At 40.4% G+C, this 125,100-nt stretch overlaps 3 protein-coding genes and 2 long non-coding RNA genes across 7 annotated transcripts; 3 read left to right on the top strand and 2 right to left on the bottom strand.

Annotated features, from left to right (window-relative positions):
- Positions 1–5,622: 5,622 nt before the first annotated feature.
- On the bottom strand, positions 5,623–18,913 carry LOC130194736 (myosin heavy chain, fast skeletal muscle-like). Its single transcript, XM_056415857.1, has 39 exons — positions 18,707–18,913; positions 17,969–18,112; positions 17,715–17,871; positions 17,594–17,621; positions 17,409–17,505; positions 17,224–17,316; positions 17,073–17,136; positions 16,893–16,991; positions 16,697–16,800; positions 16,431–16,569; positions 16,215–16,333; positions 15,292–15,441; positions 15,027–15,197; positions 14,637–14,937; positions 14,434–14,504; positions 14,248–14,335; positions 14,017–14,134; positions 13,808–13,931; positions 13,422–13,558; positions 13,083–13,338; positions 12,756–12,998; positions 12,495–12,671; positions 12,268–12,413; positions 12,085–12,175; positions 11,602–11,991; positions 11,369–11,495; positions 11,161–11,279; positions 10,877–11,073; positions 10,563–10,746; positions 10,288–10,453; positions 10,056–10,180; positions 9,393–9,701; positions 9,100–9,303; positions 8,864–8,989; positions 8,616–8,786; positions 6,277–6,381; positions 6,082–6,177; positions 5,837–5,968; positions 5,623–5,658 (listed from the first exon to the last, which is right to left on the bottom strand). The coding sequence occupies exons 1-39, from the start codon at positions 18,911–18,913 to the stop codon at positions 5,638–5,640; spliced, it is 5,796 nt and encodes a 1,931-aa protein (XP_056271832.1). The 3' UTR covers positions 5,623–5,637.
- A 5,371-nt stretch (positions 18,914–24,284) lies between these two features.
- Positions 24,285–69,782, top strand: nlrc5 (NLR family, CARD domain containing 5). Its single transcript, XM_056416289.1, is given in 60 exon segments — positions 24,285–24,501; positions 25,267–25,341; positions 27,120–27,302; positions 27,418–27,587; positions 27,781–27,912; positions 28,672–28,718; positions 28,720–28,976; positions 30,081–30,320; positions 30,372–30,540; positions 31,809–31,944; positions 32,460–32,590; positions 34,140–34,332; positions 34,334–34,372; positions 34,457–34,698; positions 42,054–42,137; positions 42,893–42,976; positions 43,100–43,183; positions 43,322–43,411; positions 43,575–43,590; positions 43,592–43,626; positions 43,719–43,748; positions 43,981–44,064; positions 44,353–44,436; positions 44,715–44,804; positions 44,938–45,015; positions 45,225–45,280; positions 45,441–45,519; positions 46,079–46,162; positions 46,519–46,608; positions 46,854–46,901; positions 46,997–47,026; positions 47,137–47,220; positions 47,310–47,393; positions 49,143–49,232; positions 49,373–49,432; positions 49,892–49,975; positions 50,065–50,148; positions 50,495–50,584; positions 50,723–50,788; positions 53,228–53,311; positions 53,631–53,714; positions 55,436–55,442; positions 56,091–56,170; positions 56,316–56,365; positions 58,905–58,998; positions 59,102–59,185; positions 59,270–59,353; positions 59,481–59,555; positions 59,697–59,780; positions 59,936–59,948; positions 59,950–60,020; positions 60,708–60,806; positions 60,904–60,987; positions 66,047–66,130; positions 67,561–67,644; positions 67,735–67,818; positions 67,911–67,988; positions 68,445–68,528; positions 68,745–68,828; positions 68,957–69,782. Coding segments are annotated over 60 exon segments (5,595 nt in total). The 3' UTR covers positions 69,042–69,782.
- LOC130195745 (uncharacterized) lies at positions 38,302–40,668 on the top strand. Of its 3 annotated transcripts, XR_008832120.1 has the most exons (4): positions 38,305–38,506; positions 39,674–39,909; positions 40,047–40,142; positions 40,282–40,668. It is a non-coding gene; the product is annotated as an uncharacterized LOC130195745 (long non-coding RNA). The 3 variants fall into 3 exon arrangements; XR_008832118.1 differs by having other exon boundaries at positions 38,302–38,506; positions 39,674–40,142; XR_008832119.1 differs by lacking the exon at positions 38,305–38,506 and adding an exon at positions 39,060–39,330 and having other exon boundaries at positions 39,674–40,142.
- Positions 69,783–73,737: 3,955 nt separating the features above from the next.
- Positions 73,738–124,567, top strand: cpne2 (copine II). Its single transcript, XM_056416494.1, has 15 exons — positions 73,738–73,914; positions 85,286–85,465; positions 85,718–85,792; positions 86,003–86,074; positions 86,482–86,565; positions 86,801–86,890; positions 87,253–87,351; positions 88,884–88,970; positions 91,087–91,146; positions 96,633–96,766; positions 97,415–97,469; positions 97,895–97,946; positions 100,622–100,755; positions 121,507–121,743; positions 123,198–124,567. The coding sequence occupies exons 1-15, from the start codon at positions 73,738–73,740 to the stop codon at positions 123,303–123,305; spliced, it is 1,644 nt and encodes a 547-aa protein (XP_056272469.1). The 3' UTR covers positions 123,306–124,567.
- LOC130195156 (uncharacterized) lies at positions 107,736–111,989 on the bottom strand. Its single transcript, XR_008832024.1, has 2 exons — positions 110,372–111,989; positions 107,736–109,979 (listed from the first exon to the last, which is right to left on the bottom strand). It is a non-coding gene; the product is annotated as an uncharacterized LOC130195156 (long non-coding RNA).
- Positions 124,568–125,100: the final 533 nt, after the last annotated feature.

Here is a 125,100-nt window from a genome sequence, read left to right as displayed (position 1 = left end):
CAGGCTTCGTGAAAATAAACGTATGATATAGACATCAAATTTGGGTTTAACATTTTTTTAGTGCCCCCTCAAGGTTTGACCGACAAAGCCCCTCAACTAGATTGTCTGATTGACTTGAAATTGTTCACACATATCCACTTGGACCTGCTCTACAAAAAAGCCTTCCAGTCCCCTAAACTCTGCCTGCTTAGATTTTCCGCCATTTTGAATTTTGTGAAAAAGACATAGTTGGCCACTTCTCCTACACGCTGGGTCCAATTCATAGCAAACATTCTGTCAATCATGACTTAAAGCGATATCACCTACTTCATATCAAATGTTTTTCGATGTCTCATTGTGTTCAGATTATATGGACCAATGAACCTCTTAGGGGCATGTCTTGTTTTTAAATGCTCATAAATTCAACACCATTGGGACTAATCATTAAAAACTTGCAGTATATGTGCACATTGCATCTCGTAACATGCACATAAAATATAATCTTATGCGATTTGAAAAATATGGGCGCTACTATAGTTGCACCAAACTTGTCATGCTTGTTACAAGTCACGGCCTGAGGATATCGACACGCCTATTTTCACTCAGACTTGTAGCACCACCGACTGAAGAAAGCAAATCAGCGTTACGTGATAAATGGTAAAACCTCCGACCGGCACGCCTGCGTTCTCGACCGAGCAGGCCGGCGCCCCCGACTGACGCAGGTGAATAAAGACCTGTTCATCGATGTTCGCAGCTTTAATTATTTATTTATTATTTGTATTAATCTGTTTGCACTATTTTCAACTGTTTGTTTCATGTCATGTTTTGCGAGTTTTGTATGTATTACATTTTGTCCTTTCTGTGGACCCAGGACGATTAGCGGCTGCTAAGGCGTCAGCTCACGGGGATCCAGATAATAAACTATACTAAGCTAAGCAAATATCCCCTTGGAGAAATGACACGCTGGTCAGAACAGAGAAAAGACAGTGTCAAAAAGCTGAGCGCAGGTGGCGAAAAACTACCCTGTGGTATCTCTAAAGATAGACTTTGCAATTATAATTTTGAACTTAGAAATGCAAGGCAGTCCTTCTCTGACATCATAACCATAAACAATAACAATACACACGCCTTATTTGCTACTGTTGACAGGCACCGGTGTCAGTAACTGTTATGCTCCAATCTACCTGGGCATGCAATCACACCAACCACAGGATATGTGTTGTCCCCATCTTTAAATAACATCCATTAAAACATCATCAAACAAGTTCATTCAATCAACCAAAGAAGCCTAGACGACATTATACAAAATCTGAAAACATCCTCCTGACACACTTTTTCTAAAATAGTTCACACTGCATGATCACTGATCTTTTACAAATTGTAAACACATCCCTTCTTGACTTCACGTCTCATAGGGTCCATTGGAACTGGCTGTGTCTCATGCGCCCTGCCTGATGGGCCGGCCTCCTGCAATGGCCCTGCAAATGCGCCCCCCTCCTCTCTACCTCCTTCTGTTTCATGGATTGTGGAAGTCTGGATCGTGGTCCATGCCTACTATGAATTTTTTCTATTTATGTGGAATTTTTCCTGATCCGATGTGAGGTCCTGGGATAGTGATGTCATATGTACGTACAGATTGTAAAGCTCTGTGAGGCAAATGTATAATTTGTGATATTGGGCTGTATAAAATAAACTGAATTGAATTGATGTGAATTTTCTCAGGTGTCTTCTCTTAAGCCCTAACAACTGCAGTTATTGAACCACACTTAAAGAAGATTAGTTTATACCCCGAAATAATGGGAAATTATCGGCCAACATTAAACCTCCCACTTAAATACAGACAGTGGCAGAATTTCAGTCTTAGTATTACTAGATCTCAGTGCTGCATTCAACATGGTCGATCATAACGTACTACTAGACATACTAAAAGTCTGGGGAGGACTCTCTGGTGCAGCACTGGCCTGATTTGAATCCTACTCGAAGGACAGACAATACTTTGTGTCTGTAGCTAATTACACATCAGAGCTGACTCGGATGACATGTGGTGTTCCCCAAGGTTCAATACTTGGGACTCTTCTGTTCAACATCTACATGCTCAGATTATGAAAAACACCAAAGTGTGTTATCATAATTATGCTATATCACCAGGGGATTATAACCCCATACAGGGGCTGGCTAAATGCATTGAAGAAATCAACAACTAGATGTGCCAGAATGTTCTTCAATTAAATAAAGATAAAACAGAAGTAATTGTTTTGGCTTCCAAAGACGAATGATTGAAAGTCAGCGCTGAGCTTCAATCACTGATGTTAAAAACCATAAACCAAGCCAGAAATCTAGGTGTAGATATGGATTCAGACCGTAACCTGAACAACCATATCAAGACAATTACTAAATCAGCCGACTATCACCTTAAGAATATACCAAGGATTAGAGGACTTATGTCTCAACAGGATTTGGAGAAAAATGTCCATGCATTTATCTTCAGTAGACTCAACTACTCTAACGGTGTGGTTACAGGTCTCTGTAAAAAGTAAATCAGAGAACTGCAGCTCATTCAAAACGCTGCAGCTCGAGTACTCACTAAGACCAAGAAAGTGGATCACATGACTCCAGTTCTGAGGTCTTTGCATTGGCCTCCTGTCCAACAAAAAAAATTATATTATTTCAATGTCAATTTATCATACATTTATTTATACATATAATGATTTAGATATGAACTAATGTTTCGGGACTATGTTAACGTGTCCTTTATAAATGTATTGTAGCACTGCAATTCATAATTAATAATTAATACAGGTAGTAAAGTGAGGACTATCAATGCCTTACAAAGCATTTATAGATGACATTTAAAGGCCAGCAGTGCCTCAAAGCTAACTACATTCTCAGTTATCTTCTCAACAGAAAAATGGAAAATAGACACAACACAAAGTAATAAAGAACATATACATCTTTATTTATAGATGGGAGCTGACGGGCATCGCCTACCACCTGGCCGGCATTCTTTCTGGCCCCGGGTAAATGTGTGTCCCACATTGATAACGTGTCACCACCGTCGAAAGCATTCTTTTTTGCAGCGAACATTGTAAATACATTGTTTTCATCCTGTAATAAATATTTATTTATGTCTATTTTCCTTTTCTGTTGAGAAGATAACTGAGACTGTAGTTAGCTTTGAGGCACTGCTGGCCTTCCAATGTCATTTATAAATGCTTTGTAAGGCATAGATAATCCTCACTTTAGATGAGGTCACACAAATTACTTAACTAATGAGTTGTAACTACCTGAATTAATAAGGAATTGCAGTTTTAAAACACGTTTCTAAAGCACATGTTAACATAGTCCATACCCATTAGTCCATATCCATTATACGCATAAATAAATGCATGAAGAATTGACATTTAAATAAGGTTTTAATCATTTACTAACACTTTAAAAATGTATTAATCTCATTAATCATCTATAAATCCTTAATAATTGGTTTGTAATATGTATTACTTAATTTACAAATAGGGAATACATCATTTATAAACTATGAAAACCCAATCATGAAATGCTTAATAGTCATGCTTATTAATCAAGAATAAAGTGTTTACTCATACTTAACTTATGTTAAATAGTGTGATGTTATTATAAATTTGTTATGGAACATTGCATGAACTCACTAGCATCATCAGCCTCTCAAGCACTTCACAACCTTTCTCTGTCTATTTCAGAGGCTCCCTTGCATCCTCAATTTCTGGCACCTGTTGTCTGACTTGACTCAGATTGGGGGGTTACTTATGTGTTGATTCCACTTGTATGCTTTGTTAATGTAATTGAGTGGTACGTTCGTCATGTGTGGAATTAGTTAAGATTTGCTGTGCATGCCCAACTCAAGTTTTGTCTGTAAAATTGTAAATAATGAATATCAGCATGTTCAATTACTTATAATATATTGTGTATGTTGTACAACATTACTGTATAATTGATCGACTGTGGTCTGAAGCATAGATTATTTCACCACAAACATGATCTTTATACTGTAGTTCTTCTACCACACTCACAGAGTGGAAATAGAATCCCTGTGTTGAATGTGTTTTGCATGCAAAGCAGAAGTTAAAAGCGGGACACATACCAAATATGGTTATTTTCACAGCTGTTGGCTACATGAGTGACATTTGTCCCTGGTACATAGATCTCCTGTTACAGGATTTCCGTCAGTAAAGGCACATCATCAATTTGTAATAATCCCTACTTGAAATAGACTTTTATTTGACCATGTAGTCTATCTAATCTTGCGCACAGATTGTTTAACTTGCTTGATAGAAAAATACTAAATGGAATAAGTTATTAAAGAAAATAATTTGAGCAATACTGTCAATATAAATAGTTTCACAATAAATGCACAGAGAAAAATTATAACTACTATTTGTGTTTTGGTGTAAGAGATATGTCTCACACATATATGTCAAGCTATTAACACTTCTCCTGACTCTGCAGACATTTCTTCAAGTCCATTTTTGTCTCCTTGAGGAGCACCTTGAATGTGAGCCTCGTTCCAGTTGTTGAGCAATATCATGTTTAAATGTCACAAGCAATAGTGTTGAACTTGCAGTGTGAAAAACACTCTTAAAATCTCCAATTTAAGAAGAAAGAAAGAAATCTACACTTTTATTTATTGATCCCCGTGGGGAAATTCTTCTTTGCGTCTGACCCATCCTTAGTTATTAGGAGCAGTGGGCAGCAGTGAAGCGCCTGGCGAGCAACTGGGGGTTCAATGTCTTGCTCAAGTAAATTGTTACCAAATAAAGTAATACAAAAATACCCTGTTATTAAGAATGATGTACATTCATAAGAACATTTTCTTCAGTAATAAGGTGTTCCCAATAGTCACTCACATTTACAATAATAATATCTTTGAATATAGGTTTACATATGTGTACCGGGTTCTGGAGGAGTGTCTGGTTCATAAAGAATACACGATAGTACATGATATGACTAATTCACTCAATATTTATATAGTTTGATTTGATATGTAGTCACAACATTTGTTGCTTTTGTGAACAAGTGAGGCTGACTGCTCTGAGATCAAAGACAAATATGAGTAGACAAGTTGTCATTGGAGGATTTATCAGGCTGTCTCAGACATGCCTGTGGCTTCCAAAAATAGCCCGCAAGTGGGAACTTGTCTTGGATTAGGCAATTAATGTATTTATATATGTGCCTGCTGTACAGGAAAGGATTACGGTAACTTAAGTAATACTTCAGTTTGTTTCCTTGTCAGCTGCCTATATAACCTTCACCTCAATGTTAAGGACGTGTTTAGCATTTTTGGTCACTGGTTAGCATAAAGCTTTGTAATGTACAAGTGATCCCATCTCAGGATACTTTAACAATTTTAAATGTTACGGTTTATTTTTTGTTTCACTAACAAAATGATTATGCGTGAACTAACAACTGTAAAGGTCTTGATTACCCTTAAAGTGTTTGTTTTTTTTGGAAAAGATTTTCATGTCCCAAAAAAAAAAGTGTTATTCAAAACTCACATCAACTACATTTCATGGAAGTATGGAAGTATTACAGACATAATTTCAGATCAACAGCTTAAACTTTATTTATTTCAGCAAAAATGATATCATATTATATGATACGACACAGTGAAACACTCAGTGTGCTTTACTCAGCTGCTTCTTTTCCCTGTAAAAAACAGATAAATGGTTTGAGTGAGTTTGAATAAACTTACGGTGACATTAATTTTGATCAATTATTTGTATAGTATTTGAACTCAGTGCTTTGTAAGATCTAACATATTGAAAGATATATCAAAGGATGATGATTACCATTTTGGATATTTTTCACTAAACTGACTAGTTACCTTGCCAGAGTCACGGCTCTTTGCTCTCAGCTTGTTGACCTGGGACTCTGCAATGTCAGCACGCTCCTCAGACTCCTCCAGCTCATGCTGGACCTTCCTGCACTTGGACAGGTGGACGTTGGCCTGCTCCTCCTGAAAAAACATAGAGATTCCCAGATTTGTAATGTCCTGAATGACGAAAGGTCTAATAAATCTGCCATAATTTAAAGTTTGCATTGTTAAAAGACTAAATGTTTGGTCCTTACCGATTCCTCAGCCTGCCTCTTGTAGGCTTTCACCTTGAGCTGCAACTTGTCAACCAGGTCCTGCAGCCTGGAGACGTTTTTCTTGTCCTCTTCAGTCTGTAAAAGACAATATAGATGTGCAAGTTTACATATGTGTAATGGTAAGTATATTGGATAATTTTGTCCTGTACATTTTAACTATCAAAGTGAAAGTACCTGATAGGTGAGCTCCTTCACTCTCCTCTCATATTTGCGGACACCCTTAACAGCATCTGCTCCGCGTCTCTGTTCACCCTCAACCTCTGTCTCCAGCTCACGTACCTTCATAAAACAATAAGAAGATGAACTAGAAAATGCATTTCCTTCTGAAAATGCGTTGGAATGCTAACATTTGAAAGCTTGAAGCTGAAAAGTAAAAACAAAATTGCTGAAAAAGGTTTGAAAATAGCTGAATATGAAATGAATAACTGAAAATGTCTGAACATAGCTGAAATATGAAATGATTCACTGAAAATTTCTGAAAATAGCTGAAATATGAAATGAATAACTGAACATTTCTGAAAATATCTGAAATATGAAATGAATAACTGAAAATGTCTGGAAATAGCTGAAATATGAAATGAATAACTGAAAATGTCTGAATTTAGCTGAAATAAAAAATGTTTTAAAGCTGAACATAGCTTAAAATAGCTGCCAACAGATAATAGGCTGAACATAGCTTAAACATCTGAACATATCAAAAAGGGAAACTTCCTGCTGAAAATGTTGAAGCACAAACATATTGGGTGGAAATGTATAACTGAAAAAGATAAGCAAAACTTTAACTTCTAAATATTCAAAGATATGAATCACAATCCAAGAAATGAGAGAGGGGGAAAAGTCAGACGTGAGATCAAGAGAGAGAAAGAAATTGAGAGTCAGAAGGAGAAAGATAAATAAAGAAAGAGAGGGAGAAACCAGAGTGAAGGATAGACAATCTAAACACTGAGTGGATTTTCTACAAAAGCATTTGTTAAACCCTGTCAAAAAAAAAAAGATCAAATCACGAAAATAGTAATATCAATAGAGAGGAAAGATTGAGCCGAACGCGCCGATATGTTTGTTATTTTTGTGGGTTAAATGAGACCTGAGAAAGTCTGATGCTGGTGCTCTTCTAATATCTCTCCACGCGGCCACACACGCACGCACAAACGTTAGTCTGTGTGAGAGGGGGGGGGGGGGGGGGGTTCAAATTGTATGATCAACAAGACTGTGTGAGATCTGCCACTGATTAGCCTAACGTGAAACACCTGTGTGACTGAGAGACAGCTCAGATTCTGAGGAAAGCAGCCTGTCAGAACATTTGGATTTGAGAGAGAACCATAACTCCGATCCTAAAGACGTCTAGATTAGGAGATGCTCAAGGCTTTTGTGAACGTTTACATGTCCTTAAATATTTTTTAGGTTAAGAAATGAGAGTTTAATCGCAGTTCAGAAAATGTTCCTGTTTGCTTCAAAAAAGTTAAAATGTCGTCAGGTTTTCAATGGAGATGACTGAGGAGAAAGCCGGACTTCTCCCCTCGTTAAGGCTTCTCTAGAAAAATCTGGAAAACTGTTGGATTCCATTGTCACATGTCTACGACAAGCACAAGATTCCCTACTACTTTATCAAAAAATTATGCCTAAAGAGTAATAATTATGGCCGTAGTGACGATTTACAAAAATAATTTCCGCTTGATCCTGACGCAGCTGTCCCCTCTAGCGATGATGTCACAGCTCTAAGGTCCCACACACACACCCATTGTAAAGTCCAGGAGGAGCGGAAAAACACATAAAACTAAAATGGTTACAATTAAATAACTATACGAGATATGAAAAGAAGCTGAATTATAAATTTATAGCTAACACTTTTGTCAACATTTTAAACGTGGAATTGTTTCTTTAGCTGAATGTATGCTGATATTGTAAGCTTTTAAAGTTGAACAAGTTGAAGCGGATTTGAAGATTTCCCCCATTGGATCCCATTCATTATTTATTCCATAAAAAAATTAATAATTTGAAAGTTTGAAAAGATAAAAAATATTTGAAAATATACAGTAATAGCTGAAGGCTATCTGAACATAAGAAAAATTAAATAGCTGAATTTGCTGAAAATATGAAGATACTGTAAGCTTTTTAAAGTTGAATATTTTCTCCATAGGAACTGATGAATTCAAAATAACATAAAAGTATTTAAATATATGAAAATTTGAAAGTTTTGAAATATGAAAGGTCATAGCATTCTAGTGCTGAAGAAGCTGCATTTTTTAATATTTGAATGGTTTAAATAGCTGAATATATGAAGGCGTAGAAGAGGGACAAAAAAGGTACGGAAGAAATAGTATAATAATAATAATATTAATAAGTTTAATAAAGATTACAAGAACAACAGTTGGACTGCTGAAGCATTCCAACTAATAAGTTTAATAAAGATTACAAGAACAAGAGTTGGACTGCTGAAGCATTCCAACTAATAAGTATCCGTATTGTTTTAAAGTCCTGCTTCCACTGTGCAAGTCTTAACATGACTTTCTTACCCTAGACTCAAGCTTCTGGAGCTGCTTCTTGCCACCCTTCATAGCCAAGTTCTCAGCCTCATCCAGACGGTGCTGCAGGTCCTTAACAGCGACCTCCAGGTTCTTCTTCATCCTCTCCAGGTGAGAGCTAGTGTCCTGCTCCTTCTTCAGCTCCTCAGCCATCATAGCAGCCTAGAGGAGACAAATAACATGTTATTTTGCGGGGGGAAAAACACATTGGAGTAAGAACAAATGCATTTTAAACCTACATCAGTGATGGCCTTCTTGGCCTTCTCCTCTGCATTCCTTGCTTCCTGAACAGTGTCATCCACTTCACCTTGGATCTGGATAAGGTCAGTCTCAATCTTCTTCTTGGTGTTCAGAAGACTTGTGTTCTAAAAGATAAAATTATATTCTCACGTAAGTCATCATATGCATGATTTTTACGATATTGTAAATCTCATGAGACGTTTGAATTATTGGAGGGATTATAGAGCTTGTTTACCTGAGAGTGCAGCAGTCCAACACGCTCACTGGCGTCCACCAGCTCTTGCTCTGCGACTTTGCGGCATCTCTCTGTCTGTTCCAGAGCAGCTCTAAGTTCCTCAATTTCAGCCATCATGAGACCGTTTCTACGATCCACCATGCCAGCTTGTTCTTTGAAGTCTTCCTGGGCTCTGAGGGCATCATCAAGGTGCAGCTGTGCATCCTAGTAAAACAATATCATGAAAATATTAGCATCAATGCCAAAAGGTCCATGTACTGACCATAGTCAGTACAACTCTATGTCTTACATACCTTCAGCTGTGCCTGGACATTTCTCAGCTGCTTCTGTGACTCAGCAGCCTGGCGGTTGGCGTGGCTCAGCTGAACCTCCATCTCATTCAGGTCTCCCTCCATCTTCTTCTTGATTCTCAGGGCATCGTTCCTGCTCCTGACCTCAGCATCCAGAGTGCTCTGCATGGAGTCTGTCACTCTTTGGCTGTTCCTCTTGATCTGCTCCATCTCCTCATCCTTCTCTGCCAGCTTCCTGTCCACCTCACCCTTAATCTGGTTGAGCTCCAGCTGGACACGCAGGATCTTAGACTCTTCATGTTCCAGAGTTCCCTGATGAGATCAAAGAATGAAATATTAATGTCTGCCTTTAAACCTTTTAAAGTTTTTCACATGATTGAGAATTTAATTTCAGAAGGTCTTGTTATGACGTCATATGAAGACGATTAAGAGGAATGCAGTTCATCTTCCTGCCTGATGGTGGTGGTGTTACATTGTTTTTCTTTTTTGCTCTGTTACATTGCAGGTGATTGGACTGAGGGAGTTAAGGGAACCTCTCTCTTGCCTCTCTCCCAAACCATCTTTACTGCACTTTGCAGATGGGTAGGGGGGTGGTGGAGGGGGGTTCAGGTTGTCAGTTTTTCCCTAGACTAGGTGTAAACATCTCTCATGAAAAAGATAACGTACCTCAGCCTCTTCAAGAGCTGTCTGGATCTCAGACTTCTCTGTCTCTGTCTGCTTCTTGGACTTCTCAAGCTCATGGATGCTCTTGCCAGTCTCACCAATCTGTTCAGTCAGATCTGAGATCTCCTCTGCAGATAGATACATTTGTTTTGTATTGTTGAGCTTTAAAAATGGAAAACTTTTGTGTAACACGTGTCTTCAATACAATGCAACTTTTAAATGATGTAGAACTTACGTTGCAGGTTCTTATTTTCACGCTTCATGGTCTCCAGTTGATCAAGAGCTTCCTCATAAGAGTTCTTCATCTTGAACAGCTCAGTGCTGAGAGAACGCGCCTCCTTCTGTGTTCCCTCAAGCTCTGCCTGACCCTCCTCATACTTCTGTTTCCACTCTGCCAACACCTGAATAACACAATTACTACAGGTCAGTTGGTGATGTAACACTATAGAGACAACTATATATCTATTTCATTGTTTGAATGGCTTGGCCCCACAAAGTAAACAATGCTACCTTGTCAAAGTTCCTCTGCTTCTTGTCAAGATTGGCAGCCAGACTGTTGGCCCTCTCCACATCAATCATGAGGTCCTCCACCTCACTCTGGAGTCTCTGTTTGGTTTTCTCAAGAGAAGCACACTTGGAATTCACTGCCTCAATCTGTTCCTCAGCCTCCTGAAGGCGCTGGGCCAGCTTTTTCCTGTTGAAAAAATTTAGAATTTTCTTACATGCACTTACAAAAAAGATAATATTCACAAAATGATGGAGTTGAAAATCCCTGGAACACTACACTTCTGATTTGGCCATTGGATTGTTTGAATGTTACTCACTTGGATTCCTCAAGCTCCTCAGTGCGCTGAATGGCATCAGTTTCATACTTAGATCTCCACTGAGCCACCTCACTGTTGGCCTTGGACATTCCACGCTGCAGCTCAGCCTTGGCCTCCTGCTCCTCCTCAAACTGCTCCCTCAGCAGATCACAGTCGTGGCGAGCTGATTGCAGTCCATGGGCAAGAGCATTCTTGGCCTGTTGTAAACATTATTCATGAATTTAGAACATTTCTAAACTCCAAAATGAATGAAACCGATTGACACTTTCTCAAGTGTTTCTTACCTTAACCTCTTCTTCAATCTGTCGCTTCAGCTCCTCAATCTGCTGAGTGAAGGCCTGTTTGCCTCTGGTCAGCTGGGAAACAAGGGCTTCCTTCTCCTCAACTTGACGGCTGAACTCACCTTGTGTGTAAGAAGTCATGATACATTAGTTCATGCTACAATTCTCAATAAAATGCACAACAGATCATTCAATGAAAATCTGTAGCTACCATTTTCTGTCAGGAGACGAGCTTTCTGTGAACTTGTGTCATTGATCTGACGAACATTTTCATCATTCTTTGTCTTCAATTCGCTAAATTGGTCCTCAAGAGTACGGCACATCTTTTCAAGATTTCCCTAATGAGGAAAAGAGACATGAGATCAGTGATCATATTTCATTCATAATATGAAATGCTTTATTATTTACATTCATTTGGGAAATGACCCGTAATGCAATGTGTACCTTTGCCTTAGCAACATTCTCCATGTTGCTGGAGAGGTCATCGATCTCCATCTTGTATTCACTCTTTTCCTTCTCAAGCTTCTGCTTAACACGCTGGAGGTTGTCAATCTGTTCTCCCAGCTCAGCAACGCTGTCAGCCTGCTTCTTGCGAAGAGCAGCAGCAGTGGCTTCATGCTGCAGAGTGGACTCCTCGAGGTCACGACGGAGCTTCTGGAACTCAGCCTCACGCTTCTTGTTCATCTCAATCTGAGCAGAAGTGGCACCACCAGCCTCCTCGAGCCTCTCACTGATCTCCTCAAGTTCCCTGGAGAGGTCAGCTCTCTGCTTCTCAACCTTGGCACGAGCAGCACGCTCAGCCTCAATCTCTTCCTCCAGTTCCTCAATGCGGGCCTGTTGAATTAGGTGTAATTTCCAGTAAACTTTCACTTTGGATACACAACAGGAAATGGGTGCAGTAAGGTTTTGTGTCGCACAATATGTCACCTGAAGCTCCTTGATCTTCTTCTGAAGCTGAGCACCCATTGACTGCTCATCTTCAATCTTGCTGATGAGCTGACTGCATTCAAAGTCCTTCCTGTAAGAATGAAAGATAAAGTACATATAGTTAATGCAGTTGACCATCATTTTCAAAAGAATGATTGTTGTTCAAATTCAAAAGAACTTTACTTTTTGATTTTCTCATCGGACTGCTGCTTGTCATTCTCAAGATCCATAACGGATTCCTGGGCCAGTTTCAGATCGCCCTCAAGCTTTCTCTTGGCTCTCTCAAGATCCATACGCAATTTCTTTTCTTGCTCCAGAGAACCTTCAAGCTGGACAAATACAATATGTTTTTAATCATCACATTCAAGAACAAACTTTCTTTTCCAATCCAAGTGTCTTGGTAACCTTACATCATCCACTTGCTGCTCAAGCTTTGTCTTGGCCTTGGTCAGAGTGTTGACTTTGTCTTCCTCAGCCTGCAGGTCATCAAGAGTCTGCTGATGAGCCTCCTGAAGGGCTTTCTTTTCCTTGGTCAACTTAGCAATGCTCTCATCCTGAGAGGCCATTTCCTCAGTCAGATTCTTGACCTAAATGTGCAAGAAAGATCTCATCAATAAGCGCTCATCATTATCATTTCACTTAATATGCTGGACAGATTATCATTTACAGACCTTGTTCTCAGTGGCATGTTTCTCCTTCTCCACTTTGGCCAAGGTAAGCTCCAGGTCATCAATATCCTTCTTGAGCTCAGAGCATTCGTCCTCTAGCTTTCTCTTTTTGGCAGTGAGCTCAGCATTGATTTCCTCTTCATCCTCCAGTCTCTCAGTTGTCTCCTTGAGTTTGGCCTCCATCTGAATCTTGCTCTTGATAAGACCCTCACATCTCTCCTCAGCATCTGACAGGTTCTCTCCTTCCTAGTCCATTTAATGCAAATAGACGTTAGCACACCAACAATGAAGAACATGAAAAAGCACAACTGTCTTTTAATGTGAACTCACAGATGCTACTTGCAGCTGCAGATCATTCTTCTCCTGTATGAAGGACACCATCTTCTCTTCCAGTTCCTTCTTCTTTGCCAGGGCAGTAGCCAAGTCAGTCTTCATCTTATCATAGTTCTCCTTCATGTTTGACAGCTCCTTCTCAGTTTCAGCAGTCTTCAGCAGGGGCTTGATCTTGTAGTAAACCTTCATCCATGGCCAATGTTTGACATTCATGAATGAGCGGATGTTGTACTGGATGGTATAGATGGCTTCCCTGTGGACAAGAAATAGCTGTTAGGGACCATGTTGTTTCAGAATTTTCATACCATCATTCAGAATGAGCTGTTTTCAACATGCCTCCTCTCAGTCATCTTCACAAACTCCTTTCTCATGAGGTATGCACGGCACAAAGCTTGAGTCATGGTGACCAGTGATGCCAGTTTTGCATCTCTCATCTCCTCAAGGGTACCCAGAAGACCCGCCTTGAAGAACACCTGATGAAACAAAAAATAAGTTATAGGTAGGATGAACTGAGGAAGTGAATACTTTGCTGCTGTCAGCTGCTAACAGCTAGCATCTATCTCGATACCAACATAAGAAGACACGCTATGTTTTAGTCCATGCACAATTGTGTCTTTAATTTGCCAAGATGACTGCAGTGAACAAAAGGAAGCCTTTAGTCTCTCACCCTGTCATTGCAGTAATGTTTGATTGAAGAGTCCAAACTGAAGAAAATTGCTTACCTTGGTGTGTCCAAATTTGTACTGTTCGTGGTCCACGTCAATAGACCCAAGCAGCTTCTCTGAAGCCTTCTTGTTGTCCATGAACTGTCCCTCAGGGATGACACTGGCATTCAATACCTTGTATCTTTCATGAGAGAGTTAGAGGTTATTTTGTGACCATTTCATGTCAATAATCCAAATTAAAATTCACTGAAAACATGTATTGATACCTCTGCTTGAAGTCAGCATAGAGAATTCTGCTGGGGAAACCTTTCCTGCAGATTCTGATACCTTCCAGCACACCATTACACCTGAGCTGGTGGATGACCAGGAAGTTCTCCATCAATCCTGTAAATAATTGATGTTTTGAATTAATAGTTAGTCTATAGATGTATGTAAACCACACCAACAAAAGCAAACCACTCCTCGAAAGATCGATTGAGATTATGTTCTCTATGTACCTGGAGTCTTTGACTCGTTGGGAATCAGGCAACGCACAAAGTGAGGATGGGTGCTCCTCAAGTTAGTCATCAGCTTGCCCAAGTTCTCCTGTAGATCCAAAGAGGTGTTTTATCAAAACATGTTGCAATTGTGAGTTTGTATATAATATAAGACATAGAAGATACATTTGCAAGGTTAAGCCTTACCCTAAACTGTGAAGACACAGTCTGCATAGAACCACCCTTCTTCTTGCCTCCCTTCTTGCTGCCACCGACCTCTGTTAATCATTTAAGTCGATATGCTTTCTTAGAACTACACATTTTCTTTACATGAAAACATGCTATTGTTAAACATATACAGTATCTATAACTTTGAACTGTTTTTTAGTTTACTGTAGCTATTATCATACCTTCAACTATAGTTGGGTACAGGATAGGCAGCAGTTTCACGCTGGACTTCTGGTACAGCTGAATGACAGAGTCATTCAGGGGATCCTTGTTCTTGTCCAGCCAGCCATTGACATTGTAGTCCACAGTACCAGCATAGTGCACCAGGGAGAAGTGGGCCTCAGCCTTGCCCTTTGCAGGCTTGGGCTTCTCAAATGCTTTGTTTTTGCCAAGATGCTGGTCATACAGCTTGTCCTTGAAGGATGCATTTGTGGCCTTGGGGAACATGCACTCCTCTTCCAGGATGGAGAAGATGCCCATGGGCTTTAAGAAAGTGTGAAGAAGAATGTCATTAAGTACTACAGTAGGTCAAATAAAGGAAATCATATAGAATCACAAAATGAAATGATTACCCTTTCAATCAGCTCAATGCAGGCAGCCAAGTCCATACCGAAGTCAATGAACTCCCAGACAATACCCTCCTTCTTGTACTCCTCTTGTTCCAGGACAAACATGGTGTGGTTGAAAAACTGTTGCAGTTTCTCATTGGTGAAGTTGATGCACAGCTGCTCCAATGTGTTGAACTGCAAGGACACATATAATCATCAGAACCTCTCTATGTTGATAAGAAGAATTCTGTCATTAAAAGTTTTGTCTCCTGAATTGTGGGAAGCTTACGTCAAAGATTTCAAACCCAGCGATATCCAGGACACCAATGTAGTACTGCCTCGACTGCTTAGTGTCCAACATCTGGTTGATACGGATGACCATCCACAAGAACATCTTCTCATAGATAGACTTGGCCAGAGCAGGCACTGAGTTCATCACCTGTACAAAAATAACAATAAGATTTGCTTTGTTAACTATTTTTGTAAAATAATGGATTATTGGTGTTTTTAAATTTATTCCAATGAAATACATTTCACAAACAATTCTAAAATGAATAAATTGTATCTAAGATACAATTAACTATAATTACATTTTCATCCCAAATGAGAAATTTGCCCCAGAAGGCTTTACAATTTGTACACATACAACACCCTGTGTAAAAACCTCAAATCGGTACAGGTAAAGTCTTTTTAACCCTTGTGTTGCCTTCGGGTCATTTTGACCCGATTCAATATTTAATGTCAGTGTTCTTTCGGGAGTCAACAAACAAACATAAAGTACCTCACACTTAAACTTGGAAAACAATATTAATTCTAATAGTTTTCTGGAGATTTTAATAGCTGGGGTCATATTGACCTCAAGGGTAAAATATGTTAGTAAATATAAAGGTAACAGGAGGGTTGAACATTGAATCGGGTCATATTGACCCGAAGGCGACAGGAGGGTGAAACATTGAATCGGGTCAAATTGACCCGAAGGCAACACAAGGGTTAAAGGGGAGAGATGAATAAGTAAAATAGGTCAAGTACAGGATGGTGCTTGACTTATTCTAAATTTAGCATTGCAACGATAAAACTCATTGAAAGAAGTAACATCAAACACTTACATGGCTTTTATTTGATCTAATGATTTAACTAACTGTTTTAGTATTACTAAGCTCATGAATCTGTGAACATATTGTAAGATATTGGATGTTGATTATTCATGTTTACCTGAGGTACAGTCTGTCCCTTGGTGACATACTCATTTCCGACCTTCACTCTGGGATAGCACAGACCCTTCAGCATTTCAGCGGAGTTCAGACCCAGCAAGTAAGCAACCTTGTCAGCATCTGAAAATAGTTCAGTGATTTCCATCATGATATGAACAGAAACCAGTGTGATCAAGAACTGTATTTATCTTAATACTGGTGTTCCCAATCTACTCACCCTCTGTGCCGTCAGGTTCAGCCTGCTCCTCACGCTGTTTTTGCTTGAACTTCATGTTACCATGATGGAGCACTGCGCCTGTCATCTTGTAGATGCTCATTTTTTCTTCATTGGTGAAGCCCAGGATATCAATAGCATTCTGAGATGAAAAGAGAAAAGTTGTGTTATCACAACACATATTCACTTTAACAAATGAACTTTTTAAGACTAGTTTTGCATGTATTGTCGAATACACATTTCTTTTTGGGGATTTGAAGATTACTCACATCGGTGGCTTCCAGCTCAACTTTGTCATCAATACTGGCCACAGTGATCTGACCCATGCTGCACATGGGGAAGTCGTAAGGGTTGGTTGTGATGAGAGCCAAATCTGGTGATGAAAAAAGGTTGAAAATGTCAATACGTTTGTTTCATATGGAAACTGTAAGTAGGTGAAATGTTGCAACAGCTCAATATGTTTACCAAGCAGCTCAGGAATGTGGGCTGTCATCATCTGGTAGAAGATGTGGTAGCCTCTTTCCTTCTCCAGCTGGAATGTCACTCTCGACTTCTCCAGCAGATCTACAAATATTGTTCATTAGTCACAGATAGGCGAGTTATCAAATCTAATCGTTTGTATGCACCAGAAGTATTATTACTTACATGTCTCAATATCAGCACTAGCCAGTTTGCCAGTTGAGCCGAAGTGGATTCTGATGAATTTACCCTGTTTGGAACAAAGAGATGTTTAATATCCTTCCTCATGGACAATCAGTAAGGCTTCTCACATGTGTAGAATTTGTTTCATACTTACAAAACGAGAAGAGTTGTCATTCCTGACAGTTTTGGCGTTACCATAGGCTTCCAGCAGGGGATTGGCTGCAATAATCTGATCCTCAAGTGACCCCTATAATCCAGTATTAGAAGTGATATCAGAAAATGATCTTGGAAAATGTTCCATTGGCAAAGAACCCCAAATTGTAATCCTCAGGAATATACCTTTGACGTGTCCCTCTTTGGTCCACCAACTGCGATTGTTGCAAAGTACTGGATGACACGCTTTGTGTTCACAGTCTTTCCAGCACCAGATTCTCCACTAGGTGTAGACAAAGACTCATAAGAATGTGATCAAGATATTTGAATATCCTCAACAAAGTCAACAATTGGAAATATAGTAAACTTACGTGATCAAAACAGACTGGTTCTCCCTATCTGTTAAACAAGAAATAAAATAATTAACTATGTTTCACTGCAACAGAAACCTCATGCATTGATATGTTCTACATTGTTATGATTATGACTTACCAGTTGCCATGAACTGGAAAGCATTGTCAGAGACAGAGAAGATGTGGGGTGGAGCCTCCATACGCTTCTTGCCTCTGTAGGCAGATACACACTGAGAGTCGTACACTGGGAGCCACTTGTAGGGGTTCACCGTGGCACAGAACAAGCCAGAGTAGGTCTGAAAGTTATCAGAAAGATTAAACCGTTAACATTATGTTTCCTCCAAATAAAGTCATTTCCAATATTTATGGTTCTCCTTTGTTAGATTGACTTACGTAGATCATCCATGCTGCGTAACGCTCTTTGAGGTTATACAGCACAGAGGCTTCATTGAGATGGGTCATCATGGCCATGTCCTCAATCTTGTCATACTTGGGAGGATTCATTGGATAGACGTCCTCTTCTTTGACTGTCCTCTCCTGAAACATGACATTTGAACACACGTGTCAAGAAGGCCAGCAGTGTGCTGGGGTGCTGGGGTGTCCACTGGATACGGTGGAGGTGGTGGGAGACGGGAGGCTGATAGCTAAGCTATCATCCCTGATGTACAACACCTCCCACCCTATGCAGGACACTCTGGCAGCTCTGTACAGCTCCTTCACACACCGGCTGCTTCACCCCCGGTGTGTGAAGGAGAGGTACCGCAAGTCCTTCATTCCTGGAACAACCAGCTGAGCTTCCAGTAGACTACACATCACTTAAAAATACTTAAATCACTTCATTCATTTCAACCTGTGCAATTTTAATATAAATACACCGTGGAAATGGCCATATTTATTCTGTATATCTTAGTAACTGTAGATTGTTTAGTGTTTTATTTACTGTTACTGCCTATTGTTATATTTGATCAAATACGGGGAGATTTACGGGATTACAGCAGCAAAAGGGTAAAGTGTGTACACTTTACCCTTTTGCCACTGTGGGACTAAGAGAGGATTATCTTATTTTAGCTTATTTTGTCACAATGAGAACCGATCATATTACTCAGTTGATTCTGACTTTATGATACCAACCTCCTTAGTATCCAGGATTGTGAGGGTGACTTTGCCCCCCTCTTTCTTGATGATTGCTGCCTTCAAGTACAGCTCCTTGACATCGGCTACGTAGCAGGCACTCTTGGCATCAAAAGGTCTGGTTTGACCCTCAATTCTCTCCTTCTCTGGCTTCCGGAGGTAAATGGAAGCCTGGCCATACATGGCCATCTCCGCGTCGGTACTCATGGTGGCGGCTTATGTCTGTGAAGAAAGTCAAACAGTAGAAATCTTAGAATTTTGTTTTCTGTTCATGTCATTGAACACAACCAAAGTTCCTGGTGTTGTACTGAACAGCTAATACATTCACACCAAAATAATTATGTTGCATAATTACAATAGGCCTTAATGTTATTCAGTTACTAATACTATATTATGTACATACATCATCTAATGCACATGTTTTGGTCTAGTAGGATAGGTCCTTCCTCAATTGCTCTTTCTGAGGTTTCATGCATTTTTACCCTTTTAAAGTCAGAATTGGGGTTCTCAGGTTTCTTGTTATATTTGTGGGTCAGTGGTTAGCAGATCCCTCTTTTAATCTGGGGGTTGGCAATTCAATCCCCGCCCTAGTCAATGTGTACTTGAGCAAGACGCTTAGCCCTGAATAGCTGCGTCTATGGTGTATGATTGTAAGTTGCTTTGGATAAAAGCGTCAGCTAAATAACATGTAATGTAATATATCTTATGCTATACAGATCGTGAAGCCCCTTGAGAAAAAATGTTTGATTTGGGCTATATCCATACAATTGACAATATTTGACTAATCAGTCGTAGTTGTTATTGAGCTCGGTCATAATTGGATGCACACAGATTAACATGAATACAAATGTAATCAATGGTAAAGGTTGTACATACCGTACACTTCCCCTTTGAGAAAAGATTGTTGTACTCCAAACCTATTAAAAACAGAAGGATTTAGTCAGTGCAGGAAACAACCAAAATCAATTACTAAAATATAACTTATGTATACACATACTATATTATATATTTTAGGTACTTTCAAAAAAGTACGTATATAAAATGAAATCTTGTGCAAGAGGAAAGCACAAAGTGAATGAATTTAAATGGCACTATATTTGATCAACTAATTTCTAAAAACATGAATACATCTCAACGGCACCATGCATCCCAGTAGACCACCTCACCACAAGCAGGAACTCCACTGGTCTTCCACCACACTCCCAGAGGCTGTCCATGGACCCCTTTTATTCAGTCTGATTTGCTTACAAAGCAAAGGTTCAAGCAGGCTTAAGTGCCAAATATGGTGAGGATGATAGCTGAGTCTTAGGCATTTGAAATATTTTGTTGCACCTAAGTAAGCAACTTTTAAAACACACACACACACACACACACACACTTGTATGCACATATATATATATATATATATAAGCAGCAGATGGAATGATTAATTAATTAATTTCATATAAATAATATTATTTTCTTTTTCACCCAACATTAAGCTGTGGTGTTATCACTCACATCTTAAGGTGTGAACAACTTTTGAGATATTTGATCTTTGCACAATTTTAATTGAGATTCAAGAACATGTTGTCACATTTTTAATTAATATGAGGAACTTGAAACATTTGATTGCTGACAGATGGACAGTAAATATATGAGGGGGTAGATGACAGTTGACACCAGATCTTGAATTCTTTTGTACTTGCACTTGTTTGGTAATTTCTTGCCTTCAAATAACTCTGCATGTGCTGAGGTGAGTACAGAGGAGAGGGTTAGAGAATGATTTAGTTCTTATCAAGATTAGGGGCACAGTCGTTTTGGTATTTGTTTTGACATGAGGTGATAATGTCATCCTTTATTGACTGGGAAGCAACATGTGCACATGTAAAGTACCAAGATATGACTTACTATGTTACCTGTTTTTAATAACTAAATAAACAGAAAATTAAAAAAAATTGGGTGTAATTATCTAAAATACAATATTTTAAATTGCACATTTATTGTTGTCTTTCCATGATTTCACAGTAATGTCAGTGTCTCCTTAAATGTAAACTCCAAGCTTTATGAAGTCTCCTTAGAGTATTTTACATTTCATTCGTTTGCTTCAGTTGTCCGAGTTGCCAGCTAACTTGCGGTGCAATGAGAAACACATGCTATGTATATGTGAGACACATTTGTTGGGGCCCCTCTGTCATAATCCATCATGAAATTTGAGATGTTCTTCAAGTTGCTGTGTTGGATGGAAAGGAGTAGGCATGTCATCGAAGAGTGGGAGGGTGCGAGGCTCGCCGTGGATTGGTTGACTGTATATTGATTAAACATGAAGAATGTTTCGAATGTGGAATACTGGTCGAAACATTCTGAGAAATATTGTAAGTGTTGATTTGCCTTGGTTGTCACAATATGTCTGTATTGGTGAAAACACGGGAGAATCCAAGGAGAGAAAAACCAAAAAGTGAAATAGTTAAGTCACATCAGGAACAGTAAAAATAGATCTAGTCTTTTGGTGCTATCTCATTGAATAGGATTTTCACTAAAATCCCATTTCTGCCAACTATGCTCCTTTGGGAAAATCAACACATTTGCTAACTGTCAATGTGTGAATATAAATGATTATGGGATATTCCAGTAATGGTTTGCAGGCAGTCGCAGTGAGCATGCAGCTGTTTGATGGCTCAAAGCAAAGCCCACCCACTCCAGGCTTTACCTCACTTGGTCAGATGCAAAGCTTGTGCTATTTAGGCTGCTTTGATAAGAAAGAGATCAAACTTTTCCGATCGATTTATGCTCACCAAGCATGCTGATTACATGATGGACTTCCGTAATACTTGACTGAAATAATTACAGCATTTAAACAAACTATTGTAAACACATTTAAAAACTTGGCTCAAATGTGTTACTAAATCAATTAATTGATTAATCATTTAAAATCCGTGGTGGCTCCTATCCCCAGGGAAGGGGAACAAAAGAGATTGTCATCATCTGCTCATTCTGTACATCAGGCTGCCTGTGTTGAGAGCAAAACCCATGAATCATTCTTTTTTTAAATAAACGTGTTAAATTTGTTTTTCACACATTTTTTCTTGGACGTTTAAACTTGGTGAGCTGCATCTATCATTACGCCAACTCCATGTAACTAGATAGGTGTCAGGGTACTGAGAAGGAAGAGAGAGGCTGCGAGGTCAGGTTTGACGGCGTGGTGGGGGTGGTGGGGGTGGGACTGGTGAGGCACATGGACAAGCCAGTTGATGAATCTCCTGTAAAAGGTCAGTCTGCTGAGCAGTTACCAAAGTGAAATACAAAAGTGAAGAACAGCTTTGACCGCTCATGGTGTTATCTATTTGTGTCTCAAAAAGTCAAAAGAAAAGGAACTGCATCCATCTCACAAGAGGCTTGACAAGTGATGAGCAGACATCTTTTTGGTTCAGTTTCCCTGAGGGTACTGTGAACCTTCAACTTGAATTGAGGTTCATGCGTTTTAATACAGGTGGATTAGATTCAAACTGCACAGCTGCAAACATGTTGAGCCATAGCTAAATAGTCTCCTCCCCCTCTTGCAGTGGATGCTGATTGCTAGCTACTTGCACATGTGCCTGACACTCTATACCAATTCTATTGCAAGCGTAAACGTTTTGCACCTCGCTGTCCTGAATCAATCCTTTCGAAAGGCAGAATATAACAAACCCCCTGATCACTAGTACAGCTTTGATATAGCTTGAGTCATGCAATCACAATGGATTTTGGCTGTGAACCAGACAGATCTGCTCAGGAAATGCCCCCTCACACACTTTCTTTCATTGATAAAAATTACTAAGGCTTCAACATGGGTCATGGCACAAGATTCACTCACAAGCAAACCCACTGGCAAATAAAATGAAAAGAAAAAAAAGCTGACCAAAGAGGATGCATTGTTCATGATGTTTTAAAATGCATCCTCTGTTATAGACAACAATACAGAGAAACTATTGTATACCTAAATAGTAACAGAACACAATACAGTTTGTTAAAAATGAATGGAAATGGAAAGATAAATGATGAGATAGAAAACAGAAGAAAAACACCAATACACAATGAATATAAGGAACTAGAAACAACTCAATTAGGTTTCCACTCGGGGCTTTCAGACAGAACAGGATTAATCTGAGTCCGAATCGTGACCATCATCTGGACCCAGTGGCGGCTCCTGAAAAAATTCTCAGGGGGGGCAATTTTTTTGATAATGATTAACCCTCCCAAAACCACAGACCTTCAGACAGCTGTCTATGTGTAGCTTCGTCACAATGCCATCAAGTCATGTGACTCCAGTCAGTGTGATGACTGTGACTGAACTCTGTCTGTGAGCTTGTCGTTAGTTCATAAGCAGACAGAGAGTCTGAGGCCGTCTGTGAGCTGCTGTCACTAATCCAGCTCCTGGTCTTTGATTTGGTGATTTCTTTCAACAAGATTTAAATAATTATAATAATAATAAATATGAGATCCCCATTTGTGACTCCTGCATCTGTGCTTTTTCAAATAATAGAAGAAATACAATTGCAATCACTTTCAAGTAAACCAGATTGCTCCACCAGACAAGAAAAAGCTCAATGTTGAGCTTTTGTTTTGAAGGGCAACAGCAGAAAAGCCGAACTCACGGAGGTAAGACCTGGCAAGTCGCCAAGAATCTCGGCTGTCGCGCATGCGCAACTTGCTAATGCCGTAACGTAAACATTTACACGAAGGTACAGGCATTTCAACATTTATTTATTCATGACTTAGTTTTATGTCGGTGTACTTTGACCGTGTGTAATATGTGAAGTTATCAATAAAGGTCTTTCTGCATTTCCCCTGCGCCTCACCTGTAGTCCTACGTTCCTCTTTCAGGGAGCACAGCTGAGAACACAGCTGTCAGAGAACCCGTTTACAGGTGTTCTTTAACATCAGGCGGAGATCTTTTCTGACTTCGATCTTCCAGTCAGGAAGAAAACGTTTCAGAAGAGACTTTAGAAAATGTTCGAGAATGAGGAACAATGTGTTTCTGATTTTATTTTCATTTTATTTTGGAGAGCGACAGGGAACGTCTCCGAGGTCGACCGGTCGATCGCGATCGACGTGTTGGCGACCACTGCTCTAGGAGGTCCTACTTCTATTGTTGCCGATGTGTCTTCATTGTTACGCCGACCGAAAGGAGTCTCTTTCAAAGAAAGAATTGAATCGCTGCTGTTGCCCTGAGCACTGGCCGACTGAATACGCCTCTGTCGAAGCTGTATGACGCACTGAGACGCTTTTACGTCGATTAATTATGACAAGACCTGGAGGGGCGACTCCTCCCGGAAGCCATAGAGAATGCATTGAGAGCTCTGTTTTGTGAAAAAAATGGGTTTAACATTGGAGTCAATGGGAGAGGTCTGGGGCGATTTTCATTTCGCCCAAAGTCGCCCCAGAAGGGGCGTGGCCATTTGAAGCACGACTTTAGGCGGACTGAATGACTGTTACCTGATTGGACAATGACATACAGAGGCAGAGCAGACGTCTAGTGGTAGAATGCGACTCTTTTTTCTTTTCTTTTTTCTTTCTTTTTTCTTTTCCCCCTCGGCAGTGCGTCGCCCCAATCGCCCTTATGGACAAGCCGCCCCTGCCTGGACCTAACCCAGTAGGTGTGTCGCCACAACCTGAGAGAGAGGCTTTGTGCCAGAAATCTCACGTTTTTCGCAAAAGCGAAACCAAAACGTTCCCGGCAACTCCCTTTGGTTTCGTTTGGAAAGAAGTGCTACTTTGGTTGCAGAGAGATCGCAGTCTGGAGTCTAGGCTCATGTCAGTGGCTGGATATGGAAATAGTGAGTAGAAAATGATGCTCTAAATGTTCAGTCCTCACTAGAGTCGACCTATAGTGGCCTATGTGCACACACAAGGCAGGAATCATGTCTAAAGGGGTCATGTTGCAACAATTACACAGAGCATGAATTGTGGTTGTACTGGAATTAAAGTCTTTAATGGAAGGTCCTTCCATTGCAGGACTGATTGGGGTGTGGCCAGCAGAGCCCTCAGTATTTCACCTGTGCTGCATTTTTTTTTAAAACTTTAATTCACAATAAACAAAATAAGAGTCCAATCAGTATAATAGGCAATATTTAACAGACTAAATTCAACGCCTCTTCTTCCACCACACACTCCATTCCCAAAGCAGTTGTTGTTGACGTTGTGCTGCTGCTGTGTATTTGCATATGAAACACACCCAGAGCCGCTCCCAAAAGTGGCTGACCAGGAACTTTAATACAATGTAAGGCAAGTGATCCTGTAGTCTGTGTTTGGGTAGAAGCTGTTTCTTCCACTGTTGTTTGACAAAGCAAAATAGGGAAAGTGAAAATAAAAGACAACCGTTGTACAGAATCACTAGAAAATGGTATGACTTTAGTTTCCCTTTGGGAATCCCCGGCCTTTCCTTGATATTTATTTTGTTCATCTCCAGATGATTTAGAAAGTAAGAGTATAAGAACTGTGTGCAACACATGCAACATTCTTGCAGCACCCTTGGTAGTAATAGTCATTTGGGATATTTTCGAGTCATTTTTATAGTAGTTTTCTTTCTTTCTGCACTGTAGGTGTTTGTGAACATTCTACTCCCAGTGTAACGGATGGGAAGCCTTCAGACCAGCTCATCAAGCGTCCACGGATTGGTAGAACACGCACGCACACACACACAAACACACACACACATGCACACACACACACACACACAGTGCTTCAACATAACGTGGCAAGTGGCCATGAATCCATGGGTGTATGAAGAGACGGGGATACACTGTGAACAAACTGTGAACAGGTCACATCATAAATCAAACAGGGTCGTTTCTTTTTGTAATGTGTAAATATTTAATATTTCTCAAACCTTCTCAGAGTTTTGTTGTTGTTTTACATTTGAATGTAAAGTAATCAATGCCAGAAAAAGAGACACTAAATCACAAATGTCCTGAGTTACATGGAAAGAACTAGTGGGTGACGATATCAGATTTATTATAGTTTGTAGATTGATAAACATTTCAAATAATCCGCCAATTCACACTGTTTGTTGCACGGTCTCCGTCTTTAAATTGAGCTTCTGTTGCGAGTTTCATTACATTGTTAAAAGACACTTTTACAAATCATTAATGTTTGTGCATGTAACAGGGATCGGAAATTAAAGTATGTTCAAAAAACATCTCTATGAAGTGTAGTGGTAGCATATCATCTGATGTCAAAATCAGAGACGAGATGAGGAGTCTTGTTTTGAAATGTCATGAAAGTGACTTTTCAGTATGCAACAGATCACGATTCACTGTTAACATTTTTTTAAATTTATTATCAGAAACTAAAACTGTTTAATTAGTGAATTGCTTTCTTTAAAAGTTATCTTGAATATAGTCTCCATTGAAATATGTAAATCTAAGTCTGTCACACACAGCAGTAAAGTTTATCTCTGTAGTAAGTGTTGCTCGCTACACTCATCAAGACGTAACCATAAAACTCATAGTAAAATGCATAAGCTAAGGAAACATGATGTTTGCTTACCCTATTAATGTCGGGTTAATTTTGGGCGTAAGCTAGACATCCTTACGATGCAGCTTTTACTGAGCATCACATTACCAGGCTGAGCCAGTTCATGTTCAGATGCTTTTCAGTTTGTGTTTTGCAGTCCTTTTCATTTGCCAGACACACAAAGACCTTTTTTAAACCAAATAATCTGTTTTTTTGTATTGTGATGTATATAAATATATATACTAAAGGTGTTTAAAAATCCTAACCGTTTCTGTAAATCCTACATTACCATATATAGGGTTAGGGTAACCCTAACCCTTTTTTTTATATTAACAAAATTATAAATAAAAATGAAAATATATCTATATATCCATCCATCCATCTATCTATCTATATATATATATATATAGATAGATAGATATATAATAAAATTGTGAAGGGTTTACAGGAACGGTTAGGATTTTTAAACTCCTTTTTTATTTAGATATATATTTCTATCTATCTATATATATATATATGTGTCTATATATATCTATATATGTATCTATATATATATATATCTTTATATGAATATATATATATGCTAATGTGAAGGGTTTACAGAAACGGTTAGGATTTTTAAACTCCTTTAGTCTGAGCAGTTTTCATAAAGATTCAGACATTCAACAAGGTTTTCTGAGATTCTACGCACATTCACACATTTGAAAGCTGAAATGTTGTGCAAAACTATTATTTATGTTACTTTACGAGATCAATATGATTCATCATTTCCAGAACACATGTGAAAACAGTTCTGTAGTTTAAGAAAACATCATGAATTTTACGTAGACCTATTCTGGACATTTAATGAATTAAAATAAATACATTTGGTGAATGAAGCCCAATATTCTTTACTCCGACCTCTACAGATAATGTATTTGGTTATGTATTGTACCCACAGATTACTGAACGCAGTACATTCGGGAAGTGATGCATTTTCTGCAGACGAGGTGGGAGCGGCTCAGTGAGCACCTGGTGAGGCAGGTGCAGCTGGAGAACGTGTGGGTCGGCCTAAGAACGGCAAACCGAGGCCGACCTGATCAAACCCCTGGGTCAGCAGACAAAGGGGCCAAAACACCAGGTCAGAATGAATTTCTCTTCCTTTTTTTGCACATAATTTATTTGTATTTCAAATTGTCATTCAAGTGGAAGTATTTCAATATAGGCATTATTAAAGGTACACAAAGTAACACATTTCTTTTCACTGAACTCAGAGTCCAATGGGGAATATGGGTCTATAGATTCCAGAGTGACATTGGAGAGCTTCCTCCAGGGATGTACAAGGAAGGTGACAGTTCTCCTTGGCCCAGCTGGATCAGGAAAAACTCTGCTGATGTCTTGTTTAGGACAACAGTGGGCACATGGACTAGTACGTTTACATATTTAAATACATATTAAAATATGTATTTGATTGAATTGGTGTCAGAGTTAATCACAATATTATTATGATCATTATGATCACGTTATTATACAAATATAGAAGAAGAGAGATCTAGGGGTAATATGACAGAATATTCTCTCACTGTTTCTGTTTCCACCCCTTTCACTCCTGTATCAATAAGGGCCCGATCCCTTCATCTTACCTGTTTGTGCTGCTGGAGTTTCGTCAGCTCAACGTACTGTCCCGTCCTCTCTCCCTGTCTGAGCTGCTATTCCAACACTACGTCCCCATAAAGGAGAGTAACCACGGAAAGGTATGCAGGTAGAAATGCTAGAACAGTGCCTTCATTTATCAGGACTTTTCTAATGTTACATTTGAAAGTAATAGCATATTACATTTATTATAATAGCCACAGCAGTGCTGTACTAAAATCGATGTTCAGATTGATCTCAGGTTCATTGGCAGGACATAAGCGTCAGTATTCATGACCCTGAGTAGTACCAAGAACCGGTCCTGATAGTAAAATGCATACAATTCTAAAAATGTCCACTTGAAATCAAAATGAAACAAGAAGGGAACAGACATCCACCAAGAATGTTAATGCACGTATCTGCTCCGAAATTGCCTATGCTATACCCGTACACCACGTTAAGTGAAGATTAGACATGTATCTTTTTCTGTAATCCTGCTGGCAAACAAACATACAAATAGAATCAAAAACAATACTTGCTTGGCGGAGGTAAGTAAAAATCTTATAAAGGAAAGAACTGTGTCGTTGCAAAACAATGTAATTGGTCATAGTTTCCATTAGTAATACATTAAGAGAATGTGTGTAGAGAGACTTTAAAGAGATTGAGGGGTTGATTATATATACTCAACATGTCCACCAGTTAAATACTGTATTGTAAACCATGTGTTAGGCTCCTAGGAATGTGTATTAAAAAGGCAAGTAGACCACACACATTGTAACAAACAAATAATAACCTCAAATGTCTTTTAAGTCCAACAAGGTAAACCAATATTTTCCCACTGTTGTCCGTATGTTCCTCATATATGTCTGTTCTCTGAGCAGGAAGCCATTGTGGATTACCTCCTTTCCAATCCAGAGCAAAGTTGTTGGCTACGACGAGTTTCACAGCAAACTCGCCAAACAAGAGGTGCAGACGGAGCAATTTGACCCAGAAAAGCCTTTGCCTGTTGCAGACCTCATATCAGGGCTGTTAAATCGTCAGCTTCTCCCAGGATGTACTGTGATGGTCACTTGTCGTCTACGCAATGTCATCGATTTGGAAGGCATATCAGATAAAGTCGGGCAGCTGCTCGGTTGGGACTGCCATGAGATCAAGGAGTATGTGGACAACTTTTTTGGTGATAAAGGTAAAAACATGCAGGCGATATTTTCTTTTCGGCAAAGAGATACATCTACATATATCTAACTATATGCTTAATTTGTAGAGAAAGACCAATGTAGATGTAATATACACTACAGTTTCTTTGAGAGCAGGTTAGTGCATAGTTTGACATCCATCCATCCATCCATCCATCCATTATCTATCCCCAAACTGTGGTACACATACCACTTGTAGTACGCAAGCTCCTATTTGGCGGTATGCAAGAGTCTTGTAAAAAGGCCATTGTACTCAAACTTGTCCTTAACTTAGAACCCACGAATTGGTATTGAATATATTTTGTACAAAAGGTATTCATTACATATTTACATCTAATTACAATGATATAGAAATGAGTTTTTAATCATTTAATGTTTTAAAAAATAAATTTGGTTGGACGTGATGTCAGACATATCTACTGGTAGCGCTAGCTGTTGCAATGCTGTCAGATTTCGATTAAATTAGTGAAGTGGCTCTTTCATTGTTGTATTGTTAATATCTGCTGTGGGAAGTGGTGATTGGGACATTTGGTTTTATGCAAACTTTCTGTGAGACAACTGCCCCATGATTGGCTAACAATAGCACAACAATATAACTATATACTATATGCTGAGTTTTATAGTTGGTTGTTATTGTTATTTGGTTATCTTCATTTGTTTTCAGTCATTATTTTCTACTGAAGACCATTGCTTATACTACTTCTAAGTTCGGAAACAATTGATTTAGGTTGAACTCATACAATGCAATTCTCTTTGCATTGTTGTTAATGTACTTGCTTGCACACCCACACATGTGTTTTAAGTTATTGCAGTTGACCTCTACTCACCTTAAAGTCAAAATGAGCTACAGCATGCTCGGTACATACATACAATCTCTAGACTTCAGGTAATTATCATCAAAACAAAATCATAATGGCCATAAAACAAAGAGGAGAGTTGGGGATATGTCTATCAAGACCTGTCTGAACACGCTCACACAGTTAGAGAAGAGGTCTGATGAGGCAAAAATAACAACACATGGGTGGGTCTACCTTTCATTTCTAAATTAATATCATATACATATGTATAAACTAATTTAAGTCTCAACTGCAAAGGTCACTCAGCCAACAGGTCTCTTGGGGTGCAGGCAGCAGAACTCCTTCTTTCCAGTCGACACCTACTCGCCATGTCATCCCTCCCTGCCCTCTGCAACATCTGCTGCATCTATCTGGAGCATTTACTGCTGAAAAGTACAGACCCAGGAAGGGCCGAGATACCGGAAGAAAGAGGAGGAGAGACAAGGAGAAAAGCGTGTGGAAAAGAAATAAAAGGAGGCGGAAGAGGAGAAGAGGGCAGTAGAGGAGGGAGTTTTGTACAAAGAAAAGGTGAAGGCGGAGGGAGTGAAGACATGACGACAGATGGAACAAACTGTAGAGCCCAGCTACCTCTCACACAAGCCCAGATTCCCTCCACCCTCACCCAGGTCTACCTCGGCGTTCTGGATTCGTTTCTGAGCCGTGATCCTGATACAATAGGAAGCAATGACGAGCTGGATACCATGAGACTTCCCCAGAGGTGAAGGCTGAGTCGACGAATAACATATTACCACCATTTTATAGCACTGACACCCCGTACAAAACATATGAATTTCAATTAATTGACGAATGTTAATTCAGAGATTCTTAAGAAACCATTTGGTGCAATGTCTTTGGTATTTGAATTATATACTTAGTTCTAGCTCACACAGACTCTGTCCTTTACTAGACTCTATGGGTGATACTCTCCTCCAGTCAAGATGCAGCGCTGTGATGTCTTCTGCATCTTTTCAAGCCGGCCAAGTCATTTAGAGTAAAATGTATGATAAAGCAGGGTGTGCTTTAGGGCGGTCTACCATGGGATTGACAGTTCGCTACCGGAGCCTTCTGGGCATCCAGGAGTTTAATTTATCCTTTCAGAAGGAGATGTATTATCTCTTCGCAGAGATCCACAATCAGGCCGTATCCGTTTTCATTACATTACATTGCATCTCATTTAACTGACAATTTTATCCAAAGCGATTTAAAATAAATGCATTCAACCATGAGTACAAACTCAGAACAACAAGAATCAAGAAAGTAACATTTCTTCAAGAAAGCCAAACTACAACAATGCCATAAGTAAGGGCCATTCAACTGCCACTGAAGTGCTGATCTCTTTTCAGTCAAGGTAGAGTCGGAAAACTGTGCATACTTCTTCGTTCCCAAGCACATTTCAGACCCATGTTGGATCTCTACCTTTTTTAACCGGTGCATTGCCCACAAGGCATTCAGTATGTTAATCATCAAACGGTTTTGCCATCCTCAGCTATGCCTTGGCTCTCTGTACCTTCAGCAGATGTGTTGATGTCTCACCTAAATCCAGAGAATGAGCTTCTATGTTCTTGACAGCCTGGTTTATCTTACAAATTTCCAAGTTGGGGTTCACAATAAACTTGAAGGTAGGCAAGCCCCCCCGCCACACAAACAGGTGGTATCTTGGGGTCATGCTTGACGCGTTCATGCTGCACTGTTGGAGCGGAGGTGGACGGCCATAAAGCCGTCAGTCTGCAATTGTGGTGAAGTGTAATGATGAAAGCACTGACTGTCACACTGGAAAATGTCAGTGGGCGAAGGTGTGCTCCTGAGTGGAGGAGATTACTACCCGTAGTGTCCAGTAGTGAGTCTCCACCTGTGCTTGTAGGGTTACACATTGCAACCGTCATTCCTTTCCCCCAGTTTTTTGCTTTTATGTGATCTTTGATCATGATCAGCAAATATTTGTTCTTTGTTTTCATGTTTTCGTTTGGTTTCTCTCTCTTTGTGCAGTCTTCTGAGTCAGCATCGATGTGAGTTGTGCGAGCTGTCCTGGAACGGCTTAGAGGACAGCAAGTTCCTCTTCATGGAAGAAGACATTTCTCAGGAGGTTTTGCAGTTTTCAATCAAGATAGGGCTCTTCTCACAGGTCAGTCTTGGCTGTGTTGTGTGGATGTATAACATAGCTGGGTATAGTTATATTCAGATTGTCCCAACATCAGCTGGTAACATTGGCACAATCGATAGCTGAAATATTAATTTTATTATGCCACTGATTAAATACATAGTTGGAAAACAAGCCATATTTGTATTATAACAACCCTCTCCTGGCTAAAGTCCCCATGGTTGGAATATTTGTTGCCATGAACAACCATAGTCAGAGCCTCTGTGGATGCAGTACAAGTGAGTTTCCAAGCAACAGGAGCAGCGCATTAAAAGTTTTGGCTAAAACTTAAAAAATTTAAAATGGTGTGTTCTGCTACATTAATATCCACTACGCCATGTGTCTAAACTGGTATTATGTCATGCCCTGCTTGCAGAATGGGTCAATGAATGGCAGGCAGCCCTGATATTCATGGTTTTCAAAGGATGAGTTGAAATAATGTTGGTGTAGCTGAAAACCTTTGGTGTTATAATAAATGCTGTTTGTGCATATCTTGTAAGGTGGAGCTCAGACTTGAGGATGGGATGCTTGTCAACTCCTACTGCTTCACTCATCTGACTTTACAGGAGTTTTTGGCTGCACTCAGAATCATGACGAGTGCTGATGTCAGTGACACGCAGCTCAAGAAGAGGTAGGGAACTGACTTCAGTGAAGCCAAATGGAACTGTGCACCCATCCGTCACCAAATTATCAAACCAGCGATTCACTGAAAATGGATGTTTGGAAAGAAATTTAAAAAAGAGGTTTTTACTGTAAAAAAAAAGAAGAAAGTACCAGGTTTTTTACCGTTAAAATAAGATTACCAGTTTTTCTTACCGCTAAAAAAATATGTTTTTATTGTTAAAAAAATAATGGTTTTTTTACCGTAAAAAAATAATGTTTTTATTGTTACAAAAATAATGTAATGTTTTTTTTACCATTAAAAAAATGAATTATTTTTATTGTTAAAAAAGAAATACATTTTACCGTTAAAAAAAAGTACAGTTTTTTTTAACTGTATACTTGCATCTGAATGTACTTGATCCGCCCAATAGAGGCTTTGATACTATTTAACTGAGAGCCACTTTTACTGTTAAAAAAGAGGTGTTTTTACCCTTTTTCTAACTGTAAAAAAAAGTTATCTGTTTTTCCCCCCAGTTGTTTTGAGAATTCATTTTGTAAATTCCACTAGGGGCAATACCTTATAAAAACTATTTCGGAAATAGGATGCTGCTAGGGTTGGATTTAAATAAAGAACATTTTTGTAGTTTACTTTGTCGAGCCTCACACGCAAGTACCAATCCAGTCATGCAGCCAGGTGGTTGTAGATCTCACCTGAAGCCAAAGAGAACGTTCACCTGCTCCTTCTATTACCTGGGATCACTGGTGTGGACTTCTGCTTTTGTGTACATCAAATCAGACATTTGAACTGCACACACACACTTTAGCTTGCACACTGCATAATATCAGTGGAGGATTAAACCAGTGACATCTGACCTCGACCTTCATCCCTTCAGGTCACACAGACCCTCACACACAAGGCAAACATATTCTCAATAATAATATTAATAATAATAAGATGGGCTCCTATATTAAATACTCCTAAATGCCTGTCTGGAACACTTTGCCCAATAGCAAAGGATCTGTGTGTCTCCTTCCTTTATTGGACATCTGTCCTGTAGGGTGGAGATGTTATGAGGAACAACTCGTTTCAGGAGTCTCCAGCAAGGTCAGGCAACAAAGCATTAATAATACAAGTTATGTATATTTTATAAACATAAAGCAATGAAAAGATTCTAACTATTAGAGGCAATCACACATTACAAATTCTCCTCAAAGGGCTTTACAATCTGTACACATACGACCTCCCTGACCTTTGACCTCACATCGGATCAGGAAAAACTCCCCCAAAAAATAAAAATAAACTTTTAAGGGGAAAAAGGGAAGAGACCTTCAGGAGAACAACAGAGGAGGATTCCTCTCCAGGATGGACAGAAAAATAGATGTAATCTGTACATATGAACAGCATTACATAGTTACATGAACACATTCAATGAATATGAAATCATGTGGGTTATTTCTCTAATCGGGCTGGAGAAGCTGGGAACTGTCCTCCTAGCAGCACGATGTAGGTGTGTATCTGCATCTGAAAGCAAACACAATGCTTACTTTGCTCTATTTCCCCCCCATTGCTCTCTCAGATTCAGTCTGAGAACTCGCTGGACAACCAAGTCAGACCAGAGGACAGTCTTTACAGACTCCCTGTGCCTGTTTGTATGTGGTCTGGCCTCCCCACACTGTACTGCAGCCTTAATTCAATTCACCAGGACCCCTGGTGGAACAGGAGGTCCAAGTTGGGTCCAAAAACGACAAAGCCTTGTTCTGAAACTGCTAAAAAAACCTTTGTCACAACAACACCCTGACTGGACCGAAGGTGGATTCTGACAAATGAAAGTATACTTTAACGTTTACCCGTACTCTTTCTTTACTGATCCTTTCTCCTCACACATCTTCCCAGATATTGGAGCTATGCAACTGTGTTCAGGAGAGCCAGGACCACCAACTAGCTCAGCAGGTTGTGGGTGCGAGACCCACCTTGGAGCTGCGCAACATCCAGCTTCTACCAAATGATATTCATGCTCTGGCTTTTGTATTTAACTGAATTGTTTATAATGTCATTGGATTGGACTTTGGAGCATGCACAATGGAGTCCGAGTGTTTAGATGTCCTGCCCAGGTGTCAGTACATTCACTACCTCTGGTAAGTCCAGACAAATACTCACACAAGCAAGACACACACACATACAGAAACATTTGAAATATCTGTTATTCTAAATATTTTCCGAAGCTAGATTTGCTTTTAACATTATTGTCACCTCCATAGTTATGTAAAGTGTTATCGGTCACGTCAACATGCTAACGCCCAGCATTTGGGCATGTGAGACTAAGAACTATTTTTATCACCAAAGGCTGCTGCACTTGAGCCGCTGGGAACATGGACGGATTAAGAAGTCACGGACCCCTGGGCCTGGACGTGTCAAGGCCCCCCCCCCCCCCCCCCCGAAAAAAACAAAACCAAAAACCAAAAAAACATCGCTAACAAAACAGTCCGTATGGAACAACGATACCGGAGCTGAGCAGACAACATAACGCAAATTATATGATAGCAGGGACTTCGGTTATATGAATTAAACGAATAACTTTTGTAATCGTTACAAGTTGTAACGATTACATGTATATGTAGAAAGAAACCATCATGATACCGTATCATGATGGTTTCTTTCTTGTGACATCTTCAAAGTGAATGTTTAGGCTATTCTTTAGTTTTTCAGTAGGACCTTTGGGACCCTGTTAATGACATGAATGACTTAAGCCTAGCATATACCGGCTATGGCGCATCGTGTCATATCATCATATCAATACAAAGTTAATAAAAGCGACTTTACGCAGAGGCTCTGGTTTAAGGGCCCCCTGAGCTCATGGGCCCCTGGGCCTGGGCCCGGTAGGCCCGTTCGTTAATCCATCCCTGGCTGGGAACTGACCTTCTAACATATGTAAATAGTACGGTGAGGTGAAGGGTGTTGAGCCGTCAAGACTCTGAAAACCTATGTTTGGCTTTAGGAGTTTGGTGAGCAGGTTGAACAGTGGTGGTGAGATCCGGAGAAAGCCTCCACTTTGCCTTCTGCATTCCTCAGCAAATTTACCACCTGTCCCACATTCTGTGACGCTCACTGAAGCGCTTTATTTCTTGCTGCGTAGTCTCCTTCTGTAACAAGTAGACATACGGTAGCTCGGACTCAACAGCAAAAACACAACAACTGACACCTTTAAGGACCAAACCACACACTGTGTACACGCACATGCACTCAAAAAAGTGGGACTGAGCTCAATTAATATTTACTCAATAAATACTAGTAACCTTTACATAAAAAATATGTGTTTGTGGAGTTTGGCATATTATTATGTTGATTTAATACAATTTGAATTATTTATCAATTGCATTTTACTCATTTTTGTTTGAATAATATCAGCTCAAAATCATTGAGTAGAATTTAATCATATTTTATGAGTAAAGTCAACAATGTCGAAAAATTAATAAATTCTACTCAATGGAAACTCTTCAGTTTTAAACGCCGTACACTTCCGCCCAAGGAATTTGCGCCACACCTTACTTTCCGGTACATAAAGCTGGATTTATTCTTAGCAAACTAGGTTACTGGTAACTTACTCTGAACGGCAAACCTGCTCCGGTTCAGGGTAGCTTTCAGGATTGATTAAATAAAATTATATTCAAAACTCGGTGAAATTACAGACATTATCTGTAAATTAACAACCCAACTGTTAATTTAAGTATTATGCTAATAATACAAAATAAAAAATGTTGCCCATTTTTGTAAAGAAAAATGACTATTATTAATACAGTCATTTTTACAGTTTTCTTAAATGACATACAAATTCACTTTTTTCATTACAATAAACATAATTCAGTTTTTTTAAGAGTACAAAGTAGAAGAAATAATGATAAGTTTTGATACTTGTTCTTTAGAGGAGCATTATAGGGCGACTGTGAGTATTTGCTGTTGTGTCCAGTGTCCAATATTTGTAATCAGAACTGATAATGAATGAATTAAAATAAATTCTGAAACACTAACATCTTTTTAAACACACACATGCATACACACATACACACACACACAAACACACTACTCTGCCAACTGACCCTTAACCTCCTATTTGTCTTACATATTATATTTACCTAAATATAATACATTGAGGTCATGGGGTGAAATCGCCTCCAAAATCTTGACGAGGAAAATCCTTAAAACCAGTCTTTTAGTTAATTTTTCCACCAACTCAGATATGTGGATCATCTTCAGATTTAAAGAGGGACATCTGAATATGAATACCCTAAAGTTTGGGACTGATAGCTGCAAATTAAGGGCCGCGAAAAAGGTCCAAAGGGTCAAATTGGGCCTTATTCTCTTATAATCGCATATTTTTGACAAGTGCAAAAATTGTCATAATCTCCTTAATATTAGTCCTGGATATCCAAGATTGAACACAAACACTCAAGACAGGGCCTACAATGAGGTGATGGGGTGAAATTTCCCCCAAAACACCCACAATAGTTAATTGGCTGTCTGAAATCCAGGACTTGAAGAGGGTGTGTGGCTTTGTAAATCTGAGACCCTGTTAAGAGTTTGGGCTGATTTTAGCTTCTTTTTTTCTCAACATGTCAGAGCTTACCTTTCTTTTCCAGGTTGTAACTACTCCCAAATGGGGCCCAACCGGCTGGCAATATATAGCACTTAGTATTTTTTTTTTTTAGTTTAGTTTAGTTTATTGGACATAAATACAATACATGAAACAAAAGGTCACGCATCATAAAAATATCAAGGATAGCACAAAAAGTCACAGACTTATTTCCGTTGTGGTCCTTGGTCTTGGCACAAAAAATACACACATTCACACATTACCAACCTACATCTTAAAAAGCAATACAGTAATACACATAATACTACATTGACATACAAGTTTAATCATGGACTTTTTCTAGGAGCCATTTCCTAACCCTGCTTGGTAGTGGTTTAAAAACCGAGAAGACAAAAAATGCACTCCTTTGAAGGTTCACAAGTCCTCAAATGTTTGTAATATATGACAAATCTCAGTTATGATGTTCTACCAGTCTGTTGGACCAGTGCTCTGGACTTCTCCGTACTCTGCTGGGGGAGCAGCATTGTAACTGGAGAAAACCAACCGACTCACTAAACTGGTGTGGAAGGCCGGCTCCATCATTGGCAAAGAGGACTATCCGGAACAGGTGGAGAGGAGGACATGAAGAAATGTTTGTCCATATTGGAGAACCGGACCACCCTCTCCACCACCTACTGCAGGGACAGCGGAGCACGTTCTCCAACAGACTGCTTTAGCTCTGCTTCACAAGGACAAACAGGAGAACATTCCTGATAGAGGAGAATCTTCCAGATACAGGAGAACCTTCCTGGCAACTATTAGACTTTACAATAAATCACCTCTGGCCAGATCCTCCTCAAATTGAACAACATCAATGAACATTGCACCACTTTCACTTTATATACACTTAGATACAGTGTATTTACTTTCATTTTTTTATTATTTTTTATTTCCTTTATTATTTAACTTCTTAAATGTAATATATCCTGTCCTACTATTTTATTGTATTATTCTAAGAATCTAGTTACTAGAGAAGAAAACAGCACAGACAGAGACAGACAGACAGCCCGTCCAACAGAGAGAGAGAGAGAGAGAGAGAGAGAGAGAGAGAGAGAGAGAGAGAGAGAGAGAGAGAGAGAGAGAGAGAGAGAGAGAGAGAGAGAGAGAGAGAGAGAGAGAGAGAGAGTTCAAAGGAGAGGCCAGGTGTCAGTGATCAGTCTGATCACAGCAATCAACACAAAAAGCAGATTGAACTGTTGAACCCGGTTTCGCGCCTCTTCTCCGCAGTTTGAGCGGCGCGCTGCTCTCCGGCTTCAGTGACTCACGAAACGCCACAGAGGGAACGACAGCCTCCTGACATGACAGCTCTTCTTGAGGTAAGAATGCCAACTTAATTTAATTTCAGAGAGTAAAGTTGTATTGAACGGGCAACGTTAGTGACACTGAGGTTTCTACTCGGCTCTCTGGTGAGGAGTTGAGCTAGCCTCGTGTGAGCTAGCGGGTAGCTACTTTTGAATTCGAGGCATGGTGTTCTGCATTTCTGTGTCGCCTTGGGCGTCCAGAGTAAGTTAACTTAGCTGTCTGATGGTTAAGTGTCTTCACGTTTCTTTAACATCGTCGATGTAACGTAGGTTGTCGGTTTCTGTGTTGAACGAGCTAACATTAGCTTACTTTACATATGTTAGCTGAGGTAATGTTTAGCTAACGCTCGTGTTATAGGTTCATTAGTGGCAGGTGGGTTAAGACACCTGAGGGGTCACGTGCTACACACTTCATCTAATAACCACGATTTTATTGAAGTGCTTTGAAACTGGTTCCACGCAGACATGTATAGACAAGCTCACATATACCGGAGCGGTCAGTCCAGACAGTCACGGGGCCACACCAGTGGCGTCCCTAGGCTAAAAAACCCGGGGCTAAAGCCCCGAATGTTTTTTCATTAGCCCCGAATGTTTTCAACCAACAAAAAAAAAAGATTTGGTACACAAGTGGTTAACACCTCCAGGTCGCACGTGACGTCATTCACCCAAAACAGCGGAGTCAGGACTGGCAGCAGGCGCACGTAACAGCAAGCTGCTGTCTGAGTGTTTCTATGTCTACACATTTCGCTGCTTCACTCCTCTGGGCTAAGCCCAGCGCCGCCGCTCCCATAACGCGCATCGCTCTGCCGTGATACGCGCCGACACATCCGCGCACACAGGTGAGCACACTCTCACTCTAAAAAGCTCACTAGCACACGTGACGCTCTTAACGTGATGCTGTTGACGTGGTCGGGACTCTGTTCACGTGACTGTTGTTAACATGACTCTTATAACTGCGCTGTGGCGGACATGACAGCTCACAGCTCCTCAGAAGCTCCGTGCACCGTGAGCTGTCCAGTGAGGGGATGGTTTCATGATCAAATCTTCATTTACTGTCCACATTATCAGATGAGGACGTCACCAAAGAGTGTCATTTGAGTCAATGTTTACATTTATGTACAGATAATTAAGAACAATTAGTTAATTGTAAAATGCTAATTATTTTCTCCTGCCATCTTTCAGACATTATAATCCAACTTGGATGGAAAAACTTCGTGACCTTAATGACACCCAGCAACACGGTGAGATTATAATCCATTTAAATGCCAGAAGCAAGCAATTATTTGTTTTTAAGATGTTTTTTTCTTTATTTGTGTTAGAGCTAGAGACACACAAGCACCACAGGGGAGGATCTGCAGCAAAGGGACCACCGGAAATCAAACCTTGGCCGCCATGATGACGACATGTGGCACTTGAGTGTGAATCTAGCCTTTTCATTTTTATTTACAACATTAGCATTGAAAAGAGCAAAGTTGATGCTTGAGATGATATTGTTTTTACTGAAGAGGATGTATGTCCTCCCTTTGTCCTTTATCCCCTTACTCTTTCTTTTTAGGTGTGATTACGACTACCAGCATGGACCTCAACACCTTCTTTGCTGTTCCACTAGTGTGACCCATGATCGGATACAAGTTGTCAAGGATAAACGGGAGTAAGTTGTTTTAAGTTCAGTGTCTTAATTTAACAACAGAATACATTTTTATTGTTCGAACCACCTAGTCATGTTGTAAATGCTATTTAAAGTTATATTATTGTTAATCTTTTCTGTTTTGTCTTTTTTCTGGCTGTAGAGAGAATCATGTCAGCCCACAGACAACCGGTTGACCTGTGAGTCTTCAAGCAGTAATGATGACTACTCCTGCCTTAAGTTCCAGTTTCCTGGACATCATGTCGGCATGAGATTCTGTCCCCACCTGTCTTCAGTCTGGACCCAATGAGTTTTTTTTTTTTTACAGTGCGTTTACAGTCACATGGTTTTTTTCGAGGCTTTGTCTGAGTTTCAGTGCTGTTATTTACCATTCAGGGTTGTTCAGAAACATTCAATTTGTCATTCTCATTTGAAGGGCTTGCTGCTGTGATTCTTTTGTGTACACCAGGATTTCTTTGTATTTTGGCATTTTACACAAATGTGTTTGAAAGATGGTCAACAAAGTTGCACAAATAAATGTTTAACTGCTGTTGTCCTAAATGTGGTAATTTGTTAACTGTTCCTCAATACATTCTTGCAAAAAGAAGGCATGATATTAAGTAGATTCTACATTTAAAAAAAATATGTGAACAAAGTGACAATCAATAACATTACATAGATTTTAAGTCATGTGGTACCAATTATAAGTTGATTTGCAAAATGTATTTATGTAAAGATAAATAACAATTTCAGTTTAAATGTGTTGAATTAAGTAACATTCTTCCAAGTTGAGTTGTAACTTATTTTATTTATTGAATCCAAATCAGTATTATCCAGTTATTTAGTAAATGGAAATCAATTTCATCCACATAATTAGTAAATCTAAATTACTTTTTCACAGCTATTTGGTATATCTAAATTACTTTTTTTTGAAAACCTAGTAAATATTAATCATTTTCACCAATAAAATTAGTAAATATAAATTGGTATCCGGATATTTAGTAAATGGAAATCAATTTCATCCACATAATTAGTAAATCTAAATTACTTTTTCACAGCTATTTGGTATATCTAAATTACTTTCTTTTGAATACCTAGTAAATATTAATCATTTCCCCTGTATAATTGATTTGGATTTACTCAACATTTGCCATATTATTAGTAAATCCAACATATTTGTATTTAATATTTTGTTTAAATTTGCTTAATTAAATCAATAGTTTTTAATCAAAGATGAAGTATTAAATTCTATTCAATTATATTAATTGTCACTTTGTTGCCTTAATTTTATTGAGTAGACAATGGTCAAACTTTTCTGAGTGTGTGTTTAACACATATTTAGGTTTAAGTTTTGTGTGTGTGTGTCAAGCGTCAAGACATTCATTCTTGAAACATTTCCTCTTGTGCCCCATCCCTTCACACACACACACACACATCCATTTATAGATTTTCAAACATTGAAACGGGTCAATTTGACCCGCAACATAACAGGAGGGTTAAAACATAATGATCAACATTCCATTATAGTTTCTAGTACATATACATAAATGTATTTTCCTAGAGAGAACTACAGCTCTATTGTTTGCCCCATATCTTGTAAAATGTCTTGTGTTGCCCTTTAATGTTGTACATTATTTAAACTGTGGTGCAATATGACAGCAGTTATCTCCACCATTGTTTTATTGAAGGCATTGTGTTGCTGCTGTCATTATTAATAGTATGAACTTGTATATAGTATTTGTGCATCTTCCGATATATGTATTCCTGTGTAATTCATTTCTGTAGTGTTTTTAACAATACTCTATGAATACGTTAATCATTCAAGTGTGTGTGCTTCTATGTGCATCTTTTAGGGGAGTCTTGGCCTCTCAGTTCCCAATTCAACATGAAGGTTTGCTTTAAGAATGTTACATCTCACAGTTTGTGTGCCTTCAGTTTTCGCAGATGCAAGGATGGCGACAAGTTCGCTGAGAAGTTGTCCTCCATTTTGCCAAAGTTAACCACCCTGAGGAAACTTGAGTAAGATTACATTTATCTTTCATTCATTCTTCTACGCTTATCCAGAGTGGACATCAAAGGTCGTTAACTTTCTCCTGGCTATACTCACACATGCATGTAATTGCCTTTGAAATACCACCAGGGATGTGGTGCAACTGTGGGTCAGTGGGTAGCAGGTTTGTCTTTCAATCAGGGGGTTGGAGGTTCAATCCCCACCCTAGTCAATGTGTCCTTGAGCAAGACACTTAACCTTGACTTGCTCCCTGTAGCTGCGTCTAAGGCAGCGGTGCTCACACTTTTTCAGCACGCGAGCTGCTTATAAAATGACCAAGTCAAAATGATCTACCTACGGGGGGGGTGAAAGTGACTTTTTTTTTGCTCCATCCCGATGCGCGCACTCTGCGACGCGCGAGACGGAGAGCCGAGAAGTGTTAACGCGACACGTAGAGACAGAAATGACATGCTACTGTGTAGAGACGATCAACAACAGACGGCTGTTTAGCTTAATAAAAGAACAAAGACGTGCTATTGAGAAAATTACAGGGGGGCGGCCTTTTTTTTTTTATGTCATGCGATCTACCAATACTACGCCGCGATCGACCGGTAGGTAGCCGCGATCGACGTATTGAGCACCCCTGGTCTAAAGTGTTTGATTGTAACAGGATTGTAAGTCGCTTTACATAAAAGCATCAGCTAAATGACATGTAATGTAGTAGAAATCAGCCCTGATTGTCTTCACAGCAGTGCGTGGCTGATTTAGTCGTTGTCCTCTTCAGGTTCTGTGCTGCCAGTCTGACGGCCACCGGAGCGGCCAGTTTGGCCTCTGCTCTACCGAACTGTCTAGAAGTCACTGAAATCAAGTACATTTGCTTCAACAAAAATGACACTGCTATATGTGTTCTGACAGTTCTATTGAGGAAATGTGCCACACACAATGTGCAGGTCTAAACTCTTCACAGCATTATTTTGCTTTTGAATTGCAGCCTCAGTGACAACGATCTGAAAGACGATGGGATCAAACACATAGCCGATATATTTACCAAGCAACCGAGACTGGCTTTGGTGAAGTAAGCACACACTGCCCAACGAGATGCTATTTTTTAATAACCCCAATATCGCGAGATTCTTCCAGGTTTGTAGCCCATTCCGCGTGTGTGGGGGTGTGTGTGCGTGGGTGTATGTATGTGTGTGTGTGCACGTTGCAGGCTGGGTCGAAACCACAGCTCTCTGAAGGCAGTGGACTACCTCATCGGGAAAATGTCTTCGTCCTTGAACATCCAGCAGATTCATGCAGAGTAGGAACACACACACATACACACACACACAGTATAGAATGTTCTCAGTCACATGCAACCGAGAGTCTTACAAACTTACTTCAAGCGATGAAGTGAAAGAACTTTACAAATAAGCCGCTCATCATTGCTATACAGCTTGTATATGTGTGTTTGTTTTTTTCAGCGGATTGAAGGAATTGACAGGTCACTTTCTCTCAAAGCTCTGATTTGATCAGGTGAGTTTACCGCCACGTAAACATAATGAGAAAATACAAACCAGTGTGTCATCAAATGTAATCCTGCATCATGTATGCTTTCCCCTCTGCAGCCAGACAGCTGAGTCTAAACCGACAATCTGGTAAGACATCAGACAATAACACAACCTTGTCATTAAAAGACATCTCCTTGAAGAACTTTTCTTCTCCTTTAAAAAAGGTGCTTTTAATTATTATTGTATGATCCTGACCAGAAACAACCTGAATCAATGACAGATCAGTCAGTCAGTAATGAGCCAATAGATTTAAATTTGTATGTTTAGCCCTCGTTTGTTGTCGTTATGTTTTAATCTTGCGCTACAATTTGTTTTCCAGCTTGTTGAACCAGAAATGGAGCAAGCCGGATATGCAAACACTTTCAAAGTCATTGACACGTTGCCCTGCCTTGTCTGTCCTGGAGTAAGTAACCCTAAATACACCTCCTAAAATATTACATGCTCCTTACCAACGATACACTATTCCAGAACATAATAATGCAGTACTGGGTACAATACACAGACAGTTATGACGTATTGTTTTACAATTGTTCCCTCCTCAACTAAACACGTCATCTTTCAAACTTAACAGTAATTACAATTCAGGCATTCACTGTAAGTAGTTGGTAGAAGTAATTATCTTTATGTGAGCCTTTTTACCACCAGAGCAGGATTCACCACATCTGACACTTTGTTATTGTTTATTCTTCAGTATTTCTGGAGGCCACTTGGATGTTGAAACTCTGAGGACGCTGACTCAATATTTGCCGAAATTCAACATCACCCAGAAGATCGTGTAAGACGAGACTTCCATCAAACTACCCATCACAAAGCACAAGAGTGACTTAAAAGCTGCATGTATTCTGCACATTACTGATATTTATTCGACTACTTTTGCCATAATAAATTCCATATTTTCCACAGCTATAGAATAAGTAGCAAAAAGCCTTTACTACTAATGCGTAATAAACTACTTAATATATTGAGGTTGAGGATAGGACACTATTAATAAACGGTGCTCAGCATCCATAAGAATTGAATGTGTGTTGACGTCCACGTGTCTTTTCTTGTCAGGGCGAATGACAGCTGCTCAACAGTGGAGGATTTGCTGATTCTGACGGCTCTGCTGTCTGATTGTCCTGCTGTGGTGGAGCTCCGTATCAGGTACAGACCATTTAAATACACAGCATTTAACATTGCATTAGTCAGCCTCAACAGAAAGCCACATAGATTTGTTTAACTTAATTCTTAAATAGTGGCGTTTACAACAGCTACGTCACTGTTTCTTTTGTTTCAGATTACAGATTCCTGTTCAGGCGTCCATCGTGTTTTCTGGAGGGAGAGAAGAAAGGAATGAAGTATCTAAACTGCTCTGGTACGTGTGAAATACGGATCGCCTCGCACCGCGCATGCCACATAAACCACAACAATCCTTCAGGTTCCATATAATGCATTAAGTGTCCGGAGAGCCAGCTGGCGGAACAATAAGCGCCCTGCAGGGAGCTACTGGCAGCTTCGGTGTGTTTATGAGATGACACACACAGTTTACTTCAATAGCATCACTCATATCACAAATGGAAATAGTTCCTCATTGGAAGAAGAGCAGAGAACTACACTGAAGGCTGTGTTCTCAGTTCTGTGTAAGAAACCATCTGACGGGTTCAGGTTAGCGTTATTCAGGTTGGTGCGTAGTCTCTCTAGTTGAGAGAGATTGCAGCGATATAGATGATCTGAGAGATCCCCCTCAGACACGTAAACATCTGTAAACGATGGTGATCCTGACACGTTTGCCTCTGTCAGCCTCAGCTGGTCTGCTGCCGACTCATCTGGAGAGAGTGTGGAGCAGTTTGGGAACCTCTCCTGATGTCACTGTGCTGGAGTAAGATGCACAAACAATAACCCACTCACACTTTACATTCAGCATACATTTAGTCATAGTAGTGATATTGTGATCATGTGTATGCATATTGTTAAAGTTAACAAAATAGCTCACGCATCTCTAATTTATAGTTGTTCTTAATGGCAGTGAAATGTGTCATTCTAGCACTCTTCATGCTAAATTCAGGTGTGTTCATGAATCATTTATCATATGTTATTTTTATGATCTTTTGCACTTTTTGTATTTTTCTGCACCCCGGTTTCCGAAAGGGATTGTTCGGATTTTTTGAAGCAGGTAGTTGGAAGTTCTTGAGGTGACTGCTGCCCTGATCCACAGCAGTACATGGCTTTGCTTCCATGCTGTTTATGTTGGCACACTGGGGGCGGGCCAACATGCATAGAGCTGTTGGTAATATGATGGCTCTGGCAAAGGACCTCATGCAACCTTATTTCAACAAAAAAAAAACTCTCCATTTGCGTGTTTCTTTTACTTTGGCAGCTGCCTGTGTCGTACCCTTTCTTGTCTCTGACATTATTTTAATCCCACATTCTTGTCTCAGTCTGTCCAGTAACTGCTTAGGCAGCAGAGGTCTGAGGATGCTGTTGGACTTCCTGCCCCGTCTCAGAAGAATCCGCGAAATAAAGTAAGGCTTTAGTTTAAAGTGTTAACACAAGGTAAATACCAACAAACAAAAAAGAAAACATCACAAGATTTATTAAGATCTTTATCGCAATCATCCAAGATACGGTGCAGCATTTGATAAGAATGACATATTATATTTTATTGAGATAGGAGGATGGTTTTTAAATGAAAGATGAGACTGTTGGTTGGTTATTTGGAAAAGGCTGGTCTGATATTGTCACCAAACAGGTTCCAAACTAAATATGTCAGCACTGGCACCAGCTGCATTTACCTCGGGGCATTACTCGGCATGAATGGCTCATTTGAATGAAACGGTTTCCTTCTCCCGAGCTCATTGTTTTTGTGTCTGCTTTTCAGTGCCAGTAACAATAGGATTGGCCTGGAGAGCGTGGGGCTGCTGGCTGCTGCTCTGTGCTCCCACAAAAACGCAACAGACATCCACATCAGGTATTCTGTGTTGTACATTTGAGACATGTAATGATTTTATTAGAGCAGCAACAGAGTCAGCACCGGTTTCACCAACATGGCAAGTTGCCAGTGAGACAAATGCTGCTTCACAACTATTGTGTTTTGATAGAAGTAGATATATATCGTTACAAAACGAGTTGCTGGAGGATATAATGGTGTTATTTACTTTAACCGTGTGTTAAAATGTGCAGTTTGTTAAACTGATGGTGTTCTGTTGTTAACAGTGATGGAGACGGAGAGCAGGTGATCCTGAAGTTTGGCCCCTTCAAAAGGTAGAACAGCTGAATTCCTCCACACATCTGGACACCACTGTCTGCTTTTTCACGAGTCAGCAGATATACTAAGTATGTGCACATTTTTGTTTTAGGGATGAGAAACAGCAGAAAAAGATCTTCAGGTACACCGATGAAGAGTTTGAGGAAAAACACCATTTGACTTTCTTCACAAGTGATAACTTTAAAATGCAAATAAAGAAAAACATATGAATCTTCTTCTTTAATGCTGTAGGGTTAACCACAGCAGCCTCCCACCATCCCATATGACCACACTCTGTAGACGACTGGTCCAGTGTCGCTCACTTTTGGAGTTAGAGTAAGTTTGACTCATGTATATTCACACGTTGTTATTTCATGATTATGACCGGACGGTGAGACATTGATGTACTTTGTGTCGTGTGGCAGTTTGTCTCACAGCTCCTTGTCGGACGAGGCCATCGAGAATCTGCTGAAGGTCCTGCCCAGGATCACGTCGCTGCAGAGACTCGAGTAGGACGCACACGCATGCATGAATTAATGAGTGTGGATGGTTTGGAGGATAGAAAAATAATATCTATGTGGAAATCTGTTGCAGCGAGTAGAAACCAATCACTGTGCCGCTTCAACACAATGTGGTTTAACAGCATGAAGCGTTAATGACAACACAGTGTTGTCTTTGAAGAGAAGAAAGCCCTCAAGGTCTGCAATGAACCAACAATAAAGTCCTTGTTTGAACTTGTGACTCTGCTGTTGCATTCTGTGTTTCAAAGCTGAGGCTTTTGAACAAGGTTTTATTGTAGTTGTGCCAAGTCAACTTCACCACATAATTGCTTGTAGTAAGAGTGCCATAACAAATTATACATCTGTAATAGAATAAGAAAAGGATTGTGCGGAAAAGAGGAATAGATAAAATACACAAGTAAATGAAATATGTGGAAATATAAAGAGAAATAACAAAAGAAAACATTTATTCTAGGAACTTTTTCAGTTTCTTTCTAGATATTCTTTCATTTTTGTTTTTATATATAAGAACACATTTCATTTACTTTTCTCATTGACTGTTTTTTATTTTACTGCCTTTGTTTCCTTATTCTGTTCCTTTGTTTTGTTTTTTATTTATTATGGCACTCTTATGACTGCATATATTTAACTCTCCTGTTATGTTGCGGGCAAATTAACCCGTTTCAAAGTTAGAAAATCTAGGAAAAAAGTAATTTTTTTGTAAAAAAACTTATTTTGCTTACCTTATTTATTGTAATCAACGTACAAAAAAATTATATAAAAATATAATTTATTTTCAACCCCCCCCAGGCAGTGAAAATAGAGCTATAAGAGGTCAGAAGTGTCACGTTTAGACCAGTTCTTTCTTTGTAAATGTGGGACAGTCTTTCTTACTCCCTCCCACTATGTTCCACCACATTTCTCATACACGCACACACACACACCACACCAACACACACACACACACACTCACACAAACCTGTTCAAAGTCTCAGACCCACACACACTCTCTTTCTAAAGACCCCACCTGTGAGAGAAATACAGATACTATTTTAACGGGAACCTTTATTTTTACTTGCGGGAAAACTCCACCCACACTTATCAGGGGAGGGGCCAAACATACAAAATGGTAGCTGAGAAGTCCTACAACATTACACTCTGCAGATACATACGACTTTTACAGTATAATTTATTTATTTTGACACTATACATAAACATAACTAAACTTTACTTTCAATACAAATCCTTATGACTCATTTGGCTTGATTTTGAGTGAGCGGGTCAATATGACGCTGAACAGCACAGGTGTCTCATCTCTATTTATCTACATCACCCCATGAAAAAAAAAAGTTTAAAATGCAAATAAAACTTTGAAGAAAATACATGTTATGGTAAACTAACTCAATTTATATCTACATTTTTCTTATATACTTAAAAAAATAGTTTGAACATGTATTTTTCATTAAAACAAGCAAGTTCTCCTAATTTAACTCTGATCTATGGAGGGGTGAATAACATTATACTGCAGACTGATTTAATTGTTTAGTAATGGTGTTGGTGATTTTTTGGTTTCTGACAACTTTTGGATGATTCAACATTCACCGGGTCACTTTGACCATAACAAACAAACTCAACAGGAGGGTTAAGTTAACGTAAAACCATGACCTTTAAAGAATAAACCCAGCATGTATTTATTTTATTATTATCAATTACCACTTTCACATTTAATTTAATCAACTTTACCCTGTTCCTCTTCAGTGTCAGCCACAGCATCGCATCCACAACTGGAGCTCTGATGCTGGTCAGATGTTTGACCGTCAGCCAGCGAGTCACCTCACTGGATCTCAGGTACAATTTGTTTTTAGATTCTTTTTTTTAGTATCAATTAATATGAAAAATTACATAAAATTGGAATTCTATACGTTCTTTCCGATAATTTCTTTAGAGTCTGTCAATGATAAGATTTTGCTGAATAACCTCTTCTTTAGGCCTCAGGCTGCGTCCTTCATCCAGTTTGACAGTGTGAAAGAAGAACAAGCCAGCTGCAGGTCGGTGATCACTAATTGTAATTATTTTGAGTCCACCGTGTGCTGGTAGAGAACCGTGTTTGCTTTTCAGATTAATCATTCAGTGAATCCCTCGTCCAACCATCCATTGTACAGACAGGATATCAAATCGAGCTTCTTATTTGCAGCGAATTTACATTTTCTCAACCAGGAAATAGGAGACGACATTCTCTTTTATTTTAGTGTTTCAGATAAAAATACACGGCCGGCTTTACATTTCACTTTCTAAACTGCGAAACTGAACGTTTTAAAGCAGCACACGTAATGCCAACCACCGAGAGTCACCAAAAAGAAGACATTGCCGAAAGATCATCTGGAAATAATTGATGTTCTTGTTATGAAATGTTAGTTTGAAGGTCATCAGGTGCCCTGAGAGAAAATTAGGAAAATAAAAGGTTTGAATGTGCGAACACACTGCAACTGTCTCAACATGTCTCACAGGTTAACTCATTGCAGCCTGAAGGGTGACACCTTGGAGAGACTGATGGAGATACTCCAGCGGGGTCCTCAACTGTCGGTCCTGGAGTACGTACACAAACCCAGATACACAAATACTTCCATGAGTACCGGTACCAGTGGTGTGAATGCTAGCTTGTTTTTTCTTTTCACTGAAGTTTATCTTGTAACCAACTGGGAGATGAGGGAGTGAAGCGTGTTGTGGATTCTCTACAAGGGCTTCAAATCACCAGCTATGTAAAGTAAGAGACATTTTGTGAAATTTTGATTTGGACCATTTTTTGTTCTGTATTTTTTGTGCCCGTTTGTTTGAAAGATAAAGACAGAACATTCACTAAATCCCTGTTGTATACCTTTAGTAAATCCCTGGCCGCTAGACCTGTGGCTCCAAAATAATACAAAGAAAATAATTATACAGCCATCATATGATTATTATTTACACCTATTTATATTTTTTCAAAATATGCCGATATATTGTTTTCAGATGTTTTTCTTTTATCCTTAAAAATGAAAATGGGATTTAACAACAAAGGTCACCCACATTGTGTATTTAGAGAATGTTTGACAGTAATATGTCATATTTGATAGCTTGAGCAACAATGGCCTGACGCAGCAGGGGATGACGGACGTGGCCCACACACTGAGCACCTGTAACAGCGTCTCTGGTGTAGAAGTCAGGTAGGTCTGTGCATTGTGGGAATGAGTGAACAGCGGACTGAGAAGAAGAAAAAAAGAGATGAATTGTGGAAAGTAAGTAACTTAAAGTACTCTTCCCTGTCTTTCTCTCTGTCCATGAACTCCAACGTCTGGTGGTAGTTTGGGAGCAGAGGAGAAGTGCCTCGTCTGATTCACGCAGCATGGTGGTAGTGTGAAAACACTGAGGTAGGATGAGAGTCCATCATTACAAGTGTACAAGTAACGAGTCACTGCAGAGGCTTTCCATTTGATTGATGAAGAGGCATTGTATTAGTCAGGTTATTACTATAGTAATATGAGGCACTGCATTAGTCGGTGTATTAGTATATTAGTATGAGGCACTGCATTAGTCAGTTTATTAGTTTATTAGTATGAGGCACTGCATTAGTCAGTTTATTAGTTTATTAGTATGAGGCACTGTATTAGTCAGTTTATTAGTTTATTAGTATGAGGCACTGCATTAGTCAGTTTATTAGTTTATTAGTATGAGGCACTGCATTAGTCAGTTTATTAGTTTATTAGTATGAGGCACTGTATTAGTCAGTTTATTAGTATGAGGCACTGCATTAGTCAGTTTATTAGTTTATTAGTATGAGGCACTGCATTAGTCAGTTTATTAGTTTATTAGTATGAGGCACTGTATTAGTCAGTTTATTAGTTTATTAGTATGAGGCACTGCATTAGTCAGTTTATTAGTTTATTAGTATGAGGCACTGCATTAGTCAGTTTATTAGTTTATTAGTATGAGGCACTGTATTAGTCAGTTTATTAGTATGAGGCACTGCATTAGTCAGTTTATTAGTTTATTAGTATGAGGCATTGCATTAGTCAGTTTATTAGTTTATTAGTATGAGGCACTGTATTAGTCAGTTTATTAGTTTATTAGTATGATACACTGTATTAGTCAGTCTATTAGTTTATTAGTATGAGGCACTGCATTAGTCAGTTTATTAGTTTATTAGTATGAGGCACTGCATTAGTCAGTTTATTAGTATATTAGTATGAGGCACTGCATTAGTCAGTTTATTAGTATATTAGTATGAGGCACTGTATTAGTCAGTTTATTAGTATATTAGTATGAGGCACTGCATTAGTCAGTTTATTAGTATATTAGTATGAGGCACTGCATTAGTCAGTTTATTAGTTTATTAGTATGAGGCACTGCATTAGTCAGTTTATTAGTATATTAGTATGAGGCACTGCATTAGTCAGTTTATTAGTATATTAGTATGAGGCACTATTGGTCAGTTTATTAGTATATTAGTATGAGGCACTGTATTGGTCAGTTCATTAGTATATTAGTATGAGGCACTGTATTGGTCAGTTTATTAGTATATTAGTATGAGGCACTGCATTAGTCAGTTTATTAGTATATTAGTATGAGGCACTGTATTGGTCAGTTCATTAGTATATTAGTATGAGGCACTATTGGTCAGTTTATTAGTATATTAGTATGAGGCACTGTATTAGTCAGTTTATTAGTATATTAGTATGAGGCACTGCATTAGTCAGTTTATTAGTATATTAATATGAGGCACTGCATTAGTCAGTTTATTAGTATATTAGTATGAGGCACTGTATTAGTCAGTTTATTAGTATATTAATATGAGGCACTGCATTAGTCAGTTTATTAGTATATTAATATGAGGCACTGCATTAGTCGATGTATTAGTATATTAGTATGAGGCACTGCATTAGTCAGTTTATTAGTATATTAATATGAGGCACTGCATTAGTCAGTTTATTAGTATATTAATATGAGGCACTGCATTAGTCGATGTATTAGTATATTAGTATGAGGCACTGCATTAGTCAGTTTATTAGTATATTAGTATGAGGCACTGCATTAGTCAGTTTATTAGTATATTAATATGAGGCACTGCATTAGTCAGTTTATTAGTATATTAGTATGAGGCACTGCATTAGTCAGTTTATTAGTATATTAATATGAGGCACTGCATTAGTCAGTTTATTAGTATATTAATATGAGGCACTGCATTAGTCAGTTTATTGGTATATTAGTATGAGGCACTGTATTACTCGAGTGGGTAGTGGAGGGCACACGCCCTGTTTGGCGAGTCCTTTGAAAGAAAAGAGTAATGTTTTCTCCAAAGTAAAGTTACTGTTGTGTCAAAGTGGTCTTGAGAGCACACAGAGCGTCTTCACTTCCCCGTCTGACGCATGACTAAACATGTTGACCCTTGTCTGTTGGCTCCCACACGTTCAGCTGCTGCCCCTGGCCACAGCGGGACGATGCTTTCCTCCTGCGCTAGTACGCCTCTCCAAACTCGGGGCGTGCAAACAGCTGCTGGATGAAAACCTCATAAATCCTCGCTTAAAAAAAAGAAGAAAATCATAATTTCCCAAAATGTTCTGAAACATTGCTGCACGGCATTTGAGATGTTCTTCAACCCGTTCAACAGAACTCATTTCTACACGTTAAAATGAAAACTCTTCCCAGTTTGAACCTGAATATGTTTTACGTACATCTGAGGTAGCAGGTTTCTTTCTTTATCCGTGATCTGAAAAGGTTTATTAACGGATTCAGTGCACGTTGCATTCATCTGATAGGCAGCGCACACCTTTGAGAAGTCTTCAAGCGTTGTTTGACTCCTTGTCCTCCAGGGTCAGAGACAGTCGTTTGGAACGCGTCCATCTGGTCCGACTAGCAGAGATCGTGTCTATCAGTTCCGGTCCAACCCAACTAGAGTAAGTTCAGCTCCCTCTTCAGAACGTTTTCTACTGCTGCTCTCATTTTATGAAGAGCGTCAGCTTTAAAGGGCTTTCAGAAATACACGTTATTTCTTTCCTATGAAACCCATCTGAAAAAAAGAATTACCGGACTTGTCGGCTGGTTATTTTGATCGGAGAGAACCTTTTTGTTATTGACATTTTCGTGACACATTTTTTTTTACTATTATTAATTATGAACTTGTTTTATATGAATATAATATCTTAGTAGGACATCCACTGATGTACGTGTCTCAGGTCCTCCAGTTGACTTTACGGCTCTGAGGTTCGTCCACAGGTTCAAAAACAACTCGCTGCAGTCGGGTTGGATTGAAGACTTTGTGACGCTGTTGAGCAGAAGTCACAGAGCATTCAGCGTCAGGTAGGAATTCAGTGTTTGTGTTTATGGAGATTATTTCTTCAAGCAGGAGAGCAAGTTGCAGCTGTAAACCCTCTGTCATCATTTTGGCTTTGCTTTTCCTCAGCATACAATTCATAATGTGTCTTAGTCTCTCTGCTTCTGCCTCAATAGCTGAACGGACTTTTGTCTTTATTTATTTATTCGCACAATAAAAGAAAAACAGTACAAATGTAACATTATTTAAAGACACAGAAATGAGTGCAGGTGAGAAAAGAAACCTAAAAGGTTCATTCAAGGTTCTCACCTAAAGTATTAAACAAGAATAAAGTTAAACGGGGAAAATCAAACATGAGACACGACAAACAATGACCTCGTCCTGTGGTCCAGTGGATTGAAACATCAACATATATATCGATAACAATACATGTCATCAACAAATACAAAACACTATGTACATGATGGCTCAGTCTTCATCCCCCAGGCTGGCCCTTGATCTATGTTTGAAGTCACTGAGTGAAGATGAGGAGTTAGCAATGAGAATGTGAGTCAGAGTCAAGAGCCTCTGTGTTTAATGAAGAACCGGTTATGAGTGGTACAGCTGAAGGGAGGATGGAGATTATCAGATTGTCTAGTGTTGTAATCATGAACTTGTGAGTTGGTCAATTAATTGTGTAATTGTTTAAAATGCTGAGCTGCAGCACACTCTCTCTCGTTCTTGCCAGTATTGAGCAGTGGCGGGCCGTCAGGGCCAGCAAGGCCTTCTCTGCTGGCCTAAACATCATCAGAATATATATTTTTTTCTAAATATATTTCCCCACAAATATGTATTCAATTATTTCCCAGAGTAAGAGTTATTCTCTTAATTTCATAGCGTTCCTCTTGGTTTTGATTGATTGATTGATTGATATATTTATTTGTCGTTTGCCAGAGTACAGGTACAAAAGCATCGAAATTACAAGAAAGGGTGGATGAAAGATTACAGCATAACATGAGGGAAGAAGGCGAGAAAAAACACCAACCCCCCGACTATGCCCCGAGAGGGGTACAGTGTGGGAGCAGGAAAAAAACACCTTAGCACATAAGCACATACATTTTAGACATGACTTGCAACGAGTAGGAAGGGGAGGGGAGGTAATCCAACAACTGGGTGATCTAAGCCCATCCATTGGGGGCAGAAGGTAACCAGCACCGACAAGCAGCCAGCCGGTCCGGCGCCAACACAGCAGCGCCAGCCACAGCCCCGTCCGGTCACACTGGGGGTAAAAAGCAGGCGAAGGCGTGGGATGGGGGGAGGGGGGTAGTGAATGCAAATCAGTATTATTGAAAGTTCGTGTGTGCGTGTTCTGGTATGTCGTCCTCCCCCAGGCCACAACAGACAAAGTTCTCAGTCCGCAAGATGGTCGTTGCCATGGAGATAGCCTTGAAAGGTCCTGGGGAGAAAACAACCACAGGTGTCTGTGGATAGGGGGAAGGGAATGAGAGAGATTCTCACTTCAGTGATCTTCGGGGGAGTTGTTGTTCCAGTAACGGCCTTGGCCAAGGCCCGTCCTGTTAAGGGAGCCGAAAGCAGATAAGGTTGAGATTTGGAGGGCTGGTCTTTATGTTAGATCTTTTATCCAATCATATTCAGCCATCGTGTGTTGCCAGGGGGCTAACATCTGCCCTTAGGCCTTCAGAATCAACATTGAAGGCGCTGGTAGCTTCAAGTGAATGGGAATGACGATGTTGTGTCAACCAATCAGCTTTAGAGTTGGCTCCTCTAGGCCTTCTCGAAGGCCCCGGAAGCGGCACAGGAGCCAGCTAGCAGGCGGAGTGCTGCAGGTCTTTTGATTGGATTACCAATATTGAGAGGCGGGTCCTATGGGCAGGTAGATGCAAAACCTCAGAACTAGGAAACTGAATTTGATAAAGGAATTAATTCGCGGACTACAAAGCTGTTTTTTCAACCCACAATGGCGGAAGGAGGAGAAGATGTCGATTTGGTCGAGCATATACTTGAAATCTGCTTTGGGTGCGACAATGCCCTGTTTAGTGAACAAACGAGTGCAAGTGACTTTTTTTCTTCTTTTTCTCCGTCCCGATGCGCACATTCTGCAGCGGGCGAGACTGAGAGCCGAGAGAAATGACATGCTGTTGTGTAGATACGATCAACATCAGACGGCTGTTTAGTTTAATAAATGAACAAAGACGTGCTATAGAGAAAATGACGGGGGCGGGCCAATTTTTTTTAATGTCATGCGATCTACCAATACTACGCCGCGATCGACGTATTGAGCCCTGGTCAAGAGCCATGGCATCATAATGATAGTAATAAGAGGTGGATTAATTCGGGTGGGACTGTGTAGGACCTCACTGAAGGCCCAGGCCCCAGGCCCACGGCCCGCCACTGGTATTGAGGAACGTTGGATCCGATCTGAGGAAGCTGTGACTCTGCTGTGCCGCTGTCTGGACGTCAGCAGCAACATACGCACGATCAGGTCAGATGATGCAAATGAGTTTACACACATTGGGAATAAAACACGTGTTCAAGCTCACGTCAAAAGACCCACATCACCATACGTGTGTGTTTGCACGTTTAAATACCGGTGTATTCCTGTAACGCTGTCTGCATTCACCTGGCAGGGTTCACCACACCACGCTACATCTGTCTTTGGAGAAGTCCACTGAACACAGGTGATATGTTTAGGTTGCACATTTAAATAAAGTACACTCCAACTCCAAAATATGTGTAACGTACACTACCGTTCAAAAGTTTGGGGTCACTTAGAAATGTCTTTATTTTTCAAAGGAAAGCACTGTTTTTTCAATAAAGATAACATTAATCAAAAATACACACAATAATAATCATTTTTATTTTATATAGCGCTTCTCAAGACACTCGAAGTCGCTTTACAGTTCAGAGTCCAGTAGTCATACACACAGAGTCATACCGGTGGTGGTAAGCTACATCAGTAGCCACAGCTGCCCTGGGGCAGACTGACAGAAGCGTGGCAGCCAATCTGCGCCTACGGCCCCTCCGACCACCACCAACATTCATTCACATCCATACGAACCGGGGTGAGGCTGCGGTGCATGTTTTTATGATGGTGGGGGAAACCGGAGTACCCGGAGGAAACCCACGCAGGCACAAGGAGAACATGCAAACTCCACACAGAAAGGACCTGGAATGACCGGGACGACCAGGATTCGAACCCAGGGCCTTCTTGCTGTGAGGCGACAGTGCTAACCACTGCTTTACCACATTGTTAATGTGGTAAATGACTATTCTAGGTGGAAACGTCTGGTTTCTCATGAAATATCTCCAGAGGTATATACAGGACTGTCTCAGAAAATTAGAATATTGTGATGAAGTTCTTTATTTTCTGTAATGCAATTCAAAAAACAAAAATGTCATGCATTCTGGATTCATTACAAATCAACTGAAATATTGCAAGCCTTTTATTCTTTTAATATTGCTGATTATGGCTTACAGCTCAAGAAAACTCAAATATCCTATCTCTAAATATTAGAATATCATGAAAAAGTATACTAGTAGGGTATTAAACAAATCACTTGAATTGTCTAATTAACTCGAAACACCTGCAAGGGTTTCCTGAGCCTTGACAAACACTCAGCTGTTATAAATCTTTTTTTTAACTTGGTCTGAGGAAATATTAAAATTTTATGAGATAGGATTTTAGAGTTTTCTTAAGCTGTAAGCCATAATCAGCAATATTAAAAGAATAAAAGGCTTGCAATATTTCAGTTGATTTGTAATGAATCCAGAATGCATGACATTTTTGTTTTTTTAATTGCATTACAGAAAATAAAGAACTTTATCACAATATTCTAATTTTCTGAGACAGTCCTGTAGAGGCCCATTTCCATCAACTATCACTCCAGTGTTCTAATGGTACATTGTGTTTGCTAATCGCCTTAGAAGACTAATGTCTGATTAGAAAACCCTTGTGCAATTATGTTAGCACAGCTGAAAACAGTTGTGCTGGTGATATAAGCTATACAACTGGCCTTCCTTTGAGCTTGAAGTTTGAAGAACAAAATTAATACTTCAAATATTAATCATTATTTCTAACATTGTCAATGTCTTGACTATATTTTCTATTCAATTTTCAATTCATTTGATAAATAAAAGTGAGTTTTCATGGAAGACACAAAATTGTCTGGATGACCCCAAACTTTTGAACGGTAGTGGATATCGATTCTCGACTTGATTTATTAATAAATTATGTTTATGCAGAGTGACACGGTTCACATTCATCTTTTGAAGTTTTTCTGTACCTGACTTTAAGGATTTCAAGACGTCACAAACGGGAAACGTGAAGCACGAACACTGAGAATGGACTGTCAGGAAGCATCGTATACATGTCTTTGATCGGATTGATCTACATTGGACTTGTCTTTGTGTTTTTAGTGACGACTCCACAGATCTGACTCCACTAATGGCCACGGAGAAAATCGGGTACCTTTTTCTTTGACATGCTCTATACTTAACATCGGATAGCAAAGCCAAAACCTAGCGGTGATGCAGAACTGCATCCCAGTTCCACCTCTGTACTCGTGTACTCTCAACTGCATGGCAACTTGCTTTCAGAAAACATACATAATGTTGGTGCGTAATGCAATGTCCCTTCTGTCGCTCGAAAACAAATTAGGCAATGCCCAGTGAAGATATCCTTCCTCTGACATTAATTGTGGTCGTGCAGAAAACAAGATAAAAACTAGAATGGGCACTCGGTAGAGCGCATACCTTCGCATATCACAAGATTGGGCATTGAATTATGAACATTTTGGCATTAGTTGCATGCCAATTGGATAAAAATTGACCGTGCTGTGGTAAAAAGAAGATTTTGACCTTTTCATGACCTTGACCTTTGACCCGATTGATCCCAAAATCTAATCAAATGGTCCCCGGATAATAACCAATCATCCCACCAAATTTCATGCGATTCGGTTTAATACTTTTTGTGTTATGCGAGTAACACGCATACAAATAAATAAATATAAATAAATAAATAAATACACGGCGATCAAAACATAACCTTCCGCATTTTCAATGCGAAGGTAACAAGTTAATGCCAAAATGTTTACGGAATATAAAAGAGCCAAACTTGCTGTCCCAGTAGCTGATAACAGCAGGAAATAAATACTCACACAGAACTTTGTTGGCAGTTGTACAAGCCCTGGATGAAGTAAACACTCCTCTCCTCTCCTCTTCTCTCAGCCTCATAAACTGTGCAGTAGATGGGTATCACCTTGCCTCGATGAAGAGCGTCATCTCGAGGTCTCCTTTACTGACTGAGCTGGAGTTAGTGCTCTCTATTTTCTCTATGAATATAATATGCACAAGGCAGTTGCCAGGGAGACTTGTAAAACAAAAATGAATCACGTTTTCCTCTCATTATTTGCAGTTTCTCCCACAACAGCCTGGGCTTAGAGGGAGCTGAGGTTCTCTGTTCTGTCCTGCCCTGGCTGCCTAATCTCTCTTCTCTCAGGTGAGAGCTCTTGGTCACGTTGGACGCCATCATAAATGCCTGTTTTAAAGTTCTGGCCAAACAAAATACTTTTGCACTCTGCAGTATTGGTTCCAAAGAGGCTTCTGTGACTGTGGATGAGAAGCTGTCAGAGGCCCTGCTGCAGGCTGCAGCCATTCAGTGCTTAAAGTGAGCTACACACACACACACACACACACACACACACACACACACACACACACACACATGTGATGACCTGTCAGGAGCACAAAAACATTTAGGAACTGAATTTAAATCTCCATTGTCCCTCTCCCAGTCTGTCCGGTCATGCGATTAGTGACACAGGAGCCCAGATGATGAGCAGCATGTTGCCTCGCCTAAGATCACTCAAGTAAGAAATTAAGACATTTCCCACTTGGGGTGAATAAAGTCAAATCTAACCTGAGCATTTAACATTCAGCTTAACGATGCTTCTGATCTCATTAAGTATATAAACATCAGACAGCGTCACACTTGGACTTTTCCTCTCTAGTCTGTCTCACTGTGAGTGGTCAGCGTCCGGAGGGCTGCAGCTTATCAAAGCACTGGGAGAGTGTGTCAGTCTGGAGGGCCTTTGGTAAGACACACACACACACACACACACACAGGCAAATGAGTGAATGAGCGTGTGTCTGAATGTAGAGTGGCTTCTCTGATGTCGTACATGTTCCCGGTATGTCCGTGTGCTTCTGTTGACCGACACGTTGATGTGTTTCTGTTTGTGCCCTCAAGTCTGGACGGCTTGCTGGCTCAACGAGGAGAGCAGGACGTGCCTTGCACAAGCACTAAGGAAAATCAACTCTATACGCAGACTCAAGTAAGAAACACCACCGGGTCTACTGCAGCTTTCTCATTAGAACCTCTGGCCTTCATGGCGAAGGCTAATGGAGTACAATGCTGCCTGTTTACGGTTCAGTAAGTGTTTATCTAATATGTGCAGCGAAGCCCAGCGAGCTATTTCAGGCAGACGCCTTTACATCTGTTGCTGCTACGTGATACTGATGCACTTCACTCGCACATATTTTTAGATGGCTCTCTAAAAATCTGGTCTATTTATGATGTGGTGCTCCCACTGTAACTGCCAAAGCTCACTCTCACTGCTCATGTACTGCAACTCTTTTTTACCCACTTGTCATCGGCTTCACTTGGACCTCACAGATCGTTATGTGTTGTGTGAAGGGGGAGGAGGGGGGGATATTCTGATCCCACAATCCTCGCTTTCCCACAGGGAAATTACCAGTCTTTGTTCTCTCATAGTGCTAAGTTGTAAACTGCTGCACAATGATAAGCTGCAAAGTCAAAACAGAATGGACTGCAGGTGTCGATCCTGTTTGTACAGCATACATCATACTTACATGAATACACATCCTCCCCACATGAGCGGTATCAACTACGAGGTTGGAAATATTTCAATAATTTTAAAGAGCATTTCATTGCTCGGTTGAGCCGTACATTTGACCCTTTGTTTATGGATATTGTGTGTTTGTGTGTGTGTGTGTGCCAGGCTAAATGAGATTGCCACAGAAATAGGACCATCACAAGCAAACGGTGTGCTCAATGTCATCGCTGCTACGGAGGGACTCACACAAACTCAGGAGATAGAGTGAGCATGCATCACATGGGGAACTGAGTCATAAAAGGCATGTTGTTATTGTTGTTGTCAGAGATGTTGGATGTGTTTTTTTGTTTTGTTGGGTCAGGTTGGATGGCTGGAAGATGGCTGATAGAGGAATAGAAGAGCTGGCCAGAGTCCTACCTGTCTGGACGGAGCTCAGAAAGATCAGGTAGGCAGGAAGAGAAAAGATAATCCTTTATTCGTCCCGCAGTGGAAGGTCTTTTATATAATAAAAGGGTTGTAACTCTATGATGGGCCCTGACAGTGTCGGGTTTTATTATCAATAATGTGTTAATGTGTCACGTGTGCTCAGATTAGATGCATTCAAATTCAAATGTAATTAAATATAAATAATTAAATTACTCCTTTAAAAAAAAAATATATAAATATAATATATATATATAATATATATGATATAATCTTATTTTTAATTTTTAATAAAACATTAAAATAGTTCATGTATGGAGGTCATTACAGTGGTCAGCTATTCAAATGTTGTTTTGATTGCATAAGACACGACAGTGAACATTCTTGCATCATCCCAAACTAAGTAAGTGCAAGATTTATTCCTCATAAATCACGATGTGGTTGTCTGGGCGTGTGTTCTCGTGGACTTGTTTCTGGCGCAGCTGTTCCAATTCAAAAGTCCGCTTCTCGCCAAGAACGGTCGGAATGCCCGGATGTGACTTGATCCGCCCATTTTAACAGGTCTGCATCGGACAGCCAATATCCCAGAATGCATTTCACACCTGCTCGGGGGATCAGTGAGCCTCGCAGCTCCGGGCGGTCAGTCCTCAGTGTTGCCGCCGAGATCAGCCCGATCGCAGCAGCACTTTTTGAAAAGGATCCGCTGGCTGCAAAGCGATTAAACATGAAATATAATTTGGTTTTGGAGGATCTAATAAGCAATATTCAGTCTTGTTCACAGGTCACGTTAAATCAGTTTGGCTGAGGGTTAAGATTTATTATTTATAATTTTAATATAGCTTTAACGTTGAAATATAGCTGTATCTTTTTATTTTTAACTGAGTTGTTTGCAATAATATGTCTGTATATATACAGGACTGTCTCAGAAAATTAGAATATTGTGATAAAGTTCTTTATTTTCTGTAATGCAATTAAAAAAACAAAAATGTCATGCATTCTGGATTCATTACAAATCAACTGAAATATTGCAAGCCTTTTATTCTTTTAATATTTAATATTTTTTTATTGCATTACAGAAAATAAAGAACTTTATCACAATATTCTAATTTTCTGAGACAGTCCTGTATATATATATAGATCTGTATGTATATATATATACATATACATACATATATATATTATTATTAATTTTTTTAACACTATATACAATTATGTGTATATATACACACAATTAAAATGTATGTTCATTGTAGGTCTGAACAACAAAAGACCAAAAACAACGATCTTCATTCGTAAAAAAGATTACTCTTTTCTTAATCTGTTACTTCCTTAAATAACTTTAGTTATGGGTACAATTGAAGTGAGAGAGAGTTGATGAGAGGAAACACTTTGTATATAATTTATCTTCATGTCTATCCCATCATCATATTTAATATAATTTTAACCTGAAACTTTGAGCCTAAGAAAAAAATTTCAGTGCTGAAGAGAAACTATAATCATATTGTGGGTTACTTTAAAATGACGTCAAGATCAGAATAATTAATAAATAAGACGAACGAATACCACACACTGTGTATAAATACAACACAAAGTGTATAAATACCACACACTGTGTAAAATACCAGACAATGTGTATAAATACAACACAAAGTGTATAAATACCACACATTCTGTGTATAAATACCACACACTGTATAAATACCACACACTGTGTATAAATACCACACATACTGTGTATAAATACCACACACACTGTGTATAAATACCACACACACTGTAAAAATACCCCACACACTGTATAAATACTCGATGCAGTGTGTTTAACAGGTAACAGAATACAGAGAGAAAACGTCTCTGCTCTGACAGTGATGATAACTTTATCTTTATTAGTATAAGAAGTATTTAAACACCATTAAATCAACTAAAAACATTACACAATCATTTTTATAAATATTTTAAGTGGATTTTTATTAGAATGTTTGCTAGAAACCATCCGGACCAGAACCAGCTGTTAAATGATAGAAACAGACGTCGCTTCCTCATTTCTCTTAAAACATATTTCCTTGTTTCCTCTCTCCTTGTTTGGGGGAACAGGGAGAACAATTAAGAGACCAAGTCACTCATTAATATCTGGCCAATCCTTCTATAGAAATAGACCCTTGCATGTAATAAATAAGGAATAATACATAAATAATGATTCCTACATTTTCCAAGTATTGATTTTATATTGGGAGGAAATTACAATTAATCATCTGTCCACTAAACTGGACATCATGCATCACTGGCTATACTTCAAGTACGATGTATTATGACTCCTACTGTTGTAAGATGTTAATTCTGTTATTTATGTGATAAGAATGTAATTTGAAGTTTTTGGATAGTGGAGGAAATACCACCCCAAGTGAAGAGGATGCTAGTGGCAGTGATGAAGAGCGGCTGCCAGGAATAGGGGAACCTGATAGCTGTAGTGACGGTGGAGCCGAGGCTGCAGGGTTCTGCTGCGTGGTCACATTGAGCCCCGGGGGGTTTGCAATCATCATAAAAGATAGTCTCCACATTATAGAGACTAAAAACCATCGCATAAAAACACAATAATACGCTGTGAGCACAAACATGAAGGACGGTATGTTTAGACATCCGGAAGACGTCTTAGAGGAGCGAGAAAGACACGGCCCCCTTTAGTAAGTTGAACTCATTTCAAATTTCAAACCAAAAAAAATCAAGTGTTAGTTATGGGAACCATTTCTATCCCGCGATGATGAGCCCATCATGTAGAGGTGATGTTGATAAATAATAACAGTCATGAAAGACACACACACACAATATTATATGAAGATGATGCTTACACGTATCAGCTCTTGCTGTGTAAAATAATCTTCCTGAGGGGTGACACTTCTGATATAGTCTGTGTGGTCCACAGTTAATTTATTCCTGACAGCCACAATTGATAAGAATCAAAGGTTTCCATTGGATTCCATGGAAAATGCATGCGGGTCATTTAGGACCCACTTATGGAAGCTTGGGGTAGTAATACAAAAACTACAATTTCTTAAAATGTATAAAAGGTAAGTTAAAAATGTAAATGGAATTATATAAAAAACATGTTTTTTGAGGAATACCTGGAATATCAAATGATAAAAAAAATTCATTACGAAGATATTTCAAGAAAACAACCTCACCGGGTCATTTTTGACCCACTTATGCATCTAAGGGTTAAATGCTCCGCTGGCTCTGATGTCTCCGTAGCGGTTAAACAGAAATAATAATTGGGTTTTGGAGGATCTAACGAGCACAAAGAGTTTATTATTTATTCACAGATAACGTTAAATCAGTTTGACTGAGGGTTACGATTCATATCGTAATATTTAAATTTTAACGTTGAACTATAGTGCTGTATTTTTTGACCAAATTATTTGCAATTACATGTGTAATATAACTATATATACATACAAATATATATATATATACACACATATATATATACACAAATATATATGTATGTATATAACATATTTATATATATATATATAGCTGCACGGTGGTGTAGTGGCTAGCACTGTCGCCTCACAGCAAGAGGGCCGTGGGTTCAATTCCCGGTCGAGGTGGTCCTTCTGTGTGGAGTTTGCATGTTCTCCCCGTGGCAGCGTGGGTTCCCTCCGGGTTCTCCGGCTTCCTCCCACAGTCCAAAGACATGCCGTCAGGTTAATTGATCTCTAAATTGCCCATAGGTGTGAATGTAGAGTGAGTGGTTGTATGTCTCTATATGTGCCCTCGATGGACTGGCGGCCTGTCCAGGGTGTCCCCCGCCTTCGCCCTATGTCAGCTGGGATCGGCTCCAGTGCCCCCGCGACCCTAATGAGGATAAGCGGTATTGATAATGGATGGATATATATATATACATATTTATATCTAATCTAAATATTTATAAACAATATATATAAATGTTTTTCTTTTAAACACAATATATATACAATTATATGCGTATGATTATTTTATTTTGAATTGTGTGTATATAAATAAATAAATATATATTAATTTATATACACACAAACCCTGAAAAAAGCAGGGTTGTCATATTTTGTTTGACTGTAAAAAATAATTAACAGTGAATAATTGGAGTAAACTCACGAGCAAGCACAGCTGATGTGCCTACGTCTGGACTCCCAAGACCAGACTCCAAAAGAACACAAGTCTGTACTCAGTGTACTTTGAATTGAGAAACGGCTATTGCTTCATATCTTCTCCCGTTCCCCTAAATAAACCGTTATTCGTGCGTTTCTCTCATTTTACTGTGTGAACACGATGAGTCGGCGACTGTTGAGGAGATTTTCAATGTTTTTTCTTTCTATATTCACAGCAGTTATTCATGTAAACCCCAAAAAACGTGTTGGATGAAATTTGAACTTTGGTGATGTTTGTGTGAATGTGAGAACAGTTAAAGGAGACCGGGAACGATGAAGTAGGGTGGGGGGGGGGGGGGGGGGCAGGTAATAAAATCAATTGCCCTTTCCTTTGCTCCATATTATTGATATAGACATGGGCTGCACTAGTGACTGTAGTTGAACAATCTCAGGCATGCCTGTGTGAAGTGGGCATTATTGGACTGTTACCCCTACATATGTGCTTCCATCAGCAGCTCATTCATTTGCTGTGGCTGCATGCATTTATATGTTGCATGTGGTATCGCTGTGAGCCACGCGGAGGTGTCGTGGTCACCTCACAGCAAGGGGCTGGGGTGGCGGCCCGGGTTCCCCCGGCTGCCTCACACAGTCCACACATGTGCAGCTCAGGTTGATTGGAAATTATTTTTTAAATATGTATTTGTTTATTTTGTGCTGTTTAAGTACATTTGACAAGTTTGGGCTTTTAAAATGTTGTTATAATATGTAATATGTGTGCAACTGTCTTCATGGCCCTTGATTATCATTGGTGAAAAAGGCACCACCAAGTGGTGGTATCAAGGACTGCACTGTGACAGTTATGAACCACGACTCGGTTTACAGTTAACAGTGTGTGTGCGTGTGTGTGTGTGTGTGTGTGTAGGTGTGTGGGTGTGTGTGTGTGTGTGTGTCTACTTCCAGTCTATCAAAGAACCTCATCAGCGACCAGTCGGGAGACGTGCTGCTGGAGGCTTTGCACAGCTGTACTCACCTGGAAGAGCTTCAGTAAGGATTAAAAACAAACATATTTGTATACGCGGCTCATTCCTGTAAACGCTGTTTGGAAGAAAAAAAAATGTAGGAGGTAAAAATTATTGTCATGTATTCAGTTACACCTGCACTGCTTGTATGCAATCAGTGTCCCCCAGTCTCCTATTGGTCCAATTAACACCATTTTATTTATTATTATTTTACATGTACACATTTCTAGTCTTACGTGTAAACTTATCGGCTGTATTATTTATCGTCGCATTATCGTTGTATTTTCGTGAAAGGAGAATATATATATACACATATATATATATACACACATATATATATACACACTTATATATATACACATATATATATAGACACATATATATACACACAAACATATATATATAAGTGTATATATAAGTGTATATATATACTTATATATATAAACACACATATATATATACACATATATATATAAACACATATATATACATATATATACAAAATAAACTGAATATATATATATATGTATATATACATACACACATATATGTGTATATATATACATATATATACACATATATACATATATATATATACACACATATATACACACTTATATATATACACATATCCACTAACGTTCAAAAATTTGGGGTCACTTAGAAATGTCTTTATTTCTCAAAGAAAAGCACTGTTTTTTCAATAATGATAACATTAAATTAATCAAAAATACACTATACATTGTTAATGTGGTAAATTAATATTCAAGGTGGAAACGTCTGGTTTCTAATGAAATATCTCCATAGGTATATAGAGGCCCATTTACAGCAACGATCACTCCAGTGTTCTAATGGTACATTGCGTTTGCTAATCACCTTAGAAGACTAATATCTGATTAGAAAACCCTTGTGCAATTATGTTGGCACAGCTGAAAACAGTTATGCTGGTGATATAAGCTATAACTGGCCTTCCTTTGAGCTTGAAGTTTGAAGAACAAAATTAATACTTCAAATATTAATCATTATTTCTAACCTTGTCAATGTCTTGACTATATGTTCTATGAAATGTTCAATTCATTTGATAAATAAAAGTGTGAGTTTTCATGGAAGACACGAAATTGTCTGGGTGACACCAAACTTTTGAACGGTAGTGTATCTATAGACACATATATATATATATATATACACAAACATATATATATATATATATATACAAAATAAACTGTATATATATATGTATATATACATACACACATATATATGTATATATACATACACACATATATGTATATATATATATATACACAAACATATATATATATACAAAATAAACTGAATATATATATATATATGTATATATACATACACACATATATATGTATATATATATATATACAAAATAAACAATATATATATTGGTAAAGACGGAAAACTTCTGTTTGTGTTTTCGTACAGTCTGCCTCGCAACAGCCTTGGGGATCTCACAGCTGCTAGGATGGCCCTTGTTCTCCCATCACTGACACACATCACTGTGCTGGAGTAAGTCACACACACTCAGAAATCCTTGTTGACGTATATATGTGTCATGTCCTGATGTTTATGTTCTTTATGCACGTGTGTGTCTTCTAGTATTTCCGAGAACAGGATTGGACGTGAAGGATCGGTGAGCCTGGCCAAAGCGATAATGTGCATGAAGAACCTCACCAAGATCTAGTAAGACTCCGCCTCTCACGACGCTGATGGATGACTCCATGCAGGGATTAGCAGCTGTGATCAAATGTTTCTTGTCCCGTGTGGTGTGGCAGTCTGACCTCCGTGGGGACTCCAGAGCTGTGTCCTGTCGCGGCCGGTCTGGCCCACTGTCCCCTCCTACAGGATGTCGGGTAAGGATCATGTGATACATTTCCAGTAAATAATGCCGACGAGAAATGTTTACGGGCAGCGCTCAAGTCTCTCTGCAAAGGTTCACAACACAACAGCGAGGCATCAAATAACAGGAGAGGGCGGGCGTTGAACTCATCTTGTATTCAGGTAATCAGTCAGAAGTAAGTCAGCGTTTCAGAAAGGGTTTACCGTGAGTTCAACTCGTGACCTCTGGCCAACTGTGTTGACCTCGTAGGTGGGGGGACATATCCAGGGTTATCGTTGCAGCTCAAACTGTTCAGTACATCGCAACCACAAACTACAATTTCAACTCATTGATGGGCAAACCTGACTAATTGGCCATATTGGGAAAACAACTCTCATCATTATTATTAATTATTGACATGCATTTGACATCTGATTGTTGGGATTGTTTGTCGAGGAGCTTCACTGCTCTGTCTTTCTCTGTGTTCCAGCCTGGGATGGAATAATTGTGGCGATAATGTGGCATTGGAGCTGGTCAGAGTTATGCCTCTCTGTCAAAGGCTGATGAGGATAGAGTGAGTTTGTGCACACACACACACACACACCACACACACCACACACACAAGTGTTAGTTGTGTCTCCTGCTGTTAATGTGCTCCTTCAGGTTTTGACTTCATTTAAATGAAGCTCCTCCTGTCGTGAGTTACTTGATCCCCACATGCTCATACTTTGAGAGAATAAATCGATAAGCATCTCCAGTATGTTTTTTACATTTTTTTTATTTCTCCCAGTCTGGAGTCAAACGCTGTGAGTGCTTCTGGAGCAGAGGCCCTGGCTAGAGCCTCAGAGTCGTGTCCCGCTCTGCAGATCATCAGGTAAACTTGCTGTCATGGTGTCGCTCCTCTTCTTCTTCCATCATGTGTCGAATCAGCTTCATTTGTTTTGTCCTTAAGATACATGTAAAACATTGGGAGTATAACATATTAAAGCCTGTGCTCTTCAGGCTGTGGAGGAACAAGCTCTCCCCCAGTGAGGCCCTGAGGCTCAGTCTGAGGGAGAGGAGGCTGAACTTCTCATCCACCTCATGACGTCTGGATTGTTGGACGTTGGCCAAGTAACATTCCAGTTGATCAGGATCTTCAGAGGTGAATCAGTTCTACAGTTCACATGTTTACCTGGAAAACCCGTCAATCAGTTGTGTATCTGAGGACTGCAGCAGCAGCTATAGACGAGCTTAAAGACCACCACGGGGTCTCCGACGGGAGAGAACCCTCGTGCCTTTTGACATTTCCTTAAACTGTAAATAATCTGATTTGGGAATAATGCGATGAAGTACAGATGCACTGTTGAATGGTACTATTTTTTTAACTATTTGAATATATATGACTATGCACTAATTGGCCTGTAGTTTCATGTTGGTGAACTGGCGTCACCTGCTGGCGGGGTCCACACTTCCTCATGATTTACTGATGCCTAAAACACTTTAACAGAACAGTGAACATACAATACAGACGACAGAGAAATATAGAAAGCTACTCTGGGAATGTACAAAGAAACAAGATTGAGTAAAGCATCAAGAGTGATCTTCAAGCAACTCTTGTAGTTATTTAAACTGAGTTTACATTTTTTACACTAGAGAACTATGATCTCTACTCGGACACTGGATGTTTTTGGAGCAGAAGCCAAGATGTACTATTCCTCTTGAATGTGGTTTTGTTTTTTATGGTTTTTGATCAGGTTTGACATGTCACCTTAACATTAATTCATTCTGACTTGCACAGATATGGCAATTGAGATGCAAAAAAAAGAATAAAGAAGAATAAAAAGTCCATATTGAGTGTTGGCTTTTATTTACTTAAAACAAAGTTTTTGGAACAAACACGACACAATGTCCATCATCATGTTTACATAAGTTAATGTTGTTTTATTAGTCAATATAACCTCGTTTATGGAGTACATGAGTCAAGTTATGTCCCACACATTGCACAAAGGGTGTTTTATAACTCCCTGATATTTAATCCTGACAGCAGGAGCTGAAACCACAGCTGTGCCCGTCAGTGACGAACTTTGGCCAGACTCAGTCGCAGGACCTCCATTCGTTCATGTTGCTCTGGCGCTCGCTTGTGGTTAGAACTGGTAGTGCAACGCTCCTGATTTAAAGCGGATATAAAAAAAAGTTCAGCTCACTTACAAGAAGTGTTACTCGACCAGATAAACAGCTGTATCATGTCGTCTGTGGCTCTCGAGAGATCTGTTCTAAATGATAAAGAAACAAACCCAAATGGTGTCATTGTGACTTCAGTTTTTAACAGATAGCCTGTTGAAAACTGAATGTAGGATTTGAAAAAGTAGAGAAGGCAGAAAGGAAAAATGTATAAAACATTTCTTAGAAATCTATAGGATCCGGTATTTATATCTTGACCTCTTATGCCTCAATCTTGACCACTCTTTTTAAAATACCTTATGTGAAGTGCCCCTCTCAGGATTCACTTCAACACAGTAGAGTATATGATGTATTATATCTAAATTACCACTGTACTGCCCTCGTTTACCTTATGTCCATTTTATAACCTGTGTTTCATTAGTTGTAGTGGAACGCCTTGTTATCAGTTTATCAGGGTTTATGCACAATGAGGAAGGGTGACTTCTCACATTAATGATAGGGCCGTGGAAATAGCATAAAGGCAACCATGTACTGTAGCTAACTCACACATTATGTACACAATTAAATATACTCAAACACAAATCAACAGATGAAGGTATATGACATGAAAATAACAGTGACAAATAACAAAATATGTGTTTTTGCACATGTTGTTATTTAAGTATAATATATTGCTCCTTCTTCCACACCTGGTAATGTATACTGCAATGTGTTGATACCTGTAGACCTGTGTTCACCACAAGAGGGTGTCCGGGAAAATAGAGACCAATAGATTTACCATTTTCGACTTTAAATGAAATATTGATATTTCAGAAATTAAAGGCCACTGCTGTTTTAGAGTATGTTAAAAATAAATCAACACTCGTGAGTGACACGTCAACATGTTTTACAACAACTGGATCTGTTTCTGTTTGTACGTTTTACTTGTAAATATATTAAATACTTAAAACGGAAGCGCTTTAAACCTGCTTGACAGCGAGGCTTTTAATTTGTAAAGCTCGCTGCACTTCCGGTCACACGCTAGTGCCGCGAGCTTGACGCAGTTCGGTCCATCAGTGGCAAAGAGAACAGAGTCCAGGTGGCCACGAGGATGATTTACGTGCACACACTGTTGCGCCTTCCAGGATACACGGGATGAGAAACATGGCGACAACAACTTCTGTGTTCTCTCTTTGGTAGAAACATTTTTAAAAAGAAAGAAAAAAGAAAGGTTGGGGGTTTGTTTCTCCTCTCTGAGCGCGCGGTAATTAAAGAAATTGCAAACTGAAAAGCGGAGAAGAAGTTGGACCTCATTAATTCTGGTAAGTGTGACCTCATCTTTCATAATTCGTTTCTCGTTGGTATTGATGTGGAGAGTGAGCAGTGAGCTGTTTGTTGTCACACTGAAGGCTGAATGCACCACGTCAAATGACACGAAATGTCCAATATGTGTGCTGGAGAGGCGTTGGACTGGTTGTGTATCACGTATCTGTGTGTGCGGAGGGGTGAGGGGGTGTGAGAGAGAAGGTGAGTTGCTACTTTGATCTTTTTGATCTTTTTGTTCAAAATAAATGGACAAATAAAAAATAAAAAGATGTCTGTTTACATTCTGCACTTCATTTCCATTGGCCTCCACTTTGACTTGGCAGGCAGATGCAATTAGACGTGCGCGTGCGCGCGGTTTACTCCGCCACCAGTGACTCGGGTGTGAACCTCTTCCGCGGGGTACGGTCCACGCGCGTACCTGTACTGCGCGCTCTCTCACGCGCAACGGGTCCCGGTGTGATGACGCGCAGCAAAGGGCGGTGTGTTGTTTGTGTTGGTCAAAGTTGTTCCCAGCCGCAGTGAATAGTTCCACACTGTGACGCTGCACCGGAAGCTTTGGGGTTATTATTGGAAGAAAGTGAAATTGAGTTTTTGTCTTGATTGTCTTCTGTTGTTGACTTTCAGTTCCCCCCTGATCGAACTGAACATACTACACGTATTTATAGCACAGGGCACTTGAGCACGAGACATATCGATAATCATTATTTTCGCGTAAAGGCCGGATATCCTGCTGCCACAGGCCTCACGTGCACCACTGCATCCATTCATCGCTGATCAATCGATACATGGTTTACAGGCTCCGCCTGTCAGAGCAGCGTTTCACTGCCCGTGAAGGGGTGAGCACATGCATGACAACATCCCAATGGTCTTCTCAGCGCGTCACCAGTGCATCACCACTACCAGTGTGACGTCACAGGAGCAGACTGGGAGGAGCACGCTGGTTATGACATGTTAGTATCTTAGCAACAGACAGCATCCTTTTAGCTCGCCGCCCTGAGAACAAAACCACACCAATGGACACGAGGTGCTCTGCGGTGTGTGTGTGTGTGTGTGTGTCCTTAACGCCTCACACGTGACCCAAGTTATCACTAAACATCACGTTTTACTCTCATGAAGTCACTCAAGACATACATGCAGTGCTTTCTCTTTGTGTCTTTTTATTTGAGAGAGGTGTCTCCATTTTAGAGGTTCTGTGATGGATTTGTGTGTGTGTGTGTGTGAGTGTGTGAGTGTGAGAGACTACCACAGGGTCAAGCTGCAGCATCAAGGTCTCACATTCGTTGTGTGTTTACAGTATAAATCTTCCTCTGTGTGTATTTCCAGGCAGACGGCATCATTACTCAATTAAACTAAGGCGTGATGTACTTGTTTACCTTTTCTCTTTTTTTTGGGTGACACATACTTCTAAAAGGACGAACATACTTCTCTGTAAACCACTGATTTCTGTAGGGAAATACTCAATCTGCCTGGCAACCGACACGGCCACCGAATGTGTGGTTAGCATTATTGTCCTCTCTGCAGTGGTGTTTCTTGAAATTCCTGATTTTGAGTGCTGTCAGTGTAACACACACACACACACACATAAAGTGTTATGTAAGCGAGTCATTGCACTTTATCGTGTCAGATGAATGTTTATTCTTTAACTGTTCTTTGCAGCGAGTCGAGAACTTTTCAATCTTACCTGCAAAACTTCTGACACTCCCGCTAAGTATCTGATATCAGGATGCTAAGACTCTAACAGGGGGGGAGTGACCCCTAGGGGGTTCTTGGAGTTACTGCAATAACACATTACTGTTCGACAATTTTCATGATAATGTTTACTTTTTTTTAAAAAGTCTGATAATAACGTATTATGAGCAGAGCTAAAGCGACCATTTAAAAAAAAAAAAAGTAATTTCCACAACATTGATAATGGCCTCCTTGTTATCCTTACGCACCCGTCCGGAACGGCAAACTAAAGGCGACATGTTATTATTTTAATAGCTTCCTATTGTATGCACCATTAAAAAGGTGAATACATGGAACTTGATAGCCCTACGCGTTGTTGTCAACGCAGTTTATGATGCAAAGGGGCGGCCTGCTCCGTCTCCATCGGCGAAGGGTTCCTTGGTGAAAGTCGAAGGCTCTAAGCTAAGATGGTGGACTCTATGAACACGGTTCCAGTTTAACATCACAATGTTCGCACACTTGTGCATTTAGCTCAAAGTGCCAAGAATCAGCCGGAGTGGGATAGTGTGTGGGCGTGTACGAAAGTGGTTGTTTCCATTTATTTCTCTGTCTTCTGTACTCCAGGGCGATCGACTGAAGCGCAGACCATGGCCTACACTCTCGGCTCGACCGCCGACGGCCAGGCGCTCGGCGTCGGGCCGCAGCACTGCGTCACCCGGGTGGAGCTGTCCGTCACCGCCGCCAGCCTGCTGGACCGAGATGTGGCCTCCAAGTCGGACCCCTTCTGCGTGCTCTTCCACGAGGTGGATGGAAACTGGGTGGAGGTAAGGATGGAGGGATGATGGTCGGGTAGGAGGACAACTGACAGATGGAGAGGGAAATGGAGGACGAGATGTGCTGGAGAGAAAGCAAAGACAGGAGTGAAGGAAAGGCATGTTTTGTCTTCTTGAAACAGGAGGAGAGAAATCAGTAGGAGGATGGAAAAGGCTGGACAGAGATAATATATTAGTGTTTGGATCACAAGTCAAACCCATTTCTGGTGCTTCTTCGTGCTGTTTGTTTCAGCGCCAGGGAGGCGGAGAGAAGAGGATGAAAAAGGAGGCACAAATAAAAAGAAGATTTAAAAGGAGGATGGAACATTCTCCAAGTGTCAGAAGTGCTTTCAAGAGCACGTCCACCATGCTGCGTCTTCCAGCAAATAAAGGCCAAAGGATTGTGTTTGTTGTCTGTGTTGCTGGGCAGACGGTGGATGTTGTGATCCAAACTCATGATGCCTTGACCATCTGCCATGAGCCCGGCGTGCTGAGCCCAGCAGGACGTCACAACATTGGTGAACGTTCTTCAAACGTTGATCTGGCTCTGCACAGGCGTCGGTCGGGCTGCCAAGTTACTGATACTGTTCCACGACGAGTGGGTTCGTTATGGGCCAATACAGCTTCTTTATGATACATCTGATGAATCTGTGTATTAATCTATGGTTTGGACGTATTCAGCACACAATGTGTGTTTCGGTGGTCCAGTAAAACCATGTTATTTTGTTCATTGTGTATTTTTTTCTCGTGTAGACTGCTGAACACCACACAATGTGCCAACGCCGTTCACGTTATGTGGGGTGGACGCTTGCTTCTGCAGAAAACTCAGGACGGTTGTATGACTGCAGAGTCGGTCCTGTGAGGGTCAGAGACGAGGACATTACAGCTCTAGCAATTCAATTTGGGTTTAAGCGACATTGTGACGGCAGACTTTGGCTTAACAACGTAGTTTCTGGTCAGCGCGGCGTCTCATTGGTTAACCAAAGGACACGGGAGAGGAGAAGAGTGAAGAGAAAACACAGAGGCCTATTCGAACTTCTGCTTGTCGAGTCTTGGCAGCGCTTTGTGCTCTGTGTCTTGTTTGGGGAGCCCTCGCCCTCGCCTTGTGATGCCAATGCATGATTTGAACCAGTATTTGCAGGGTGTGTAAAAATAAAAAAACACGAGCGCTAAATTGGAGCTTTTCCAGAGGAACATGGTGATCACGTTTTGGTGTGTGTAGGCTGCTGCTCGAGGCTTCTTCGTAGCGAACGGCTGGTCAACAGGACACACGGGCTTTTTTTGGTACATGCCTGCCTGTGTGTGTGTGTGTGTGTGTGTGTGTGTGTGTGTGTGTGTGTGTAGGCGAGTGCCTCGGGTTGCAGCTAGCTGTCGGTCAGCAGGGCATGTGGCTCCGATGTGAAATTGCAAACGGTTACTATGGCAACGGGAAGGGAAACAAAAGCTTAGTGGAGTGAGAGAACGATGGAGGAGGCAACATGATGCCCAAATCTTTTTCTCTGATATTATCCACAGCTCGCTCTTTCTCTCACACCTCGGTTTCCTCACTTCCTCCAATCACGCCCCCCACACCCCCAATTAGCTTTGTCTTCTCTCTCCTCCTTTTTTACGATTGTCTTCCTGTCTCATTTATGTCACCAGTCTCCCCCCCCTTTGACTCTCTCCGTCTGATTTTCTGTCTATCTTCGTCTGTCTTGTGAGATAAAGGTGTGAGAAGCAGCTGGGCCCATCAGGGGGGAAATAGAGGGAGAGAGGGAGAGAGGGAGAAAGAGGGGTAAGAGCGAGCGTTGGAGCGAGGAGCTGTGGGAGAGAGGGAGGATGAGAAAAGGCTGGAGGGAAACAGAGAGTGAAGGGAAAATTAGCAAAAAATGAACGAGGTGAACGATGTGAAGAGGTGAAGGAAACCACGATGGGAGATGATGGCATTCTGGATTTCTGTAGACGGCATTGCCCTGGCATCCAACACCACTGTAAAGAATCTTGGCGTTATCTTTGATCGGGACTTGTCCTTTAACTCCCACGTAAAGCAAATCTCAAGGACTGCATTCTTTCATCTACGTAATATTTCAAAAATCAGGCACATCTTGTCTCAAAAAGATGCAGAAAAATTGGTTCACGCGTTCGTTACTTCGAGACTGGATTACTGCAACTCCTTATTATCAGGCTGCTCTAATAAATCTCTTAGGTCCCTCCAGTTGATCCAGAATGCTGCAGCTCGTGTTCTCACTAAAACTAAGAAAAGAGATCACATCACTCCTGCACTAGCTGCTCTGCACTGGCTCCCAGTAAAATCAAGAATCACTTTTAAAATTCTTCTCTTAACCTACAAAGCCTTGATTGGTGATGCACCATCATATCTTAAGGAGCTTGTAGTACCATATTGCCCCACTAGAGAGCTACGCTCACTAAATGCGGGACTACTTGTAGTTCCTAGAGTCTTAAAAAGTAGAATGGGAGCCAGAGCCTTTAGTTATCAAGCTCCTCTTCTATGGAACCAGCTTCCACCTTCAGTCCGGGAGGCAGACACAGTCACCTCGTTTAAGAGTAGACTTAAGACCTTCCTCTTTGACAGAGCTTATAGTTAGGGCTGAATCAGGTTCACCTGGTCCAGCCCCTTGATATGCTGCTATAGGCTTATAGCTGCCGGGGGACGTTTTAGGATGCACTGAGTACCTATCTCCTCTTTTTTCTCTCCATAAGGATGAATTTTCATCTCTCAATCACACGTTACTAACTCTGCTTTCTCCCCGGAGTCCTTTTGACTTCACGTCTCATGGGGTCATCGGACCCTATGAGACGGCATAGATCCTATCTGCCTGACGGATCGTCTGGGTCGTGGAATTCCTGCTCCTGACTACGCCACTGTCCTGTTGAGACTCCGCCCACTGTTGAGACTCCGCCCACTCCTCCTCTCTACCGCCATCTGCCTGATGGATCGTGGAGGTCTCCATCGTGGAATATGCCTACTATGAACTATTCATACACTCTGTCACATTCATTGAATGTATTTAAACTCTAATCTGTCCTTCTGTACACATTACATCTATTGCACCTGTCCATCCTGGAGAGGGATCCTCCTCTGTTGCTCTCCTGAAGGTTTCTTCCCTTTTTTCCCCCCTGAAGGGTTATTTGGGAGTTTTTCCTGGTCCGATGTGAGGTTTTGGGGCAGGGATGTCTATGTGTACAGATTGTAAAGCACTCAGAGACAAATTTGTAATTTGTGAAATTGGGCTATACAAATAAACTGAATTGAAACTGAATGGTAACATGGCGTTAGAGCAGCGCTACAGACGATGATCGGCCTCCAGAAATATAGATCTCCGCTCTGTGGAGGACGTGGCGCCCGGTGTGCTGACTGCTTTGGCTTTGCCTCGAATCCTTATTTGTATTTTTTTCTCTCTGAACTATAAATCCCCATGCTAATCTCAACACGTGTTCTGGAACCAGATATACGCCTTTGAAACTGAAAGTGAGAACTCACATTCAGTGTTATGTCTTCCCACCTACAGTCGGGATGCTAAACCCAGTGGGGTTTAAAGTCACATCTTTAGCGGAGACTTATGTAGACTTATAATGACATTCGCTGGATCCCTTTTTGTGATACTGAACCGTGTCTTAAAGCATATTTCTGCTTTATTATACACATTTAAATGGAGGATCTAAGAGAGGTTAGCTTTATGAGGAACAATTCAGAAATCCACGTAATGGTGGACCGTTGGTCTCATCAAAATGTTCACGCTAACGCATCAGATCATGATGTATTATGTAAAGGTGAAGCTCTAAGTGACACAACAACAGCTATTTGGAGTATTTTAGCCTCTTTCAGATCTTTGATTTGGTTTTAGACGCCTAACTTTACTCTTCTGGTTCACCCAGCGTTCTCGAGCTCATTTTCAAGTTTTCAAGCAATTCTTTTCAATGAAAAAAACCTGGACCAAACAAACACAGTTAGCAGCTGGAGAGACCGGATGCTCGATGTGTAAACAAGTAACGGTTTATAGTGTTATGGTGTCACGGTAACTGCTTTCTTTTATTTGGAATTATGTGTTGTTTGTGTTGCAAGTTTCTCCAAGTTATTCCTGTTGACAGCAGCTTCTCCGATGTGTGAGTCGTTGAAAACAGTTGTTCTCGTCTTATTGATCCGACGTCCTCTTCTCTATCTGTTAAACACCAGAAAGAACACAAAGTAAACTCGGCTCTCAACCACACAGACGCACTTTGAAAAGTTTCACATAGTTTGGAGCAGTCGTACTCCTCAGGTCAACTTACCTTTCAACACCCGCTAACGGCTAACCCCAAGGAACTGACAATTACTGAACTTTCACAATTGAAAGTACCGTGCTCATAAAGATGATGGGAGAGCAGAGAAGCAAAGTAAACACCATGTGGGATGTTTATTCATCAGGTTTGACGCCGGTCTTCAGGCAGTCTTGTTATCCTCACCCCGCAGAAACGGACTACTTAACTACCCACTTAGGGAGCTATTGTTGCATGCAGCGGTCCATATTGTTAATATTCCAACATTTCCATCTGAGAGGAAAAGGCCTGTTTGATTGTCCTTTTCTGTTGACTTCTATTTTTCTTTCTCATTTCTGCAAAAGTGAACATGAACAGATTAAAACAAAAGAAGTGCCGCGAGGGTCTGATTCATTTCCGTAGTCCAGTGAGCCAGGTTCAAATCCACAGTGACACAGCCATGAGACATGCACTTAAGCCTCCAGGGCTCCCATGAGGAACCACCAATATCGGGTTTTTTTCTCTTCTCATGCGTTAGACAGATGGATAAGTGCTGTAAGCACCGTTAGAAGGCTGAAGGTAAAACCTTTTGAAGTACTGAGGGGCTAAAGCCTGTCTCTCCTCTCTCCTTCGTTCTTTTGTACAATCCCTAGTCAGAGAAATGTGAGATATTTCAGATAAAAGCATTCACCAAAGGTACATTTCTATCGAGGTAGCTCATGTCCATACAGTTATTTGCTACAACTGCATTATTAAATTGAAAACACTCATAAATGATTATATCAAACAACAGTGGATATTTTCAGCTGCCTGGGGACAGATTCATAGGACAAAATAATATATATATATATGTATATATATATATACATATATGTATATATATACATATATATATGTATAAGTTCTTTATTTTTTAAAAAAAAAAAAATCATGCATTCTGGATTCATTACAAATCAACTGAAATATTGCAAGCCTTTTATTCTTTTAAGAAAACTCTAAAATCCTATCTCATAAAATTGTAATATTTCCTCAGACCAAGTAAAAAAAGATTTATAACAGCTGAGTGTTTGTCAAGGCTCAGGAAACCCTTGCAGGTGTTTCGAGTTAATTAGACAATTCAAGTGATTTGTTTAATACCCTACTAGTATACTTTTTCATGATATTATAATATTTAGAGATAGGATATTTGAGTTTTCTTAAGCTGTAAACCATAATCAGCAATAAATCAGAATAAAAGGCTTGCAATATTTCAGTTGATTTGTAATGAATCCAGAATGCATGACATTTTTGTTTTTTAAATTGCATTACAGAAAATAAAGAACTTCATCACAATATTCTAATTTTCTGAGACAGTCCTGTATGTGTCTATAGATACACTACCGTTCAAAAGTTTGGTGTCACCCAGACAATTTCGTGTCTTCCATGAAAACTCACACTTTTATTTATCAAATGAATTGAACATTTCATAGAACATATAGTCAAGACATTGACAAGGTTAGAAATAATGATTAATATTTGAAGTATTAATTTTGTTCTTCAAACTTCAAGCTCAAAGGAAGGCCAGTTATAGCTTATATCACCAGCATAACTGTTTTCAGCTGTGCTAACATAATTGCACAAGGGTTTTCTAATCAGATATTAGTCTTCTAAGGTGATTAGCAAACACAATGTACCATTAGAACACTGGAGTGATCGTTGCTGTAAATGGGCCTCTATATACCTATGGAGATATTTCATTAGAAACCAGACGTTTCCACCTTGAATATTAATTTACCACATTAACAATGTATAGTGTATTTTTGATTAATTTAATGTTATCATTATTGAAAAAACAGTGCTTTTCTTTGAAAAATAAAGACATTTCTAAGTGACCCCAAACTTTTGAACGTTAGTGGATATGTGTATATATATAAGTGTGTATATACTGTATGTGTGTATATATATATATGTATATATGTGTATATATATGTATATATATACACATATATGTGTGTATGTATATATACATATATATATATATTCAGTTTATTTTGTATATATATGTGTTTATATATATGTGTATATATATATATTTGTGTTTATATATATAAGTATATATATACACTTATATATACACTTATATATATATGTTTGTGTGTATATATATGTGTCTATATATATATGTGTATATATATAAGTGTGTATATATACAGGACTGTCTCAGAAAATTAGAATATTGTGATAAAGTTCTTTATTTTCTGTAATAAAAAAAAAAAAAAAAAATGCATTCTGGATTCATTACAAATCAAACTGAAATATTGCAAGCCTTTTATTCTTTTAATATTATTTTATGGCTTACAGCTTAAGAAAACTCTAAAATCCTATCTCATAAAATTTTAATATTTCTCAGACCAAGTAAAAAAAAGATTTATAACAGCTGAGTGTTTGTCAAGGCTCAGGAAACCCTTGCAGGTGTTTGAGTTAATTAGACAATTCAAGTGATTTGTTTAATACCCTACTAGTATACTTTTTCATGATATTATAATATTTAGAGATAGGATATTTGAGTTTTCTTAAGCTGTAAACCATAATCAGCAATAAATCAGAATAAAAGGTATTTTTCAGTTGATTTAATGAAATCCAGAATGCATGACATTTTTGTTTTTTTAATTGCATTACAGAAAATAAAGAACTTCATCACAATATTCTAATTTTCTGAGACAGTCCTGTATATACATATACTGTATGTATACATATATGTATGTATACACATATATTCTTCAAGAAGAAAATAAGAAAATAATGCATGAAAAGGAAGATGAATGGTGGAGGAGAGCATGTACGAAGTTAGCAGCAGTCATTACCTCGGCCCGTGCGTGAGAGAGGGAGCGACGGGTCACTGGAACTGGGAGTAGTGAGATTGAAAAAATCTATATTCCCCAAATGCGTGAAATAAAAGTTTGAATGAATAAGAGCCCTTCAAGCTTGGAAAAGCAGGCTACATTTATACTTGGCTCTGTGAGGCTTTGAGCTAAATCCTAATTTTAGCACATTAACATGTTGAGCAGGTACAATGTTTCGCCATCTTTCTTTTGTCTGTTAGCGCACTAATATTTGATAATTATCACAAAACACAAAGTACAGCGAAATAAAATGGGAATGTAATTAGTTTAGCTGATATTTGGTCATAAACCAAAGTATTGGACAAATTAAACAGATGTGCAATGACCAATATATGATTTCAGATATAAATAAATTTCTACTCACCCCAAATAAATTGTATAAAATACTAATAATACATTTGAATAATATGATATGATATGATATATACATATATTCGTCCCACAGTGGGGACATTTCAAAAATCACAGCAGCGGTGCACATTAGAGCATTAATAAAAATAATTATAAAACACAAAACTAAATACTAAAAAACTAAAAACTAAATACTAATACTAAATATACAAGGGGAAAACAAAGTAAAGTGCTGAGTAAAGTAAAGTGCTGAGTAAAGTGTTGAGTTTGCCAGGATCTCCAGCGATCTACTGCAGTTTGTTGTGCAGCCTGACAGCAGCAGGAAGGAAGGACTTGTATACTTATATACAGTATACTGTATATGATTTCATTCATAGCTTTTACAGATACACAAAGACACTTTACACAACGCTCTAAAGAAGTAAACAAGTCTAAGAATCTACAGCCACGCTCGCCGCTGTGGGAGGCAGAGCTGCCAACTTTTCAAAAAACCTTGGAGTGAGAGTTTGTCGGGGGTGACCAAAATGTTGCCGCGCACGCAGCCACACACGTTGGTGGCTCAAATATCAGGAAATTTGAATTAATGTGGCATTGTACCCATGTTGTACCCATGTTGTCCCCTGCATTCTGGCCTGGCAAAGGTCTTTTTCGAGACATCTTTGCTACCTTAAAGAATTAAAATGTTTTTTAATAACTCTACTCTCATTTACTAAAACATGCCTCATTCTATTGCACACATGTCCTGTCTTTACGTTAAATTCGTTATAATACATCTTACTTGTTCAAAGTGCTGTTTGGAACATTTTTGAGAGGGTCCTTTTCCTAGGCCTGCAAATAAAAAGATAAATGCTATGTGGGCAGCCTTAATAAATAATGCTCTGATGTTTTGAGCATGCAGTATACCAAGAGGTTAACAAGGTGCTCTCCTGCTGCTTGTTATGACAGCTGAGTTTACATCACCTCACAAAATCACACGCACAAACACAACGAATTATTTCTTTCAAGATTTAAACTTTAAGAGAGTGAGAACTTAATTGAACCACATGTCATTAACAGGGCTCTCAGGTTTTGAAGACAGGCAAGAGTGACATATCTATCTCCCCCCCCCCCCCCAGCCCTGCAATGCTAATTTGCTGAGAGTAACGTGTTCATGCATTGTTGAATGGCTACCTTCTTTATCATAGCATGTTAGCATGCTGATATGTGGCAATGAGCACTAAACCCTAAGTACAGCTGGGGATGATAGGAATGTCGTTAGTTTTGAGGTATTTTCACCTGATGGTGGCACTAAATGAAAGCCAGGGGATCTTCACAGAAAAATGCAGTTCATCTAGTGGGGATGTGTGTTTCTGTACTAAATGTCATGGCAAATGTCAACACCATGGTGACACAAAAGGAGAAATCAAGGATCACCAAAGTCAGTAGGATTCATACCTGTTTTCTCAATATTTCACAGAAATCCATGCAGTAGTTGTGAGATGTTGGCGACCAACCAACTGACAGACCAGTTGGTTGGTCGCCGATAACTGAAAACACATCTTTACTGACTATACATTGAAAAGATAAAGTAGAACTTTAGAAGCAATTACTTCTCGCACTTTGTAGTTCTTTCTTGATTCTTGTTTGTACTCGCGGTTGAATCGACTCATTGTAAGTTCCTTTGGATAAAAGCGTCAGCTAAATTAAATGCAATGTAATAACCATCAAGTAGCACTTTATTACGCGTGAACTTGTTCAACATAGCTCACTTAATTGTAACAACACTAATCTCCAAGCATTAAAACGTCACGTCAGCGAACACAAATAAATGACAACAAACCAAACAAAGTGCTTGTTAATCAGCTGTTGACATTGCATGGCCACCATCTCCGGTTCATCAGTCCAATGACCATTCAAAAGGGCTTTTTATATTCACATAAGTTCAGAAGTGATGACAGGCGAGACGCACACTGACCTCGTCTAATGGTGGCTAAACACACAAAGCCGTTCAGGTTGAGTCAGACTGGAGAGGAGCTCAGTGAGTATTAGTCTTCCAACCACCTGGTTGAGAGGAGCCAGAGCAAATAACACAACTCTCACGGTGATCTGAGAGACACCAACTCACTGTGATCTGTCTGTGTGCTGGCCGGGTTATTTTTTGGGGGCATCAGAATTGATCACTTGTTTATATATCAAATCTGGATCCACCTGGGAAAAGTCGATGATGTGGAAAATGGAATTTAGAGTTAAAACATTAGCAATGTATATTACTCTTTTTTCTTACATCATATGACCCTGTAAGAGTCTTTTGGCTTTACATTTATTTATTTTTAAATTATTTTTACAATACATTTACCGTTTCGGGTCAGTGTCACCAATGGCAAACAAAGTTAGCAATTAGTTTGGTAAGAGAGCTGTTCTTAAAATTGTTGGATTGCCCTCAGGATGGATTGTAATTACTTTGGTTATCATCTGATTTTTGATTAGGTCAAACTTTAATTTTTTTCTAATACTTTCCATTATGAACAAATACCTGCAAAACTAATCTCATTCCTACCAGGTTCAGTTGTACTTTGTGTTTGTGAAGTAGTGCCAATCTAAGAAGGTGAACGTGGCAAACACCTTAACATTAGCATGGTATTCTTATACTTATTGAGAACACGTTAGCATGCGGATATTAGCATGTTATTCTTATTGAGAACACGTTAGCATGCGGATATTAGCATGTTATTCTTATTGAGAATGCGTTAGCATGCAGACATTAGCATGTTATTCTTATTGAGAACACGTTAGCAGGACATTAGCATTCATCTAAAATCACTGCAGTACACTCAAAGAAATGACTCATTGGATGAACTCAATTAAATTGTTGGCAGGTTTTCCATCCAACAATTAAATGCAACTCCAACTCAAATTTAGCACATCAGTGCAATAAAATGTAATTAAGTTAGTCCAACTCATTTGTATCAAATACATCTAAAATAAAATAACGATATTCATTAAATTAAATTAATTTATGTTTGTCCAACTCAAAATATAAACTAACTAACTAACAAAATATGCAAACTCCACACAGAAGGAACACCCCAACTGGGAATTGAACTCACGGCCCTTTGGCTGTGAGGTGACAGTGCTAGCCACTACACCACCGTAGAGCCCTGAAAGTGTGTTCACCTCATGCAAACAACTGATTTTCAGAAAGCGCATGCGCAAAGGGTAGTCCTCAATGAAACACATTTATTTTGAGTTCATATGCACTCCATCTAACCTAAATAAATCTAATAAATGAAAGTATTCATACATTTTGTGTTACACCCATTAAATATAAATATCTATTTTTGTAATTGATTTATTTAAATGTATCAAACAATATTTAAATGTGTCACCTCTAAGAAGGGCTTGAATCGTTTTTGTGAGTGTAACCTAAATAAATCTAATAAATGAAAGTATTCCTACATGTTGTGTTACACCCATTCAATATAAATATCTTCGTTTTGTAATTGATTTATTTAAATGTATCAAACAATATTTAAATGTGTCACCTCTAAGAAGGACTTGAATCGTTTTTGAGTGTAGCTACAAGCACTATGGATATATAATGAAATACAACCTCAGTTGTTAGCATGGCTGTAGACTTGTATTATTTTTCAGGCCTTGGTGGAGAACTAGAGTACACTTCCTAAAAATGAGGGGGCAACAATCATAGAATTTACTCTTGTGTATTAATATTGTTAGGATATTGCATTTACTTGACTTTGACCTCTTGGCACTTTTTTTATACAGTCACAATGTAGCTGTATTACCCTTTGTTTCAGCAGTACTGGCCAGCTTCTGCAATACATCGCACAGTGAAGTATTTAAGGATAGTTATTTATCTACATCTTTCAGTTATTTAGTTTTCTCAAAGGTTTTTCTCCTTGTTTCTTGTCTTTTAGCTCAGCCGCACTGAAACAGCTGTGAACAACCTGAACCCAGTGTTTGGGGTGAAGTTCCATGTGGACTACCACTTTGAGGAGATCCAGAAGCTTCGCTTCACCATATTCGATGAAGACAAGTGTGCCACGCAGCTCTACGAACACGACTTCCTGGGAGAGTTAATTTGCACATTGGGAGTGGTATGGAAGGATTTAACACTTCAAAGTTGGTTTTGTATTAAAAAGAATGGAAGAGTGCAATGAACTGTGTTGACCTTTAACCCCAAAGTCTCGATCCCCATCAGTCACTCAGCCTGCTATTTATTCCTCATGGTTGAGAGTAGGATAGGCTATAGAGATGTTCAGTGGTTCAAACCCACATCTATTTAGTTGTGTGTGTGTCTTACTGTTAATGACGCCCGCCCTGTGTGCCTCTCACTAATTGTCCATTAGATTTTGTCCAATAAGAAACTTCACAGGCCGTTGGTCTTAGCCAATGGGAAGCCAGCTGGCAAAGGATCCATCACGGTGAGAATAATACTGCTGCTCTCTGTATCTTTAACTTTCTTTTTGTCTCTCCATTACACATGAATCCTTGTACCAATGTACATTGGTCATGTGGATGTACACTACAAATGCACGTTGTCGATAATGTTGCTGTTATACCCGCTGGTGTCCATGTGAATACTAATAGTTGCCACTACTTTTGCTGCAGCTAATGTTGTTATTCTATTTTAGATAACAGCTCAGGAGCTGTCTGACAACAGAATCATCACGCTGACCCTGAGTGGGCGTAAACTGGATAAAAAGGTAGGCAGTTAGACCCACTTACACACACACACACACACACACACACACACATACGCACACACACTCACAATGTTTTCAGGACCTTCACATTTGTCTGCCAACTAATCAGGTGCACATAAAGTTGAAAAGGAAAACCTTGCAGAGAACAATGTATTCTCATTCTTGAACCTAAGGAGTAGCTCTCTGTGTACGGTGAAGGGGAGAATGCCAGCGAGTCAGAAACCGCATAGTGAGTGTGACTGCTGTGCAGCTTCTGGTTAAACCACCAGGATACACACACAGCAGGCATCGCAGGGCACCTCTTTTAGTAAATGCATGAATACAGCTAACACACAATTAATTATCACAGCTTTTATAAACTGTATGAATTCATTAAGACTTAAAATGACAAACTCTATGTTCTGTAGGACTTCTTTGGGAAGTCAGACCCCTACCTGGAGTTTCACAAACAGGGAGACGATGGCAAATGGATGCTGGTGCACAGGACTGAGGTGAGTGATCTCTGGGTATTAAACGCACCGTGTACCTTATCCAACTGTCGTTATTGTCAACCACGAGTTGCCAACTTCAGCTAAACCAGGTCTTACAGAAGGCCATACACTGTGACTTTAACAATATGTGTACAGCCCCACGTGTCGGTGACTCGGCTGTGGCTACAACTGCATTATATATCTGCTGTAATTCAATCATTAGCTGGCTCTTTTCTTTGTGTATCTGTTTCTTCAGGTCATAAAGAACACTTTGGATCCAGCGTGGAAACCGTTTACTGTGCCGCTCATTTCTCTCTGCAATGGAGATGTGGACAGAAACATCAAGGTTCGTGTTTCATCTGTTACATTTCTACTTTATTCAATGTTAGCCGTGCAGATTGACAATAGCCATCACAGGATGTCGCGTGTTAATGCGCTGGTCACCAATACATGACAGTTGTTGTTACGTTATCAGAGGCTGTGTCGTCATTACAAATAGTATTTAAGTCTAAAAAGTGTAACCGTCCTTATAGAATGTTACCAATTATTCATTATGATATAAGTTAACATTTTAGAAAAGAGCATGTTTAATATGAGCTGCATGGAGAAGTGCAGAAATACCATATAATTAACCACTCGAGTCTCACAAAGGAAGCTAAACAAGCTAACCCACTTAGTTGTAAACATGTGCTGTGTTCTACACGACAGGTCCTGTGTTACGACTATGACAATGATGGAGGCCACGACTTCATCGGAGAGTTTCAAACCACGGCCGCCAAGTTGAGTGAAGCCCAGAACTCAGTGGAGGTAAAACATATTTTACATTAGTGGGATTAAGTGGGTGTAAAAAGTATCTGTCACGGGGTGAATTCAGGGAACAAGGGTTGGACAGAAAAATACAGATGAGTGAATAAAACACAGATGAGGAGGTGGTTGGGAGAGGCAGAGCAGCAGAGCGGATGATGGAAGTGGGGAAAGGTGTGTAGATGGGTGGGTAGTCAGGTGGTGAGAAAGGAGAGTCATAAGTGGATGGAAAAAGGCAATAAAAGGGGTCTGGGAAATAGGGAATGTGGCTGGAGAGGTGGAGAAACAGACCATGACAGAATGTAAGTGTATTTAATTGCAGGAAATCCTGGATTACCTCAATGTTAGCCGTTACATAAAAATCAAAAAAATGCTATGCAAAAGACATAAAAGAAAGATGAATATGAGACAGAGGGATTGAGAATCAGTCTCTGTCATTAACTTATGGATAGCAGTTTTATTTATTCTTTAGCGAGACGGAATTTGCCCCGTATCGGCTAATTTACGGTTTAAATGCATCGAGTCGCACGTGACAACAGCAAAGCAGGAATGATCATGCACATGTTTACTTTGCTACATTCACACATTATGGGGACTGAGTCTTAAGTCTGAGCTGCAAATGAATAAATACCATCGAGACATATTCTTTTCACATTTGTGGTCTGCTCAAGAAATGCAGATGCAGGGATCAGAAAACAGTTCATTCATTAGTAGCTCTGTGTGTGTTTGTGAGGAAATGTGTGTGTGTGTGTGTGTGTTCATTTGTGAAACTGCATGTGCCAAAGCAGCCTCATGACTTGTTCTCCCACTGAGTCTCTTCATACGTGGTAATGACTGCACGCACGCACACGGGCACGCGCACACACACAAACACACACACACACACACACACACACAATGGGGGATGGAGAGAGAGAGAGAGTGTGAAAAGGAGGATGAAAAAATGAGAGGTGCTTTTGAGATGTAAAACAGCCTCTAGCTGAGCTCTAGTAACACGACAAGACATTTAGAGCTACCTGTCATATGAATCACCAGCTGACTCAAGGCATGTGAGACCGTGTTTTACGTGAGTGTGTGTGTGTTTGTGTGTGTGTGTGTGTATGTCTCAAATGTATCTTTTCACCACAATATATTGCTATCGAATGTGTGTTTGTGTGATTTAGATTGATGAAAGTCTTTCTTCTTTCATGAGCATCAGGTAAAATGAATTCACAACATGTTTCTGATAAACAGTATTTTTTATTTAAATGTCTTTTACCATGACTGACGACACCATTATAGAACAGTTTGCTCATAATGCATCTCCAAGTCTGACGGTAGTTGTAGTTGTAGTAGGCGTCGTGTGAAAGAGACGCAGACCAAGTCACAGCTTCTCAGTCATCTGTTCACTCCTCATGATTCTTTACAACTGTGCCGGTGATCACTCTTACTATCACCCCCCTGCTATCAAACTCCCTGTTTCTTGATTTCCTCTCTTCTAACGCTCACGCTCGTCATCTTTTTTATTCTCTGCAATTATATTTCTGTCTCCTCAGGTGGAGTTTGACTGCATCAACCCCAAGAAACAGAAAAAGAAGAAGAATTATAAGAACTCTGGCTTCATCATTGTCAAGTCATGTAAGGTAAGGATGGATGGATGGATGGATGGAAGGGTCGATGGATGGATGGAGGGATGGATGGATGGATGGAAAGATAGAAGGATGGATGGATGGATGGAAGTTTAGATGGATTGAAAGATGTAAGGGTCGATGGATGGATGGAAAGATGGAAAGATGGAAGGGTGGATGGATGGAAAGATGTAAGGTTAGATGGATGGAAGGGTGTATGGATGGATGGAAAGATAGAAAGATAGAAAAATGGAAGGGTGGATGGGTGGATGGAAGCTTAGATGGATGGATGGATGGAAAGATGGAAGGATAGATCGATGGTTAAAAAGATGGAAAGATAAAAAGGTGGATGGATGGAATGGATGAATGGAAAGATGGTAGGATGGATGGATGGAATAGATGGAAGGATGGATAGAAGGATAATGGATGGAGTGGATGGAAGGATGGAAGGATGATGGATGGTCTTGTCATGTTTCAGCAGCATCCTCGTTTATGGTCATCTTTGGTTTCTTCTAAATTCTGACTGTTGGCTTTGGGGCCGATAACTCAAGACTCCCTGTGAGGCTATAGTTATAGTTATAGTTATAGTTATCGTATAGTTATATTTATATTTATAGTTATAGTTATATTATAGTTATATTTATATTTATATTTATAGTTATAGTTATATTTATAGTATAGTATAGTATAGTTATAGTTGTAGTATATTATAGTTATATTTATAGTATAGTATAGTATAGTTATAGTTTAGTATAGTCTTTCTGCTTGTTCGGTGTCTAATCGTTTTTGTCCCTGTTCCTGCTCGATCCCAGTGAATAAACCTTGTTTTTGTTTGTGTCGATTCATTTTCTGTTAATCGATCAATTAAATCAACTAATGATTGTATCAGCTTAAGATTCAGTGTTCATTTCCAAAGTAATTAATGCTGGTTTAAGCTACCTATCAATCATTGTTATCTGTTCAAGGGGAATTACCATTTAGAGTATCAATACGATGAAATAAATCCATTAAATTTCTGAGCTGGAAGGACCAAAAAATAACTCTTGACTGATTAAATCTCTGTTTATTGACCTCATGACCTCACGACCATCACATGACCATCACACCATCAACTCAATACAACACCTGATTAAACCATCGTGCTTTTGGGCAACTGACACACGTTTAACTCCCTCTGAATAACTCATTTGTTCTGTACCATGAAGCTGAAACACCGAGCCTGTCGACGCCCAGTGACGTGAGAGCCGTGTGCAAACGATGACACGCTCTCATAATTGATTCTTTGTGGTTCCCTTCTCTTTTCATGCTCACAACCATGAACAAGCCTTTGTACACACACGTTCAGAGACACATAGAGACATTCACACGTACACACCCAGCGCATGAACTGCTAATACAGCAATTATATTTGTTGGCTGCTGGCAGGGATTAGACTAATGACAGTCAAATCCATCCTAAATATTCATTGTAATTGGAGTGGAAATTTAGTTCAAACAAGATGATAGTTAGTTGGTACCTTCAATCACAAATATATGTTGTTATTTGTTGTCATATTACAACAATTCTGCTCATGAAAAGACGTAAGAATATTTATGAATGTGCTGTTTTGAGTCAAGTTGTTTGCTGTGTTGTCTATGGTGTTAGTCCGACTCTAAACACGTCAGAGACAGTTCAGATGTTTTGAAGTTGTATGAGGTACGTATTTATAGTCGGTGTGTTAAATACAGCAAATGCCAGAAGCAGATTAGAGTACAGCACAAAATCAAAGAAAAGCACTCTTCTGGATAGCAGCCACCGATAGTTTAAATGTAAATTGTGGATCCTTTTCCCCGCTCTACCTCTCCGACGGGGAACTGAAGCCGTTGCTGCTCTCTTCAAAGCTTCAAATGCACTTTTTATGGTGCAAATAGCGAATAGATATCTTAAATCTCATACAACACCACTTCAAACAATCCTAAATATCCCTTGAAGTAAATGAATAACAACGCATATTTAAGCATATTTGACAGCGTTTGAATTGTTTTTATTACATCTAATGTTTAACGTTCCTACTGTTATTTACTCTCTTTGTGGTTATATTTATTTTCCTTCGATGTTTTCTTCCTCTGCCCTGTGACTCTTGTCTCTCTAGATTACAAGAGACTACACTTTTCTGGATTACATCCTCGGAGGGTGCCAGCTCATGTTTACAGTGAGTATAATATTAGCCTGCCTGTGTTTTTCTGCCTCTGCAATGAAGTCGTAATGAGATACATGTTTCTGCATGCCTTCCACTCGAAAACAGATGGAAACATTCAGATTTCTCTATTTTCATCTCCCGGGGTCACAGTGGGACCATGATCATTTACATACAGATAGGAAGCGTGTGAGGGACAGAATTAGAGAAGAGAAGAGCAATGGGAGGCAGAAAGACAACTGGAAAAAAATAAAACAGTGAAAGCACGAAATGTGTATTTTAAAATGGTGCAGCAGTCAAGTGCACGTTATGTCATTAGGCCCAACATTATTTCTCCCATAGATTTACAATGGGGAACAGACATCTGTAACTCTATATGTTTTTAGTTAGACTTCTTATACGAACACATGAAACGCTCTAATTTAAATAATTAGGTAGTTATTTCACTTCCTCTGCTCCTGTGTGAATGAGCCCGCAGAACGAGGTTGGACCGAGCGGCTGGCAGATTAATGAAAAGGTGAAAGAAAATGCGAGAGCTTGTCCTATTGAGCCCGTAGATACGAAAGATTGCCTGAAGATCGCAGTCATTTTATCTGAATTTTAAACTCAAAAGTAAAACCAATTTTCTTCATGCACAGCTGAGCAGCTTTCATCGCTCTCAGCCGTGGACTTACTTCACTGCTGGGTTTAAATAAGGATTTGACCAAATAGGCCAATGTTAATTTTAAAAAGTGTGTATTCCAATGTGTGTTGGTAGTTATTGACAGTGGTATTTACTCAGGACCTTGCTTGTCTGCAATGAGCTATACTTTCAGTGCAGTGGGAACATTTGCCTGTTCTAGTGGTGAGACGAGAACACTCGAGGCCGGATGGGAAGTCCTAAATCCTCGATGCACCCTCCTAATCTTTTGCCTTTTGTCACAGACCTGCAGCTCTTTCTCACACACACACACACACACACACACACTTAATTTGGTCTCAACACAGATACTTCCTCTCTCCTGCTTTAAACTCATTTACACACACACACACACACAAGCACACACACACAAACACGGGAGCACATACGATATCCTTGTCACATTCCTGCTTTCACGATCAACCACTACGACCACTTCACATGCCATTACCAGGAGTTTGGCAGCACCCAAATCCACACACAGTATCTTCTTCATACAGACATTTCATCACACGCGCCCCCTCGATTCATAGCGTAGGTGTGCGCACACACACGTGCACCTTCCCTGATCACACACACTGATTCAAACAAGTACACACGGCCTCACGCAGACGCTCAGTCACCGACGACATCTTCTCCTCTCGTAAACACTGTCACTTATGTGCATACATTTGACATAGAAACACATACAGTGAGGAGCCGGTGTGTAAAACAACACACGCACACGTGCAGAAAGAGCTGTTTCACACTGTTCAATCAGATTTAGCACGGCTCTAATCCTAATCTCCAGGAGGGGAAGTCTCTCCTCCGGGCTGTGGGAGCTGGAGGAGAGAGAGCACCGTTTCTCCGTTACACACTCCAGCACAAAGAGACAGCCTGCGACGGCCGACGGGCTGTTTGTGAAAGACAGAATTACGCTATTATTCGTATCTTGTGTTTGATATCATTCAGGGCTGCGTTGAGCGTGGCGCCCGTGTCCACGTGGATTCAAAGAGAACAAACGTTTCATGAATGAGGGAACAGAGAAGCATCCATGCAGCTGTTGACAGACAATGTCAGTCAACAACTGTGTGTCAGTTAAGACACATTGCTGCCCCCCCCCCCTCATCTATTCTGCCCTCCTTGTACTGCAGTGTTTCAGTTTATATATCATTCTCTCAGCAGAATTTATATAAATATTAGATCCGATAGTATTTTGTTTCCGTTTGAGTTGTTGTAAATATATAAGCTGACGGTGTGAAAGATATGTACATTTAGAGGGTGGGGTAGGTCTAAAGATGCTCTTGTGTTGCATTATGGGAATTGTAGGATCCAGTGTTTTTGAAACTTGTAGAATCTAGTGTTTTTGAAACTGCCTCTTGAGTCTTTGCTCGTCTCTCTAATTGATTGCAGTCACTTCTAATTTTTATGATTTTTTTATCAGAGATAAGTTACTGTCAATTAACTAATTTCCTGTTAATGTTTCACATTAAAATCCCACTACATAAGGAAGGGATTATGCCCTTTGAGCTACAGTTAGATGTGCATTGAAACCTGTGTGTCACTATGTAGAGTCAACTCCCTTTAATTAGTGGGTGAGAAGAGGAGTATTTATGTTCTGGCTTTACTATGTTGTTATACTGATTAAAGTAGTGCTGTGGGAATTAACAATAAATAGCTCCAACCAAACTGGATTTTAGAGACTATATGAGCATTAATACATTTAAAAACATTTCTTTATCTTCTTATTATGTGAAAACATACCATAAAGATGTTGGAAAGTATTTCTTCATTATCTGGATTTGTTGAGTTTGCACTAATAGCAAAGAAAAACAGGAGCAGATCAAAAGAAATCTGGGAATACATTTACTAAACCATGAGCAAATATACTTCAATGTCTTAAAATACTCGAACAATGAAATACATTTTAATTAGGAATAAAATCCCTTCTCCAATATCACGCTGTTTCAGACTCAACACGACACAGCTGAGAAACCCCAAATGTGATTGTGAGTAAGTCAATTATTTGACAGTAATTTGACAGAATCCTTCTCATTAATTTAATCCACAAACGTTTTCTGCCGTTTTGCTCCCTGAAATATACAGTAACGAGATGCTGCTCCGTCGCCCCCTCTTCCTTTTTAATTCTGATAACTTGCTTGTTGAAACTGTGTTTGTCGTGTTGTGTTTGGTCTATTTGTGTGTTGGTAATTACTAATAGCTTGAGGCGAGGAACAAGTTGGAAACACAATGGCGTCATCTCCCACTGTCAATTTCACAACCATCAAACTAATAATGTATGTCACCGGGGAGGTCCCTGGGGGGAAAAGGTCGCCATAGTTTATCTGCCATCGACCGTTAGATTCAACATATTTTCAGGTTCATCATCAGACAAAATTAATGGAGACCAGGAATAAAAAAGGAAAATCGCTGATAACAGGAATAAATAAAAAAAGACACATCTTCCTCAGCATGTAGTTCATTGTTATTCAATTAAATACAGTTTATTTTGTATAGCCCAACATCACAAATTTGCCTCGTAGGGCTTTACAATCTTCACACATACGACATCCCTGACCTTTGACCTCACATCAGATCAGGAAATACTCCGAAGAAATAGAACAAAAGTGAAGAAACCTTCAGGAGAGCAACAGAGGAGGATCCCTCTCCAGGATGGACAGAATAATAGATGTCATGTGACCAGAAGGAATCATTACAGAGTTACAACACATTCAATGAGTATGACACATCTTATGGATCAAGGGGTTAGCAACAACCACTATGGCCCGGCCCCGCTATCCAACGCGATGTGTCCTCGGGCAAGACACGTAACCCCCAAATTGCACCCGTAGCTATATGGTGTTGAACGTTAGTCCTGATGGGCAGGTGGCACCTTGCATGGTAGCTCCTCCCTTCAGTGTGTGAATGGGTGGATGATGTCATGTGAAGTAGTTTTGAACTTTGAGTGGTGGGAAGACGAGAAAAGTGATATTTACATACTGAAAAACAATAGAGTGTCATTGGTGTGCCGTAGAGTTTGTTGAACACGCCTAAGACAAGAGTCGTCTGCTACATGGAGCTATAGGACTAACACACTAAACCAAACATCTAACAGCACCCTCATTCTGGCACCCTGCATCTCTGTAGCCGTCACTCCTGCTACCCCTGCTGCTGTGTATGCTCTCTCTCTCTCTCTCTCTCTCTCTCTCTCTCCTCCTACAATTATTTTACTCGTTTGCCCGATATCCCCTCTCGGACTCAAACCTCCAGCCCCTTCTCTCTCTCGCCCTGCTTCTCCTTTTTCTCTTCCCTCGGTCGTTGTCATATAACCCTCCAAACCAAAAGAGAAAGAAGGAGACGATGTGGACCGTCTTTAAGCTGATAGAGGAAGGAGGCAGAGCTCTGGGTTCTTCTCAGCACACAGACCGATTCAGCGCCTGAGGAAAAGCTTGTCACTCCTAATCTCATATTATGTGAGGCCATGTGGCTCCATGTGTGTGTGTGTGTTCCTTTGAAGTTTGGGTTCATGCGTTCAAGGCGTCTGTGTGTTTGCATTTGTAGATTCAGTATGTGATCGCTGCATCGCCCTCTGGCCATCTGCGCTACAATATTTTCTTTTGTATCCGTCCTCAAAGGTTGTAAAATGAATTAAAACTAATTAATTCCTTGATTGTGTGACCTTTAGGATTACAATTGCAATGTGTTTAACACGTTTGAGGACTGCAGGTCGTGTAAATGTCAAAATTGCAAAAGCAACAACATGAATCACAATATCAACTAAATCTACCGATTGGCTGCACGTTTTTCATACTGTCATTGTTTTTCAAATCAGATTGTTAAGAATAGCTTGTGTGTGAGTTTTTCTGTGCCATTGAGAGGTTGTGCAACCATTGTCTGAACATGCAGTTGAACATGCAGAGCATCTCGTCATGGGATGTCAATAAACACAACACACAGTTTTCTACTTCCTCCAAAGTTCTGAGACTTTTATTTAGTTTATTTGGGCAAAGAGGGCGGAGCTTGATGTGAACTTGTCTGTGCTTATGTATTGTGTGCCGTTCTCACTGACTTCAGGCATTCAAACTGCAGTGGATTGCATTTTGTAATATATTTTTGTTCTGGAGACCCGGTTTTCAAATACTTTGTTTTCAAATGTTTATATGGGTAATTCAATAATTACATAGAAGTTTGACCCAACACAACTCCATGGTTGGAGAAAATACAAAATGTAAAAGTTGAATGAGGAGGAGGAGCTCCTGTATCTAGGATGATTAAGGGGGATGTTACGGCTGTAACAATCTACAGCTGCAGTTAGTTGTAGTTCAGTAGCTTTATATAATCCTCTTAAATGCATTTTCGAATATTATTTTCATGGCTTTTTATTTGAGGACTCAGCCTACGTAATGCACACACTCTGCCATGAGGCAGCCCCCTAGTTACCGATTGAGGCATCAATGACAGTAGCGTGTGTCACGTTGAGAGCAAACATTAAACTCCTCATCCCACATTTAGGGAGCGTACAGTTCAGTAGAGTTGAACAAAATGAAATATTAAAGCTGGGAATTTGCGTCGTGTCCAGATGAATGCTTTTGCCCTGTGGATTCCTATCAGAGGCGACCGCACAGAAGGAGAACAACACAACCCGTGTCATTGTTGTTTTATGTCAATAGAGAATCAACCATATATTCACCAACATTCCCTTATTGTAGGTGATTCTGCTTTGTAATGCGTATCGTGGAGAAGGAAATAAAGGAAGAGATTCACAGTTTCTTGAGCTAATTCAAATATGACATCACAGCAGGTTTCAAAGACGACTGAATCTGTCCCTTCTGTGCTTCCATAGGTCGGTATCGACTTCACGGCATCTAACGGGAACCCTCGAGAGCCGTCCTCCCTCCACTACATCAACCCGTTGGGCAGCAACGAGTACCTCACTGCCATTTTAGCCGTGGGACAAATCATACAGGACTATGACACGTGAGTATCTTCTTCTCTTGAAGGTAAAGAAAAAAGTGAGCAACAACACTGAATTGCAGCAGAAACAAAAGCACAGAAGTGTAGTTGCTCCAGCTCCTCTGGTAAAAGACGCCTGTCCAATCCTAGCCCTTGAATGCTGCAGAGGGCGGGTCTTAACAAGCTGGCACCCCCAGAGTACTTTACTACACTTATGATGAATCCGGGACTAATAAGGGTCATGCTTTTGTTAGCAGCGTGAACAAATCGCCTATTATTGTCTATTTATTGACTGTTTTTCAGAGTAACGTCCCAAGTTTGTGTCACTGAGAACAAACAGACGACCTCCAATAATTCATAGATGTTGATAGCTAAGATAATGTTCATGTATTCTTCTGCACGGGGTAGTTTGAAGAGCGATACAATCCGCCAAAGTCAAAAAGATAACTGAATTGTTGTGTATCCTTCAGTAAGAAGGTGCTTCTCTTAGTGAGAAGACATCTTTTCTGCCAGCTCTCAGCTAGTTATTCTGTAACTGTCTGTGAATTTGTTTCTTTGTGCACAAGGTAACAGGATCGGCTCTGCTGTCTCAATCCTGCTCATTGAATTGAGATGAAAAAGAAAAAGAAAAAAGGTTTAACTAACAATCTGTTGTCATGGTTTCATCCTCAGCGACAAAATGTTTCCTGCTCTGGGATTTGGAGCTCAACTCCCACCAGACTGGAAGGTATGTGTGTGTGTGTGTTTGCCTCTGTTGTTGTTGTTGTTGCTATTGTTTGTGTATATGCAAGTGTCCTAGACACAGATATGAGTGATACATATATGTACAGTGTGTGTGTGTGTGTGAGAGAGACAGAGAGAGGAGGAGGGGTTGTATGCAAACTCACACGCGCGCACACACACACACACAGATAAAACTGTAAGCAATATACATGCATATTCACATGATTACGCAACTGTCAACCCATCTGTGTTGCCATGGCACTGAGCTGATGAAAAGGACAAAGGAGAGAGAGCGGTACCGAGAGAGAGAGAGAGAGAGAGAGAGACAGAGAGACAGAGAGAGACAGAGAGACAGAGAGAGAGAGAGAGAATTTCTCAACAATATTCTCCAGTGTAGTGAAGAATAACATATTTTTGTTGTCTCCTCAGGTGTCACACGAATTTGCCATCAACTTTAACCCCACCAACCCGTTCTGTTCAGGTGAGTCAGTGTCACCGATACCATCGATGACCTCGCTGCTACTTCTGAAGATATCAATGTATGTACATGTACACTGTCTATGCAGACACAGACACTAAACACATTATATTTCACTGGAGTGCTGCTCCGTTAATGGGTTTCTTGTTTTCTTTCGGTGAGTTGCCTGAAATAAGGAGTGTGGTTAACACATTGTAGGGCGTTGTTTATGACATGAAATGCTCCAGTAGATATACCCCCTTTTTGTTAATTGTACTTGTCTTAAGGAAGGTGGTTCCTAGTAAATGGCTAAGTCAGACTTCTGGGGTTTCAGGGACATGAAATGGTATCACGCCGTACCTTTCCTCTGCTTCCAGCTTGGTGACGGTGACATTGAAGTCCTGTAACGGTGGAGCATTTAGCTTTAGCCTAACGAGCATTACAACGACTAGCTATTGAACTGTTGTTAAAAAAAGAGTTCTCAAAGTGTATTTTTTTGAGGGTATCTTACTGAACATAACATGTATTACACACTTGTGTTTGCCACAAAGCTTTTTTTTCTGCAATTATCCAAATCACATTATTGTCATCATGATAACTTCAGTGTTGCCTCCCAACATACGTGTATCATCCCTGCAGCCTTCTATATATGTGTGTCTTTAGAAAAGTGAATAGCAATGCAGCATTGTGTGTGACATTGTTGTATACACACTTGGCTTTTAACTGTTAGCAAGAACTATGTGACCCTTTGTTGTTTTCTGTTTTCAACTCTATTCTATTTATAACAGCACGAGCTGAAAACACTCTCCCTTATCTCAACTCCTTTTTGGCCCGCAGCTGTACATCTTCCTCGAGCACGCTGTTAACAGACAGGAGTTACTAAGCTGTTCTTTCCCTATGAGCATGTACACGAGTGTCTTCTTTGTCTAAACACATCCTGTCAGGCTCGTATTAAAATACCAGAACTGTTTGAGGGACTGAATTAAATTTTTTATTATAAGGATACTAGAATATAGTCCCGTGTTCTCAAGAAACATTCACATATAAGTGACTTTGTGGAAATAAATACAACAAGACAGAGAAAGAGGTAACACATCACTGCAAGAGTATACTTTGGTTTAACAAAGGATAGCACACCCCGTAAAAAACTACAAACATCTCCAGATCATGTGACAGCAGACTTGGCAATTTGTACATTTTTAAGAAGCGGTCAAAACGCTGTCTTCGGTTCTGTATTTTTTTCGTGAAATTTTCACAATAACTGCTGGATGGATTGCTATGACATTCTGTACACCTATTCTTCCTCACCTAATACATATTTTAAATTGTCACTTTAGTTTATTTTAGTTTGATTTAAACAGCATCCATCTTGATCTGTATTTTAGATTGTCCAGTACTTTTGTTGATGACCAAATACCTGCATAAGTAATGATGTTCCCTTCAGCCTGAGCTGAACCTTATGTTTAGTTATTGAGCAAATGAGGATGTTAACATATCAACGAATGTGGCGAACGTGGTCAACATCGTACTGTCTCACAAAGCTGCTCGCAGTCTTAACCCTCCTGTCGCCTTCGGGTCAATTTGACCCGATTCAATGTTTAATGTCGGTGTTCTTTCGGGAGTCAACAAACAAACATAAAGTACCTCACACTTAAACTTGGAAAACAATATTAATTCTAATAATTTTCTGGAGATTTTAATAGCTGGGGTCATATTGACCTCAAGGGTAAAATATGTTTGTAAATATAAAGGTAACAGGAGGGTTAAACATTGAATCGGTCATATTGACCCGAAGGCGACAGGAGGGTGAAACATTGAATCGGGTCAAATTGACCCGAAGGCAACACAAGGGTTAAGGCCACTCAGCAACAACACACTGGAACTAACATTCCCTCTCCTACTACATATTTGTAAATCGTCAGTATCTTGCAACTTGTTTTGAAGAACAGTGCATCAGTTAACGCAACATTAGCATTTGAAACGTGCAAATTTGTTAATTACCAAACGCACGACTTCAGTACCGACTGCTGAGAGCCCGACTGTGAGACCCAGAGGGAAATTGCGCAACGCATATTTTAGCCTGCCGGAGAGGATCTGTTTGTATCTTTCAAATACATGTATGTCGTTATTAAAACATGTGCCTACACAAACACCCTTTCCTTTTACGGTCAGCTGCTCCTCTACAAACTACGTCAGAGTGCATTTCGGCTCATCTTTTCTTGGAAAGAAATTCCGCCTCCAGGGCACGCTAAAGTTAAAAAGTTACGAAAGAAAACAATACAACCTGATTTGAAAGACTTTAGTCTCAAAGTGCTGCTATAACTGCCGTATTCAGCCGGTTTAATTATAAATAGAGAGTAATAAATGAAGAAAATACAACTTTTAGATCATGAAACCTGTGTATAAGCTACAATGTGCTCTTCCGAGTTCCCTTCATGAATATACAAAACAACATGCAGGTGACAAATGGACTCATTCACACCTTCACCTGTCTGGTTCTTTAAGCTGATTGAAGTCTGGCGCCTCTGATAAGAAACAAGGATTTGTATTCGCTGCTGAGAAAATATCTCACTTGAGATGTGACAAAGACATTTTTCCATTTTCCTCCCCCGCTCGCTGCCTCTCTCCCGCCCTCTTCCTTTCTCATCTGTCTTAAATTCAAGGTTTGTTGAAATGTGTATCTCTCTTTCTGTGAGCAGGTGTGGAGGGTATAGCCCAGGCCTACTCCGCCTGCCTCCCTCACATCCGCTTCTACGGCCCAACAAACTTTGCTCCAATCATCAGCCACGTGGCACGTTTTGCTGCCCAGGCCCTTCAACAGGAGAACGCAGCGGTAGGTGGCCACAACATACGTATTCATCGTATCTATCAATCTATGGTTCATTCATTTAATCTGATGCCAATCCTGCCAACATACTGTACGCACAAGCTGTGAGTGCATGGTCGCAAATGGACAAAGGTTGAGCGAGCTTCATGAGAATGTCTCTATTCCCCTTTCCACTCCTGTTTGTAGCCTCACTGAATGTCTGTCTTTTGATTGGTACGTCTGACGTATCGGGTCTCAGCCGTCTTGATAGATTACCATTTTATGGAGACGTGCATGTTCCCAAGAGAGATACATCCTGATGATTTTGGTGACTTTCCCTCTAACTCCACCAGGAAGTTCACCTTTTTGTTTTCATTATGAACACTGCTGTGTGGAATGCCATGACATTTGGTTTGGATATACACCCCCCTCCCCCCCTCCCTCCCTCAAGATGACTTGTAATAATGTTCCCGGTCCTTGCATTTACTGTGACAGTAATCATTTAGTTATTTGGTCTATTAAATGTAAACCAAATACATTTGAGTAAATAAATCAGAAAATATTCACAGTTAAGCAGCTGGAATTCAACACAAAAAAATAAAAATTACACACACCAATTAATCAATAATCCTAAAAGTTGCAGATTCATGTATTGGTCGACCACATATCAGTTGTTGTTGTTGTGTATTTTATTCAGTCAATCATTGCAATACAATACAATATTATTCTATATAATATAGAAAACAGAAAGACTGAAAACATTATAGGAAGAAACAAAAATGCAGATATATTCCTATCCTAAATTATTATTATCAAATAAATCAGATACTTAAAATAAATAAATGGTTAATGGTTGCAGCTCTAATAATGTGCAGCCTTACGGTTTTGTAATAATTTCTCACTCAGTCTTTGGGGTTTGAAGATATTAAAAGGTGTTTTTGATTCTTTTGAGAGTGACTGATACCTGATTTCATGAATGCCTCTTCTAACTTCACACATACACAGCACAGTGTGTCTGACTGGGGAAATATCGTAGCATTCATCCTATTCTCAAACTCTTCTTTTTCTCTTGAAAGTTATGTTTCCCCCCCGCTCTCGTCGCTCAGAGACGACCGCTCCGCTCCTCGTGAGCGACGACTTGACAGCCAACAGATTGTATAATGCTCCACCACCCGCTTTCATTTCATCCCATCACAGGATTCTCCACCCTTCTCAGCACTATCAAACAACTATTAAAGGTCTACCTGTTCCCTCCACTTATGTCATCTCTTTTATCCTCTTCTTACTTTGTGATCAGCTTTTTCCTTCATCCTGTCTGAAGGCCACTTTCAAATGAGCGATTTGGAGATTCCCATCATACTCTCACTGCCACCCGAGCATTTCCCCTGAGGATTCTGTGCGGTGACATTTTCCTCTGTTCCTTCATCCCCGCTCTCTGTGGCTGGTTGTGGTTTAGACTTCTATGTTTCTGTGTTGTTTCCAGCGTAACATCCTGTCACCTCAAAGGCAGCATCAGGACACCGACGTCTCTTCTTTGCCTTTGAAGACGTCCTTTGTCTCTGTAATCCTTCACTGTCAATGCTTCACAGACCAACGTTTGAACATATCGATTCTATTGATAATTCAACACAAACATACACTAAACAGTTACATTTACTCACCGGTGGTAGCGGGGAAGTAGTGAGCAGTGAGTGGCTGTCGGTGTCTGTTTGTACTAATAATGTATCCAGTCTGATGGCTGACTGGACACAGGAGTGAGTTCCGTTGCCTCCGAGTTCGGTCATATTGACCCGAGTCCAAGGGACCAGGGCGACAGACTGTCGTGACAACTTCTGTCCTCTCTTCTTCGACATCACACCTCTTTTCAGCTGAGACACTGAACAGGCCTTTCACACATTTTCGGGCTAAGCAGCATGACAGTAGAGCATCCTCCATCTCATGTCCTCTATTTTGAGTTTCCCTCCTCTCCAACCACTCATGTGGTGGACTCTTCCCTGCTAATGGCGTAGCTCTACGGAGGACAATGTCCATCTACTGGATGGGTTGCCATGACACCTGCTAAACTAAGATGATACGTAAGATGAGCATGTTCAACAGCATAGCACTGTCATTGAGAGCCTGTTGGCACGCTTAGCGAAGCCTTTAGCCCTGGTGTGGCCACATGTTGCCTCACAGGGGCACCGTCGTGACTCTAGACCACAAGTGTCAAACACAAGGCCCGCGGGCCGCCGCATCATTTTATGTGGCCCCTGACGGCATGAAAGACATGCGATCACCTTTTCTTAAAGAAATTGAAGAAACATTTCCCTTGCTTTTATTTTGAAGGTTTCAAATTAAATGGATTAACATTGTATTATAATATTTCTACACTCAAATAAACAATAATCAAATGCAAAGAGAGGAGTTTATAAAGTGTTTCCGGCTCTTTAAGAGGGCAGCCATGATGCTGATGTGGCCCACGGTGAAAATGAGTTAGACTCTTAAGCTACATTCACATGTTGAGAAAATCTTGCAGAGGCAAAGAGCAGGTATGATAATGTCATCGAAAAGTACGCAGGGAAACTGCCTTACGTGTTTCTAGGCAACGACAACATTTCCAGTTGTTATCTCATTGGTTAATACTTTGAAAAAGGTCAACAGCATCAAAGGTCCTCATTGAACTTTGAGGCAATTTGTCCCTTTAGAAAAACAACGGCACAGCCAGTGACTTTACCACTGATCACACAAGGGTGTCTTTAGTCTTGTTTTGACGACCTGCAGCTATGACTGAACAAGACTCGTTTGATTCTAGCAGCGTTGTAATCCCTGCTGGTCCGATGTCGTGGTCCTTTTGCATCGGTGGGATTCGTGTTTACAGCTGTACGTCACAGATGTGACGAGTGGCACACCTGTCACCTCTTCACTTCAGAAGAAGCACATCACAGCTCAGCCTGTTGGATCTGAGCGTAGTTTAAGTCAAAACTTCTGGATTTCAGCATGATGCGTTTCCTTTTGCTGTTGTACAACAAATACAAACGGAGAACCAGCCTCAGGCGCTGTCTCACAGCCAAGAAGGTTTTCTGTTTTTTGGTAGCATTTCTTGGTAAGAAGTCGTACAGTTTTCCTCGGGGCTGTGACCTATGCAGCATTCTCAATGAAATGAAGTCTCAAATGAGCAACAGGCCCTTCACTCAGCCGGCTTATGACAGGTCGTAGCAGGGTGAGCACCGATGTAAATGAGAAAATTAATTATGGTTCTGTTAAAGTCTCCTTACTGTCACCGTCCTTCCAGTGAGCCAGCATGCACAATAACAGGGCCATAATTAATGTTAATAATTACACTTGTGTTTACCCTGCAATGACGTGTTTGTAGCGCCGCCTCATGTGCTCGTCTGGACTGGCTGTTTTACCAGCTGAAGTCCACCGACTAGCTGTATATATATAAACCATGTATTTGCATTTAGGCTACAGTAAATTGTTCGTAATTGAGTAGTGATGATCTATTTTTCCCCTCTTTGAAACTTCAAATGATGTCACTGAAAGCACAGATGTCCCAGTTTTCCACTTGCACTTAAATACAGCATGTTGTTAGTATTTGTGTAGATTGGACGCACTTTTTATTCAATGATCCTGGAAATCACATTAGTCCCTGTTGAGACTTTATGAAGTTTAAAGTCCATAACAGTACATTGATAGAATCTAGTTACGCCAGTTTATCTATTTTCCAATTGCATGTTTCTATTTCAGAGCTAGCAATGCAAAAATAAACAGAAGTAGTCGTTCTGTAGTAAAAAGCATCAACACTTTAATCAAAGCAGGCTGTGCTGAAGCCTGTGCCCGTCCACCATTCAGTTCCGTTCAATTCATTTCCATATTTCAGACGGCGTGCCCACATTGGAGCTACAACAAGACAACTGGTTTTAAACAGTGGTCTCGCATCGTGTTGCTGACTCAGGTTAAATTACCTGTGTGATGATTCAATATGTTACCATTTGAGTTTTTCATTCAAAAAGAAATGCACAGATGTGTGTGTCACTTGGCTGGAGCGGCGGATCTCCCATCTATCTGAACATGGTCCATATTGTCTTCTTGTACTGTATTCAGTCTCCTTCCTAAATCAGAAGAGAGTGCCGTGGCTGGGTATCATTATACTCCCACGGTGCTTTTTGTCCCTAATTGTATCCTGTCACCCTGCGGAGAACAAACACAAGAGCAAAACATACAAAGGATTGAACTCGTCCGTGTGTTGTGTGCCAGAATCCTTTTGTTTCTGTAAAGAAATGATTGCAGGCCCTTTTCTTGTTTTATATTACAGTGAGTTCAAACAGGGGTGGAACATAGGAGCGAGTGACACACAATGAGATCTGACAGCCACGGCAGAAGTGTGTGTGGACCACATACTGGGGTGGTGGTGTTAGACAGGTGTGCATGCGTGTGTGTGTGTGTGTGTGTGTGTGTGTGTGTGTGTGTGTGTGTGCGTGTTGGGGTAAGGAGTTGGGTAGGTAGGCTGCAGAAATCAGCTGCACTAATAAAAACGATTCAAGCCCTTCTTACAGGTGACACATTTAAATATTGTTTGATACATTTAAATAAATCAATTACAAAACGAAGATATCTATATTGAATGGGTGTAACACAAAATGTAGGAATACTTTCATTTCTTAGATTTATTTAGGTTACACTCACAAAAACGATTCAAGCCCTTTTTAGAGGGGACACATTTAAATATTGTTTGATACATTTAAATAAATCAATTCCAAAAATAGATATTTATATTTAATGGGTGTAACACAAAATGTAGGAATACTTTCATTTATTAGATTTATTTAGGTTAGATGGTGTGCATATCAACTTAAAATAAATGTGTTTCATTGGGGACTACCCTTTGTGCATGCGCCTTCTGAAAATCAGTTGTTTGCATGAGGTGAAGACACTTTCAGGGCTGTACGGTGGTGTAGTGGCTAGCACTGTCGCCTCACAGCCAGAGGTCCGTGGGTTTAATTCCCAGTCGGGGCGTTCCTTCTGTGTGGAGTTTGCATGTTTTGTTAGTTAGTTAGTTTATATTTTGAGTTGGACAAACACAAATTCATTTAATTTAATGAATATAGTTATTTTATTTTAGATGTATTTGATACAAATGAGTTGGACTAACTTAATTACATTTTATTGCACTGATGTGATAAATTTGAGTTGGAGTTGCATTTAATTATTGGATGGAAAACCTGCCAACAATTTAATTGAGTTCATCCAATGAGTCATTTCTTTGAGTGTGCTGCTCTGCCTCAATCTTCCTGTTCCTCAAATAATGAGAGAACCTGCCATGGTAGACTGTGACTACTAACACACACACACACCGGCTGCAGGCCAGTGCAGTGTGTGCGTGTCCCAGTGTGTGAGCGACCCTGTCGATCTGTGTTATAATGATTCTCTAATGAGCGCTGCTGTTAGCACATTAAAGAGACAGGCTTCAGAGACATCCCTCTGTGTGTGTGTGCGCGTGTCTGTGTGCAACTGCATGTGTGTGTTTGATTTGAATTTGATTTTGTTCAGATTAAAGTCAGTGTGTGTCTTCATGTTGGTTGTTATTACCGGGATAACAATTTGCATTCAAGTTCGCAAAACCGATGCACGTTCTTTGTGCATGTATGAATGTGTGTGTGTGTGTGTGTGTGTGTGTGTGTCCACATATGAGATAAGACAATATGATAGCTCAAAACAAGTTATAACTATTTACTCTAAATGGCATAAGACGTGTCTGATCAATATCGATATGCTGTATTGGCTCACTCAGCAGTAATGTCAGATCCTCTTCCTGAAGGTGAATGGAGATCAGAACCCAAAACTACCTGTTCAGTCTGATCACACTTATGCCTCCACCCAACCTCCACCTCATCTGGCAGTTTGTGTTGTTGATTTAACAAAGATTTGATGTTGTTTTATTCTTCAGATTTAGTGCCGGGTCATCATCATTTTCTTGGTGTTTTCAAGGCAGCCGTCAGACAAAAGTGATAAAGAGTCACCTACACACGATGCAAAGTCAATGGAGAGAGATTAATTGTTATCACTGCAGTGTGGGCGGGACTTATTCACGCTCTGTCTCTACACTGGTAGATAGCTGTCTAGCCTACTCACTTCAGGCCTCTGGTGTCGGCGATGAAATTGGTTTTCACTTTTTGTTTTCACTGTTGCTTTGAATGGAAACTCTTTTTGCCTCATAGCGTGTTGGGATTGATACCGGTAATAAAGGATTCAATTCAATTCAGTTTATTTTATATAGCCCAATATCACAAATTCTCCTCAGAGGGCTTTAGAATCTGTACACATAGACATCCCTGACCTTTGACCTCACAACGGATCAGGAAAAAATCCCCCAAAAATAGAAGAAAAAAAACATTTACAGGGAAAAAATGAATAAACCTTCAGGAGAGCAACAGAGGAGGATCCCTCTCCAGGATGGACAGAACAATAGATGTCATGTGACCAGAAGGCACATTACAGAGTTACAACACATTCAATGAGTATGACAGAGTTTATGAATAGTTACACATAGTATGAAAAGGACATGTGTGAAATGATGTAGTGCCTCCTGTAGTCCACAATATAAACACACACACACACACACACACACACTGTATCCTTGTTCTGTCTGTGTGTGTTGGATGTCTAAGTTTCTAAGTAGCTTGTTTAAACTTGTCACCTCGTAACAACTTTTAAACAATGCTATGTAGCATTTGTAGCTCGTAGTATTTTGCTGCCACAAGTGGACACAAATGAATGTGGGTTAAACAATGAATCTGCCTGTCTGTATGTTGGCATGTCCTAAGTATATTTCAATAATATGATATAATCTACACTTGGCGGGTGTGTTGATGGGGACCCAATGAGCCATTTGGGCAGTCGAGTCAATGTCTGAATGCAATAACAAATATTGATGGTTGCTTAAAAAAAGAAAGAAGCTCCTTCTTTCCTATTGTAACGTAATTCAGAATTGACAGCCTGGAAGAGCTTATACAATACTACGAGTCTGCTATAGTTCTCTCCTTTAGGGAGACGTTTATTCACTGATCAAAAGCAAAGTACAAATGCTCACCTGCGATTGCAATCACACGGGGAGCTCTCCTCAACACACCTGTCTAGCCCCAGGAACCCACGCTTCTCCCCAGCCCATCAAGATTCCATCCCTTCCCCCCAGATCTCGTCACAGGAGCATATCCCATCCCTCTTACCCCCGGGTGGGGGCTGTCTGTTGGCCGTGCGTCCCTCTTGGTATGTGTAAATATTGATAACAAGTGTGAATGTTGAATACGGTCAGGCGTGTAGCTGCCCTTGAGCTGCAGACACAATATCTCTGTCTCCTCACAGGCAAAGTGCCGTCTCTTCTGATGTTTTGCCGGAACCTAGACATTACGGTCCCTTCAATAAATCAGATTAATATTAACAATCCCCATTTTTACATAATTCATTATGTAACTCAATTTTAATATAAATCTAGAAGAACTGGCTCGATCAGTGACATGGTGGAGATCTGCACATTATAAGTAGAAATAGGTGAAATTAAATCAGTACAGAGTGGAAATCTCTAACAACAATAAGACTAAATAAGTGTAGTGTGATATCAGTACAGAGTGGAAATCTCAACATTATAAGTAGAAATAGGTGTAGTGTGCTATCCAAAAACTTGATAGATCTCATAAGAAGCTAAGCTGAACCCTCTTATATCCAGGATCTTTTATATTCCTCGTACTAGAGAACCGTTGTCTCCAGGTATTTGTAACCCTCTTCTTTCTACTGGATATTCCTCTGAGCACATAGTCTGCTAATACAAAAACAGTATGAAAAAAACTCCCTATCAGGACAGTCTCCCGCCTCTTTAAGTGTGTGCTTGTGTGTACTATATGGGATATGATCAAACCTTCGCAAGTTATGTGTACAGGAAGGGAGCGTCCAATTCGGTTTCTTCCTCGGATCCGTCGCCGTTGATACTTATCTGCTCACCATCGTCCCCATCCTCTCCATTAGTTCTCGTCACTCAGTGTGACCCCTGTCTCAGTCCACACTGGTTACTTTAAGGAATGTGGAGGTTTCTTGCTGACGTCTCCCCCCTCGTCTCTCTTATCGTTATTGTGTCTGAGCCTCCTGGTCCTCTCTGCAGTCTCCTCTCTCCAGTCTCCTCTCTAACGGTTAAGACTGGAGCAACACAAGGCCGCTGGGTCTATCTCTGTCTGGCGTTGTTGACCCTTGTCTGAGGGAGAGAGCTGTGTGTGCCCTCTCAATCATCTTTGTAGATGTAATTTAAGCCTAATATAACACAATGTAAAAGTTTAATACCCCCTATGTATATATGTTGTGGAAGCACACAATTTGAAACATTTTAACCAGCACATTCCCCCCTTGGGAGACAGAGGTCTCTCACCAGACAGAACATGTTGTTGCTCCTGTGACTCTTCTGGTTCATGTACTTTGCGTACAGCAGGAACCGCTCATGCATCAGGTTACTAGCACCTGGTGGATGAATGCATGAGCTGCTGCAGGTCTTCTTTGGGGTCGGGTCCTTTGGGGTGTTATTGCTTATATCTTGTTATCCATTATTATCACATCACATAAGTAAACAGAAATGCCCTTTTATAAGGGTTACACTCTACTAATGTCACTTAAGGCAACTCGACTAGTCAATGGCAGAATATGCTGTTTTTCTCAGGTTATTAGACCTGATAAGAAATGCAAGCCCCAACAATATTAGGTTATAAAACACATTTATCACAATCGCAGGGTTCTCTAGAGCCACCCTGATGAACCAACCTCATCGCAGGTCAATCTGACCGTTAGTCCGATAATGGCTGTTACCTCCTATTGCTAGGGACCACGTCTTCTTCTTGGGGTTCCATGAGACGGGCATTGTTCTTTCAGCTGGGCTCTCCATATCGTTCTCTCCTTTCTGTGAGTGTGAAGGTCATCCCCCTCTCCAGCTCCCTCAGCCGTCTGCTGGTGTTCTGGTGTGGATTGGCCACGCCTTGCTTCTCCTCTCCTCTGTGGCCGGCAGGGCTTTGCCGTGATGGTCTCCTGCCCTCTCCTGCCCTCTGGCCTTCCTTCAGGTGCTGCTGCATTGGTGCAGTGTGTGATGTGGTTCCAGTGTGGTTTCTCTCCACTGCGGTGGGCGTGGTCAGTCCCATCAGGTGGGGTCCAGTCTGGCGTGGCTCATCCCCCTTCCTCGGATGGACCTCCTCCTCCTGTGGGTCTGGTCCGACGTGCTTCTCCTCCGTGGCTCCTTCCACCTGTGGAAACAGTGCTTCCTGCCTACCTGCCGCTCCCTGGAAATAGCTTCGTATTTCTTTGGCTAAGAGCTCCCACGGGGACCTTTATGAGGTCTCCCTGGTACGGTACGGGCCGAGGCCGTCCGGTCAGCCTCTCATGGGGAGTTAACTGTGTACTACGGTTAGTTTGTATTCTCATGCTCGTTAATGCCCACGGCAGAGCCGTCAGCCAGTCCATTCTAGTCTCCCTGCAGATTTTGGCTAGCTTTGCTTTCAGTGTACCACTAGCTCTCTCTCTCTCTACCAGTCCCTGGGACTGGGCATGATACCCCCAACCTAACCTCTGTTTGACCCTCAATGACAGACATATTTATTCATTATCGTGTTGTCAAAAAACACAACAAATTACTCACCTGACAAAATCAAGACTGGTTGCTGTTCCGGCTTCTCAGTGGTGGACCGAGCTCCTCACTGACATCAGGACAGCAGAAAGTCTCTATATCCTCCGCCGGAACCTAAAAGACACACTTTTCCAACAATACCTTGGATAAAAACAGATTAGCACTTCTTATCAGAACTGATTATTGGACTTACTTCTCTGGTTAGAAACTAAGCTCCAGTTATAGCCTCAGCTTTGGCTGCTGGGCGGCTTCCCCCCCTCTGCTGAATCTGTCAATCACCACCAACACATATTGTTTTGCTTACCGGTCTGATTATATCAATGAAATCAAATAACACTATGGCTGTCTTGGAGCTGGAATATGGCCTATCGGAGCGATGTGCGACTTTCTCATGTCGTGCTCCGCAACTTACGCCTGATCGCACAGGATTGTTGACTGTGGGTAACCCGCATCGAGACCACCAGGTAGCCTGCAAAGCCTCCACCACCTCCCCCTGGCTCCATGGAAATCACCATGAGCCACCAAAACCAACTGAGGAAGGAGTGAAACAGGTGCTACCACCAACCCGTATGAGACCGGACCCCCCTGTTAACCTTAACTGCTCCTCTTGAGAGGCAGTCGACTTAACCTCCACGAGAGCCCTCATGGAGGCTGCAGGATCAATGTCCTCACTCCCTTCACGGAGTGTTCATGAACATCTCCTGCCTGATACATCACAATACAATACAATACAATACAAAATCAAAAGAAGTACCGTGAGCGGCACATTTAACAACATCATGGGGTGCAAAAGCTCTAATAAGTCATTAGCTGTCCTTGCATTCCTGTCGGTCATGTCAAGTTGTTGAAATGCACATAGTTGAGACAGTCCACATTCTGATTCTAAACCTACTGCTATCTGATCTATTGGTCTGTACTTGTCTGGCCCTCCTCTGCGTACTCTGGCGTCAACATAGATTGTCGAGCCAGCTTCTAGGTCAAAAACAACCTTTTCTTTCTGTCCTTTTATCTTCCTCTCTCTCTCACTGTCTAAAACACATGTTAAGTCGCTCCCTTCCCCCTTTTGAAATAGGATGGAATTCCTAAATCCATCTTTTTCAATAATACTACTAATAAGCGGTCAACCTCTAGAAGAAAACAGAGAAAAAAATAAAAAATGCATGCGTCTGTCAAATGAATGCAGGAGAACCATGTCTTATCTGAACTCACAGCATCATCATTGTGCTTGGTTAAGGAATGTCATAATACGTCGGCATAATTAGTAAAGAACGGGTTACAAATTTATTTATTGGCCCCAAATCAAGGCCCATTTTCAAGGGTTTAGGAAATTAATTAATTAATGTATTCCAGGGAGCCCTCGTCCTCTCCAGTACACCTGCCTATAACAGCCATTCTATGGTTTAAAAAAATATATATCCACAGTCTGTTCCATCCTTAAGGGATGCTGGCGACGATTAAATTGGAATCGTACGCGGTTTTAACTCTATCTCTATGGGAGCTATCGGAATCAGTCACACATCAGTTCACCCTTCAGTCCTAAAAGTGTCTTGAAATAAGTTAAGCATGTTGTCAGTGTCCCCATGATCAGTGTTCTCTCTCCTATGTGTGCGGCTAAGCATGTGTCTAAGCATGTGTCTCTAATATGCCAGAGCAGCCTATTACTCATTAATAATAGAAAAAAATAAAAACAACCCCAGGTTTCTCTTCAGCACTGTAGCCAGGCTGACAGAGAGTCACAGCTCTGTGGAGCCGAGCATTCCTATAAACCTTAGTGGTAATGACTTTATGAACTTCTTTAATGAAAAGATTTTAACTATTAGGGACAAGATTAATAATCTCTTGCCCATAACCAGTGCCAATCTGTCCTCAAGTGGAATGGCCTTGAAAACCGCTGTATGCCCTTGTGTATATTTGAGGATTTTCTCCTATCAACCGTGACCAATTATTTTCAACGGTTTCTACTTGAACACGTCTACCTGTCTCTTGGACCCCATCCCGACGAGGCTGCTTAAAGACGTTTGCCTTTAATTGGCGGCTCTCTATTAGATATTATCAATGTGTCTCTGCTAACAGGCCACGTACCACACTCCTTCAAGGTGGCTGTTATTAAACCTCTCCTGAAGAAGCCCACTCTGGATCCAGAGGTATTGGCTAACTACAGACCGATCTCTAACCTCCCTTCCTCTCCAAGATCCTTGAGAAAGTGGTCGCAAAATCAGTTGTGACTTTCTACATCATAATAGTTTATTTGAGAAATTTCAATCAGGATTTAGAAAACACCACAGCACCGAGACGGCACTGGTGAAAATTACAAATGACCTTCTCTGTCCTGGTCTTGTTAGACCTTAGTGCTGCATTCGACACCATTGACCATGACATCCTGTTACAGAGACTGGAGCAGTCGATTGGCATTTCAGGCATGGCACTAATTTGGTTTAAATCCTATTTATCAGATCGATCTCAGTTTGTATTTGTAAACGATGACGCCTCGATAACCACCAACGTTAATCACGGAGTTCCACAAGGTTCTGTGCTTGGACCAATTTTATTTACCTTATACATGCTTCCTTTGGGCAATATTATCAGGAAACACTCCATAAACTTTCATTGTTATGCAGATGACACTCAACTATATTTATCGATAAAACCAGAGGAGAGCAACCAACTCTGTAAAATTCAAGCATGTCTTAAAGACATAAAACATGGATGACCTGCAACTTCTTGATGTTAAACTCAGACAAAACGAAGTAATTTTAATCGGCCTGAGCACCTCAGAGATCAATTATCTGGTGATGTGGATTCTTTAGACGGCATTGCCCTGGCATCCAACACCACTGTAAAGAATCTTGGCGTTATCTTTGATCGGGACTTGTCCTTTAACTCCCGTAAAGCAAATCTCAAGGACTGCATTCTTTCATCTACGTAATATTTCAAAATCAGGCACATCTTGTCTCAAAAAGATGCAGAAAAATTGGTTCACGCTGCTCACTTCGAGACTGGATTACTGCAACTCCTTATTAGCAGGCTGCTCTAATAAATCTCTTAGGTCTCCAGTTGATCCAGAATGCTGCAGCTCGTGTTCTCACTAAAACTAAGAAAAGAGATCACATCACTCCTGCACTAGCTGCTCTGCACTGGCTCCCAGTAAAATCAAGAATCACTTTTAAAATTCTTCTCTTAACCTACAAAGCCTTGATTGGTGATGCTCCATCATATCTTAAGGAGCTTGTCACCATATTGCCCACTAGAGAGCTACGCTCACTAAATGCGGGACTACTTGTAGTTCCTAGAGTCTTAAAAGTAGAATGGAGCCAGAGCCTTTAGTTATCAAGCTCCTTTTATGGAACCAGCTTCCAATTTCAGTCCGGGAGGCAGACACAGTCACCTCGTTTAAGAGTAGACTTAAGACCTTCCTCTTTGACAGAGTTATAGTTAGGCTGAATCAGGTTTGCCCTGGTCCAGCCCCTTGATATGCTATAGGCTTATAGCTGCCGGGACGTTTAGGATGCACTGAGTACCTATCTCCTTTTTTCTCTCCTTAAGGATGAATTTTCATCTCTCAATCACACGTTACTAACTCTGCTTTCTCCCGAAGTCCTTTTGACTTTACGTCTCATGGGGTCATCAGACCCTATGTGACGGCATAGATCCTATCTGTCTGATGGATCGTCTGGGTCGTGAATTCCTGCTCATGACTACGCCACTGTCCTGTTGAGACTCCGCCCTCCTCCCCACCGCCATCTGCCTGATGGATCGTGGAGGTCTCCATCGTGGAATATGCCTATGAACTATTCATACACTCTGTCATATTCATTGAATGTATTTTAACTCTAAATCTGTCCTTCTGTACACATTACATCTATTGCATCTGTCCATCCTAGGAGAGGGATCCTCCTCTGTTGCTCTCCTCCAGGTTTCTTCCTTTTTCCCCTGAAGGGTTATTTGGGAGTTTTTCCTGGTCCGATGTGAGGTTTTGGGGCAGGGATGTCTATGTGTACAGATTGTAAAGCACTCCGAGACAAATTTGTAATTTGTGAAATTGGGCTATACAAATAAACTGAATTGAATTGAATTAATACTAACTGGACCTTCGATATGTGTGCAATTCTGTCCATGTTCTCAAATGTGGAGGAATGCAAGTGTTTAATGTGTGTGGGCACCCAGTCCGTTGCCTCAACCTCTGCTTTCACCATTGCTCTTCTCTGTGCCTCCACTCTGGACCAACACTGTGACGTGGAGCTGCGGTGTCAACGACTGCATACAACCTGCAGCTCTGGTGTTCATTCAACAGCCGCTGCTACTCCTTGCTTCTCTGCATAGATCTCCGAGCCTCCACAGTTGGGTTTTCACAAACCTCAATCTCGTGTTGCAAGCAGTCCCTCAGGATCTCAGATCTCATCTTGTATCAGGGAGTAGTTAAGGGCACAATGTCGTTGGTCCCCTGGTGGTGAGTAGGGATGCAGGACTTTGAACCAAAGTCTCCACTGCGTTGGGTGTTGTCATGCAGAGGTGTGATGTCATCATCATCTACTCTGTCCCACCAGACGCTTTGCTTCCTGTTCAGTGTCTCTTTAGTCTCCAGTTGAATCCTTGGGTGACTAGTGGGTGTGGCACATTTCTGTTCAGTGAGTACAGTTTGCTGTCAGCTGTTGGATCTGGGCACCCCTATGGCATTTGTGTCTGGCCCGGGGCCTGGTGCCACGGACCACTATTGCCTTGTGGCTGTGGCTGTGGCTGTGTCTTGGGTGCTTGTGGGGGCGGGGGATAGATATTATAGGGGTACTGCTGTGGTCCTGACTGAGATTGCTGACCCTGTGACTGAAACCTACAAGCATCTGCCCAATGTCCAGGTTGACCGCAGTTGAAACAGTTACTATGTCTTGTTCCTCTGAAGCCCCAGTTGTTACCCCTCTTAGTCCTCATTCCTCTTCTTTTAGTGCTGTTCTCCCAATGATGTGAGGCCCCATTTATGGGCTGTTGACCCGCCTGTGGCGGATAATAAGGTTGCGGGAACTGGGCTTGAGGTGGTGCTAGCGCTTGCTGTGGCTGTTGATAGACCAGTGCATATGGATCTGGCGGAGGGCTGGACACGGATTATGTGGGACGTAAGGTCCAGGTGACTGTGCTGGTGCCTGTTGCACCGTGTTTTGTGGCATCTGCTTAGCTTCTGTTTTCGCTATGTTCACCCTTTCTCTGCTCTCTTTTAGCTGTGTTTTCGTTAACTGCAACTGTAGGTTATTTAGCTCTGTTCTCTCCTTATCCCAAATCTCTTTGTTGCAATCCACGTGGTGCCCCACATGAGCTGCCCAACTGTTAAAGTTCTTACTTGCTAGCCCTACTGTCCCTTTCAGCTGTGTTTTTATGTTGTCAGGCACCGATGCCTCTATGGACCCTCTAAACAACAGTTCAGTGTTTGTATCGACCATGGGGTCCTCACCCAGTTTGGTGTTCCACAACTCTCTAATTCTCCCTAAATATGCTGCTCCTCCTCACCATCCAATGGTGGCACAACTGTAAGGTCCATGGTCTCCACCTTCACAGGGTACCTAAACCTGAGCTGAGGCCACAAATCACTCACCCAGTCTGCTAATGGAGCGCCATCATGCACATTTGTTGTATCCGCCATCCGTTCCACTTGCTGCAGGTCCGCTAAGGAGGCGCAGGCTACAAAAATTCTCCTAAAGTCCCCTACCCCTGGGACACTTCCTGCACATTGCCCCCAAAAACCTCCGATCCACGCTGCCCCCTTTTCAATTTTCGTAGTTTTTCTTTTAGCATGGTCACATCTGACAGGGCAAGGGGCGAGTATGTTGTCTTCTCATGGCCATTAGCTCCCACTGCAGTCAGAAGTGGAAACTGTTGTTGTGGTCATCTGGTTGTGGTGCCAGTCCTTCTTTTAGTCGTAGGTGGTCTCATGTCATTACACTGGTGCACATTCGCTCCAACTTTGTCCAGTCTTTGGTAATGTCTGTGTCCGTAGTTCCCTAAACCTTCTGACCCTGGTGGTGGCATTACCATCCTACACCTCTCTTCTCCCCTTAATCTAGCCAGCTTTGTATCCTCTTCTGATAAGTCCTCTCCACTTCCCTCAGCACTCTCGTCATCATTGACTGCCTCATTTAGCACCGTAGTAACCCTTCGCTGATTTAATATTGCAATTAGTTCCTCCCCTGTTGTCCCTATCCTGTCGGAGGTAGTCTGCCTGGATCCTCCACTGGTTCTTTGACTCACTACATCTCTTCGCCTCGAGTTGTTAACCCCCCTTAAAGTCTGGTTTGTTGCCCTTGTGGACAAGTCAGTTGATTCTGTTGTAAAGTCAGTGTTATCCCTCTCCAGATGGCTCAATGTTTCTGTCAGGTAGTCTTTGATCGCTGTCTCATTATTTGGTGGTTGGGCTGTGACTTGTACCAACCCCTTTTGAATGAACAACACTTGTGTCTCTCCCGGTTCCGTTGCTTTTCCTGGCTGTAATGGCATCTGATGTGTCTGTGTGGCTTCCAGCATTTGCTTTAGCTCTTCATACGGGCTTGGGGAGACTGTCGGCTGAGGTGTGGGGTTGACCTTCTTGATCTCTAGGTTATTGTCTTTTGGACAACAATGGTCGTCTGGTTTCACGTACTGCGGCATCTGATTTGCTGTCTTCCCCTGCATCACTGCATTCATTTCCCCCAGGAAAGTTCTACAATCTGACAAAAAGTTATCTGCCTGTTTCATACTTTTCTTTTCCTTTGTACAGAATCTTCCTGCCCCTGACTGAACTACCTTAGCTCGGTCTCTTCCTCTCTTGGCCATACTAAGATGGCTCATTAATGTTTCGTTTGTTGGTGCTGGAGTTTTCCCCCCCCCAAACATGCCTCTCTCCCTCATGAGCTCTGTCCATTCTGTGTACCTTTTTGATGCATCTTTCTTCTCTGCCTCTGGGGTTTTATTCATAAACCTCTGATAAGCTTTCAGCCATGAATGCCCCAGTGTCCCTTCCGGACATTCTTTCCACTCCTCCAATAATCTTTTAGTCTTCCCCATCTTTAAATGGCTTTGTGAGATGTGTTTGCTGCTAGAAATGTTGTTCCGTTTGGAGCCCAAAGTGGGGTTTTATTTTAATTTTATTTTTTAATTTTTTTTAAATTATTATTTATTTTATTTTATTTTATTTTATTTTATTTTTCAAAGTCTATTTTTCAATGAACTAAAATGTATCAATAATAAACTATACTAATTAATGTATGTTCGAAGTTGTCTTTAGTCACTGTTCTGGTGCTGTATGTCGATCTCAGTTTGATTAATGTAGTATGTGTGTGTACTTAACCACAAGAAGAGAGGAGAACTCCCTCAGAGCTCAAGTTCAGGTGGAGGCAGAAAGTGGACTGTGCTCCCTCCTTTGAAGGTGGCGCGCTTTGCGGGGGCGCGCAGAGAGTGCAGCTGAGCACAGCGAGGCTATCATCCGAAGTGGGTAGGGGAGGGGCCGCTCCTGTTATTTTATTTTTCAGCTTTTTCTGGGGATTTTTCAACTTTAGGTCTAAGCAGTTTATTCAAATCGTCCGCAGATCGAACCTCAGTTATATCAACCTCAGTGTCAGGACTCGTAATTGTATCGTCTTGTTTTACCACATATGTCTTCATCAATTACAAATTTGTTAAAATCTTCCTCCGTTTCAAATTCTATAACATCCGACTGAATCCTTTTCAACCATATCCAACTTATTTATTACGACTCAAAACTAGTATTTACAGAAACTTGTTACAAAAAACACAAAAGCAATTTACACGCTTATAAAAACATGAAACTCCCAGAGTGGCATACAGACACCTGTCCGGTCTTCGAACCCGGCACAGTATCCTACCTCACAGAAGCAATTTACACATTCATCCTTCTGATCTGCTACGACCGGCAATGTCCAGAGCACCTCCGTAGAAACCTGTCCGATCTCTCCCCGATACGGCACAGTATTACAGAGACTCAGACGCGATTTACACGCTCGTGCTTTTAATATGTTTACGATACGAAACTCCCAGAGTTAATCAGAACTCAGAAGCAATTTACACGCTCGTTTTACGACACGAAACTCCCAGAGTTTGTCAAAACTCAGAAGCAATTTACACGCTCGTTTTACGACACGAAACTCCCAGAGTTTGTCAAAACTCAGGAGCAATTTACACGCTTGTTTTTCTCTTTTTACGACACGCAACTTCCAGAGTTAATCAGAACTCAGAAGCAATTTACACGCTCGTTTTACGACACGAAACTCCCAGAGTTTGTCAAAACTCAGAAGCAATTTACACGCTTGTTTTTCTCTTTTTACGACACGCAACTTCCAGAGTTAATCAGAACTCAGAAGCAATTTACACGCTCGTTTTACGACACAAAACTCCCAGAGTTTGTCAAAACTCAGGAGCAATTTACACGCTCGTTTTACGACACGAAACTCCCAGAGTTTGTCAAAACTCAGAAGCAATTTACACGCTCGTTTTCTCTTTTTCTCGAGAGGAGTGTGAGCACCCCAAGGTCACAGCAAGTCACACACACACATACACCCACACACACACACAGAATGATCCGCTCTCCAGTTGTCTTCCAAACAAGCAAAAATGTGTTGTTGTTATTGTTGTTTTTTACACGTATCCTTTGAAGCCAGGAGAAAAGTTGCAATAACCAATACTATGAACTCGGGCGGGAAGCTTCTACTGTATCATAAGGATACAGCGCTCGTCCGCTAGGATTTGATAACACCAGTTCACAAATATTGTTTTATTTCTCCTTCACTTCTTAGTACCTATCAATGCATTTCCCGTTTTACCCCTCTTCAATGCCCCACAGAGACGTAGTCTGGCCGAGAACCTTCTTCCGAGGAATTCTCAGGGCACTTACGTGTCCCGATACGCTCGGTGTTCAGGTCTCGTTAAAATCGCCAAGAGCTACAGCAAACCCCCCACACAGTTTATTGAAAACAAAAATCTCTCCCTGTGTCCATTGCATCTCGAGGAATACACACGAGATGAACTATATTCTCTAATTTACCCCTATCAATGGACACTCCCTATATCCCTAACAGTGTGATTATGTGCTTATACTTTACATGTGATCAGTTACAGTTTCTAACTGTCTATCTTTTTAATTTGCGGGTAGAGGCGTATCCACCGTTGACAACCTAATTTAGTGTACTCAATACAGACATTTTATTAAAAAGGTTGTCTCTACCTGTTGTTTATGAGGATCCTCTGGTTGTCAACCGCCGAACAGCCGCCGACCCTTGGTCGGGAGTCCGGGAAACGGACGTCACCGCTCTGGTCAAAAGCTCTTTGTTACTGTCCAGGTCAGCCAACCAACGGTCGGGGTCACCAAATTGTAACGTAATTCAGAATTGACAGCCTGGAAGAGCTTATACAATACTACGAGTCTGCTATAGTTCTCTCCTTTAGGGAGACGTTTATTCACTGATCAAAAGCAAAGTACAAATGCTCACCTGCGATTGCAATCACACGGGGAGCTCTCCTCAACACACCTGTCTAGCCCCAGGAACCCACGCTTCTCCCCAGCCCATCAAGATTCCATCCCTTCCCCCCAGATCTCGTCACAGGAGCATATCCCATCCCTCTTACCCCCGGGTGGGGGCTGTCTGTTGGCCGTGCGTCCCTCTTGGTATGTGTAAATATTGATAACAAGTGTGAATGTTGAATACGGTCAGGCGTGTAGCTGCCCTTGAGCTGCAGACACAATATCTCTGTCTCCTCACAGGCAAAGTGCCGTCTCTTCTGATGTTTTGCCGGAACCTAGACATTACGGTCCCTTCAATAAATCAGATTAATATTAACACTATGCAAGCATGTATGTACAGGACTGTCTCAGAAAATTAGAATATTGTGATGAAGTTCTTTATTTTCTGTAATGCAATTAAAAAAACAAAAATGTCATGCATTCTGGATTCATTACAAATCAACTGAAATATTGCAAGCCTTTTATTCTGATTTATTGCTGATTATGGCTTACAGCTTAAGAAAACTCAAATATCCTATCTCTAAATATTAGAATATCATGAAAAAGTATACTAGTAGGGTATTAAACAAATCACTTGAATTGTCTAATTAACTCGAAACACCTGCAAGGGTTTCCTGAGCCTTGACAAACACTCAGCTGTTATAAATCTTTTTTTTACTTGGTCTGAGGAAATATTAAAATTTTATGAAATAGGATTTTAGAGTTTTCTTAAGCTGTAAGCCATAATCAGCAATATTAAAAGAATAAAAGGCTTGCAATATTTCAGTTGATTTGTAATAAATCCAGAATGCATGACATTTTTGTTTTTTTAATTGCATTACAGAAAATAAAGAACTTTATCACAATATTCTAATTTTCTGAGACAGTCCTGTATGTATTTATTGAAGTGTATTTCATAGAAATGGTCTCCTGAAAGGGATTTACTTATCATTTGAGTATGTTTGTTTCTTGTAGATAAGAGACAGGATGAGAGCCATCTGTGCACCATCCATCTCCAGACTTGTGAATGAAAGACTTGCATTCATGATGTGCCACTCATTTATCCAGATTCATCCTCTTGTGCTTAAAGTCACAGAAAAGATTCACCCAGTGATAAACTTCCACACGTATGGATTGCAACGTGCTCTGGGATATTTCAGTCTTATGATGAAGCCTAATCCCTTTCCCTTCTGATTCCTTAATGCTTTGTATTCTATCCTCCTTTCTTTTTTCCATGTCCCCTTGTTCATCTGTCGATTCACTTTTTTCCCCTCCTTCTTTTTTCTTTCCAGGAGCAGATGGTGTTATAAGAATGCAGCCCGACTTGCATAAAGCTTTCATTCTGATTTCTATATTTCTCTCTCTCTCTTGTGCAGCGTCGTCGAGCTCTCTCTTCCTCTTGAATACATTCTATCTCTCTTCTTCACGGTCACTACAAACAATCTACTTTCTTTTGGTGTAACTTCTCCTTCTCCGCCTACACAACACAATGTCACTCTGCTCACCATTACTGACAGTGTAATCATGATGGTTTCAATGTATTGTCCCAGTCTATTTTCCTCATGCAGAGTTCTCGTCAAGGGACTTTAGAGGACATTCAGGATATTTATCATTTCCCGTTGTGTCTCCTCTTCCTCCATATCTTCCCTTCCACCGCCCCACTTCCCCTCTGCAGCAGTATTTCACTCTCCTCATTATAACCGACGGTGTCATCAGCGATATGGACGAGACGCGTCACGAAATCGTCCAGGCGTCGAAGCTTCCCATGTCCATCATCATCATCGGTGTGGGCAACGCGGACTTCGTTGCCATGGAGTTCTTGGATGGAGACGCCAGCGTTTTGAGGTCCAACGCGGGAGAGGAGGCTGTTCGTGACATTGTGCAGTTTGTCCCTTTCAGAGATTTCCGAAATGTGAGTAACGGCTGCAAGTCATGGTCGATGTTTACCGTAACAGAAGAATTAAGAATTTTAATTGTTGTCAACTTGGTCAAGTCTTCGCCTTCCAAAGGATGAACAGGAATGTAAAGGACTTTTTTGCACGGTGTCACAAAGTCTAGTTTGACATAAACAGTACAAGCACCTATATTGTATAGTAATATACATGTACAGACACAAAGCTGAAGGCCAGTCGAAGGTGTCTTGTTATCCTAAATGGTTGATGCTCTTAGTTCATTCATCCTTTGTTTCATCAGGACAGTGTGAATGTCATTTGATCAGTTTGATTGACAACCGAAAGCAAACAACCCCACCACATTCTGATTCATAGATAGGGATTTTTTCCTTCTTCTCGTCCCGTCAGCTTGGAAATCAGTGAGAAGAGCTCAGGATGAAATCTCTGATGTGAAAGAAAACAAACTTTTTGCAGATCATTTTGTGTTGTCGGATCCCATCGAATGGTGAAATACTTGATACTAGTTACTTTTTCAGCTGCTGTTTAATCTCTGTTGGGACACAAATATTTTTAAAACTACAACACGACAAATGTCGACATCTTTCCGTCACCATTTGCCGAGATGCCGCTTCAGCAAATGTTTCGACTTGCCGATGGGATTTGGCCTCTCGTCTCTTTGACTCCATATTAGTGAGAGGCTTCACCTAGTGACACGATGTCCTGCTGTCTGAGTGTGAAGGTGTTACCAAATGGCAGCCGGTCGCGACTCGGTTTGTAACTGCTCACACACTCCACACGTCTGTGAGATGAGGAGAGCTGCCTGGTTATCTCAGGCTCGACAGAGACACTATGAGCGTGTGTGTGTGTGTGTGTGTGTGTGTGTGTGTCTAAACATGTGTGCTGTAGATAAGCACATGGGTTATAAGTGTTTGCACATTTGTAGTCTGCACAACAGAGGACTCACTTTGCATTTTTTGTTAATTTTAGGATATATTTTGTGTGTGTGTAGGCGAGCTGACTTCCTTCGTAGTGGGAGGAACACAGTGTTTGCTGGCTCCGATCCAGTTTATCGGTGGAAGGGTGAGAGACAGCAACAGACATAATGGAGAGGGAGAAATGAAGCAGAGAGGAAATGTAACAATGACAGTGAGATAATGAGCTGATATGTTGGCAGTGTCTGTTGGCTGTGTCATCTTCAGAGAGTTGGTGGTGATGAGATACTTAGCAAGTTTGTAGCAATCACTGTGAGAGTTTATTAGCACAAATCATGACAATATGGGATCACAAAGCAAATGTGTGAAGGAGTGTCCATAAACTACACTCTACAGTAGCGGCTCTCTTGGACCTGCCAATACCAGGTCACTCGAAGCAGAGCCAAAGTAGACCACCATCACCAGTATTCTTTTATTTGTCTTTTTGTGTGTTGGGCTTTTGTAGAAATGAATGTGCTCTCTCGCTCTTTTTCTATTCGCAGGCGCCCAAGGAGACCCTCGCCAAGTCCGTGCTAGCAGAGCTGCCCCAGCAGGTCACCCAGTACTTCAAACAGCGGAATCTACCGCCCACCAACACGGCACCGAAGTGAGACGCCCAGACGCGAGAGCGCTGCTCTAAAAGCTCGACACAACTTCTTTTCTCAGTAACGGCAAACCATGCAGATTGAAAAAAATGTTTATATTGGCTGTGAACAAAAAATTAGTTGTGGACAAACAAAAAAAGCACACAAAAAAGTCAACCATTGAAGACATCCCTGCCACTATATTTGCAAGGTTGTTAGTGGATGTTTGGTCAGTAGCGATGTTTCCAGCACACAGAACCATGAAAAATAACGTTTAATAAAGGACCTTGCATTTCTATAGGGATGGCAGGTGTCTCCAACATGATATGGATGTTCATGCATATGCAGGTAAAACACTGGCCTTTTTGTAAGAGAAGTGGAAAACATCTTGATTCATCAGGATGTATTTTCTTTTCTTTTTGCATGTGTGTGTTGTTATTGATACCATGTGATGCATACAACTTCTTGGTGTAGAGTCCCTTCTCGGCTGAAATATAAGAGCAGTTGAATCCCCTCCCATTGTCTTATGGATCCTTTTCAGGCAGCGGATCGGACGAAGGCGGTTTGATTTCGTGCTCACGTGTGGCCGACTCGCAGCCTGAGCCTGAACAGGGCACTACTTCTTGTTTTGATTTGAGGTTTTAATGACCAGTTGTATGAAATGCGAGTTTTAAAGCTCCACTATGCTTGTTTGATTCACGAGGACAGAATCTGAGGAGGCCGAGGCCGTAGTGGCAGCTGTAGCACTAACGCAGGATAGATGTGGGAAACTTTGTGATTTCGTTAGGCTTTTAAATATGGGGCCATTTTGCTAGCTTCTGCAAAATCCTTGTATTTCGTATGGCTTCAGTTTATCCTGCATGATGCCAATATCTACGCACTGTTTACAAACTGAGGCCGATGATCACCAATGCATGTTTGTTTTTATGTTTGTATTCTTCAAAATGATGTATTTATCAGATTTTGTAAATATTTTAATGAGATTATGTGAAAAGGGCCAACACAGATGTGTTAGAGGAGGCTGTTACTTTCAGACTTTTATTGATTGGAATTGAAAGAGGAGTTTCTGATATGCATATATATCGAATGTATATTTATATGATGCTGTTCATGTTCTGATAAGCCAATGTTTATGACATGTTTTTAATGTACTTTTTATGCAGTGCTGAATTGTGTACCTAAACTACTTCTCTGTGTGTTGCTGTGCATCTTTGTACCAAATGTGTTGCTGTTCATTTTCTAAAGTTGTTTCTATGTCCTCACTCAGGTTAATAAACTGAAAGAAACAGCATGTGCTCTTTGTTTCTGTGGATATAAGAGCAGAACACCACAAACACACACACACACACACACAAATACACAACCACAAAGAGACGTGAAACAACCGCAAAGGAAATCTGGAAAGGTTTATTGGCCGTTGAAAATTGATGGAAATGTCTTTGTTTTAGCGTTGCTGCGGTGGCACAGGAGCCCCGTCTCGTAACGGTCGTGTATAACGACACTTAACGGCATCACAACGCCATTGAGCAACAAATCGACCACCGTGTAAACTTCCCCTGAAAATGAGTTGCAAACGCTTGTCAGACGCAGGGAAGTCCTCTCCCTGCGTCTGACAAGCGTTTGCTGTGTACTAACTTTGACAAAAGCGTCAACACAGAATATAATGTTATTCAAAGTGAATCGTAACAGCACATACTTTAATTAGAAACCATCAAGATCAGTTGTGTGGATGTGGCTCGAGCCTTCCACCCCCATTTAAAAATATAAGTAAACCAACACTATGAGCAATTCAATTCAATTTAGTTTATTTGTATAGCCCATT

Source organism: Pseudoliparis swirei, chromosome 6 (genome assembly GCF_029220125.1).
Source record: "Pseudoliparis swirei isolate HS2019 ecotype Mariana Trench chromosome 6, NWPU_hadal_v1, whole genome shotgun sequence".
Classification (NCBI taxonomy): domain Eukaryota; kingdom Metazoa; phylum Chordata; class Actinopteri; order Perciformes; family Liparidae; genus Pseudoliparis; species Pseudoliparis swirei.
The sequence above is the reverse complement of the archived record's forward strand: the minus strand, read 5'-3'. Positions and strand labels throughout refer to the sequence as shown.

Bases quoted from the DNA above. Each gene is read 5' to 3' on its own strand.
- LOC130194736 (XM_056415857.1), bottom strand. From the start codon at position 18,913: ATGAGTACCGACGCGGAGATGGCCATGTATGGCCAGGCTTCCATTTAC. The intron at 17,137-17,223 runs GTAAGTATGAAA...TGTTCCAAACAG, and splicing joins ATGACAACTCTTCTCGTTTT to GGTAAATTCATCAGAATCCA. The intron at 14,505-14,636 runs GTATGATAATAG...AATGATTAACAG, and splicing joins GTACCCAACTATAGTTGAAG to AGGTCGGTGGCAGCAAGAAG.
- cpne2 (XM_056416494.1), top strand. From the start codon at position 73,738: ATGGCCTACACTCTCGGCTCGACCGCCGACGGCCAGGCGCTCGGCGTC. The intron at 73,915-85,285 runs GTAAGGATGGAG...CTTGTCTTTTAG, and splicing joins TGGATGGAAACTGGGTGGAG to CTCAGCCGCACTGAAACAGC. The intron at 87,352-88,883 runs GTAAAACATATT...CTGTCTCCTCAG, and splicing joins AAGCCCAGAACTCAGTGGAG to GTGGAGTTTGACTGCATCAA.